General features: G+C 40.6%; 2 protein-coding genes across 5 annotated transcripts; one reads left to right on the top strand and one right to left on the bottom strand.

The window, feature by feature from the left end:
* Positions 1-5,996: 5,996 nt before the first annotated feature.
* On the bottom strand, positions 5,997-42,678 carry ATP13A4 (ATPase 13A4). The gene is made up of 30 exons (XM_066193332.1): positions 42,616-42,678; positions 34,939-35,112; positions 32,360-32,494; positions 30,105-30,175; positions 29,932-30,012; positions 29,009-29,078; positions 28,091-28,225; positions 27,602-27,674; positions 27,098-27,229; positions 25,766-25,936; positions 25,175-25,332; positions 23,517-23,705; positions 23,139-23,200; positions 22,259-22,409; positions 21,575-21,661; positions 20,751-20,904; positions 20,054-20,165; positions 18,346-18,470; positions 17,362-17,525; positions 16,232-16,354; positions 15,525-15,604; positions 14,712-14,754; positions 14,019-14,128; positions 13,121-13,217; positions 12,320-12,392; positions 10,879-11,053; positions 10,242-10,450; positions 9,154-9,242; positions 7,000-7,080; positions 5,997-6,497 (listed from the first exon to the last, which is right to left on the bottom strand). Exons 1-30 carry the CDS (start codon positions 42,676-42,678, stop codon positions 6,276-6,278), a joined length of 3,609 nt encoding a protein of 1,202 aa, XP_066049429.1. The 3' UTR covers positions 5,997-6,275.
* Positions 42,679-46,293: 3,615 nt separating this feature from the next.
* On the top strand, positions 46,294-94,177 carry OPA1 (OPA1 mitochondrial dynamin like GTPase). 4 transcript variants are annotated; one of them, XM_066193328.1, is made up of 31 exons: positions 46,294-46,401; positions 49,386-49,704; positions 50,003-50,099; positions 51,371-51,478; positions 52,677-52,730; positions 53,586-53,653; positions 56,458-56,556; positions 60,782-60,835; positions 61,061-61,165; positions 62,108-62,194; positions 63,079-63,192; positions 63,515-63,595; positions 63,996-64,070; positions 64,395-64,466; positions 64,604-64,703; positions 65,221-65,351; positions 65,877-65,949; positions 66,041-66,113; positions 66,868-66,983; positions 67,568-67,632; positions 68,218-68,294; positions 68,518-68,683; positions 69,230-69,382; positions 69,978-70,086; positions 70,719-70,798; positions 71,720-71,860; positions 73,170-73,286; positions 74,538-74,631; positions 74,932-75,042; positions 91,637-91,714; positions 92,240-94,177. In XM_066193328.1, exons 1-30 carry the CDS (start codon positions 46,373-46,375, stop codon positions 91,699-91,701), a joined length of 3,033 nt encoding a protein of 1,010 aa, XP_066049425.1. In that variant the 5' UTR covers positions 46,294-46,372; the 3' UTR covers positions 91,702-91,714; positions 92,240-94,177. The 4 variants fall into 4 exon arrangements, with proteins under 4 accessions (XP_066049425.1, XP_066049426.1, XP_066049427.1 ...); XM_066193329.1 differs by lacking the exon at positions 52,677-52,730; XM_066193330.1 differs by lacking the exon at positions 56,458-56,556.
* The last annotated feature ends 32,559 nt before the right edge of the window (positions 94,178-126,736 follow it).

Here is a 126,736-nt window from a genome sequence, read left to right as displayed (position 1 = left end):
AGGGACTAAGTAACAAGATTCCTTTAGAAAAATACAAAAATGAACTTTACTTGTGCACAAGTTTTGGGCAGTTAAATTAAGTCTCAAGACACACACCAGTAATCTTCTCCACTCTATTATTTTAAACCAGTGCTTCTTAGAAATAATGCTGGCTGAAAAACAAGAGCTCTGAGATCAGCCCTTTAAACCTCTCTTTCCCAGTGAGCATCTTTAGCTTCATTTCCCTAGTGTCCATAAAACACCCTGACCAGGAAAACCTACCCAAGGCCTTTATATCTACCACCACCCTAACTATTGCTCATCTCAATGCCTTTGGGAGGTAAAAAGAGCTGTAACCCCTATTTTATGGGTGAGGAACTGAGGCTGGGAAAAAAAGCACATACCTCAATGGGAGCTATGTGTCTAGACACCTTAAAAACCAGTTGCAAAGTGCTTGACAAGATTGTGTAATCAGCCTATAGCAGAGCCAGGAAGCAGGTCTTGGAAGGCCACAATTGTTAATCTAGTTGCTTGTTTGTGAAATTAAATTTCCAAGCCATTCTTGACTTTTAACACAAATTACTGGCTTCACCTGTGTAATGACAGATGCTGCAGATACAGATGCATCATTACTGCATCATACAGGCTGTGTCCACACTTCTTGCTGCCCTGCCCACCTCCCCTCCCTCTGCCCATTCCTCCTTTGCTGTGCAATTCCAGATACACTTCAACATATTAGTTCATTATACAGGCTGATGAAAATAAGATACAAGTGACTCACTCCTCTCTTGGTGCAGATGGTAGCCTGAACTTTGTTATGCTCCTCAGTGAGGTGATGCAGCTTGGGAGGCTCCTTTGGATGGGAAAGTGACTGCAGCATTGAGACACTAGTAGTCAACATGAAACAGGGGATTACAGATTCAGTGGCCATGCTAACAGCACAGGAACTGAACTCAGGAGGTTTGACATCACTCATTAAAATCAGGATGTGAGTTCATGGAGTCAACACAGAACAAGCTGTTATGAGAACATGAATCCAACTTTCTGTTTGATTCCAATTCATACCCCTGTATCTCCCTTGGCCTTCAAGGAGCAATTCCTGCTTCATGTCAGAGTCAGCCCCCTTAACTGTGGCATTGCTGTCTGCAGTCCCTTAGTAGAAGGTTTATTTGTGCTCGACAGTTGCAGGATATCAACAGAACCACTAAGTTTTAAATACTATAATTACAAAATCGCCTTTGAAAGAAGAAATACAGAAATTCTAATTTAGTTGGGTGTCTGAGCTTTGCCAGTTATTGCAATCTAATTCATACAACTGGATCTCCTGAGATAATGATGAAGTTAATTGCATGGCCATTAGAGAGAATGTCCTATCTTGATTTAAAAGTTGCAATTGCAAAATTATGGACACCAGTACTTTAAGTACAAAAGTACAATGCATCTCTGAGCACTTGTTCAGTGTGGGAGTGCTACTCCTCCTACAGATATTAGAGATACAAAAACGTGATGAGAAGCCAACACACCTCTGATGGCAAAAGCCCCAGCTCTTCACACGGACTTTGCCAAGAGCAATGAGAGGCAGCAATAAAAGTGCTCCTGGGCAGCACTCCACAGACAGAACTTCATCTTCTCAAGGAACCTCTCAAAAGGCTGAGTCTTGCCCTTGCCCAGTAATCCAGCCCAGGAACAATGATTTTAGCAGTGACTTTGGAGGCAACATAAGGTGTGCCTGGCTGTAAGCAGCACGTGATCATGACAAACAGGTCAGTGCACCTCAGAGCTGCCATCTCTTCATGCCCTCCACTACTTCTAATCACATCACGCTGTCTTCAGGAGCCGCTATTCTCAGTGTTGACCTCTAACCTGAATGTCTTCCTGAAGATTAATAAAACATTTATCAGGAGCCAGGAATCCCCTTGCCTGGCTGGCAATGCTGTGCCTGAGGCATCCCAGGACACAGTTGTTCCAGTTGGACAGCTTTTCTAAGTTGAACAGCATATTAGCTTACATACGTCTGTAACTGTGTAAGTCATAGAAAATGCTGATAAACAATTCCTCTTTGGCAGCAACTATTCTGGAGACCGAAAGTCAGACTTTTCATGACTGTAAGTCAAGTGATTTCCCAGCACAGCCATCTAACAGAGGTGACATTTATGTAACTGCTACTCAGAAAACAGTACCCAAATGTGGGGGAGGGAGAGTCTTCGATGTTTAATGACTTAAGAAAGTCACTGTGAATATATTTATTTGGAAAAAAAGAGAACCTAATGGTCTGTGAGGTCAGCAGTAATCAGCCTCAGGCTATGGCTAAATGATGGTTTGATTTCCTTGTACCTCCATACTTTTAGCTATCCTATATTCTGTCAGCCTTATAACAACAGGCATAACTCACTTTTATGTTTTATGTTAAAACAGGCCACAAGCCCCACAGATATCTGAGAGCATCATGTTGGTTATTGTGGCACCTAACTAACAGCAAAAGGTTTAGGTGAGGTTTTTTAGAGATTTACTCACCACTCAATTCTCTGAAGTAGTAACAGACTATTCTGTAGAGCTAGTGGAACTAAAATAGCCAGTGAAAGTGTTTTCTGCATAGAGTTTGGAACTGAAATGAATTATTCATCAAATTTGGTACCTCATTGAAAATTTAATGCATTCTTCAACATTCACTAGAACAAAGAGACAGACACTAAATCAGGGTCCCAGTCCTTCCACACTGTACCTGGACTGGACTACCACAAGGTTATGAGGACTAGTCTGCCTCCAGGCACTACCATTAGTATTTCAAACATGAAGTTTCAGCCTTGGATAGAAGTGTGTAGTTCAAATTAAATAAATTTTCAGAGTGCCACACTGGAGTTCTCTTCAAAACCTCTTTCCAGAGGGCACTGAAAGGTTGGTAACATCAAATCTAGCCAATTTCAAGAGCCCTGGAACTTTACATGAATTTTGTAGGGTTTCAAACATACTTGACTAAATGTTCAGGCGCATACTAGTTTAGAGTCCCAGCATTCATAGGTGTCTCCCATTTAAAAGACACTCGTGTAGCATCCATAGCCCAGTAAAGTGAACACAGGTGGCACAACAATATCCTGTATGCAGAAACAAATGCCTGGCGTTTCTATATGCAAACTCAGCAAGTAACTGTCCATAACTGTTTCCCCACTGATCTACAAGATGTGTTTGTTCTGTCCTCTGCAGAGGAAGATCAGTCCTGCAGTGTGTCCTTATTTACACAGGGAAAAAAAAATCCATCCCGTGTCTATGTCATGGGAGAAAAGGAAGTTCTGAGGTTAAAAAAAAAAAAAGGAATTAAAAATAGCAATTTTGCAAATATTTTCCTCTGTTCTAAAACACAGTTGTACTTTACTCTGCTGTTGAGGCCACAAGCAAACCCAGCAGCAGCAGCAGTTTTCTGGTGATTTGTAGTCTCCAGACTACACTCCAAGTATAGCACTCCAGGTCTGTGTTGCTGCTCAGTCAGGAAGCAAGATGTCCCTATCCATAGGAATAGTTCTGTCAGGAATAAGGGCCAACAGCAGAGGAGGAGGACAGCAGTCTTTGACAGTACTGCTCTCCAAAAAGGGACACAGTCATAAGGGAAATATTTAGTTGTTACAAGTATGCAGCACCTCCTGAGCTTCTTATTATTCTCTGGAACCTTTTGCCAGGAATGTGTACTAATAGCCAAAAAAGAAGTTCACCAGCTTTCCACCATGGAATAGGTCTAAGAAGTATCCGTCACCTCATCCCAAATCACCCAGGTGAAATCTTCCTAACTGTCCCCCCACGTGCTGGCCTGACTCACTGACCTCTTTGAAAAGGAGCAGAGGTCAAAGTGACAGAGGTGATTACAGTGCTTAGAGTGGCAGAGGTACTGTAATTTAAACATTAACTAGCATTTGAGTTCTGTTCTCTTGCAAGTCAGGCTGTATTTCAGCAGCAGCCAAGCAGGTCTTTATCTCCTCAACCCAACAACTATCACAGGTTTACCAAGACTTGATACTTTTATAGCGTCAGTGGTATCTAAATATAAATCACATGCCAGGTCTGCAAGGCTACTGCTGCTAACACTGTATCACATGCAGCAACATATTAGTTTTGTGAGGGAGTTCATAATTGGACGGTAAATTCTGTCTTCAGAAAAATGTTACTGTATCTAAAAGTCAGGCTGCCAGGAGTAACTCCATCAACCCGCCCCTTGGTGCCTGAAGCTGTAAGGAATGCAGAGAGCATCTAGCCTTCCCCTTCCAGTAGCTTTTGCTGTGAACTGGCAACCCATAAAAGCTTTGGAGACACTTGGAGAATTAATATGAAATATTTTTAGTTTGTGTCAAGTCGTGTGGCTTTGTGACAGGCATTTATCATTAGGTATACTACTGTAGGTAGGAAGGTATTTATTCCATTTACTTATGTCAAACTTATCAAAAACAGATGATAAAATTGCTTTGAGTCAAATAAATGTTTTGTTCAAGTTGAAATATTGTTTGGTTGAGTTTGTTGGTTTTGGTTTTTTGGGTTGTTTTTGTTTTTGTTTTCTTCTTACTTATTGTTTCTTTATTTTCTTAGTTATTTTTAGATTCAGGCTAGATTCTTTTCAGACTCTACTCTGGTGCAGATATGTTAACTCAGAACAATTAATGATTTCTTCTGATTTGCTCTTTGTTCCCCAAGCTGCTTTATAAGTCTAAAACCCAAAGGAGTCTTTCCCATGGCTCCGAACTTGCCCCAGTTCCTGGTTTTCTGTGGCAGCACAGGAGCACTTTAGCACACAATAGTGGGAAAATACAGTTTCCAGTAATAAAGTGCTTCTCAGCCCCACCCAGCAAAAACACGGATTAGCTCCAACTGTGGAGTCAACTCAGAAGGCACAGTTCCCCTGCACAGCTTATCCAAAGAAGGAAGTGGTCCTCCTGGTGCAAAGCCCTTTTGATTGACTATCCTGTTGTTTTATCCAGCTGCGGACCAAAATTGCAAAATGCAGGCAGAAGCGCTTCTTTTTTTTTTTTTTTTTTTTTTAAAGTAGGTAACACTTGCAGGACTGTGCAGTGTTGTTGCATTTATGTAAGGCAAACACAGCACAGCAAAGTGAGTAAAATTCTCCATCAAAGGTTAGCAGATGAGGCATATGAGCTGATGAATGGATTGCATCTGCAATTATGAAGAAACCTGAGACTAAACCTCAGATGGTTCAACTTAAGAGCATGCCACCGAATTCAAAAAAATATTTTGAGACCTAGCTGACTCCACATCTTTTATTTCAGGCCTTAGATCCTCGAGATTAATAACCCCTTCAATGTTTGCTTCTTTTGGCACTGGTAAAGCTGATGCCAGGAGGCAGCCCAGCTATGGAGCACTTGCCCTGGTAAAGCAAGCTCACACCACAAGGGGCAGCGTGTCCTTGAATGCGCACAGGATGAGATCATAATTTGTAATTAATATGTTCCATTCTACATTTTTTAGTGGATATCCTGAACAAATACTTCCAGCCAAAAAAAAAAAAAAAAAAAAAAAAAAAAAAAAAAAAAAAGTTAAATAATGAAATCATTCTCCTTTTCTGCTTCACAGGTCAGAAATTTTTTACCCATAAAATGCAAGTATCACTTGCTAAAAACTAAGAGAGCAAACAGGTTTCCTGGTAGCAGTGGGCTAGCAAGAGAGCTCTTTTTGTTCCCATCAAGGAAAGAGCACAGTGGTGCTGGGAGTGGACACCTCCAGAAAGTTTGACTGCTTGAAGCTCCTTTCAGTTCTGGAAGCCAAGTACTTCCAGAAGGATTGAAACCACAAAAAAAAAAAAAAAAAAAAAAAAGCAAGACACCAAGCAGTAGTATCTGAAACTCCATGAGGAATCCCAGGAATGCTTATGCTCAGCAGACTCTGTCAGGAGTAAGTTCTACTTGTTTTCTCAAAGGGAATCTGCCCAGAGGAGTGCTGCTACTGCAATTAGCAACTTTTCATCTGGAGCATCTCCCACCATTATGGACTGCATAACACAGTTCAACAGAGGGACACAGCAATGGGGTGTTTCAGCCACAAATACTTTACCAATATTCAGCAAGGTGTTTGATTTACTGCTAGCAGCCGTTTGTGTATGGGCAAGGGGACAGAGGAAACATCATTGTGGCTTTATGTTACTGCAGCAGATTTCATGCTTCCAGTTAATTTAGATGTAGGTGAGAGCAGGTTACTCTTAGAATGGGAGAGCAGTGAGGAGTCAGCCCTTCCTCTTTTTAAGTCACTGGGTCCTTTTAAGGTCAAATGCAACTGTCCTGGACACGTGTGCACTGCAGTTTCCTTCACAGTGAGTCCTCACTGCTGTCAAATGTTGGGTTGCTATGGCCTCCCATATTTCCTTCTACAGTTACTGCCACAGAATCTGAGAAGAAGGTTTCATTCAGAGGTGGCCAGGCTGAGTCCTGCTCCAACACATGCTGCAGCCTCTTGTAGTGGCTCTTTGAGTGGTACTGGAATGTCTTTTTCAGAAGCAGCCACAGGGGTCTGTTCTCAATGACAGCCTCCTGTAAAGGTAAAAGCAAAAAGAAGGTTTAAGAGGACCTGGATAGCAGTTTACTCTTTTTCCAGAGTAGACACACGGGGCAAAAAATGGAGACCCAGACCTCCCACCTGCCCTGCTCATCATCCCTTAAACATTGTCCCTTTTATTGATCACATTTCATACCAGCTCCACCAGAGTTCTCCACCAGGGAACTGTGACCAGTCCTCCTGAGAGTCTTCAGGATCTGAGGAGAAAACACCATGGACTGCCCATATTTTTCTAGCCTGGGGCAGGGCCTGATAGATCCCACTCACCAGAGAAAGGAAAATGTGGCCAGGCCTTGCATTCCCTTATCATTTAGATGGAGGGCTTTAAGAAAAGGGAGCAAGGGTGAGGTAGCAGCAATTACTCTTGTTTCACTAGATATTCCCAAACTGGACTGAGGAGGAGGGAGAAAGACCATGACTTGACCATTTTGCCTCTCCAGTAAGTGCTGACCAGCACATCCAATGATGCACACTCACCTCGACAAGGAAGGACACAGCAAGTGTGACTGCAAGCATTCCCACCATGGAGACTCGCCACGAGGTAGGGGTGCAAACAAGCTGGGAAAAAAAAGCAGGAGAAGCTGTTCAGCAATGAGTCCACAGTAAACAGTGGTGGGTACTAGTGCAATAGAACACAAAATCATTTAGGTTGGGAAAAACCCTAAAGGTCATTGAGGCCAACCATAAACCTGGCACTGCCAAATCCACCATATCCCTAAGGGCCAGCACTTCTTTTAAATATTTCCAGGGATGATGGCTCAAGCACTTCCCTGAGCAGTCTGTTCCAGTCTGTAACACTTTCAGTTAAAATTTTTTCTTACTCTCCAGTCTAAACTTTCCTTGGCACATCCTAAGGCCATTTCCTCTCTATCATTTGTTACATGGGAGAAAAAATGTGATCCCCACCTTGCTACAACCTCCTGTCAGGTAACTGTAGACAGAATTACTGTCTCCCCTGTGCCTCCTTTTCCCCAGACTAAACAAGCACAGCTCCCTCAGCCAGTCCTTACATGACTTGTGCTCCAGATCTTCAGCAGCTTCATGTAATAAAAAGCCAAACTGGCTTACCTGCTGATGAGCTAATACTGCTATTTGTCTTGAGGAACTACTGATAAAGATGCTTTTAAATCTATGATGCAGGGGAGAAAACAGAGAAAACCATTCTTTAGAACTGCAAGAGGAAATCTAACCGCCTTTTTACATTCTAAAATTAAGAAAGAGTTCAAACTGAGTATTTCAGCCCCAAACCCAGTTCCAGCTTCCCAGGGATGGAACTGGCTTTCTGGCTGTAGCTCAACTGCTTTTGGAGATGCAGCTCAGATCCACAATTTGAATCAGCAGTTTCTCCAGGGCTAGGCTATTGCGGAGGTTTTTATTGCTACTCTCTCCTTTTCTCTTCTCAGCAATTCCAGTGAATTCCCTCCAGACTGTTTGGGCTGGGAATTTTGCAGTTGCCCCCAAAAGCATTTTATCCCCTTGCAGCTGCAGTGCTGAAAAATGTCCTGTGTCACTGGAGTCCACAACAGGACGATGACTTGCTTTAAAGTGCCATCTCGTGGCAGGTTCTCCAACTGGGTCTGCCCGCTGAGCCGGGCTCTGCAAATAGTTGTTACACAGTGAGACAACTTTAGGTCGCCATTTAAAATCGAGACCCGGACCCTTTGACTCTGTTTCTCTTTCCATGTTTCATTATTTCCGTTTCTAGATCGACTTGCCAACTGACATGCAAACATACAGGGCTGGAAGCTCCACTGTGTTCAGACTCAAAGCCACTGCTCTGATTGCAAATGTACAGAAAAAAATAGCTATGTGATGCTTTGCTTGTTTTGTTCCTGTGACTCCTACAGCAAGACTGTGAGATTGTCACAATAGAGGAGGTTAACATCTTCCAGCCTCAACATACTAATCGTCAGATTCGATGACAACCCCATCCTTCAGCTGATGCAGATCTTATCCTTCCCTCACATTTCCCCTGGGATGGATTTGCACAGGACAACTCCCAGCTTGCATTCTGCCAGACTACAAGAGTCAAGCCTTACTGGTATTTATTAATCAAGGATCAGGATAGATCCTCTCTTGCCATGGCAGCCCCACTAGTCTTTCTCTACAACTGTTTTAAACCCAAATCCTGCTTTGGGAAACTGCAGGCTCTCTAAAATTTAAACGGGGAGCCTGAAAGACTGGGGACTGGAACTGAGAGCTGCTCTGAGTGCTAACTGGCAGGTTTTGGCAAGAGGACCTATGTTTAGAGTAGCACAGCTTGAGAAACACAAGAACATGGTGCTTTATTTTAAACTTGCAGAGCCCCACCGTAGTCTGCTCCTGGCTTCACAAGCCACCAACATACCACACACAAGTTTAGTGATGTTATCTTCTGATCCTCAGGCAATGTGCTGAAACCATCAAAATTACATGTGTAACTGTCCTGCTGAATGCACAGATACTAGTTTGGAGTCACTGTATTTCCAGAAGTTTCTCGGATCTGCATCTAAAATCCTTCTCTTTAAATATGATTAGTCTTTAGAGGTGCCATGTCTCCCTGAAAAAGTCTGTGCCTTTTGTTAAAACAATCCCAGTGTGCTTATAATGGACTGGCACTAGGAAGAAAATCCCCTTTGGAACAATACTCACATCCATCTTGGAGTAGAGATCATCAATGTCAGCAAACATCAAGAGGAGGCAAATGCCCAGCTGCCCTATGAGCACCACTATGAACACATCTGAAGGGATAAGAAAGAAAGAAAGAAAGCCACAGGTTTATGAGCAATCACAGCTTCTTGCCTTTACTGCAGAAGATTGTAATAAATTCCTGTGTTATACAGTCATCAAAAGAATCCAGAGATAGAAAGGAATTTTCAGCAAAAGGAACATGAACAGAGAAAAATCCCAGGCTTACTCAGTCAAGTAGCTATACATGAGTGTGAGACAACCATTGTAGCCACAGATTTAAAACACCAAATGGATATTTTGATAATTTGATTTGACCTTTTACTTCTGAGAAGCTTTATAGCCTTTCAGTGAGTCTCTCTATGATCACAGTATATCCTGTGATCCAGAAAAATGTCCAGGGTGTAGTCTTGGTCTTGTTAACATGGTTAGGAATGCTGCCTTCAACTTCAGTGATGTCAAGACTTTGCCCTTGATCAGGATCTAAAGAATCTAAGCAATGGAGAACCTATTACTTTCTCCATCTGTTAAGCAAATGTTCCAATGATGAGTAAATTCATTTTCTTTCCAGCTAGCATGTGCTGAACTTCATCCTCCACCCACTCATTTGTGTATTGCCTTGTTCTGGGAGACTGATCACCCACTTTTCTACTCTCTACAGGGAATGTCCCCTTCTCACTATTACTATACTGAAATATCAAAGCCATGAAGCCTGCAGCATTATTTTAACTCTTCAGTAAAAAAACCAAACCAAACCAAAACCAACAAAACAATTAAAAAAAAAAAAAAAAAAAAAAAAGAACCCCAAAAAAACAAAGAGAGTTTTTCCTAAGAGCATGCTGCAGAATTTGTCCCAAAAAGAAAAAGAACAGTTCTTCCATTACTCACTACATCTTCTGGAAATGTCACAAACATATATGCTCATCTTCCCGTCACATGACAGTCTTTCTCATGATTTTTTGGCTGACATAATTTTGGTCAAGTTTATTTTTCCCTACAAAACTGACCTCCTGAGTTGATCTATATGTCATTTCTTCTCTCCCCATACTTACAGTTGGTGTAGATGGGTTGCCTGAAAGGTTTTCCCTTGGAAAACACTAGTGCTACAATGAGGCAATTGATGGTACTTAGCAGCCACACTGTGGTGTTTTCATAGCTCTTGAAGCCATTGTCTGTTTGCTCATGGGCTCCATCTCCCACCCCATGGAGCCCCAGGCTGGAGGATGAATTCCTCTCATGGTTGTTCATCGACAGGCAGGCACTGAAAAAGAGTGTCACACTGCTTAGGGAATGATCATTGTCCTGGTTATTTCCCTCAGATTCCACTATTAACTTTCAGGAGTCCTCCCTCACAGCCACGGTATAGGTTATTGGCAATGCCCTCAATCTCACCACTGGCTGAGCTTGCTGAACTTGTTAGAGCTTGAGCTCAAACCCGGTCCCTGCTGCAATCAAATCCTCCTCTCTTTGCTCAGCAGAAGCATTCTCATCACATGAAGTGTGCGTGGCAGGTTGCTGGAGAGCTTAGGCACCGCAGACAACACAGGTTAAAGTGTTTGCACCCTTGGGCAGCACAGGGTCTGCTGCAGCTGCTCATCAGGCATGCAGTTAAGCTGTTCAATAGTTTCACACAGACCTGCCCCACTAAGTCAACCCTGTGGTATCCAGAGTCCCAGAAAGGGGCCCTACCTGTGTATATTGGTCTTGGAATACCAAGGCTGCTCCTGGACCACCACAAACCCGAAGATCTGCATGCTGAGGCTGAAGAGGATGTTAAGCACAACAGAGAGCAGCAATGGGGGTGAGATGAGCTGGCTTGGAGGCCTGTAGGGGACCAGCTTTGGATAGGCACCTGTGAAACTCACTGAAACATGCACAGATGTGTTTACTGGTGTGTCCAAAATACAAGCAGTGATGCTCTGTAATACTGACTGTATCAATGAAGTCCATAATATTCTTAATAAAACATACAAAGATTGTATCAAGTACAAAACACAGAGTTGTTTTTTTATAAAGTAGTATTGACACAGAAGAGGTTAACGAATGTCATCTGATTATCATGAGGCATTTTTGAAAAATAAGATGTTGGCTCTTTATTTTATTTGGCTACTGTCAGGCCCAAGAATATGAACATATACTTATGTTCTTCTGTTCTCTTTCTGTCACTTGTCAGCCATGGCTTGGGATTTTTTGCTGCCCATGTTCTGTTCATCCTCCTGCACTAAACACCTAGTGGCTGGTTATTTGAGCTGGAGAAGGACAGCATTATCTGGCACAACAGGTTTACCTCTGTTCTTAGGTTTAACAAAGTTATCCAGAATTTGAGTAAAAGAGCTATGTACAAGGCTTTGATGCAATTCCAGATAAACTACTTGCAGCAATGTAGCTTTTGGCACCCAGTGGTGTTGTGGCTGACCTTTCCAGGCTTGATTTCATCAAAGTCTTTTCCTGTTGTCTGTGTTCCAGCAAGGATGGAACATACCAGGATGTGGTTTTGCTATATGCTTTTCATGGCCCTGTCCTTGCCATTCCTGCTTCTAAAACTCCCTGCACTTATTCTGTCTCAATAACAGTCTTTGTCTTTCTCTTTCTGCCTCAGCACTGGTTTCCCCTCTTATTCTTGGCTTACAGCTCCCTGCTCTGTAGTGTCTGACATGTGTCACTTCTTTCTTCTCCATTTTCACCACTCTCTTCTTTCATGGCTCCGGCCTACACAGCTCCAAATATGAGCTGGACTCAAAAAAGTTAATCCCTACTTTTTCATTTGGGCATGGAGTCAGGTATCTTCTTAATCTGCCTTCCTAAATCAACAGGCAAATGCCTGAATAGACTTTGCATGGCACTAGGTGTGGGCATACTCCTTGTTTCTAAAGAGAGCACCTCTGTTAGCAACAAGCCACACTCTCAGCAAATGCACCACTAAGTACTTCCCACCTTCAGGGCTTTTCTCAAATAAGACCCCTCTTCTGCTAATCTAAACATGTTGTACTCCACACAGAGGATGTTTAGCCTGCAGGAAGCTTGGCCTTCATTTTGCTCCTTTCTCTATTTAGAATTATGCATTTCCAAGGAGGAGAAAAATATTTGAGATCATTCTCTCATTAATACATAGGATGACTAAGGGGCTTACTTGTCACACCAATTACAGTGGTAATAGCCAGATCTTGGAACAAAAATTGGTAATTCCCAAAGGAGTTTAGTTGCTGAAAAGAGGAAAACAAAGAAAAAAAATCACAAATCAGACATTTGCCGTGGGCAGGTTTATATCCTCTCCAGAAAGCCGTATTATATTCACAGAGCTACTGCTCTGCTGTTTGTTCTGAAATGTTACTCTGTAGATAAGGAGACCACACATTTCACCACCCTGCCAAAAGGTTCCTCACCATTGGGCCTGCGGTGGATATTCTCATTTTGCACATTGTTCAGACTAACTACACTTTCAGTTCACTCCAGGCAATAAAAGAGAAGAATATTTGAAGAGACTGCTTTCTCACTACTGGGTTACTTCTGAACACAAAGCCCTCCTCTCCATCTGGGAAAAAGCCATGCAAAAGTGGTTTAAGGCACTCCAGGGGATTTGCTTACTGTCAAGTTAATTCATGCTTTAAATGCTGAATAAATTGTAACAGCATATGCTTACACCAGATTCTTCCTTTTCACAGACATATGCCCTCATCCAAAACACCATTCAGTATCTCAGCTTTCTTTTTGCCCAGCTTGGATCTTGAGCCCTCTGGCTGAAGTTAATGGGAAGAATCTTGCCAGTTTTCTGCTGAGGGTACAGGAGGACCATATGATAACACCACAGAAGATTACAGCTCAGGTAAAGGCAAAGCTCCATCTCCTAGTTTCATGTGGCTTTTATGCCCTATTTCTCCTACAAGGAAATAGTAGCTTTTCCAGTTCCAGCCAATGTGTTCCCAATACATACCCAGTAAAGCAGGAGAACACCAAGGTACTGAATTGTGCTGTACAGTGCCATGTACTTGAACATGCAGAAGGAGGTGACAAGAGCAGCACGGCCTTCCCTGTGTGAAGGCATAAATAAAGTACAGCAATTAGGTGACGGTTTGCTCCTGGTGCCAGCTCTCTCAAAAACCTGTTGAAAAAACAGGCATGTGTCACAAGCAGAGAGGCTTCTTACCAGTATCTTACTAGGAGGTAAAATAAATAAAATCTGATGTAAATGAAAGTAAAATCTTCACTTGCAGATATCTTGTTCAATGAAGCAGGCTTGGTTCCAATCACCTGTGTCCTGTAAACTACAATTTACCCCCGCAACTTTTTCTGCTGACATTAATAGTGTAGGTAAAAACTCTGTATGAGGAAAAAATAACCCAAGCAGCTGCTCAGTGAGCTCAGAACTAACAAGTCCTCTCCTCCTACAGTGAACATATAATATCCAATCAGGACAATGCTCTCTCCCTGGCTACTCAAATGCCCCAGTAAGCAAATTCAGGATCCTGGCATAACAGATGCCATATTTTACTAGCATAGGGTATCAGTGGTAGGACCTAAAATTTGTGTACAGGTTGGCTGGTGGACATTTGATTCAGCTTTATGGAGCATTGTTCATTTTGTTATATCTTTTGCATTTGAAATACTTTTAATGACATAAAGCTCAACTGTAAATGTCCTCCTCTTGTGATAATTAATGTATTTTAAAGGGATTTCAGATAGGGACTAGGCAAATGCCAATTTCAAGGTCAAAGACATTTCTTTTTCTCTAGATATGCATATTGTGACTTGATGGGAACACTCAAGCCTAATGTTTGAGAGGAGTGGGAACTTTCTTCTTTATGAAATAGGAAACAAAACTCCAAGCTTACCTGATTAACTCTGGAACACAGGCTATGCTGGGCATTCGGGATGTGAAAGGTGAAGCCACAGACGCCTCCTGCTCCGACAGTGATATCCCTGCATGTGCCACTTTCAAAGCCTGAAAGTCACATTCCTCCTTAGTGCTCACTAGGAAGACACAGCAACTTACATGTCAGCCAAGCAGTGACCCCTTATTACAGCATGTGTTCTGCGACAGCAGTCCCTCTTCACTCCCTGGTTGTGCTCCACCCTGAGGGTTCCTCCAGTGAGATGCCAAGTCCAGGGAAAGAATGGGGATGAGAGCATGAGAAAGTTCATTTCCCACAGACCCCACAGCCATTCACTACCAGCTGCAGAACACAGGTTTGGCTCTGCCGCCTTTTTTAGCACTTGTTTGCTCCCACACTTTATGCAGCAAGTCTAGGCTCTCTGCTTGCTTCCCCCAGGAGAATCTTCTGGTGGTTTTTGCAGGGAAAATGAACCAGCCTTTGAGATCACAATCTGCAAAAATCTCTTCTGAGAACAGCTCTTGCATGGTAAGGACCACACCGTGGGATCAGGTCTAAAACACTACTGGTGATAGTACAGCTGGTCTGTGAATAAGTGGCACACTCCCATTTCCAGCATGTGCTCAGTTTGGAATATTCTACTGGCATTGCACTTCTCATTTTTAAAATATACTGTAGAAAGATTTCACTTACCCCACAGTCATTGGCTCCATCTCCACACATCCCCACAAAGTAACTAAAAAATAAAGTGATAAGGCAAGTGAGGAATCAGAGCCTGCTCCATGCAAGTCATTTATGCAAGTCATGCAAGGTTTTTGTTAAAAGCCTTTCTGGAAAGTTAAAGCCTGTCTGGCCTGACAGCAGTTGAGGTGCTCATGACTGCACACACCAGGCTCATAATCTGAAATGGCCTAAAGCTCACCTTGCTCTAGCACAAGGCCTGGGGTGAAGTAAGGGTGAGGGTCTTCAAAAGACTTGGGAAACAGCTGAACAACAGGCAACAAGATGCCTGGGACTCAGGAATACGTATATATATATATATATATATATATATATATATTTATATATATATATATTTTTATCACTGTTACTGTGGACAATCCAGACTGCCCTGCCACATTTTCTAGCCCATCACATTGAGTCAGCAGTAGCACAGTAAAAAGACAACAAGCTCAGAGAATCTGCAGTGCTGGGAGAGATTCTTAAAAACCTTGGGGAGACAAGTGTCAATCCTTTAGGTCCAGAGAGAAGTAAAAATGAAGGATGATACGAACAAACAAAAGCCAGGAGCATGGAAGCATTTGATCTTTGACAGGTTGCCAAACGAGCATGGAGTTCAGGGCCACTTTTTTAACAGTCTTTTGGAATTTAATTGCCAACTTGCAGATGTGTGGAGGTTTCAGTTTTGTGTAGTTCCATGAAACTCTATGCTTGACAAAAGCTAGCTCTTACTAGACTCGTCTCAAGCCTGAAAATTCAACGCTTTCAAATTCATTAGGAACTTACTCCAGCTTCTGAAACTCTTCTACAAGGCTGGATTTCTGACTAGGAGACATTCTAGCAAAAACTGTTCCATTCAGCAAGAGCTATAAGAAGAAAAATAAGAAATTATTTTTACAACCCTTGAAGTAAGTGATTTCAGTAATAATAGGAATTAAAGTTGCCAAATATCACATTTATAAACAACTGGTTATAGACACTGAAGCAAGGGAGGCTGATGATCAAAGATAAAGGGAATCTTAATCAATATTTTGAAAAAGTAACAATGACAATAAGGGCAAGAGGCCTGGTATGCCATTTGAGTTACCTGATGAACACAGATTGCCAGTCAGGGAGTTATAAGAAGAGAATTTATGAGACTATTCTGTCCGTGGAACAGACAAGCTACACTGAATTGCACTATGTGTAATATCACATTTTCTCCTGTTCTCCAAAACAGGTCAGATTCAGTGTTGGGCAAGGGGTAGGAATATGGGCACAAATGTTTTAAATCATGTCCTCACACCTTAAGGCATGCCTCCTCCTCTCATGTGCAGAGGAATTTTCAGATCCTTCAGCACATAATAATATCAGAGATTCATCCAGCCTAGAATTATTTCAGGGTTATATTTGTTCCCAGAAGTCCTGATACAGATCTCTTCAGCTAATTGTACTGGGACAATTCATTTCTCCTGAATGGCAAGGCTACTCCAGTTAAATAATCCAGATCTTACCTTTGGAAGTAAGTGCCTGAAATGCTGTGCTACAATTTGGTAAGATTTTCCATTCATGGCAAAATGGTACTGGCCTGATCCCAATGCCAGCCTGATTCCTAGCTCAGTCTGACTGTCATCCACCTATAAAATAAGACAGAATGAGTGCTGTGCCCATGCCCTCAAAAGCTACTCTGCATTTACACAGACACTACTACAGATAAAGTAAAGGACATACCATGGGGAGGGTGCTTTTGAAGGCTCTGGGAGACTTGGATTCAAGGTCCATTGCCTTTACTTGGATTTGTAAAGGGTTTGAGGCATATAACACCAACAATTTCAGTGTTAACAGGGTGTTCATTGCATGAGTTCTATCAAATGGATTGTTGCATTTGATAGAGTTCATGCAACAGTGCCAACCTGGTGGGCTGCACTTGAAATGAGAGGGACTAGAGACAGCAGATGGACACCACATCTAAGCAAGTCTTGGTGCAGTGAAACACGGGGCAGAAATTGCTCAGGCTGAGGAGCCACTCAACAGCCCCTGCAGATATTCCCTACCATCTGCCTGACTCTGTACTTCCCAGAGAAGGGTCAGCACCTTCAAACTAACTCTTCAGGGAGAAAAAAACTGGTCTTCATCTCAGCTTCTCTGTGGAGATGCTTCATGAAATAAATTTCTTAGCCTGGCTTGCCTATGATTCTCTTTGTATATGCAATTTCTCAAGAGTGGATCGTGTTTAATTTTGCAGGTATGAGGAAGTGCTAATGCTCCACCTGCTTGAACAGGGCTGGTTTGTTCAATGCAGCTCCACAGATTTTAAGTCCATATCTACCCCACCAAATTTATCTTCCAGGGAAAGGAAGAATTTAAACTGGCATCAGCTAAGCATGAGGGCTAGAGACAAATCTTTCTGGGATTTCTGCAAAGCCGGTCTCAAACCCCGCTAGGCAGTTAGCAAAAATGTGTTCATAGGATAATATGCTAGGAAGTAGGCTCTATGGGAGCACATTTCCCCTCTTCAAAAACACTCTTCTAGCACATATTCTGATGGTGAATGGTAGTTCTCTGTTATACCCGCATAACCCCATAAAGAATTCCATCTTAGTTTTTTTTTCTGCTGTACAAAACCTGCTTCTGATATGCTCACCACGCTTCTGTAATCTTCAATCTTGTTTTCTTCTAGGGATCTCCAGGTTATAGATGCTGAAAAAGATCCAGGCACTTTGTTTGCTTCCACAAGAATCACTCTGTGTGTTGGAGCAATCATACCAGCATTTTTGGCAACTGTTACAGCTGTCTGAATGTTGTCCCCTACAAAAATCAAAGGGAGTGTTATCTAAAAATTTCTGCAGTAAGGGACTGTTTATTCATTTGCCTGAATTCTGAGTTTTCAAAGATATCCAGAAGAATCAGTAAGATTTCAGTGTCTGTGCATAACTTTTAAACTTTTGATAAAAATTAAAACATTGCAGATAAGGTCTGTCTCAACCATTAAACATATTTTCATTTTGGAAAAGAAACATTTTGATATGGACATGAAGTATTTTCGTATTCAGCTTGAAGAAATCCATATGGGAAATGTGCTCCTAGATTGTTTTAGACAAAAAAAAAAAGGGGGTTCAGCTAAGGGCATACCAGCTAAGTTGCTGCTGGTATCCCTGATTCTCATTGATTGGCTTTGGTGTATGTAGGCTGAAAGGGATGAGGCCCAAGTCTTTGGACAATGGAAAAACTTGGGGTTATTTTATCCAAACCCTGGTTTGGATTTGGATAGAATAGCCCCTCAAGGAAAAAAAAAAAGGATAAAAAGGCAGTGGTAGGCATGAGTTACAGATGTCAAAAGGTTTGGAGATTTGTCCTGAGCATGCATGCTCCAATTCTGCTCATTTCAGGAGGCCCTATAAAAAAGGGATCTTGCATGGCATGCCTTTATAAGAATTAGACACAGCCTGGAGAAGTTGCCAGAGGGAACATGGTTTACCCTATGTCATTGTTAAAACACAGATGCTTCTTGGATTAAATACCTGTGCCTTCCTACCAGTGGTGTTGATAAGCAGACTTTTCACTTAAACATCGGTGGACACCCTGTCTGGGCCAGTGACCACAAAAACAATCTACCATTTTTAGATACCTGTGACCATAACAGTCCTGATGCGGGCAGCACTGAGCTCTTCCAGAACAGGCTTTGTCTCACTCTTTAATCGATTCTCCATTATCAGCAGACCCAGGAATGTCAGATCAGATTCTACCTCCCCCCTAACAGTCAAAAAGAAACAGAGAGATTTAAGCATTTATTTTACCTTTATCACATTGGATTTGGTGATAGCCAGTTATAGTTATCAACCATCCTACCTAACTCAAAAGAATTAAAATAATTTGTCTATTTTCTGCAGTGCCAGGATGTCTGTCTTTTGTGGTGCTATTTCAATACCAGCGGTGCTAATTCAGTACCAGAACCCCAAATTTCCTGCAGAATTCCCAAACTGTGGTGGTCTGATTTGGAAAGTTCCTGCATACTAGGCCTTCTCATTTGAGGACTCTACAACAAAGAAACACACCTCAGTTAATGTGTCTACTCCTCTTGACAGTTGGACCTAAGCAAGCAGCCTGTAGCAACTCCAATTCTATTTTCCCCTACATTTTTCTTTTCACCTGTGCTATTGTTTTTTTACAGTTGAACACATGCAGTTGAGAACAGAATTTAGTAGACACCCCACCCCTGAGTTATGAACGAGAGGTCTCTCAGGGACACAGGTCAACTGAAGAATCTGGAAAGAAGAAAAGCTTTCAAGCACTTATTTTAGACACCAAGGAGATGCCAAACACTTTCATGGCAGTCAGAGTAGCTGAGTCAGGTGGTGCCTGAATGGTCACTGCTTTCACAGCAGATCTTGTGTTTGGCCAGCAGCTTTCTCCTTTCTCCTGGCAGCATAAAAATCACACATGCTGTAACTGCATACACAACTGCAGAATCTGGGCCATTTCACACACATTTGCTCTTTGGCTTGGATAGGTCTATAATGACACCTGCCACAAGAGTCACGTAACCACTTGCACTCTGCCTCAGTGTCATTGGCCCTTTCAGCAAAGCAAAAAACCCTCTGCAAAAGCAAGTGAGCCTCACCTGGATTAGGACCTGCAGCTAGTAAAGAGAGAGGACAGCAGTCACTCAGTAACTGCAGATATTTCAAAAGTGGTGTTTCTGGAGTATCACAACCAAAAGCAAAAGGGGAAAACTATATGGATTCGTGTGTAAGTGTTCTTTTGTGAGGCTTGTGAAAAACTAATACCATGAGCATAATAGAAGAGTTTGCTGACTTGTTTAGAAACTAAACAGGGCTAAAGCCAGAGAGTTAAATGATTGAACCAACACAACAGCAGTTTGATGACTTTGGGCTGGAGAACAGCAGATGGGGTTCATCTGCTGCCTTTGCTTAATCGAAGAGTGTGTATAATAAAAAAGTTTTGAAAAGTCTTCTCTTCAACTGAAAGCATGGGTAAATCTGCAAGGAGACTAGTGTAAATCATGGAATGAAGGGGTGAGGCATGTGCTAATCTTCAGAGTGTAATAGGATTATGCTTCCTATGTTAATCCAGAGTTGAGAAAGTTGAGAAATGGGAGTTAAGAAATGCAAGGATTCTGTGTATGTGCTACAGGAGTGCCCTCTATCAATTCCCAGACATATATCCAGATTTAAATCAGATTCCATCTGGCCCGAATCTAACAAAACTCTGTACTATAACCCTGCTCTTGGCAGGGTGATGTGGTGATGGTGCTTTGTGAGGCACCCCTGGCCCATGGCTGAACGTGACCAGAAGCAGTGTTTTTTATGGCTTACCTTGTTAGAGCAGCAGGCGGCTTCACTCCCTGCAGAGATTTACAGGCCAGTCCAATGACCCGAAAACCCTGAGCTGTGTAGAGCAGGAGTTTGCTTTCAAAGTCTGATGGGACTGTGCAAAAGAGGAAAAGACAGTTTATCACAGCATTTAACTGCTTTCTAATAAAAGGAAGCCTTGGAGTAGCGAAGGTTTATGTCCCAGAGGGCCTGTAGACCTAGAGTCTACCAATACGGCAAGCACATCAAAGAAAGGAGATGAATTTTATTTTGTTCAATAAGAAAATATTTGCCTCTCCTTTATCATTTTGAGCTCAGATCCTAAACTGCAAAGACTTACCTTCTTCCAGGGTGTCATGAAGGATCTGTGCCTCTCTAGCTACCCTCCCAAGGTTTGGAGAAGAAAACCCAACTTTTTTGAGGGGGGGCAGACCTCTAGACAACTTTTCCAAATATCTATTCTGCCAGAGACTGTACACCTTGTGCAGGGGTTTGTAGTTCATCTCTTATCTCTCTCAAAATCCTTCCTTGTTGAGAAGAGCTGTGTGAGAGTCTTAGACTTGGACTACAAGAGAGACACTCTTATGGCTTTAGTGCAAAGTCTTAGACAGAAATCTCATTTGGGCCTTCCATTTCATTGCACCATCCAAAGTCACTTATACATATCTGTTTCTGGGATGCATTTATAAATGTTTGTTACCTGTTTCTGCTCTACACAGCATGGCTATGATTTCAGGAGCCCCTTTTATGAAGGCCTGTGGATTTCCACCAATTTCCTGGGCAATTACAGACATTCTTTGCAAGGCTGAGGAAAATGGGAACTGATGTAAAATGGTAATTCCTTCCACTGGGGCCTAGGAGAAAAACAAGTGGATTACACTATCTAGCAAGGATTTTAAACTCAGACTGAAGAATTTTAGGCCTGTCCTTTGGGCCATGGTAAGAAGCTAACTATGTATAATGGGCTAATTTGTCACACTTAGATAGAAACAACAGGTACATAAAGATGAGATTAAATTTGTGCAGAAATCTTTAGCTTAAGCAGTAGGAAAAGTCCACTGGCAATTTTAGCAGACTACTAAACGTAATTTACTGAAAATAAATTTACTAGTCCTGTTTCTTTAGTAAAACTCTGTTAGGTCTTACACTGGTCTTGCAAAAAAAATGGTTGTCAGAGAGTTTCCCACCACTGTATGTCACCAGTGAGGGTCTGACATCAGCCACCAGACTCCACTGCATTCCCCAAACAGCTGAGTTGAGACTGAGTCTCAGGCCAAGAGGACAGGCAAACCTCTGAGCTGGACAATCTGTAACCCAGCATCCCCATTTCTGGTGTGAGCAGCAAACTTACCCAGGCATCTGTAATCAGACAGAGCAAGGCAATCTCTCTGCAGGCAATACAGGAAAGACAAAGGGGGGAAGAGCTCTCTTGGACAAGGACACCCAAGCTTTCCTATACTGAAAGGTAACCCTTACACTGACAGTCTAACTTAATCATGAATGTGACTCTTGCAAATAACTTACAGTGGTGGCTTTAAGTCCAGGTCTAACAACTGTGGCACGTGTGGATCCTTGACCTTCAATCTGGTGTCCACTGGAATCATCTATCACCTTTGTAATGAAAGACAAAAATATTTCAGACTGCAACACCAGTATAGCTGAAAGGAACCTCAAAGATCCATTTAGAGCTTTTCCTTGCCTCCAAACAAGGTATGTTATTCATTCCTGGGAGGGGTCTGTCTGACGTCAAACTAAAAAACTTCCAATAATGGAAAATCCACTGTGTCTCTTGGCAATCAAATAGAAAGCCTCACCAAGTTCACTAAGACAATGCTGTACCCTTGCACAGCAAATAGACTATGTCCTCTCACTGACAATAAGTCCTTTATTCATTACAACACAATTAAATAATGAAAAATCTTTAGCTATAACATAGACTCAATGAAAAAATAATACACAAGAATTTGTATTAATGCAGAAAACTCTACTCCTGAAGTATTCCACAAATCATCTGGATTTTTTTATATCACAACGTGATTGTGAGGAAAAAAATATTTTTGGTGTCAAAAGAAACTCAATTATTCCTGTTTCACAGGAGTTATTTAACAGAGTTCTTGAGTTTTTCATAACTTTGATAAGTGTCCGGCTAAACCTGAGATGGCAAGGTGAGCTCTCCAGTGTTTGCATAACAACAAATCACAGCTTTACCCAGTTAGTGGCCTCAAACATTTTCACATCCAGTGGGTCTCCTTGGATCTTGCCCTCCCAAACAATTAATGAATGACAAACTGCCAGTGCTTTGAACACTGGGCCCCAAGGCAGGCCACGGTTTGCAGGGAAACTGTGAATATCCTGAAAGCTAAAGCAAAAGAGAACATAAAAGTTACTCTCAGAGAACACCAAACAGCATAAGACTAACAGAAAAAGAGTCCTAAATTGAAAGCAGTTAAAGTCCCATCCTGAGACCAGACCACATGCATGTTCTGGGGACTTGTCTTCCCCCATGAACTGCTTTTCATGCACCTATTTAGGCTGGGATACACATGCTCAAACCAGCTGTGTTATGCCTAGTTAGGGGGTCAGATGGGATGGAGAAAGGAATAGATTATTATAAATTATCTTTCTTGACACTTGTGCAAAGATTCTTTGAGTTCTGAAGCTGATAAAAGTTTGAGCAACTCTGCATATGAACACTTCTGGAAATGTAAATGGGCAAAATCAAGGCCACTGAAAGAACAGAGTGTCAAACTTGTGGGTAACAGTGACTTGCTGTCATAAAGGGTTGGGGTTACACTGCAGCTTTGAGATCTAACCCAGCCTGTTTACTGAACACTGTCTGCCCAGACATGCAGTTCCAAATGTTGGCAACAATCTTTTCATGTGGACCAGTATCCCTGGGATAAGGCAAACAATGCATTTTCCAGAGGATATAGAAATAAAATTTAAAATCTAGACATGGGGAATTTCAAACTGCTTAATGTAACTGTTTAACAGTAACCGTCCTTCAGATTTGACTCTTTGTCTAGTAGAAGAACTCAATCACTACCCCGACAAATTTAGATGCCATTGGTGTGTCAAGAAGACTTACCAGTTTCTTTCAGAGGGCAGGAAGCCCCAAAGATCCAGGCCATCTTCTGTTAAGGTGCCAGTCTAGGTTAAAATGCAAATTTAAATTAACTTTCCACATGAGAGCTCCAATAGAAATTAAAAAAAAATACTTATTTAAAGAAGTTACTGCCCAGAAAACACCATCATGGTGCAGAGCAAAAGGGCTACCAGGCAATTCCTAGATTCCAAGAAAAAAAAAGAATTTGCTATAGCTTCTGTTCAGACACCAAGAAGTTAAGTACACAGCATTGGTCATTGTGTTTCTAAAACACAACAGAAACGCTCAATCAAACCCCAGCCTCCCACCCCAGCATGGCTCCCATTACCAAAGAGGGCATAACCACCACACAGCCATTACTTTGTCAAAGCACACAAGGTTCAGCTGTCCACACACGTTGATCCTCTGTGGGCTGATGCAAAAGATGCCCTTTTTCTTCAACCTCTGTTGGGTATAAATGATTCCTGTAGTCAAGGCAGCTGGCAGAGCTGGTGGGACAGCAATAGTGATAACATCCAAAGCCTTCTTCACCACTTCTCCTGCCTCCTCCTGACATAATAATAAGGGCAGTTATCAGGAAGAGTGTGGCAAGGAGTGCAGCTTGCACTGGGTGTAGCCCTCTTCATCCCCCCTCCCCTGTAGGTGCTCCAGGCTGTGCAGTTTTCTGCCCATGGTCTATCCCATATTCATCTCCATAAGAAATTACTAGGCTTAATTTAACCAGAGGCTTTAAAGCCTCAACACTGCTAAAGTGCAGCCTCCAGGCCTTCATCCATTCTCCATGCAAACAAACCTGCCAGGTAGATTTCACAGCCTCCTCCAAAACACATGTTCAAACGTGCCAGCTAGATCATTACACCCTCAGTCAAACCCATTTTCCCATGACACAGCACACAGGAATCTGCTATTCATATGGGCATTCATCCAAATGCCTACAGGTACAGCTCTGGACTCCATGTTAAGGTGACAGGTGAGACAATACGGGATGGTGCTGAAAATGAGGGCAGAATGTATGAGCTAATGATTTCTTCTGACCTTATGTTCTAGGAGTTGTGAAAGAAAACTGTTATTACCTGCAGGAAGAGATGTGGAAGTAACAGTTACATTTGTAAAAGCAATCTATAATTTGGGAGCTAAGAGGTCAGAATAAAACTAACTGCCAGGATGCTGAGTGTGGGCACCGTTATTATGGGCAGTTGATATGAATGCTAAAGAATTGAATGCTTTTTAAATTGGGGTCCCAACACTGAAACACTGCAAACTAAAGCAAATTTGGAGTTCAGAAACACTTGCAAACTGTCATAGAGGTCTACTGTGACTACTTCTGAGCTTGGGACTTGGACCACAAATCACGCTGCATTTGATGTGCTGAATTTCCATCATGTTCTGGTTCTCCCTCCATGATACTGTCTCAGACCACAGAATACACCAGTGTGATAATATTTTGTATCTATTTTATGTTACAGTGCAGTGCTTACCACCCTTACCACCCACCTTTAGATAAACCCTCACAGAAAAGAAAGAATTGAGTACACCCTGTGATTCAATCTTAAAAGATTGACAAGATGATTTCAGTGATTGACATAGCATCAGCATGTATTTTACATATTTCGATGGAGAAGTTAAATTAAAAAAAGAAAAAAAAAAAGAAAGGAAAAAAGCAGACACAAGAATAAGTTCTTAAACATGCTTTCTTTGATATCTTAAGGGGAAATAATCTTCTGAGCCAACTGATTGTAGATTATTCCCCAGGAGAAAAATTATTCAAAAGCTGAATTGCAGAATCAACCTTGCAACTCATGACTTGTATTTACATTGGCATATAATTATCGTGGCATGAAATGATTTCTTGAAAGCTTCTGAAGTTCCAAATCAATTGGGCTTCAAAATTTGCAGAACTACCATTTACAGTCTATAACTCTTCTAACTCTTCTCACATTGACCTTGATGCATGAGAATGAGTGAACTTTTTTAAAAGGGTTTCAAGTGAACCATTTCTCCTGAATTTAGTAACTCACCCCATTAAGTGCAAATACACACACTGTGTAGATCATTCCAATGGCTGCAAATGCTATGAGGCACATCAGGAACCGGAGGGCATCTCTGTACAGCTTGAAGTTCATGGGTTTAGGGTAGAGAATGGACCTCACCAGATCCCCCTTGGCTGTGTTGAAACCTGGACAGACAAATTTAAATCATTCCAAGAGGAAAATATTTCAAAAAATTCTCTGCAAAGAATGGGGGGCTTCAAAATTATTCATAATTTCTGAAACTTATGAAAGAAGGCCCAGATGTTTAACTTTAGTGTGTGTGACCTTATCTGCAGAATATAGAAAAGAGATTTTTTTGTCTTAGGGGGAAGGATTTTTGTTCAATGTCTTAGAAGCAAAGCAATATTCTTTTTCATAATTTTATGCTGGCAGTTTTTGTAGAAGTTATGCCAAGCAAAAAGAAACAATGCATAATAACTCAGCCCAGCCCAGGGTAATGATTCTCCATCTGTTGTAAATATGGATTAGTGCCTTTAAATTAATGGGATTTGATACATTCTCAGACTGTTCCAGTGAGAAAAATCATGGAAGGAAAAGTGAACTCAAGTGTTGACTGACCAATCCGCAGCACCACAGCTTTCACTACTCCGCTGTCATCTGCCTTGGTCTGGATGACCTCTGTTCCACAGAAAAGGACATGTTTTTTGTAATCCTCTGCACAGTACACTCTCCAGGGCTTGAAATTATCAGCTCGGGGTAGGTGGGTCTTTGTTACTGGAATGCTTTCTCCTGGGGAAGATTAGCTCAGATGAGGGAAACCACAGTATACTTAATAACAGCCTGCTGACTTTCAAAATAGGTACCTAGACATCTAGGCAGTAAGTTAAAGGTATTTACTAGAGAAACCAGTTTACAGAAATTTTACTTCTATATTCTGACATCTTCAGAGTGAATAGAGCTTAAAGCCTAGCAAACAAACAGATGGCCAGAGAAAAGTTTTCCTTTGCATCAGTACAGCAGCTTCTGTACTGTAAGTCTGAGAACTGAAAGCAGTCCAAGGACTCCAAACCCTGGCTATAGATGTAGACAAAGAAGTTTGAGCAGGTGTTGCATGACTGCCTTTGAATGGCCACAAGTTGTTTACCTAATTTGAACCTCATGTGCAGGTCACTACACATTCCCTCAAGCAGATGGGAACATGATATTCCCTATTTTCCCTCTCTAGTAAAAAGGAGGGCCTTTAGCTCAATGCTTGACAGGTGACAAACACCCTATTTATGTCACAGCAGACACTCAGGTGAAGAAGAAATATTTCATTACAGCTGAAGTTTTCTAAATGAAAGATGTTTCTGGAACTTCTCATTTATATGAAATTTCAGAATTGTCAGTTACAGTTTGATTCAGACCAAGACCAAATTTAAAGACAAGAAATAGAACTGTGACCTCCTCCTGCATCAAAAATCCTGCTTTCCAGTGACCTGGAGTGTCCTCCACTGCTATCACAGGAACATGAGGCTGAGTGTCTGGAGGGCTAGACAGACACTCCACAGGTCGAAGATGTTGCAGCAATCCAGTGAGTGACAGAAACCCCTGCAGCTAGAGTGGACTGTGGGCCCTCTGTAGGATAAACTTTGCTTTATATCCATTTTCTTCTTCTGTCTTTCTCACTCCTCTCCACTGTCCACTCTTTCCCTTCTAATCAGATCACCACTTCCTAAATGCTGCACCCCAGGAAGGTAGAAAAGGATAAATTGCCCTTCCTAAAGTCCATATTGTCTGTTCAGACAATTAACAATTCAATCTCTATTATATTGAACCAAAAGAATCCCCTTCTCAGCCAACTATGGACTGTCTCACAGAAAGGAATGCACATGGTAACACTGCCTGTCATGTGTCACTGGCTGAAGCCATGGGTGTTCAGGTGGCAAACCTGGGAGGGATGAGCTGTACCTGTCAGCATGCTTTCATTTACAGTGCACTGCCCACTGACCAGGATGGCATCACAAGGCAAAAGGGTTTTGCCCTCTTTCAAAATCAGCATATCTCCAGGAACAAGATGGTATGATTCCAGCTCTTGGAAATCTGAAAGTAACAAGAAATGCAAACTTTGTGTTCTTCATATATTTCTCTGTAACAAGGGGAAAAAAATACAAGGAAGTGGACTCACAGCCATTTAATTGGTATGTTGTTGGCTATGTCAACATTGCTTTAAGAAAAACAACTTAGTTTTCCTGACAATTTTCTGCTAAGGCTGCACTCAAATATTAACATGTTTGATGTGCCACGACATATTTCTAAGTGAAATTAACTCAATGTGGAGAAGTGAGTTAATTGAGCTGAGAAACAGAAGAGGAAAACCACTTTAGAATAAATCTGTTACTACACGTGCTTGGGTTTGATATAAATTGCTAGAGAAACAAAACACATTGAAAAAAAGAAGCATAGAGGAGTCACCTTCCTTATTTCTGCAGACAGTGACCATGATGTTGTTATGAGACTCAACCAGTCTGTGCAGTTTAATGGATTGCTATAAATTAAAGAAGAACACACAAAAGTGTTACATCTTACTTACATGATGCAATTTATCCACTAACAATTATTTCCTTTTGTTATTTGCAATTATGAGAGCCTTCAGAAACTGGGTTCCGGCTCTACCAGGAACTCTGTGTACAACCACACAGAGAAAGACATTATCCATCCTAATTACTGAGAGTGTAACAAAATGTTACAAGGTGAAGCACTGGAATGGGGAAGGGAGGATGTGGATAAGGCACCACACAGAGATTACGACTAGGAGGCCAGGCCATTGCACCTGCTACTACACAAGGTCACAAGACTAAACCTCTGAGTAAGTCTAGTAGCACTGTGTGCATGTTGCAACATGCTGGCCTTTCCCAGACATTAGAAGTAAATCTGCCATGTGGAAAACGTGAGGTGTCTCACCTTTCTAAGATCATATACAGTCAAAAATATTGAGAGGAGAGACATGATTATGATGGCAGTGGCATACTCCATGTAATCTTCAGCAAACCACAGACATACACTGAACAGCTGGAAGACGTAAAACGGATTTAGGACCTGTTTGGAGAGACAGCAATAGTAAAGAGCTGGCCACATTTAAATGGCCCCCAGGTACCTAGACAATTTAACCTGTTGGGAAAGGTCTGAAATAAGAGACTTTAAGTATTGTGACTTCTGACCCCTTTGTAATTTTCTTAGCCGTCACTTTAATCAGATCGAGTCATCTTCATCTGACATAAAGACCAATAAGATACTATTTAGGATGTGAATGACTCAGCCCAATCCTTGTTTTGTTTGCTTCTTTTGTAACAAAGGTGAGAGAAGAGCAGATTGTGCTGTGATCATGGAGCTCACATGCCATAAGCACATGGCCACAAACACCCTGTTTAGGCCACATATAGGCTGTTCCTGTCTGAAAGAGATATTGGTGCTTTGTGTGGTGCTGTGCCCAAAATCATGAGCCCCTTGGATCTCTCTGCAGCTGTAGCCAGGTACTGATGTTCACTTAACCTCTGTTGATTAAGAGACAGCCCTTGTCTGGAAGGTTTCATTTCCAGTGCAGCTTGGAAACCTTCAGTGGCCCTCAGAAGGCAAATAGAATGAGCCCCCAGGACACAGATACATAGAAATACCAAGCAGACACACAGGCATGGTCATGGAAGATAGGGAACAAGGGAGAATGAATGAATTTATGATTTCACGGAACACTTTTCCAACAGGATTTGAAAAAGAAATGTGCTTGAAGAGTGAGTAGCAGGAAGTTAAATCAGATATAGAATCAATTATTTGCACACATGGCCTCCCAAGCAGCTTAGAATAAATGCAACAGAAATGCTTAACCTCTTTGATGAGTAGTTTCCAAATGGGGATCACTGGAACATCAATAGTGTTTGGCCCACATATAAGTCTCCTGTACAGGATAAAGACACATCACTCACAGATAAAATAGTGACGATGTCACTCGCTCAAAAAACCCCCAGATTTCAGTAGTCCTGAGAGCTTCTTTTGATCCCAGTTTAAAGGCTGGGAGGATATTTCTTCAAGAAAAAAAAATTAAGGGTCCCTACAGTGCTTATGTCAGAAAAGATGGCTGTGTCAGCGACATTTACTTATGTAGACAAGAGGTAAAACACAACCTATTAGGCAAATGTTTCCATCACACAAAAATTACTTTGAGACACCATAAACAGGAATTCTGCATCTAAAACCAAATGATCCAAACCCAAATAATTTTGCAAAAACATAAAGAGTGATTGGAATGTAAGATTTGACATGAGCTAATGTCAGGAGCTGGATTTTCAGTATTCAGTCAACTGGAGATTATTTCTCTATTTAGCAGTTTCATAAATACATGTTCTGTAACTTGCTTAATGATACAGTAGTTTATCAGAGAATAAATTCAATGACCAGAACTAGTCAATTTGGAACCCCAGTGTAGAAGCAAACATACAACTTATCTGCACTCTTTCACAGAAATTTTCTGTTGCTCCAAATAAGAACTGTCTAAAGTTAGTTACTGGACATAGTTATTTCCTGATTGACAACAATAACAGTGATAAATACTGAGGCACTTCAAAAAATTTGACAAGGAATAAACAACATTCTCTAGCCCTTTTCAATCAATATTTCCATGCATGACTGTTTCATCTAAAATTATGTGCATATTAATAAATACACAAAAACTCCTGGGAAGCTCAAAAACAGAAAGAATTTACATATCTTTGAAATCCATATGTTGAGTGTTCATGTTTTAAAAGGTGTACCTGACATTCCGTTCACAGCAGGTGAGACCAGAACCAAATTTATCATGTATAGCTGAGCAAGTGTAGTGGTCTTCTAGGACTCTAAAATAGAAAGGGAGTGTTTTCCTCAGGACATTATTCACAAAGACACCTGACTTCCTTAGAGACTTGTGCAATCAGTGCAGTGAACTCACCCAACTTTCTGGAACTGTTTTGCATAGATATTCCAGACATAGCGAATTTTTTGTACTTGGATAGTTTTCACCTGGAAAACAAAACAGGGACAACAATACATGCAACACAGCAAACAAAAATACTCTGAGACCTGCTCACAGAGCTCATCTAGGCAACCTCACTGGGGTCAGGTACAGACAAAGGAAATTTCATGGGGGCAAGGAGGGAGAGAAGACAAGACTGCACACACTAACTCCCTAGTTGAATTATAGATGGGGAACCCCAGCTCAGTTCAGGTTCCAGTAAGCTTTACAGATCTTTACGTCAAGCAAGTACAATGCAGTGTTCTTTGTGAGGAAAGGAATAATCTTTACTCTGATCTCACAGAATGAATGTAAGAGATCACTGATACCATGGTGGGTACACAGGCAGCTGAAAAAGCCTGTCTTCAGCCAACAACTCCCTTGTCTTCTGTCTGGTTTTGGGGAAAGCAGGGGTCTTTGGGCCATTTCCCAGCATAGTGCTGAGTTCTTCAGCTAAACAGATGTGCCAACAGACAAGAAAGGCCATCCCAGGATAATGAGTCACTGCTAATGCTGAGCCCTTGCAGAGCAGTTATCCATTAGAAACACGCTGTCATTTATAACTTGCAAGAGGAGTCTGTCCTGTCCTGCACAAAAATAACAAAGCCTATTAGAGATAATGGCACTTCCTATCAGCTGGCAGAAGGCAGGGCTATACACCTGTACACACAAGTGATAAAGAAATCAGCTCCAGGGAACTCTCCCTACCCAGCGCAATAAGCATTATTATAGGCCAATGAAATCTAGACTCAACTCATCCACTGACTCAAAATGGAGCTATAACCACAGTCATTAACTTAACAAGAGGTCTGGAGTTAGGATTTTATGCAATAGGAGCTGCAATATCTGCAATGTTAAAAACTGGAGTGGGAAGCGAGGGACTTGACTCCTTGTTGGAAGAGGTCTTTGGACAGCTCTTGGGCACTACACAGAACTCTGTAGACTTAGGTAGCTTAAATGGCAAAAACACTTTATAATTGACTTGTAAGTAGGGGCTTTTGAATTGCTAGGGAAGGATTAAACTGTTCTCTCTTTGCTGCTTTTGAAATCTGGTCTTTTCTATCTAGATGTTTTGATTGATATGAAAGTGGTTTTCAAAGGGTCTATTATTTGAAGTTGTACTTGACTTTTTTTCTTCATATTGTGCCAGTTAATTAAACTAGTTGGCACTAAACTCTCCTAGGTACATTAATTATGTTCACAGCAGAAATAGCAACAGCTGTGCTCAGCTAAAGTTGAGTTTATATTAAAAATGTTTACTAAATTTGTTGTAGATATAAAAAAGAAATTCTATTAAGTTAGACATTTATTTCCTGAAAGGGAAAAAAGCTCTTTTCTGGATTGCTCGGTGCAGTGCTCTAGTATCTATAATCAAGAGCCAGATATTAGCAAATGTGTCATTTTGCCTTCCTATTGCTCACACAAACTTAACATGTAATGCCAAGCAAGTCATATAACTGAACTGCCTGGTATATGTTTTAGACATGGGATAATTTACTCAGTTCATGAGGGAAATGGAGATCTGCTCAGATCAATCCATTGTCTACCTTCTCCCCAGTGTCTCACTGGGATTTCAAATCTATGGAACTGGCAGAGACTAGAATACATTTTTGCAAGAACGGTTAACAATGACTCCTGCTAACCTGACTCCAGCAAATGTAAATTAAAGAACAAATTGGTGCATACAAAGGCAAGGAAGCAAAATATATTGATGAAACATTTCAGGAAATACTGACGTAGCTCAGGCACTTTTCTGTTTTATTCCCCATCAGCTTCTTTCATCCCTGTTTTTATGTTACTGGGGCGGCTGTGTTCAGTTCTGCACAGTCTCCCTTGACACACACAGTCACCCCTAAATTCCCTGATTCTCATGGGAGGAATGATTTTTTTTTTTGTTTGCAATTCTGATTCTTCACTGCCAACCCCAGTCTCCTGAAGCTCTCCTACTTATAACATAGGTTTTCTGTCACAAATAGAAATAATTCTCATTTCATAACCCCCCTCAGAAAAAGAGAAGATTTTTACAGAGGCAACAACCATTGAGTACAGTTCTCTTCTTTTTCCACAGCTCACTGTACTCCTCAAGCCGCAAGATTCTTAGCTGGATGTGTTTCACTGGTCACTTTCACTCCATGAAGCATGGCTGAGATTTGCCAACATCTCCCAGATGCTGCAGGGAATACTTTACTTACTTGCAAACTTGGCTTCATTATGGCTTTGCTGAAGATTGAGTCTTCTTCAATGGCTGGATAATCTGATCTACTTTTGATAAATGCAGACACAGAGATCCATGTCACAGTCTTGCGAGAATAAATCCGAAAATCATCCTAAGTGAGTATAGAAGAGAAGTGTCACAATTTGCCCCAAACAAAGACCAAACACACTTTCACCTCGGAGTCAATGATTACAGTAGCCTTTCTAGAGCCCGCTCTGGCTCTTTTTTAAGGATTAACCAACAGAAGCCTCCCTACCTTTATGAGTTAGAGAAAAATCATTAGAACCACTGTCCTGTCAAAATGTGAGTACTACAAATACTTCAGTGACCACAGGTCTGGTGTTGGGATGATAAGAATGGAATGTGAACACCCAGGTCAAGACCTAGGACAGGCAAACAGCACAGGACAATCTGAGATGCAGTGACCGTGCTGTAAACAGAAGATCAAAAGGAACACAGCACTGTGCTGCAAAATGGATATTTAGTGCCACTACCTTTACAGTCACTCCTGAGTTGACACTTCATTGGAAGAAGTGTGTCAGCTCTTATGGCACCTTAGACAAGCTTTTGCCACAAAATGAAAATGAGTTCATGACCTTTCCATTTTTTATAAAGTAACTTGAACATTAGAACTGCCTGACAGCAAGTGTTGGTAGTACAGTCTCAGAGATTAGAGCAACTACCATAGTGAGCAGCCTCATGCTAATTTGCAGTCCCAAACACTGAACTACATGCATTAAGGCCAACTATGACACTGACTTACAGTCTGTGTGTGAGCAATTTTGCAGTTATGAAACTTTTCATTGGAAAAGGGAAGAGTAAAAATGATTTTTGTTCAAAATATGAATGCTTTGGAATAATTTAAGTGTTAAAAAAAGAACTTTAGGAATGTTTACATATCTTATTTGCCTGCTTTTCATCTTAAACTGGTCTTTAAAGTAGAATAACATTTATTTTCTGATATCTTTAATTTAGATTTCAGAATAAGTAGACATTGGGATGCAGATTGAGATGGGAACCAATGAATAACACAGGTGCTTATCATTTGAACTAAAGTGAATCAAAATTCAATAACAAAAGTGAGTTAATAGGCTCTTATATTGCAAATGCAGAGATAATGATGACTTAAGAATTAAGGGTTTATGAGAAGCAAAAGATAATTCCAAGGATCAAGATGATGAAATTACTTGCATCCTCATTAGCAGTAGCCATCACATTTGAGAACTGATATAATCAGAATACAGCAAAACAAAACTGTCATTTTAACACAAAGAATCATGAAGGGAATCTTAAATTTTCAAAGACCCAGAGCATATTTAAGAAAGCTTCTTGATAACAAGAACATACAATATGATTCAATTCCTGTTTAATTACACAAAGGATCATTTAAAAACTCATTTGTTTGAAAAGTGCTTGGCATGGCACATCTTTTTAAAATTACACACAAGAATAAGTAATTAAAAATGCAAACTGAATTGAAGATTAAAAAGGGATATTAAGCTTAATAAGATGTTTTTAATAAAATAAAAAACATGCACCAGACTATTAGGATGCAGATTGTCTCATTATAAAGTATTCAATAGGCAGATCTATGGTTTTCAAAACCTGGGATTTTAACTGGAAGCTGCTCTGCTCATTTAAGAAAGCAGCTCAAACACAGAGGCAGTAAGTGATCCATTTTGCAATTGCAAACATTGAAAATGCCATTGTTCAGGAATCTTTGAAGCAGAAAAAATCAAATTTCTGGAAGTAAACCATCCCTGCCAGCTTCTGGAGTATTCAGGCTCAGCTGGGATTCAGACGCAAGTCTCAGTTTGCTTTTTTAGTGTTGCAGTAGCTTCCATGAAATAAAACTAGGATTTGCTTATGTTGGAGTGCTACAGTACAGTCCTCAACAGATAGATACCTGTTTCAGGAAACTACTAGCAAAATGTACCAGCTCTGAAAGCATTAACTGCAGGATTGCAAGCTTCTTGGACATGGGGAAGGGCTGATGGAAAATGGAAACATAGAGCCAAGAAAACAAGCAGTATAGGCTTGGCCTCTTCTGTGTACTGATCCCTCATGACACACTTGGATGCTGCTGGGGACATTGCTAGACAACTCTTTAATTTGGCCCAGTAGATAAATTTTGGCAGAGAGGGACATCTTCACCACAGCAGCCAAGTGAGGGAAATGCGATCTGCTGGATACTGCCAAACAAACAGATGCTTCAGAACCTGGAGCACAAGGCTACAATGTAGAAAGCACAGGGATGGTAGAAGGGAGGAGGACTGAGAACAGATGACAGTCTTGAAACCACAGATATTACAGGTTTTATCACCCCAATGTCTCTCACCTTGTCTGATCAGCTGTTACCCTCCATTCCCATCATCATCATACACATAATTTGTGGAGTACTTTGAAATTCTTTGGATCAACAGTGGTACACATAAGATATTATTGCAGGAAACCAGCAATGTAAGAGATTACAGCTAACTGGATACCTTACAGTTAACTCACCTTCCAAATAGCTACCTACCAGGGACTAATTAAAAGTTTAAAGTAGGCACCTACTGTTGTTCTAAGCAGAACAGTATCTGCTTCTTCCAAGCTGCATTGGATGCAGTTTACCCACACATCCCACTCTGGCTTCCAGTAAAACAGCAGCCTCAGAGCCCCACAGGACAAGATGTATCCAGCAATGCACAAGGCCTTTCGGCAGCCTTGAGTTTTGTAGCCAAATATGTCCTGTACAGCAAAGAGAAGAGGAAAACCATTACTATTTCTCCTAAAGAAATGCCTGGAATACGATACCTCCCTGTCATTCACTGTTCACCCGTAGATAATGTTAGGTATGGTATTATGGAAAACAAGCCATAGAACTTTTATTTGGCTGCTTTACATGTCTTAAACATGATTACCAAAAACTTGCATCTTCAACAGAACTTTTCATTCACCTTCACAAAATCCAGATCTGACCACTATTTTTTATGTAGTTGTGAAACTCTGCATGAGTCACTGTTTTGTGTGTGCATGAGCAGGAATGATAGTAAAGCATAACTTTATTCCAAGTCAGGAATTCAGATTTGACAGCCAGCATTTTTAAGGTTCAGATAGAGCAGAGTTTAAGTACATCTGCACCAGGGGATAGTGGGTGATCAGTGCAGAGCTGCTGTACTAGAAGGGCTGCTCCCCTGCTCTAGCAGTGGTCTGTACTAATGCACCTACACTTCAGAGACTCAGCCAGTCTCTCTGCTTAGTGCTGAATGCCACTGTGTGCCTGCACCAGCTGGAGCTGCTGTGCACAACTTGGCACAGACACAGCTTTTGTAGCTGTTACCCTCTTCCATGACAGATCCAATATGGTGATTTTGGAGCTTGCCAATGTGCCATTGGCCTAACATATAAATAATAGTAATAATAGTAATAATAATAATCATCATAATAATCATAATAATAATAATAACAACTGTTAGTAAGAACATCTAATGAACACTTGCAGAATGCTTTACATGTTCAGAGGGCCAAAGGAAGCTACTCAGTTGTATGAGTAGGTATTATTATTCCATTTTTAAAGTTGGGGATATTGTTACATTGAGGCAAGGTGACTTGCCCAAAACATCAAAGAGATGTCTGTCAGCATTACATTTCAAGAGCTGCAGGTCTTGGTACCATGGCCAAATTTCCTCTCAGTACTGCTAGCACGGACCTAGTAAACATGAAATGAAATGTATACAGTGAATTTATAGAGAAGATGCAGCCTAAGATAAGATGGGAGATTTCACAGCTGCAATTACATCAGGTGACCAGGAGAATTTGCTAACATAAGGGTTAAGGTTCCTCAATTCCCTTCTTCTGAGTATATCTGCAGCAACTGTGCAATCTGCTTCTGAGGATCAGATATCTGCAGCCGCAGATATTGCAAGATCCACTTATAAGGTGAGAATAAAAGGTAATGTAATTTTAAGGATGACTAATGCATAATTCCTGGTTCTGTTCTGGTGTCTTTGCTTGTTATGTGAAATGCAGGCCCTGCCCAGTGGTTCCACATGCTGCCTCAGCACAAATGCTCTGTGGCATTCTCCAAAAGACAGACTCATTCTAGGCAATCTTCAAGAGGTTTCTAAGGGAAAGAAGTTGGCAACTGTGAGGAAAAAGTATGGTAAACAACACAGGAAAGTGGCCTGCACTGCACAGGACCTGGTTATACCACCTGTGAGATGCACACATAGAATTTTCAAAGGCTTCTATAATCTCTGAGCAGATCCAGAGAATAAGGCAAGTCTGCAGCAGACAGAAGGAAGCCCATAGAGGACAGCAGACAGGCAAGCTTGCTAGGAGGTAGTTGGTGTGGCAGTCATGTGCAATTAAAATTCATGTGTTCCTATAAACAGATAAAGGGTCTCCATTCAACTCTCTCTAGCTGTAACCTTAACTAAAAGGTTAAAGAAATAGTGTCAGCACCAGCATACAGAATAATACATAGGACAAGGTGAACTTACTCCTCACAGCAATTGCTTAACTAGCAGGATCCAGATGCTTGGATCCAGACTTCACAGCTTGTCAGCAAGGCAAAGGATGTCCCAAGGAGACAGAGATGCCTAAGGGAAGAACTGTTAAAAGAACACGCCTTCGGACTTCCTTCAGTATATGGCTGGACCTGGAATAACTGGAATAGTATTTTTGAATTGGGATGGGCATGAATGTCGGGGTGGGGAAGAACAGGATTGCTGCCATATGCATCTTGCTTCTGCCCGTGAATCACTCCTTTAATTTTCAGGTTTTGTGTCTTACACGCGATGTCTGAGAAGTCAGCAAGGCTGTACTAATAGAATTAAGAAGAGAGAGGGTGGATGCTCTGCATGTGATTGGCAGACATTTGGGATCATCTTCTGTTGGTAGTGTTCTTCTCCACTGAAATGTTCAATAGTTTCCCAAGCCTGATATAACAACATAACCACAAAACTAGAGCAAACTCTGTATTTCTCTGTATTTTTGCCTAGGAAACCATACACCAATATATATGTATCTGAGGCCCCCTATGTCAGCATATGTTTTAAAGCCCTTTTTCCAGAGTAGTTTCAACTCAAAAAGTGATTTGAATCCATAGATTCCAAGACATTCCCCAGAACCAAGCATGCATCAGTATTCCTCATCTTGAAATACAGAAGAGAGGCAAACAAGAAAAACAGCTCATCTTGGAAGAAAAAACGATGATCTTTAAGATATCAATTTCGCTGTATGCTGGATCTTGCTGCTTCTCACAAGGCATTTTCCTGAGACAGACAGAGAGGCAGATAGATAGAGGGATGCCATTGAGCTGTTCTGACCCCTCAAGGGTATGATTTGCCATAAGAATAGAGATGTTGGTTCAGGTTTGTTGGTTCATGTCTTGATAAGTGTGACATTTCTGAATATAGCTGTTCAGGAGTTCTACAAGGAGTAAGATGGGAAAAAATAAACATAAGATGTTAACTGATGCATCAAGATGTCCATGAAAGAATCTACTGCCAAGGCAAATAATTTCCCATGGTTTGGAAATGTCTGGAGCTGGTCACCTGGGCCACATCACTGAGAAGTAAAGCTAGGCAGGAAAACAGATTGAGGTCCAAATCTGACTAGTGCCAAAGTTCCCTGAGCCAGAACCTTTCAAGCTTAACTTCAGTACAGAATGTTCTGTTAGGTTGAGGAGATTTTTCTGGCCCTGTGCTTTCAGCTGGAAGGATTATAGCAATGAATGCTGCATTCATAAAGAAAAGAAATTAATACATGAATAACTTCTTGTTGAAGCAGAAACTTCTCACTTGTCAGATAAGTCAAAATGAAATTCTTTAGAAGAATTGTCAAAACTATTATCTTCCACAAGAAAGGTGAATATTAGACAGAGGTATCCACAATGTGCATGAAGAAGGGAGGAACAGGCACACACATGGCGCAGGTTTGTTTAGCCACATGAATGACTTACAGTAACTAGGGTTTAGAAATTCTTGAAGCTTATATAGGATTCACTTGGCCTCTGCTACAAAGATCTCCAAGCAAATGCTCATCCACTATGGCAAACAATACCTTCAAGGCTGGCAGAAGTCTTGGTGAGAGAACTGCAGTGAGAGCATGTCTGTCAGGTTAGTTTTATCTTATTAAGGAAGTAACTTCTGCTGTGTTTCATTTCACTGTGCTGGTGCAGACATGCTTCTTTTGAAGATGGTCTGATGAATACAGATTTGCACCTCGACCAATTTTCTAATGCACTAAGTTTTTAGGGTTCAATGGCTGTATTTGACATATAAAGCAGTTCACAGTCAAGTAATCTGGGTTCTTGAGTGCACCAGACTAGGAAATGGTGGAAAATAAAGCGAAGATTAGCTGTCTGTAAGACTCCAAAGGGCTTTTCATTATTTCAAAGGAGGTGACATCATCTACAAAATAAGCGGGTATACAGTGTTCATCGCATCTCTATAGAATAATTTTTAATAAATTGTTGTATATAGTAAAATGTTGTTTCCTCATCTGTTAACACCCCTTTTCTCTTGAGACTCACAATAGTCAAAGGAGTGACTGTAAAAAAATGGTTTGGTTGTGAGGGAAGGGTCTAAGAAGGGGCCAGGATTATTGGATAGAAAAAGCTGCCAGACCTGCTCAGTTGGCAAGTAAGGTTCTTAGCTCCTTTTACAATCACACAAAGCCAGCATTCAAGGCCTTATCACTCTAGTGTCCAGCAAGTCTTTGTTACTTAGTTTTAAAAGAAAAATTGCCTCTAACTGCCAGGTCGTCTGCACAGCAGAATTTAAATGCAAAAGTCAAACAAATTCAGGCACCTTTTTCTTCGGTGAAAACAAAGCCTGTAGCTACCACCAGGGAGCCTAAACAGTGGTTGTGAATGGTCATATTTCTGGCAACCCCAACACCAGGTACCCTATTATGAACAACCTGTTGCTATAACAACAGATAATAGGATTAGACTTGAAAGACTGGCTAAGTTTCACAAGCAATTTAATAACTGAATCTCATTCTTACCAACCAGAACCTGTTTCATCAGAGGTTTGTTCCTGTTCTCTCTGAAACCAGTAGTGACATTCTCTATTGTTCCATTAGCAACAAGATTGTACCTTTCAGATTTTATTTCAATTTTAAAACTTATATTTTTCAAATTCAAAGTATATAAAATTCCTGTATCAGATTCCCTTCAGAATTATGGCATCTCAAAGGATGCAGAAGCTACCAAGATGCAGCAATAAACTGGGGTTCACCAGCTGACTGACTGCAGTTCTCCCATTCCTTCAGCTACAAGCAATGGGGGAACACATGCTGAAGACAGGCTGCTGGCAAATCCTTCCCAAAGCAGTAGCCAAAGTCTATCACAATCTTTTGCACTGCAAGACTTAAGCTTCACACTTTAGGTTTTGTGCAAAGGGAATGATTATTCCCAAGCTGTGCAGAGAAGAACATCAAATTGGCAGAGAGCATAAAGCTGTGGTTTTCTGTCCTCTTCATATTCCACAGTAAATGTACTTCTCAAAATCTTCAAGCAGACTTTTCTGAAGGAAAGCGTACTATTAGCCCACTCTGAGGCAAGCTGCTGTATCCAGAGTTCTCTCGCACTATTAAGATATTTCTGGTACTACAAATGGTTATGGAGAGTTTATCTCATGCTCTGAATATACTTTGCTAAGTTTTAGCTGCAAAGCAGAAGAGTGAACTTTCATTCAAGCAAATGTTCTGCAGCAATTCTAAAGTAATCCCAAAGACATACACAGGTATATACAAGGATCTATAAGGTTATATTTCCTAAGTCAGAGTGATTACTCTTAAATCCAGGACTATCTAGCACCTCAGCTGTACCAAGAAGAAAGAAGCTGTACCAGAAAAAACTTCAAAGCATTTCTTCTTACTCCTCAGCAAACTGGACAGCTGGTTCAATACAGGGAAGTGTTGCACATCCAGAGTTCAAATTAATTACTCGCATGCTTTCAGATTACTTGAACTATTCCACTCTGGAAGAACAGGCGCTTGTACAGTGTCAGCTGTTATGTTATTACACCAAGAGATTTGATCTTGTTTGAGAAGTCAAGAACTGCTTGTTAATAATTTGGTTCAGGTAGATTAAACTGACTGTTGAAAACAACATCAAAAAATATTTTTCATTACTTTGAATTTAAAAAATAGTTCTCTTTACTTCATGTATTCTCCTTCACTCTACTTAAAGAGAACCTTCTTTTTCTCTTTTGTCACAACTACTCTCATGTTCATACTACTTTCTTTTTTCCTTTCACACAAATACACACATTAGCTGTTCTCTCTTTCTATACACACGTTGCTTTTTTTCTCATCCTCTTACAGTACCTCATACATCCTCATGGATATCTTCCTCCATCTCATACATTTTTTCTCTCTCACATCTATGTAACAAACACACACGCATTCCTGCCTAATTTAGCATAATTTGGCCACAGTTTTAATTGCATTTTCTACTCAAGTGCTTTACAAGTCTTTTTCGTTCAATTTCCATTTGGGAACCCCAGGTGAATGAGCACTGATCATACTCACTGCAGGCATGGAGAGCATGGCAACTGCTCTCCATGTCATCCAGACACTCTGGATCCATAGTGAAGACTGACTCAACACTGGGCACACATAGCAGCTTTGCACGGTAAACCTCAAATTCACAGTGTAGATTCCTAAGCACCAGATGCAGGACACAAGGGCTCAGTATGATATTGGTGAGAAACAAGAATATCCTTGGTATAACTGGCTCCATACAAGCACAGCTTGGGTGTTCCAGCAGTGCACAGCTGGAAGTGAACATTCCGGGTACAATAGTGTGACTGTACACAGCACCAGACAATCCACTTAAACCTAATTAGCTCCAGCTCAATTCTGGCATTGCTAGAGACAGTGGTAATAGTGGTGAGAGCACGACAGGGTGTTCATAGTCCTAGAAGGACAGGGCAGGGTGGAGCAGAGGCACAAACCCAGCAGCTGTTTGGAGCTGGGGAGCAGTGGCACATCAGCACCAGGGCTAGAGCCAGGAGTGGGGTGCTGCCAGCAGGTTTAGTAACTGGGCGGCGGAGCCAGTCGGGTTCTGCATTGCATGGAGCTAATTATTCCCCACCCTCGGAGCCAGTGCCTTGTGCTTCCTGCACTGCTCAGCTGATGCTGCTGGGTGACTCTCTACTGCATTCCCCAGGTTTGCATTATGCAAAATGCGGCATCTTCCCTTCCCTGGATGGCTGAGGGAGCTGTCTGAAAATCTACATTTTTTTTGCAAGATAACAGCTATCCATGTTTGCACATGACACAGTCTCTTTCACTAGAACAGGAACCTCAGTGAGGAGATTTTGAAGATTTCTCCAGGATTTCTGAAAGTAAACAGTTGTGTCAACTTGTAAGTGACTGTGTTTCAATAGCTATGCTATTGAAATCCTGCAAGCACTTACAGCAGTAGTCCAGTGGCTCTGCAGCACAAGAATTTTGAGAAGCATTGCATTTACCTGATATGCCTAAGAACTGTTGATGTACAGCTGCATCATGGATCTGATATCTCCACCAGAATATATTAGAGGGACAGAAACCACGAGAATAGCTGACTCATAACACACAGTAATGTCAAAGCAGCTCAGAAGCTCTGAATACACTTCAATTGTGTGCTGACATTACTATTTAAGAGCAGTGCCATGAAGGAGACCAGAGATTTTGTATAAACATAGGACTTATTTCCAGATGCTACAAAATGCATGCAAACACATTTCTGCCTGTGAAACTCTGGAAAGAGATATAGTAGTTCTGTATTTAGGAATCCCAGCTCCTAAGATAGTGTTGGCGATTCAACAGACTGCATTTGCCAGTAATTTATGCAAACATAACAGGTGTTTTTATGTTTAGGAGAAAGCCAAGGTTTCCAGTTCTCTAACTGGAGGTGATCCTGGAGATCCAGCTGTCAAATGGTTGGGGATGCCAGTCTGGCCCACCCCTCAAGCTCATATTAAACCACCTCCACCTAGATTTGTAATACCACATGAATAATCTGTTTAGCCATCATCCCCTGTTGGAGGGGATAACTGGTTAAACTGAATGGAGACAACCTTATTTTCTTTCTGCTAAAAAAAAAAAAAAAATCCCTTTCCAACTGTATGTTTCTGCCAAGGAAACACCCCAACCACCAATAACTCAATTACAGTCTGTAGCATTTTATTGCAGAACAGGTGCCACCTTCTGCTTCAAGCTGAGAAAGACCTAGACAGAGATACAACTCACCATCTCATTCTCTTCTCCCTGGTTAAGCTGTGCATAGTGGTTCTTGGCAGGATTTTCCCCCATGAAATGACCCTCTGGAGACTTTCTACAGCACCCTCAGGACAGGTCTTCAGCATAGTGTGCTTGAACTTCTATATTGAGGAAGTGCTCTAAGTACACACCTTCCTTATAATTCTGATGATGTTTGAAGTAGGGAGCTCCTCCCTCTCTGGGGTTAGCAGGTAACACTTTATCCCTCCTCCCTCCATTCTGTTGTTGGAGTTTAGCAATTGTGAGGGTTCATGCAAAATTCACTCAAAAACAATGCAAGACAGAAAAACTCCAATCTTACAAGTGTTTGCCACAATATGACTCCAGGGCATAACTCTGGTAGGTGCGAGCAAGCACTGTTGGCACAAAACTTTTAGGGGAGGGCAAGAGGGGAGTATTTTTCCAGAGATTATGGAATCACTGGAGACCAGGAGTGTGTCCAAATAAGAAACAAAATAGGCATTGCTGTTGTTAACACTCTTAGCAACCAGTCTGAACTAAGTGTCTAGCAGTGATCCCCACACATGCCATGGAAAATAAATCAAGCTCTGGTACTGTAAAAAGGGGCCCCAGTTTGTGCTGATGGATTTATGCATATGGACTGTGTGTCAGAATTCAGCCAGGTAGGATCTGCAATCAGGACCTTTATTCATTATTGAGAATATCCTCATAGAATGTCTTCTGACCTTGCCATATAGCTTTGGGAGACATCACTCACTGATGTTATTTACTCACTCTTGAGTTAAAAACTGGAGTTTCCCACTGATGTCAGTAAGCTGGATAAGATGTCTCTGACCTTTAAATCAGAGCCAAAAGGAAGCTGGCAGGAAAACAACACTGAGAGTTTTACCACCTCCTTTTTTTTTGGGCTGCATTTGTTGATTAGTCTTGTGATTCATTCCCATTTCACTACTATTTCCTTGTACTTTGCTACTTTTTAAGAAGTTACACAAGAAATATTTTAGAAGTGAGGTCAGGAAAGGCAAACCTGTTCTTCCAGCAAGCATGTTAAGAAAACTGAAACATTACTTCTAGGGTGACTGAAACAGACCAAGAGGCATCAAGTCAGTTCCTATTCCTCAGCATTTTGCTACCATGAGGCATGGACTTGTACAAGCAACAAGAAAGACCACTGCATATCCTTCAGCAGGCAGGCTCAGAGAAACTGAAAGGGAGAAATGCAGGAAACAGAGAAGAGAAAATGAAGGAATTAGGTCAGTTGATACAAACAGATGTGCACCTATGCACAGCACAGGAACAGATGTGTTTGAAAATGCCGGTGATAAGCACTGGAGCCAAGTTGTTCCGCCTCGACACCTACCACACTTCCAAAAGGAGCCCAGACCAGAGGCTGGACTGACAAGGATATATCTGTACTAAGCTGTGTAAGGGCGATTTATTGCACAAGATCAAGGTTCTCTCCAGACTCAACTTCAGTGCTACCCTCTCCTTCCTCCCACTGCAACTTGTTTAGTCTAAGCCTCTCAACTTACCATTTTATTCTTCTGAGACTGAGCAAAGGGAACTCTAGTTATTATATGAGTGTCACAGTATAAACTAAAACTTTGAAAGAAAGAACATATTAAAGTCCATTTCTGATAAACCTGATGAGATACGGAAAATGAGCATTGCTATTAGAAGCTGTAACAGGAAACAACAGCAAAGGCACCTTTTCTAAGGCGGGCTGATGATTTTGGGAAACAACCCATTATTTTGGGAGGTGCCAGAGTTGAAAAACAGGACTGTCACACGCACTTTTTCTGCCTGGTCAGCTTTTGCTGCTTTGCCAAACATCACCCTTGCTCTTTCTAATGTCTTTAGCAGACTAGGGTGCAGCAGGGGTCCTTGGTTGCTCTGGCACAAAGATGAGAGATGCAGACATCCCACCAAAGCAGGATCTCCAGGGAAGAATAAAGGCTCATACAATCTTTTCACTATTTGTAGTTTTATTCCAGCTCCAAGGTGTTCTGCACTCCTAGAGAACACCCCTATGGGAGTATTTATACCTTCACAACTGAAAACGAAGAAAAAAAAGGTTAAAGGTGCAAAACGTACATCATTTCCATATTCTAACAATCTGTCATAATAATTCATCACAGTATTAATCTAGAACCAAAGACGATGGTGACATTTGTTCATTTTCTTAAGCTTGTTCACAATTGCCTGAAGAAAAAGTAGCCTGCATTGGAAGCTTTAGTTATATGATGCTCTCTACTGTTTGGAGTAAGAATTACATGGTCTTTATTCATAAAAAAGTTATTTTTTAGCATGTCCTCTGGAGTATCATCATTCATATTTTTAAATTGAAACTTGCCTTAAAAAATCATACAAAAATTACAAAAACAACTGGTCAAGCTAAAATATAAAAGCAAAGTAGGATTTAAAATATAGTCCCTTAAACTTAGAAATAAATAGTCACAAAGCTAAGGCAAGCAAGAGAACATGTGTCTCACCTCACCCCAACAACATTTATCTCAGTCCTAAAAATACATGTATATATTATGTCATTCTTAGGCAATTTATTTTGCTTTGAAAAATCTCACAGTATAAACAGAAGCCTGACCTCTAAAGCACCCCAAATCTCATTTTCTGTTTCTCAGCATGTAACACCCCGTTCTGGCCACATTACAGAAAGGAAGCTGTGAATCAGCTGGTGACAGTCCACAAGAGAGCACCGAGAAGAATGACAAAGGATTCGTAAAATACGGAAGAGGCACTTAGTGTTGTTCTATCTAAAGAAAGGAGACTGAGAAGAGCCATGGCGGTAGTCTTCAAACACATAACTGGAGAACGTAGTATTATCCAGGACCACTGTGGACATGTTACAAGAAAGATTCAGATCAGGCACAAGGGAATACTTTCTATTAAAGTAGCAAGCACTGGCATTGCCAGGTGAACACTCCAATGTCTGTGGTGTTTAGGGGCAGGTGTGGCATGCACTGCTCAGAAATGACCTAACCAGAGGTGATCCTGTGTGAGGGCAGATGGATGGAGCTGATGAGCTCTTCTGGTGCCTCCTTTGCCTCCTGCTTCAAAGTGGCCAGAAAGAAACCCCAATAACTCACAGAAGCCCACTGAGAAACACCTTGTGTTTTCCAGCTTTCAAGAAAACGCTGCCACCCACGTCATGCACTCCCCAGACACAACAGCAGCTGTTATCAGAACCTTATCTGGAACAGTGTAGAAGACCCAGTTCCACCATCCGGGCTGCGCTTCACCTCACCGCCCTCTCCAGGCCTGCCAGGCGGGCCGGGCCGCGCTGGGGTGCCCGAGGGGAGCCAGGGCCACAGGGACGACACGGCGATGCGATGACAGGGTTGTGAGAGGGGCACAGAGCTCGGTGCGGGGATCCAGGACCCCGGCGTGAGGGATCCATGATCCCGGCACGGGGATCCCTGATCCAAGTGTGAGGGATGCACGATCCCGGTGCGGGGATCTAGGATCCAAGTGTGAGGGATCCCTGATCCAAGAGTGAGGGTCCATGACCCACGCGCGGCAGACCCAGCACTCCCGGCGCTCCGCTCCTGACCGACCAGCCCCCGCGGTGCTCCCTCTAAACCCTCCCTCCTCCTCGGCCGCCGAGCCCGGAACGTTGGCGCGGTGAGGCGCGGTTTCCGGCGGGGCGCGGACCGCGGTGCCCGGAAGCGGCTGCCGCTGCCCTTGCCCTCAGCGCGGCCGCCCCTGCGGCTCCCGGGCCGCTCCCGCTCCCCCCACCCCGGCCCTTACCATGTGGCGGACGCGAGCGGCGGCAGCTTGGTAAGCGGGACGGGCCCCGGCGGGCTGCAGGCGGGCCTGGCACCCGCGGGGGAGGCGGAGCAGCACGGCGGGTTGAGGTGCGAGGTGCGGGTGTCAGTGGCGCAGCGCTGGGCCTGAGGCTGCTGCCGGCGGCAGCCTGGTACCCCCGGGCTGGGCAGCTTCCCATCCTCCGGCTCCCCTGGGACCTGGGGGAGGCGGTGCATGTAGAAGGGAGCTGCTTCTCCCGCATTCTCGCCCTGGGGAGCTCGGGCCGCTTTCGTGTCCCTCCCGGCAGCTTCCTTGCGTGCCGCTTGTTTTCACCGTTCTGCTACACCATTCCAGCCTGGAGCGGTGAATGGTGGATAGTAGCGTGATATTCTTGGCAGATTTCTTAGAGTCATGGAATGGTTTGGGTTGGAAGGGGAACGTGAAGATCATCTAGTTCCAGCCCCTATTTGGGAGCAGCTGTAGGAAAAATCAGCGTTGTCTAGTGCTGAATGAGAAAGAAAACGCCACCGTGGTTTTTGTTGGGTTATGTTTGCTTTGTAGTCACAGGCATTGCAGGCCACTTTCTTGTGTTTCACAAGACATTTGTAATCTCAGTGCAGTGTTGCAGGCCTGTAACCAGGCAGAGCTACTCGTGTCTGGAAGGATGGGTTTTGTTATTGTTAAAACCAACGTTGCAGAGGCTTGAAATTTGGAACTCATTAAGGACTTCATTTAATAGCATTGTTTTGCCATCCTTTTCAATCTGGCTGTACTTTTCATAGAAGAGCTCGAGGTGATTTTTTGGTCAGTATTCATCAGAAGACTTAGCAGCAGGAGGAGAGAGGAAATAAATAGAAAATGGAAGTTTTGGTGTGATGGAGGAGTAGTGGGGCTTCTAATGAATTACAAGATTTCAGATGTGCAAGTAAAGCAGTTGAGTTTGGAATATGCAATGACACTCCAAAGGAAGTTGTGGATCTAGGTTTTACCAGAAGACTGTAATGGAATTCAATTTTTCTTTCAGTTTAAACACGCAGGCTGAATGCTATAAAACACAATGTTCTAAAAGAAAAATCACAGAGAAGAAAGTTACATAATACTACACAAAATGCCTTCAGCCCAGGTGAAGATGGGTAATGAGGAATGACTGTCACAGTGTGTGCTACCACATGGTCTCTGCTGAAAACAATAAATATCTGTGAAATGGTAATGGCTGCAAAACAAAATAATGAACAGCCCGGACATTGACATGCTTCATACAGGCTTATTACTCCCTGTTTTAAAACTGGGAAATAAAACATTTCAGATAGAGGCACTTCGTATTGGTTCTGCTTGTAGTTAATTTCTGAGCCTGTTGTAGTTCCACGTCCAAGGAGAGAAATGCTTTACTGGTTTTGGGATTGTTCTGTTCCTGCTTATTAATCTCTTTCTGGGTTCTCAGTTTCTCATTGCCGAAGCCCAGCGTTGCAGAGATAGTTTAGCACAGCAGCAAAGGTTGTCCTTATAGCCATAGTGACTGAGGAACGAGCACTTACAGAGCAGCCCCTGGAGTTCCTTTATTGGGCTTTCCATTGCACTACAGGAAATTTCTAAACTTAGATCATCAGCCAAATTGGTCTTTAAGACAGAAGAATGTCTGAATTCTGATTTTTTGACTTACCGTCTAAAAGCTCAGTTTCTGGATTAAAAGTCCTTTTTATGACAAAGTATTTCACTCCTTTGGACATGAAGAACTGCCTGTCATCTCTAGTACATTGAAAATCTGGAGGCAAAGAACTGTATAGGTGATAGATCATGTTATTAAGAAGTGGTGGAATATTTTCCATGAAGTATGATTCACTTGTTTCTGTTAAAATCTGTTTGTTTAAAATGTTTTAGGATTGTGGGATTAATAATTTGCCATTTCAGTGATATGTAGGACTTGCGTTTTTGTGTGTGTGTTTTGTTTGTTTGTTCCATTTGGAAGTAAATGCACTTGATATTATTGAAAACCCTGAAAAAGGCATCAAAGGACAAGCTTTCATTTCAGCTTTTAAAATTTCAGGCCTATAATTTCACACATATTTTGCATTCACTAAAAGATTTAATATTAACCATTCTGATGTGATGGTACATCCAAAAAATTACAGAAGAAATTACCTTTTCAGACCAGTTATCCTTTCCCTAAACTAACAGAATTACCTCAAACTGTTGCAGTGTGCAGATAGTGTAATCAAAAGTACACAAGTTTTATTCCAGGCCATGTGTTTGCCTAACATAGGCAGGATTGATAAGTCTCCTGTGTTTTAACATGTGCTTTTCATGGCTCAGCTCTGCTCTCAGTGTCAGATCTTCCAGACTTTTCCCTCTTTAGTCTGAATTCCTTCATGAAAGTGTCAATGCACGTGGTGCAGTCATCTCCAGAACTAATCTTGTCTCTGCATGACCCGAGACAAAACCAGAGTCTTGTAGTCCTAGAACTACAGCAAGTGAAAGGAACTGAAAGATATCGTTTAGCACATGCTTCAGTTCCAAAGGTGAATCTGCCTGGCCAAAATAGGACAAATGTATTCTACAATGGATTTTCTTCTATGTATTGGGTTTTTTAAAAGTTTGAAAATCCCATACTAACTTAATGTTCTCTAAAAGTTCATTTAGAGAATAAGACAGGCCAAACTGTGAAGTTTTCTTATATGTTGCAAGTCTTCTGAGGACTGTTAGCCCAAACAATGCTTTACCACACACATGTTATTTGCCTTATTGCAGTGTGAAAGTTAAATGTAATTCATAACAGACTTCGGAATTTGTAGTTAAGGTTTTGTGTCTATAATCACTAAAAATAGTGATTTATATTTATTATAAATAGAAATTTATTTTCCTCATAACCATAGCAGTAGTAGCTGGGAATTATGCATGCAGGGTGATGTAATAAGATGATCTGTAACCAGCTAAAATACCATGTGGATCACTTCTAAAGAGATGTTTGAGTTAATGGTATGTTGAAGAAATCAGTTAAATTTTTTATTTCTTTCTTTCAGTGTCATCTGCCAGAGCCTAGCAAATAGCAGCTGTGCAATAAAAAGAAAATCACCCCTTCAAAACCTGCACCTCGTTTCCCGAAGTATCCATCATCCCTGCTACCCAAGTTCCAAGTTCCAGAGACCTCCATTAAGGATATCCATCCAGCAGTTCTCTTCTCTGAATCGTCTTCCCTTTCACAAAACAAAACTTTTAAGTGTCAAACATGGATTCCAGTCCCACAGGAACTTTTGGCTGGCCAGATTAGCTTCCAGGCTTCTCAAAGTTCGCTATCTCATCTTGGGATCTGCAGTAGGAGGTGGCTACACGGCTAAGAAGGTATTTATCTCTGGAATCTACTTTATGCTTTTTGTCTTTGTTATTGTAGACTTCAAAACAAGTTCTTGATACAGTCACAAAAATACAAGATACGATTGCTTGGTTTAAGTGATGGTAATAAAGATGAGTGAATATGGAGAACATTGTTTGGAAAACTACTGTAGATCTTAAAAGATCAAAGTACTACTCATGTCTAAAGATGATGGGTTATTATGTGTTATGTGTAGGTAGTAGTTGCTCATACACTTCTCTATGTACATTTCTCTTTCTACCATGATTTTTTTCCTTTCTCTGTTAGACATATGAGCAGTGGAAGGACATGATTCCAGATCTGGAGGAATATAAGTGGATTGTTCCTGACTTCATTTGGGAGCTTGATGAACTTGTTGACTTCGGTATCACAAACCCATGATGTTACTCTGTCTAAAGACTGACATGTGTAAAACTTTAAACATAGGAGTCTAGGTCCTCAGGGCCTCACTCCAGGAGTAGCTTTTCAGATGTAATCTGAGTGGACTTTTATTTTTGGAGTTTTGTGTGTCTTTCACCAAGGCATTTGTATTAGTGTGTTTGTAAGAAGAAATTAAGCTCTGTTTAGCATGGCTATTCCCTAATGCATCCTGTTATTTGAGAATGTTCTTAGTAATTTCATAAAGCCATATAATCCCATTAGTGAAAGGAGAGTTGCAGCATGATCAAGGGAACTCACAGGTTTTGGTAGTATTTTGCAGGAAGTTCTTTCTTTTTATATGAATGACTTACAAGTGAAGATATAAATAGATCACTAAAAAATTTGTGTGAGTAAGAGACCAGTTGAAAATGCAGAATAGTGAACCTGCCTATCTACAAAATTATCTTGAAGATACAGAAGAAAAGGAAATGGAAAAATAGAGACTTGCTTTCCTGAGCCTTCAGGTTTCAGTAGAGGCTTTTGTGTATTTTTAGATGGAAGGCAGAAATCTGAAAATCAAGCACTGACATTTTATATGCAGGGTAGAAACGTGGTGTTCTTTTTTTTTTTTTTTTTTCTTTAAATAATCTCTATGAATATTTTACTGCACAGAATCATGGAATGGTTTGGTTTGGGAGGGAACTTACAGATATTTAGTTCCAACCTCCATGCTATGTGTGAGTATTGCATAGATAAATGCAGAGTTTGAAAACAGATACAAGTTTTTCTTGTTCTTGCTGCCAGTGGACACTACATTTTTATAGTACTTTAGAGCTAATGATTTTTACTTTTGAGGATCACAAAATTGGCTTGTTTATAAAATTAAAAACTAAGCTTTTCTTAAAAAGATTCAAGACATAAGCAGAGTTACAGTTTTACATTTTAAAAACATCCTCTACAAAGTATGTGAAAGAATAATGTATGAAATGTGGTAAAATGCAGCAATAAGTTTTCAGCAATTGTAAAGTACCTGAGGCAGTCAACTTATCATGAAGTTCAAAGTCTAAAAAAGCAAGTGGTTTTTCAGATGTGATAGTCTTTCCCAACAGAAGTGGGGGGAGGTGCATGTGGAAAGAAACTTCTTCATACTTTTTGAAATAAATTTTTAAAAGCCGCATGGTGAAACAGTTGCTAGGTTTTATAGCCTAAGCTATTTTTGTTCACAAAAATAATAGAAGAAGGCCCAACTCACTAACTGTTGTACTGTTCTCCTAGAAAAACTTCTCAAAGCCCTCCCTGATGCAGATGACCTTGCCAAACTTCTGCCTGACTTTGACAAGATTGGAGAGGGCCTTGCTTCACTGAAAGGATTTCTTTCTCCTGGTGAGAACAAATTTTCAGCTAAGTTTTAATTTCAAAAGCTGAACCTATTTCATGATGAGGGTATAGGTATGTCCTTAGATGGTAAAGCAAAGTGAATCCTGAAAACGTTTGTGTTTGCACTTAAGAAAGTTGTGGACACAGGTAAGTGTAATGTATTTTTAAAAGAGAGAATTCTAGTAGCAAATGCAGAGAAGTAAAATGTGAAATTGAATATAAAACTAGAATTCTTGTACAACTGTAAACAGCTTGAAAGTTCAATTCTTCAGTGATTCAGAGAAGTTGGATGTGTCCAACTAGAACTTGGTGAGAGTATCACTGGACAGTAGCAATATCACAGCTGTTACAGGAGAAGAGTTGAATTATTAAGAGCAAAGGTTCTTTATGTTGCAAGCATGTGAAATAGGAGATTTATCACAAAGGTATTCTTCTGGGTTGAATGATGATCATGGACCCAGGAAAATTTGCTTTGAGATTTAAGTTAGGTGGGGCAGTGTTTCAAAGGAGCAGGTAAGGTTTTCAATCCTTCAGAAAAGGCACAGGGATGATTTGTCTATTCAGTGTATCCAGGCAGTAGCAGACTTAATGGTTTTCAGGTTTTGGCAGACTTAAATGACATATTACTATCACTGGGCTTTTTAAAACTGAGAATAATTAGATTTGATCATCATATCTGACATGTTAAAGAACACAGCTGAAAACTTCGTTCATTCTTATAATAAACTGCAAGATTATTTGTATTATATACCTTAGTAATTATCAAACCACATAAACTTGTATTCATAAAGATTCTATCTGTGAGGGATCATATCGTTGTTCTAAGTATGTTCAAAAACATTTTCATATCAGTGTGCGTAAGTGGGGTTTTTTTAATTTGTTTCTTTAAAATACTGTCAGTGGCAGAACTAATTAATTAATCTTGCAAACACAGCAAGAATCTAAGTAGGGGCCAAGTTCAGCAAAGTGACAAGTAGATTACAATCTCCTATGTATTTTGGCTGTTTAAAATTTTAACAGTTTGAAATTGTGTTATTGACTGATCGTGAGATGTCGCCTATTACTTGTTGTTATACTCACACTGGCATAGTGGCCATTTATGATTGGGTGGTCCTCCAAATGAAACAAAGATCCCTCATCTTTATTCTGCATTTTGTTTTGTGTTTATAATTTTTATTTCCCCTCTTCTGCTGATTTTTCACAGGTTACAATTTGGTTAGTGAAGTCATAGGAGCTTCTGATCTACTTCTGTTGTTAGGTGTGTAAAAGCCCTTTTTCCTGCCCTTAACCTGCCTTTTTACAGCAAACTGTTAAAGCACTACAATACTAAGGAGTGACTATCAATATAAATACAACTATTTACAGCAACTTAAAAGGGATTTACAAATACTTTCCAACTATTTTAAAAATACTTCATAGAATCACAGAATCTCAGAATCGGCTGAGTTGGAAGGGACCCAGCAGGATCATCAAGTCCAACACCTGGCCATTTTCAGGGATATCCTAAAGATCCCACCATGTGCCTGAGAGAGATGTCCAAAAGTTTTTTGAGCTCTGGCAGGCTTGGTGCTGTGACGACTTTCCTGGGGAGCCTGTTCTAGTGCCCAGCCACCCTGTGGGAGAAGAACATTTCCTGACCTAGGTCCTCCCCTGTGAGAATGAATAGATTAATGGTTGATAAATCTCTGCCACAGTCCTTAGCAGATGCTTTTTATTTCAGACTTGTTCCAGAAACTTCTTTTGAAAACCTGTCATTACAATATGAAAGATTTTTTTTCTCATTACAGTAACATCAGTGGATCTTGTATTATCCTTCTGTCTTTCTCAAAAATTAATTCTACAATATTTTGAGAACTTTTAATAGTCTAACTGAAGCTGCCTCTTCCCTTGTGATATAACTAATCTGAGTCATAAACTAGATATAAGAATTTCAGATGAGTTTTAAACTAATTTTCTTCTTCAGTTTCATAAGATGAATTTTTTTATAGGAACTTCAAAGATTGTTGAATTACTAACTCGTAGGAGTTGAAGCTTAAATTTTGTATCAAGTATAGTTTGAGAGTTTTGAAGTGCCTTTTGTATCTTAGTATTAGTTTCTGTAATTGTGTCCTAGGTTCTCCAGGAGAAACAGCATTCCGGGCTACTGACCAGGGATATGACAATGACAAACAGTTCAAGAAGGTAATTACTCACTTGCAAACCTGAAAATGTCTTTTAAACTCGTATTTATTGTTTGAAAGTGCATCAGTAGCCCAATGCGGAAGTTCATTTGAAACAGCTTGAAAATTAGTTCAGTATGCTTTACTGGGTTTTGTATATAAAAGCAGTACAGTGATAATAAATATTTTGGTGTAAGGAAAAACAAGACAGACATGAGAACGTTTAGTCATTGCATTATTAAGCATATTGGTCTGTAATAAGAATGTGGTTTTAGGTATTGTATGTGCATTTCCAATTTTTCAGGGCATGGTCTCCATGGCACTTGAGTTTATAATTTATTACTGAAGTTGGTTTAGGCATTTATATTTATTTTTAAACATTTCTTCTTGCAACCTCATTTCTGTTGACATTTTCAGAGTTGCAATTCTTACTCAAGAACTTCCGCCTTAAAGAATTTCCATTTCTCACAATGATCTGTTTTTTACATTCTTCATCTAGATAAAGCATGCATCATATTTTTGTTACTATTCTCTGGAAAATATTGTTACTATATTTTGATAACTTAAAGTTTTAGCACTTTCTTTCTTGAAGAAGGTGAAGTTTGGTTTTTTTTTTGTTTTCATGAACATTTCTGTTAAATTCCTAAATTGTCATGTTGCTCATTCTTTAAAGGATTTTTATTTTTTCCTGTGTTTATTTTTAAAAATTGCTTTACAAAAATGTAAACAAAACAATATATGTCACGGAATTTATAAATTTTCATATAGTTATTTTTGAACTGAAACTTTCTGAACTATAACTGGGGCTTTTCCACAAACAACCTTTCTGTATATGCAGGCATGTATACATTTATTCTACATTAATTCTGCATGGTAATATATAGTGAAACATGTACAAAGCTCACATCTTACAACCATTTTTCCCCCTGTAGAACAGTGATGGATTTTTACATGAGAATTAACCTAGCTTTTTATTTCCCCTCTGTCTGTAAACTGTCTATATTTTTCTCCAGAGTGATTGCTTAGCACAGGTTTCACCGTGTAAAACATAAAGAATGCCTTACTGTTGATTTGTGAAGAAGTGGCCATCTTACTTTATTGTCTCTGTTAATTGAAATAACTGACACTTTAACTGACTACCAGTAATATCATAAAACTTGTTAGGATCCTGTGCTTGTTTTGGATGCAGTGATATCTGCATTTTAACTTAGGCTGTGGTATGGAAAGTATCACCAGATTATATCAATATGATTAAGAAAATTTTTTCTGGTCTAATAATTATATCTGATAAGAAACTGTCAATTTGCTAATTAATGATCAGGTTTTTAATTTGAATATTTTATTAAACTGTGTGGCTGTAGTTGGAAAGGATTCTTTTCATACTTTATTGTGGAATAAGAGTGACATGTATCAGTTGTTTTTAAAAGGAATTGCTCATTAAATAATTAGATTTGGTGACTTCAAATTTCTGTTACATTTCCTATTTAAATGCTGAAAGGCCTTCATGGCAGATTTTGTTCAGTGTTTTTTCTTGTATTTTTGGAACCATAGCATAATGTTTAAAGGGAATGTGTTGGGTCATACTGAGAGTTTCCTTACCTGCAAAATGGCAACATATTATTATTGTTCTTCTAATACTAAATGTGGCCATGAGGCTTCCTCTCCTTGCTGCTGTGTAGTAACGAAATACTTTGCCTGAGTTCCTGGCATAGTTCTAGTGCATTTGCTGGTCTGGCATTAGAGGCATTTATTAAATCTGAAAGTGGTTCAGTAAAATGCAAATGAGAAGGTTTTGCTATGCTTCAAATTATACAAATCACTGTTTAACCAATGTTTATATTTGGTAATTTGATTGTGTCTCTTGTTTTATCCATTCTCTTGTGTTGTTTATCCTCATGTGTACATGCCTGTGTGTGTATTTCGTGCAACAAATGTATACCTTGATGATGGATGTCTTGAATTCTTACACCAAAGTTCTACTTCACAGCTTGTTTTGATTCCTGAAGTACATTTTTGAAACATTTCATTTCACTGAATGTTTTCTTAGAAGTTGTATTATATTTTTAAAGAGCTTTATTTAAATAGTTCATTAATATTTTTCTCTGCATTCTCTGAAATAAACAGTTCATAAATTTCTGGTAGATGCTTTCTCAACGAATTTTGAAAGACAGCTCAGCATTATAGGATTGTTTGGTGTGGAGGGAGAAGAGAGAAAACTTAACTTTGTGAAAGTACTAAATGGGTCAAAGAATAAGCATCAAGTTTTAGGGATTTTTGGAATGATCAAGAAGGGCTATGACAGCATGAATTTAAACTGCAGTGTGTTACAGAAGTGGAGAGGGAGCTTTATCTTTTTTTTATGTTTGAGGAACTATTTTTCTTCTGCTAGTTTGAGAAAGTTAAGTAGCAGACAAAAATCATCTTTTTATAAGCTGTCCGTATTTTGCGAGGAATAAAAACTAAGCAAAAAAACCTCTAAAGAACTTCTACTGAAAAAGCTGAACTGAACAGTTTGATAATATTTTAAAGCTAAGATAGTTATAGATAGAATTTGTGAGATATTTAGATGATTACTTAAAGTTGAATATGATTGTAAAACATAGCTAAATGTTGGTTGCTTTGTTGTACCTGGATTTGCAAAATGCATGGTTTTGCTGGCTCTATCCACTCCAGCTAGCAAGAGATCTTGCTAATAAAATTTCACTTTTGTTTGAACTGACTCGTTCACACCTGATTTTCATCTGTCTTTGTCATTCCTTTTGGTTTAACTTTGTTTTCCTTACACTCCAAATTTTTCCTCTCCTTTTTATTATGAACTCCCGGCAGGGCCTGCTTGGGGAGCTCATTCTGTTACAACAGCAAATCCAGCAGCACGAAGAGGAAGCACGCAGAGCCGCTGGCTTCTCTTCCCAGCAGAAGCGCAAGGTGATGGCTTAGGGGACCATATGTTCTGCATTCACTCTAATCAAACACTTCAGCTCTCTGCATTTGAGCTAGACAAATCTAACTAATTAAATTGTGGACGCAAATAATTGGCTAACTTCATCACGGAGGTGTAGTCCTGTTTTGGTTTAACCGAGTTGTACTTAAAGCATGATGTTAAAAGCAAAACAGGTATTTTGTGTCACTTTGAAATTGTATTATCTCTGCCTCTATAAAAACTGTTACTTAAAGTTCATACACTAAAAATGCATTTAAAGAAAGGACATGAATTAATGTCAGATATGTTTACTGTTGCTTGTTTATAGTAGTTCTGTGTTGTAAGAGTGTAGCTATTTACAGGGAATATATCTCTGGGAACTTTTCTCCCCTGTTTTATACTGTTGCCAATCTGAAAATGACAGCAGCTCTTTGGTAATAATTTTGCATAGACAATTGAATACTGCTGGTAATAACAGTATCTGTATATTCATCAGTGGTAGTCCCTTGTCTGTTTTTCATCCTAAAGCAGAATTTTTACTGATTTGTTGTGCTTGTAGAACATCTGCACTTCTCTTTACTTATTTAATTTAAGTTCTGATCATTTTATTAATTATTATATGGCTGATTGGAAATTCCTCTTAAATTGAGATATTTTAGTTGTCTGATCTGTTGCAATCTGTAATTCTTGACCACATTGCTTTGTTGGCTGCTTTTGTGCCTCCTTAAAAGCTTTCTGGTTAGTAGTACTTTTCAACAGCTTTGGAATTGAGCACTGAATACAGAACTTGATCTTCTGTACATCTGAAGATAAATCCCACAGAAAGAGGAATGCACTAAATATGAATTAAGCTTTTAGGCATACTTGCATAGCTGTAATTGTCATGCTTTTTAGTCCATCAACAGAGGAAAATCAGTGTTCTCTGAAGGTGTAGTAGTACTTCAATGTTTTACTTTCTTGCCATACTATTTTATATGGTTTCGAGTTACAAGCTCCCTTGTCAGATTGTGTACAGTTTATTGAGAGAGCTGGAGTATGGAATACTATGTGGAAGTAATAATAAAATGTGTGAACTTGTAAAAATTGCTGGAAAAGCAACACAATATTTGATATATAAAAATTTATCAGCCTAATAAACACAATCAGGAAGAAAAATGAGCTTGATACTACGTTTGTTTCTGATTGAGATTCTACTTTGTTAGTACTTTGTTGCAACTAATTCCACAATTCCCAAGCTGTGGAGAAACTGTAAGGGCTGTCTTTGTAAATGTTATCCTGCCCTCCCTGGCAGGTACTCTGTATTTTCAGAGGATTGAAGGTCTACCTTCCTTTGCATACAGAAAGTTTTCACTTAGCAATCAATGTGCTATTTGGCATACATGCCTTATGGCAAGGAGTGAGTGTTGTTTGTCACACTAACCTTTATTTTTGAATCAATTTGAGAGAGATTGTAAACTGTTTTCTTTAATACCTTGATATGAGGATATGGGTCAGAGAATCCAATCACTGATCCACATTCTCCTTTGGAAGAATAAATTGTGACTGTCATTGAAATAAGTCATTGCAGGCCCTTCTGACAGGGCATAAACTAAACTTTTTATTTTTTAACTTGAACTGGCTTGCTTGCATTTCTGTAAGAAAACACAGTAATTTTATTCCTGTTCTTGAAAGTTTTGTTGCCCAATTTACTTGCATATTTTTCCGTTTTAATTTATTTACTCAGTATTAAATCTACTGCACTTGCAAATTGAGTAACAGTAAAAACCATCTCACAATCAGGAGAAGATACTAAAAACAAAAATTTAATCCTCTACTGTTTTGAGTTTTTTGGGGCAGCTTGTTGATAAATATTTTGCAGTAAAATTGTTTCATCTGGTGCAGCTGCATTGTGCATGGCTGCATAAATGCCTTTCGTCTGGGCCTTAATATTTTCATTTAAGTTATTGGAAGTCATTGTAGTTCTGCACATAATCAATTTGAAATTATTTGTAGTCTAGTTGGAGAATATACAAGACCAAAAGCTGTGGTTTCAAAGCTATTGGATTTTCAGATGCACATAATTATTTTATGCAATGTGTGACAAAGGCTGTTGAAAAGCAACTGCTGTTCAAAATGTGTAACTCTATAAGAAGCTTTTTGGGCTTCTTATTGAACAGATAGCTGTGTGCAAAGGCCCTTGATTAAAAATTAGTCTCCAGTATTCTTTTCTCATAAATCTTTATGGTGGCAATGGGGAAAGAGGGAGGAATCTTGAGTTACAAACCATGTTGAACTGGATTAAACAAATACTCATGTGCCCATATAAACATACTCTAATAGTTGATTTTTTGGGGGGAGGGGGGATAGAAATCAGAGATCAGTCTTACGTGACTGTTGATACTTCAATTTCATATATTAACTTTAGCTTTTATTGGCAACTTAGGATTTTTCTAACAATATTATGGACCACATATTCAAAATACTGTATGTACAACATTGAAATCACACCTGTACCAAGCACTGAGGCAAAGACATCATTCTAGAGCTGTTTGTTGGTTTTGACATAACTTTCCTAACATCCTTGTTAGAATTAATCATCTAGTGCTAGATAATTCTTTGCTTCAGATCTTGCAACTTGAGACTGTGCAATATTTTGGCTTTCTGTGTTGGACAGAAGCATCAACCCACACAGACAGGACAGTGCCCGTGGTTGGAGATGTCTGTAGGGAAGCACTTCAGGGGTGCATCATGGCACCACAAGTCCTTTGAGAACAGCAGAGAGCAGGAAAATGTTATCTCCTTTCAAAGTCTGCAGCACATGGAAACACTTGATTTCCTTTTCTTTCCTAAATGTTCTTGCTTCTTTTGGCTTTGCACATCATTCTCTTTGCCTTCCTGTTTTTATTTTCCCCTTATATTTCTGAGGTGTTGGAGGAATGTATATATATAAATGTTTATTTACATATAGCCCCTTGTGGCTGCATGCATCAAGTCCTCTGTTCAACTAACCTTGTTTCTGATGTACTTTTGCTACCACTGAACTAATTAACAGCAATGAAAAGTTAATTTACAACATTTTGTCTTTGCTCTTTATGAAAGAAAATAACTGGAATAAGATGGAAGTGTCAGCTTGGATTTCTTTCTATAAAGTGCAGACACTATTCTTCAGGCTTAACAGCTAAATGATATTGATCACTATGAATAATTGTGGATTTTTCTTGTTTGGTCTGTAACAACTGTTGTAAAATTTTAGTAATTGAATTAATTTATGTCTTAATAACAGCTGTCCTCTGCATATTAGATAATATGCTCTTCCTCATCTGAAGCCAACCTGAGTTGTAAATGTCACATGGGCTTTATCATGTGAACTTTATTTAAATATTGACACAGTAATTATTTAGGTTATAATTTTTCTAAGTTGAATATTTAATCAGTCAGCTATTAAATTTTGTTGTTTGTAAATATTTACATCATAAGAATTTGTATTCCACAATTTATGCTTCTTGTCTTTGTGTTACTAAAAGGGGATTGTTTAAAACAACTGTTTACTCTACCTTGATGAACACATTTTAGGAACATTTGGCTTAGAATGTTTCTTAGGGCTTGAGCTTATGACATTAATGCCTTGAACCTCAAGATCTCTTGGACTATAATATCCTAATTTTTCCGGTTTTAATGGAATTTAAATAATTTTGAAATAACCCTTCAAGACTGTCCTGGCTGTCTAAAATGTATGAAGTTGTGCAACACATTTAGAATTCTGACAAACAATTATGAGACAAGAATGCTTATGAATATTCATAAATAGTGAATATTCACCTGAAAGTATTTTTTGAAGCAAGCAGGTGTTCAATGATTTTATCACATTAAAATAGTGCTAATTCAGAAAATGAATATACAAGATCCTGAGAATTTGACCACTAAAACTGCATTTAGTTCAGTGGCCAGAAATCTCAGGACCATATGAAGCTGCTTTTCCTTGAGCCACTTTCCCAGTATTAAGTCTTGAAGGGTTGATTTTTACATTTGCATGTACTGAAATTCAGAGGATTCTCTGATGTGAACCTCCTGTTGCAGATGGGGCTTTCCATCAGCTTGAAATTTCAAATGCTAAGTGAAGAATTATACTTGCTGTAAAATGCATGTCAAGTCACTTTTCTTATGTGGAATGAAGCTTTCAGTTCTTAATTTGGTTACTTAGAGTGCTTAAACTAAACAAGTGATGGTAGCCATGATTATTTTCTTTTGTAGGTTTCTGACAAAGAGAAGATTGATCAGCTTCAAGAAGAACTTCTACGCACTCAGGTGACTTTGCTGAGTTATTGACGCCTTAAGTAGTGATTTGTGTGCAGCAGACTCAGATTTACTAGCCGAAGGCACACCTGAGGTATATTTGGTAAAAATCACAAAGGTTTCTATCTTTTTGAAAGACTTGCCTGAAGGATTATAAGTTTTGCATAGGTAAAACTTTGCTCATGTGAATCTACCATGTTCATAGTTACACAAATACGTTTGTACTACTTTTTATAGCTCAAATACCAAAGAATGCTTGAGCGATTAGAGAAGGAGAACAAAGAATTAAGAAAATTGGTACTGCAAAGAGATGACAAGGGAATTCATCAGAGGAAGTTAAAGGTATGTGTTACAAAACCACACTGAAATTACAATTATGCCATATTTTCCATTATGCTATTGTAAGTTGCATTTGTTAATTCATATATGAACTTCTAACATTAGTTTTAACATAATTTTTAAATTAATTAATCTGTTAATTTTTTCAGTCATCAAGATGTTTATTCATCCTTTATTTTTTAACTATGTAGCTTCTGGAAGTGGCTTCCGTTGAAACAACAAAGGGGTTACCATGTCTAATGAAATAACTTACCTAAGTGATTGGGAAATGTGGCTTGGTTTTTTCATGTAGCTTCACTGTATTTTTGGAGAATCTTGCTTCCAACTCTTCTTGCACACACAGTCTGACACCTTTGTGCTTTGTCACGGGTCTCATTGAGTCTGGTAGGAATAAGTTACGGGGTCAGGGAACATCAATTAATGACTGTATAAATCCAGTGAGACTGGCTTTTGTTTTTGTCTGCCAATATCCTGTGCATTCTAAAAATGGATGTTTTCTGTTTCTCTGTGTCATTTATTAACCAATATGAATCTTCCTCTTTAATCTGGGAACTGAAAGATGACACTTACTTGTGCAGAATAAGATCGATAACTCTAGATCCTTGTGAATGTTTGCTGTTCATCAAACTAAATAAGTCTACGTGTTTAATGGAAGAAACTTAGCATAGCTTAACTTGAAAGGTGCAAAGTTTGCACTCAGCTGTTTTCTTGTGCTGTACATAGGAGCTCTCATTTTCCTCCTTTATCCACAGGAGTCAAGGAGTGACTTTACTTGGTATTGCGTTTCATAGAAAAAAGATCTGTGCTGCAGTATAGACACCTGTGGTTTCAAACCATCAGGAGAAAGTAAAAAACATTTTTACACAAGTTTACCAAAGAAGTAGTCTGAAACCTTTGTTCTCTTATTTGGCTGTGTTTTCTTCCTGGTGGTTTTTTTTTTTGTAGAAGTCCTTAATTGATATGTATTCTGAAGTGCTTGACATCCTGTCTGATTATGATGCCAGTTATAACACTCAAGATCACCTACCTCGAGTAAGTAGATAACAAATTCAGTTATTTTTATTGAAACACCAGTTTTACATTTAAATAGAGCATTTCATTATATTCCAGAGTAATCCAGAGTTACTGCTAGGCTATTTTCTTGTAACTCCACCTTTTTGCTTAAGACATGTCTTTTATTTTAAAACCAATAAGATGATTTTGAAAATAACCAATTTAACCAAGCTAAGCCTGTTTTGGCTCCTACATAAACCCTATCTAGATTCAGTTACTGGTGCTGTGCCCAGTTTTTAATTTTACATGGTTTCAGTCCATGCACCCCATCCTTGTTGGATTTGTAAAGTGGTTGTTGTTTCCCATGCTGGTTGTTGTTTCCCAGTGCATGTGACTGGAGCCGAGCGAGTAAGGTGCCCTGTCCATCTCCCCGTAGCAGTGCTGCTCTTGTGGGGGGATTTGAGGAGAGGTTAGCCTGACTGCTGGTGTAGGAGAGAGCTAGGAATGCTTCCTGCTTTCACAACCACCTGTAGCATGTAGGAAGCTGCTAAGATGGAGAAACTCAGGATTCAGCTCTTTCCCAGCTGAAGCAGCATCTACCAGATGAGTAGTGTTTCGCCTGCTGAAAGGATTTTGTACAAGAAGAGAAGAGCTGCCTGCCACGAGAGCAACAAGCCCTCCCTCTCTTCATTAGATGCCCTGGCAGGGTGCTTTGTGAACTGTGCTGTCTTAAGCACAAGTCATTTTTTTTGCTTGAGTACAAGTTAGTATTTCTTGAAAGATTCCATCTTTAAACCAGTGCATTTATTATCAAGCAGAATATAGCTGGTGTTGATACAGATGTATGTCTTCCTAGTCAACTTTTGTCTAAACTTCCAAAGTGTCCTTTCAAAAGCCAATGGCTGTTTAAACTTTCACTTAAGGTGGTGGTGGTTGGAGACCAAAGTGCAGGAAAAACCAGTGTGTTAGAAATGATTGCCCAGGCCCGCATATTCCCTCGAGGCTCCGGGGAGATGATGACACGTTCCCCTGTCAAGGTAAGAAACATCATCATCATCTCTGAATCAGCATTTGCTGTATTGTTCTCCCTCTGACATTGGTTGAAGCATACATGTATGTAGGTTTATAAAATGGCCTCTAAGCAAGAGAGTTGTTTCAACCAATGATGAAAGCTCTGCAGGTCTGTGTATGATCCATGGGTACTGTCTGAGTAGTAGCAGCACCATTAGTAATTTTGTGCTAAATAAGGATTACATATAGTTGTGTTTCTGCAGAGGGAAGTGTACATATGCCATGTACTTCTCTTGTTTCTTTGTGTTGGATTTGCTGTACTTTCTCATTAAAGCTTTTAACATTTAGGTAACCCTTAGTGAAGGTCCCCACCATGTGGCTTTATTCAAAGACAGCTCTCGGGAGTTTGATCTGACCAAAGAGGAGGATGTAAGTATAATAAAGTGACTGGAAGTTAATGAGACTTCTGTTGATTCTCTGAACAATTTTGTATCTCTGTGATCTCTAAGCCCCTGTTTAATTAGAGTGAGATGTTTAGTGGGGCAAGGTATTGTATTAGTTATTAAACTGTCTCTTTAGCTGGCACTGAAGTGGATAAAACGTAGAGTGCTCCTTGTGCCAAGACAGTTTTTGGAGAATGAATGGATCTGCAGGTAGTCTGTCATTTAGTGCCCTCCCCATTTACCAGACTTACTAAACATGCATTTAAATAATACTTATTAACTGAGATCTTCATCCCTAACTAAAAGTGTTTTTCTGTGTAGGTAATTTCTCTTCTATCACAGTTACAAAGAGTTTCTTGTTTGATATTTTGCTTTTCTTGTAACAGCTTGCAGCTTTGAGAAATGAAATAGAAATCAGAATGAGAAATAGTGTGAAAGAAGGGTGCACTGTTAGCACTGAGGTAAGACTTGTCAAATATTTAATGGCAAGTATCTGTATATGTATATGTTTTGTAAGTATTCTTCAACTGGGAGACTGTGGTGTATTCAGTTTGCATGTACTTTGTATTTCGCAGTATACAAAGTGTATTTGGACTGTTAAAATCAATTTTATACAACAATTACTTGCATTAAGAGTTGTACTTCCCATTTAAAAGGACAGGTTGTTGCTGATTAAAACGTATGTGTGTAAATAAGTGTTCATATAGTTTTATATATGTGTGTCCATGTAACTGCATTCAAAGTAGGTGGTGTATAAACCTCTGAATTCAATTTTTTTTTCACAGACCATCTCCTTAAGTGTGAAAGGTCCTGGTTTGCAGAGAATGGTATTGGTTGATTTACCTGGAGTCATTAGTGTAAGTATGGAATAATTTAAAAAATGAAGGCATGTAAATGAGGTAGTGTTACCGCTGAGAACATTAGCAGTTGGGGATTTTTTAACTTTTTTTTCTTTGTTTTTCTTTAAATATTTATTTCCATATGAATATTAAAGACTGTGACGTCAGGTATGGCTCCAGATACAAAGGAAACTATCTTTAGCATCAGCAAGGCCTACATGCAGAATCCTAATGCCATCATCCTCTGTATTCAAGGTACTTAGAGTCCAAACTATTATCAATTTATGTTTGCAATCATGGTTCTTATGTTACTCTGAAGTAGGTTCTGATGGTGTTTTTCCTTTTGTGATAATTTGTGAAGTATACAAAACAGCATGCTTTGGAATGTCTGTTTATAAATTAAGGCAATCTATGCAAAATCTGTGGTAAAAAGCAACTTTTTTCTAAGAGTTTTTTTTTAGCATTAAAGAAAAATGGTGGTGATAGTAAAATTCAAGTTTTCCACAAAAGTGTTTTGGGAGGTAGCATGCAATAATATTGAATATAATATACTGTTGAATATTTTGAATAAGCTGGTACTTGTTCAAAACTTACAAAACTACAACAAACTGGTTTGTTTTGATTCTGGGAACAAAGCAATTTTCCACTATGTGTATCCAAAAATGGAATATAGGTCTAATTTTACTGGTTTGAATTTGTAACATGAAACTTACTGATGCCTACTGTGTGTTGGATTACATAGTCCCTAAAATAAACTTTGTATTTATTTTAGATGGGTCAGTGGATGCAGAACGCAGTATTGTCACAGACTTAGTCAGCCAAATGGATCCCCAAGGAAAAAGGACAATATTTGTGTTGACTAAGGTTGATCTTGCAGAGAAAAATGTGGCTAGTCCAAACAGGGTGAGTTGAAACTCTTTCTCACGTTGTGCTGGCTGAGGTCACACATGGTAAAATACTTGAGATGTTGTCAGAGATACTGGACCTCACCTACCTGTTCTAGGTGGTTTTCACTGATTATTCTGTATTCAGTATGATGATTTTTTTGGTCGTTGTTGTTTTAATCTCTCTCAGGCCTTGTTTTTAGTGATCAGCTATGTGACTTCAGTCTCAGCTTGCTGTAATACTCATTCCTTTCATGCACGTGACCTGAGCGAGTTCCATTTCCCAAAAAGGCTTAAGGATATTCTTGGATAGGCATTTTTGTTGTGGTTTGTGTTCTGCTGTGTTATGCCTTATTAGATTTATGCCTTTATTTTTTTCATTTGTTTTGTTTTCAATCTCCATAGAACTCATAGTTCCATGACAAACTGCTTCCTCCTGTAGTCTATGCATAGATATGACTAGATCTGGCTTAAAACTGTGCTGAAGGAAAGAATGTCTCTGTGCAAAGTTAATGACTTTTTTTTTATTCCTTTATTTTCATAGATCCAGCAAATTATTGAAGGCAAACTCTTCCCAATGAAAGCTTTGGGTTATTTTGCAGTTGTTACTGGAAAAGGTAAAGAGAGCTCTAGCTCTGCTTATTTTGTCCTTGGTAGCCCAGAAAGCTGTCTAAATGGAACTGTTGCAGCACTCTTTTCTTTCTGCAGGAAACAGCAGTGAAAGCATTGAATCTATTAAAGAATATGAAGAGGAATTTTTTCAAAATTCAAAGCTGTTAAAGTATGTTGCTGTTTTATTCTTTCTGTTAAAATGAGCCTGTGTTGGTAAATGCTAGCATCAGTTTTTCTTGTTGAGGTTAAAAGGATTGCAATGCGAAAACACTAATTGAGGCTTAATATGCTTAAATTAAGTATCATGTTGAGGTGACCAATTTATCCTGCTTTCCTAATGCTTGCTGTAAGTCAGTGGAGACAGACAGGCATTTTCAGGCAGCAGTTGATTCCACTGCAGTTCTGGGCCACTCCTCCAAGGTTTTTGTGTATCTCTCTATTGGCTCTACAAGAACTAAGTTTCAGCCTATGTCTAAGCACTTGGAGCTGAGAGGAGTGAATCCAGCCCAAAAGTGAGTTTTAGTGCCTCCAAACGTCAGTTGTCTTGGTGTGATCATGTTGTATTCGAAGGGTTAGTTTGTGTGTTCTGAGGAAAGCTCACTGAGTAGAGTTTTCATTTCACAGGCGGGTATTCCTTAGGGAAGTACAGTACATGATCTTTGGGACTGTAGTACCTGCACTGCAACCTCTAGAATAAAAACTTAAGGGTGGGGTTTTTTGTTCCTGTGTTTTATTTTGGGGCTTTTTCCCCTTGTTGATGATCTACGCTGAGTAGTTTAGAGGAAGAGACTGGAATTTGGGTTAGGTACACAGTTACGTGTTATTTTCTGCTCTGAGAAGCAAAGCCTTATTCTAGAGAGGAGAAAATGGGGGCCTAAAAGAATGGATATGCAGAGAACTTCTCTAGCTGTCTTTCTTTACAGGACAAGTATGCTGAAAGCACATCAGGTGACAACCAAGAACTTAAGTCTTGCTGTATCAGACTGCTTTTGGAAAATGGTGAGAGAGTCTGTGGAGCAGCAAGCAGATGCTTTTAAAGGTAAACACATTTTCAAAAAGCAAGGGAAATAGCAAATTGCTGTTAAACAGTTATTTCTTCTATGTGCATATAATACTGTTCTGCCAGCGTGCCTGGGCAATTGTTTCATACATTTTAGATTATCAGCATTTCCCATTAATTGATAATTGCCCTGGGTAATTTTTAGAAAAAAACTAAAAGAGTAATTTATTTTGTGAAATACCACTTGCTCTAAAACCAAAGGAGTAAATAAGTATGAAGAACAAAAGGGAAAAACACAGTTCTTCCTCTGGATTAAGATACTTTAAATGGCTTCCTATATAAGGGTACCATCTGGTCAGCCAGGACAGGGCTGACATGTGCAGAGCTGGAACTTGAATGATTCCACTGTGCTTTTTAAATGCATGAATTCTGCAATTTGTAGACAGAGTATATTGGCACAGACAGAAAAAAATTTTGCTCATTTGCAGACATGCTTAAAGTTCTTGTAGAGTTTTTCATAAACAAGATTTGTGGCAATTTTAAGACCTGCTGAACTTTCAATGTAGTCATGAAATGCATATGGACAATTAAAAAAACCAGGGCCCTGTTTCTGATTTTTGCAGCCACACGTTTCAATCTTGAGACGGAATGGAAGAACAATTACCCCCGGTTGCGAGAGCTTGACAGGGTAAATTACACTACTGCTTTCATTGGGGTGCTACAAAGGGTTGAAGATTATGCATTAAAATTTATCCCTTTCAATTTCATTTGTAAGGGTTTCTTAAAGTTCACATTAACTATTGACATTTCAAAATGTTAGGACAGTGTAAATTATTGTAGGGGAAGGAAATACTGTTCTTCACAATTGTGGTACTTCAGCACTTAAGTCCTTCACTCTTCTAGTATACAGTTACCTGACCTAACTTGCCCTCAGGGATAGGTCAGTGTTTTATTGTGATCATGATAGAACTGGCAAAGGGAAGTTAAATTTCAGACAGACAGAGTAACCAAACAATTGGGATCTCATTTTCTAATTCTTTTATAGATATCCTGAGTGTTGAAATGCTAAGCCTGGAAAAAGGCGTGCTAGAGATGGGGGGAAGATGTATGGTAAACCAAGGTAGCTGATGATGTGTTCACACATTGCTCAGAACATGATCGGGAGGTATCATTAGAGGCTTAAAGACTTTAAGAAAAAGGGTTTGGATTTTTTTACCTTTTGAATGGAAACATGATCAAACTAGACTTAATCTTATTATTTCCTTTCGCACAGAATGAATTGTTTGAGAAAGCAAAAAATGAGATTCTTGATGAAGTCATAAGTTTGACTCAGGTCACACCAAAGCACTGGTATGGTAATTTTTTCTTTTTTTAATTTGCTAGAAGTTTGCCTTTAAATAGAGTTCTAGGCTTCAACATTCTCAAATATAAGTAAGAAACTGTTTTTCTTAGACAATGTATTGCATTCCTGTGATCTGTAGTCTTGTTTTCTGCATTCCTAACAAATTGAATGCACGCCTATTAGTCACTTATGTACTGGAGACCATCACATGTGTTACAACTCTCATTTTAGGGAGGAGATGCTTGAGAAAACTTTATGGGAAAGGGTATCTACTCATGTGATTGAGAACATATACTTGCCAGCAGCACAGACTGCAAACTCAGGGACATTTAACACCACTGTGGACATCAAACTGAAGCAGTGGACTGACAAGCAACTGCCTAACAAAGCAGTAGAGGTGAGAATTTAGTTATTTAGATTAAAAATAACAAATTAAAACTTAATTACAATTTAAAATTAAAGCATAGCTTTAAGAGAAGTAAGGTAATGTTTGAATGGCTGACAGCAGTTCTTTCAACTAGCTTACATGTCAGAGAAGGCTGGCTAGATCTTCCTGTCCCAGAATGATATGGAGCAGAGACATTGTATTTTCCTCTTCTGGTGAATTTTGCCTGTTAAAGAAAAAAACCCAAACCTATTTTTGCAAGGTTAACAAACCCCTCAAGTAGGTATATTCACATTTAATGGGTTTATGCAAATTTAACAGAATTCTGATTGCTGCAATACAGTGAGGCAAAGTTTAGTGTTGCTTTTATTAATGGTGGATAAGTCAGCAAAGGAAGAGTCAGTGATTTAAGCTTGCATGGTTTTTTTGTTGGGTTGGTTTTGTTTTTTTTAAGTCTTCAGATTTTCATACTTAGAAGAATTGTATTAAATGTGCCTTTATCAGCTTATGCATGGTATAGTGGTCCATTTCAGGGGTAATTGTTTGCTAACTTTCCAGGTGGCATGGGAGACTTTGCAAGAAGAATTTTCCCGTTTCATGACAGAAAAAAAAGGAAAAGAGCACGATGATATCTTTGATAAACTGAAGGAAGCTGTCAAAGAAGAAACTATTAAGCGACATAAATGGAATGAAAGAGCAGAGGATAGCCTGGTATAATGTAGTGGATTTTTTTGCCTTGAAGTGTTTTTATTAGAGTGGAATAATAAGTATTTTTGCATTCTTTTGCTGTAATCATAAAATGACTGTTGTTGTGTCTCACCTTTTCTATATAATGTTTTAATTTAGTGTTTATCAATTCATTTCATTAGTACCTTTTATTAGTTATTGCCCTAAATAGTATCTAATAAAACTGTTTTGGTTGGTTCATGAATGTCCTCCATAACCCACTGGCTGCACAAGGGCAGCCTGGTGAGAATTGCATGGCATCAGCTTATTTGTTCTGTTCAGTGTAGCCACATAAAATAACATCATTTCATTTCCATCTTTATAGATTCTGTAATCCTTAGGGATTCCATATCTTTTGCCCTTTTTTTCCCATTATTTATGCAGGCTGTAGAAAAGAGTTAGAGGCACATGGAAATAATTTTGGCAGTGCTTTGAAAGGTGCCTCTTGAGTATCTTGTGTGTGCCCAATATAATCTGTTTTAGCAGTCTTCAAAAAATGAAAAGAGTACTAGGAATGGGTTATTAACTAACTCCTGAATAGATGATTTACTGCATGCCAAAGTGACATTCTGTGTTGCAGCGGGTGATCCAGCACAATGCTTTGGAAGATCGGTCAATATCTGATAAACAGCAGTGGGATGCAGCCATTCATTTCATGGAAGAGACGCTCCAAAGTCGGCTCAAAGACAGTGAGTGGTGTCATATATTCCACTCTTCTTACCTTTTTCATCTGAGCCAGTCTTGAACTAGTTCACGTCACTGAAGTGCAGCATTTGTATCAACCCAACTGTCATGGTGACTGCTTGCAATGGTACTGATACTGATAGAAATTTTTAGCAAAATACAGCCTCAAAAGCTTTCATGCTCTTAAAATGAGGCAACTGAAAGAGAAGCAGTAGAGATCTATAGATTCAAAAAATGGTCTAAATGGACATGTAGGAGAACAGAATAAATTCAGGGAAAATAGTTGGTCTGTTTATGGTTTCTAGCATAGTCAGTTTTATTGCAAGTTGCAGCCAAGGTAAGATTTGAGTTTTTTTAAAGGCATGATTTGGAACTAGGTGGGTGGTCTCAGTAAAGGGATGTTGTGTTTTTTATGTACTTCTTGAAGTATCTACTGATTGGAAGCAATTTTTAAATTTTAGTAAAATACATTAACCATTGCTTGAAGTAAAGGACACCTGACTTAAGTCAGTATGGTGTGTTTTATGTTCTTCAACATAAAATGTTCATTCTTGTTCATGTACTTAGTTTTGAAAGTATGAATTTGGCTGGTTGCATATAGGTTATTTGATATTTATTATCATACCTCCTTTTTCAGCTGAATCTGTTATTGAAGATATGGTGGGTCCAGATTGGAAAAAAAGATGGATGCACTGGGTAGGCCGCACCAAAGAACAGGTAAAAGGAAAAAAAAATAAAAAGAATTTATAGTCTACTACCTTTAGAAATCTTCATTATTACTGAATAAATTTTCAAAACTACCAATTGTCTTCACACTGTTTAGATGACTACAAAACAACCTCACTTGTCGTTGTTTTAAATAGTATGGAGAATTCAGTATACTTTTTCTGTGCTCCATCTCCAGAGTGACTTGTAAACTATTTTTCAGCTGGATTACATCTTTGCTATTATGCCATTGACCTGTGTATTGAAGTTCTTGCAGTGGAAGGAAATCAGTGAAAGCAGGTGGAAACTGGATTATTCTCTTCTGTACTTCTCATGCCTGCCTTCTAAGCAGAAGTCACATGCAGTTTCCTGTTTCTCAAAATGATTCATTACTTTAAAGTAAGCAGAATTTAGAAGGATAGAGTAGGAAGTATTTTTTTCAGAGAAAGGAGTTTTACAGTCAGCTATATGCAGCCAGCTATTGGAGCAAGGTAGTGACTTCATCCTATATTAATTGACTTTTATGAACAGCAGCTTAAAGGTGAATCCATGAAGAGTTCCTGCTAGCTAATAGGCAAAAATTACAATTCTCATCAGTCACAAGTGGCATATGAATGTGAACCCTGCTAGCAGATACTCATGCAGGGGAAAGGGGGCTAGTACCTACGATTTTTTTTCCACCCTTCTTGTTTTGCTTTTCTGTGTATAATGAAAAGGAAAAAAATTAAATTGACAGTGAATTATCCATTAAGAATGCTATTTTTGATGTGTCTTTGCATAAATTCTTTTTGAAGAAACTTAAAAGTAATAGTTAATAGTGTCAGAGGTTTTTTCTGCCCTTGCTTATTAATCAAATAAGAGTGTTTATTGAGGAGGTGCTAGTGATCTCTTCAGTCTCTAATAATAAATTCCAACTAATCATTCCTATCCTAGAATATTCGTAATGAAACAAAAAATGAACTTGAGAAATTAATCAAGTGCAGTGAAGATCATCCAGCATATCTGGCAAATGATGAAGTGACGACTGTCAGAAAGAATCTGGAAGCAAGAGGAGTAGCAGTGGATCCATGTCTGGTGAGATGCAAAATTGTAACAAGACACATGGAAGCCCCCTGTGAACACTTGAGTGTTTTCTAGATGGCAAAGAAAAGACTCCATCTGAATCCTGAGTTTGTAATGCAGATGTTTCCAAATGAATCACTGAGTGACTGCTTGCACGCAATTCACGCACTTCTGTTGGCTGGCAGACAAAGGCTGTACAGCACTTTGGAACCCCTCAGTTTAGACTGGAATCAGAATCTGCTGAGCAGATTTTCTTGCCTACATTGTAACAAAAACTTGTTAGAAATTCTTGTTCGGATGTAATCAAGGCCTTTGTGAGTGAGTTACGGAAAAAACTTACTGTGTATCCTAAAGCTTTCATTGTGGTTGTATGTGAAGTTTGCAGTTCATTTGTACAATGAAGAGACATATTTAAAAAAAAATACTTAGAAAAAGGCAGGGTTTTTTTAGAGTGTCCCAAGGGATTGTATTGTACATTTGAAATGTTCTGGAAAGTGACATATCTCATTGCAATGAAAGGCCCTTAAGGGATATTAGACCTCTTAACTAATAAAATGAGAATTCAGACATTAATAAATAATAGATGTAGATTTCCTATTGCAGTGTTTTATTTTCTGCAGTAACTTTGGCTACCTATGCACCATTAATACATGCACTTCTTCTAGGAAGAAGAGTTTTTGTAATATCTGCTGCTCCTTTCTTGTACAGCAATTACCATTTTTTATAAAGGTCATAGTAGTGATCCACATCCTCTGCTTGAGGAGGCTGAGTGCAAATTGAGGTTTTTTACTAGCTAAGCAACTGGTTTTCTTAATTATGCTTTATGGGTTTTCCAGAGAGGCATCTTGATACACATACTTAATTTTGAAGAATTGAAACATAATAAGCCTAATCAAGAAAAGTTATAAATGTTTGTTTACGTAAGACCCATTAAATATTTCTCTAAGCTTTAATCTGGTTTAATTGGTAAATTAATGGGTACAACTCAAAAATGTGTTTTCAGTGTTAATGTAAAGAATATTTTGTAGTATTTAATGTAAACGTGTTTTGGCTGCAGACAGTATTTTTAAGTATTCAGTTATGTGCATGGAAGAGTAGGTTTTTAAATTGACAAGTCATCTGTAGTGTTTGCCAAGTGTAACTAACACATTAATCATATCCCAGTTGCAGACAAATTGCTAAGAAATATTTAGACATGTTACATGATAGCAACAGCGGAATTTGGAGTTACATTTTAAAATTAAATGCAGTCATTAATCTAAGCACGATAGTGAGTGCATGTATTTATTTATTTAGTCAAATTTAAATACTCTTTTCCTAGATTAAAGATACATGGCACCAAATTTATAGAAGATACTTCCTGAAGTCTGCTTTGAACCACTGCAATCTATGTCGAAGAGGCTTCTATTATTATCAGAGGCATTTTGTGGACTCAGAGGTAAATTGAAGAACAGATATTCTTTATCTACACTGGTGTTTTGCATTAATACTTCTATTTCAGTTTAAAAAAAAGTCTAAAAATACTTCAAAGTAGCCTGACCAGATAGTTGGTGATCTCAGACACGTTTTACATGAGGCTTGTAATGGATAAAATGCCATCCTGGTGGCAATTATGTAAAATGACCACTAGGTATCAGCCATGACCTAAACTTCTGTTTCTAATCGATGTGTATTGAAAATGCACAGTTAAAACCAGTAGTGTAAAGCTGTTGATATGTTGTTGATAGCCATTTCTCCTGCTTTCCCATTGATAATTCACTTATACAAAAAAAATTCAGAAAACATCCCTATGGATTTATAGGGAAACTATGGTCAGTAAATGTTTCTAGTTAATGCTTAGAACCATGTGTGATCAATGGGGAAAAAAAAAAGAACAGCTGTGAAGTTTACAAACAGGTCTTTATAAATAACTTCCCAGTTTTGTGAACCCAAGCTTGTGCAATAAATTACAGTGTGCATCAAGTCACACAAAGAATACATTATTTTCTTACCATTATATTTTAAAGAGAAACTGCTGGAAAGGTAGAGCTCCTCACTTTGTTTTTTCTTAATGAGTCATGAAGCCAGAAATCTTGGTTACTTTAGAAATACCTTTGCTTGTAAGAGCTAAGAGAGAATGAGATCACCATATGGAGCTGCCTCTTCATCGAACTTAAACTCCTAGTCATTGTTACTGTCTTTTTTAAGGTGTCATAATGTGAACTTAATGCTCCCTCCTTGCCATCCTTGCAGGTGTAGAAACTGTCTTTTCTCTTGTTAATAAATACAGCCCGTGGCCCAGCCCTGTCTTCAGAAGCGTTTGTCATGCAGGGAGGCACAGCCTGGAGCTCAGCTGTTGTCTCTCAGTATATTTGCTATGAACAGTGGTGTTCCAGTGAGCATTAGGTTACACTCCCCAGCCTGCATAAAGTGTGTGCAAATTGTTTTTCCACAGTTTCCCACGATGTAGCTATTTCTGTTGAAAACAGCAGACGGGAAGGTGATGCATTAAATAAAGCTGATGTGGTTCTTGTGAAGTATTTTTGATGTGCTTCCTTGTTACTTACACCAGTAATGCTGTGGAATTTTTGTGAAGATCTGGAAATATATACATGAGCTTACAGTTGCTGCTAAAAGTGTCAAAGATTTTTGTGTGTGTAGGATGTTCACTGGACATCAGAGGTCTGACACACAGGTTCTGTCGTTCCAGCTCGAATGTAACGACATTGTCCTCTTCTGGCGGATACAGCGAATGCTGGCGATTACAGCAAATACACTGAGGCAGCAGCTCACCAACACTGAAGGTAAGGCTCAGTCAGTGGAGGGGTTTGAAACAAAAAATTATCTCCTTCTGAAATAGTCATCCAGTAATAATGTTGCTGAGAGAGAAAATACCCTTTGAAATTTAAAAATCTTTCTCAAAGAATTTCCATTCTTAAAAGGCCCAAAGAGGGGGTTTCTGTGTTCAGAAGTTTGCTTTTTCACCTATCAGATTAATAAGTATGGTAACATATACTGTGTCTCCAACAGGCCTTCCCAAAATTTTGTCACTGGAGTTGCAAAAGTGTCACCACTCACTTTTTTTTGGTTGCTTTGTTGTTCAGTAAGGCGCTTGGAGAAGAATGTAAAGGAAGTGCTTGAAGATTTTGCTGAAGACAATGAAAAAAAGGTGATGCTCCTAACTGGCAAGAGAGTTCAGCTTGCAGAGGATCTCAGTAAGTACCCACTCTGCAGTGTTTTGGAATGAGCTTGAAATGAAGCAAAATCTGACCACTGTTCTTAAGAATATTCAGTGTGCTGGCATTTATTTAATATCATACAGATTTTTTCTTAAATATGGTCAGATCTTACTGATTCTGAGGTGGACATGGGTAGTGTAGTGTGATAATATAATTTATACCATGTGTAACTTCAGTTAAATAAATATATTGAAAAAACGTAGTTCAAACAGAGTACTCTTTAAAGGGAGAGTCCCCTTCCAGAGGGATTACAGCGGTTTAATGCTTTTGGTAACTCAATAAGTGCTCAAAAGCCATTGGGGTTTTATGATTAATATAATAAGATTTTATACAATGAAAGTTTTTAGGGTGACAGTCCAGATTGAGGTTGTCTCCTGTTGTCTGCCAGCACATCCAGTAGGGTTTAGACTGGCTTTTAGCTGATGGACCTTGTCTTGCACACATACCATTGTCTTTTTGGCAGCATTCTGCCGTTCTATGAGACTTCCACTTAAACTTCAAATGTGCACCTGGTCTGGGAGGGGATAAAACTGCTGTGCAAAAGGGGAAAAAAAAGAAAAAAGCTAGTGATAAATGAAGTTCCTGTAGTTACATAAATACCTGTATGTTCACATCACAGGTGACCATTTTTCTTAGACCTCTATTTTGTGTTTGATGTAGAAACTAATTTTTGTCTTAAAATATGGCTTAGAATATTTAATTCAGAATAAATGGATTTTGTGATCAGTGTTTCTTCTTTTAATTAGCAAAGATATTAGGAAAGTTCTTAGATCCAGGGTTCAGTGGGACAGAGAAGCCTGCAATAGCTGTTAGTTACCTAAGTATGAATCATATTTTTCATTTTTTGCATCCAAAGTGTAATATAAAGTAAATGTTTTGCTCACAATAAACTCAGAATCTGAGGATTTATTTTTAGTAGTGCTGGTTTGGCTACATTGAAAATACTGTCTTACTGGAAGCATTGTTATTTAAATCACAGTGAATTGTATTTGTTGCCCTTTAGAAAATGGGACAATAATTTGGAATTGTGAGTAGGGGTTCTGGTAATCTAGGGCAAATTGCCGAGGTTTTCTTGACTGATCTCTGAAACAGGTGCTATGACTGTATAATTTCCATGATAGGTACATAATTTTCTCCAGACATCCTGTGTTGCTTTTGAAATCCTGTATCAACCTTTACGTGAATAGTCTTTTAGAGTAGGTAGGACATGTTTTGCAGCATAAGAGGTTCTCCTGCTCTCTATATAAATGTTGAGGTAAAATGAGTGGTAGTATGGTAGGATGCAGATTTTTATTGAGGAAGTTCTTCTTTTCAAGTAGTGCTGCTTGCTTTATAGCTTTGATGCTGGATGCTGATTTTGGGGACATTTTTCCTGTGCATACACTGGTATAGAGTGAACCTTGGTAATTTTGATTTAGCCTCAAGTATTCCATGTTTTAAAACAAGATTTAAAAACCCTAACATGCCCATGATGTTTAAATTAACAGTGTCTTTATTTTCCACTGAAATTGACTTAGAATTTTTGCATTGTCAACTTTGCTTTTCCCCAGCCTCAGTAATAGGCTCCCATTTCAAAGCAGTGGCAGCTGAGGTCGTTATTTTGTAAACTAAGACTAGACCTGTAGGAACAGGCTGTGTGTATTCATAACCTGAGGTGTCAGTGCACTGGTATAAGTGCTTCAAGTGTGTAGTTTGCATTTCATAAATTACTGTGTAGCAAAAACATGTCACTGCACTGTATTTCTTTAAATTCAGGAGGTCACAGATCCCACACACATTATTCTGAAGAAATAATTGTTACTCAGTACAAAACAGTGTATGATGATATGTTCTGCTTTATTGTACCTGTGGGAAGATTTTAAAACTACCACTGCTTAGCTCTGTACTCAGATCAGCTGTGTTCTTTCTGCATGCTTTTATTGCTAAGTGATTTTTATGGGAATATGACAGGAAGAGTGGGTTTCTTTGCCTTTCCCTTGGTGAATAGAATGCTTTTCTAAGGTGCAGAAGTTTTTTTTTATACCCCTGAGACACACTTTGATAATATAGAGCATTGAACTCTCAGATGGCTATAATTTCCTTCTTGTAGCACTTCGTAAAGTTCAGGACTCTCCTAAAGGAAAAAATCCTGACTCCTGTGACACACATTCATAAAGTATTGATATTTTAATTAGGAAGGGAAGTGATCTCCTTAATCACAAAGTCCAGTCTCTCTATTCCATGCAGCTGTGTTTATATAACCCAGCTGATTCGAATATCTTGAGCTCTGTCTTCAAATCAGTTACTCGTTGGGGCTCACTATTGACACCGAAAACATGTTCCAGGATGTCATTCTTCTGGTGATTACAAATAGACTTCTAATTTCCAGTCTAAATTTGTAAATATGGGGCTGGGATTCACTTCCTGATTAGAAACTCTACTTGCAAATATAAATTATTTATGCACCTGAGGCTGGGATGCCTCCTCTTGATGCTGATTATATGGGAACACTGTCTCACTGCAGTTATATCAGTATTTTAATGCTGAAGCACTGGAAGTGTTTTGTTGTTTATTGAAGATACTGGTTAGTGGCCATTACTAACATGGGTGACTGAGTCTCATGATGAGAGCTCACATAGGACTCAAAACTTACTTCAGGTTTTGTTGTCTGTGTTCTACAGCCTTGAATGGTACATTAATCCTGTATAAGAATATTCCTTATATGACATTTATGCCCTGAATCTTGTTGCTTCTCACTGTTCATATCTCAAGTTGTATTCTAGGTATTTTAAAAAGTGTGAACAGATCTTTGAAACAAAATACTAATTTTTTTAATGTACTGAAGGTTACTTTTTCTTCAAAAATATGTATTAAATGTAATGTAAATGTACTCATTAACATAAAGGTTGTCATGATACTTGTACCAGTGAATGGTTACTAAGTTTATGGAAATAAAGAAGCTCTAGGATTAGAGTCCTTTTGGAAGAAAGGATCATAAGGTGCAAAAAGGGGCAGAGGAGAATATGAATAGCTGAATTGGGAAAATTGACTTCAAAGATGTCCTAAAGTGCAATCACTCTATAAGAATGCTTGTACTGAAAGATGCACCTGTGTTTGATGTATCCCAGTGTCCTGACCCTGGCAGTGAGCAGGCGTGGGAACAGCAGAAGCATACAGTAGTACTTGCCTGTTATGCTCTCACAGCAGCCCACAATCTGTGGTTCCAGGATTTCCTAACCCTGAGGTAGTATCTTTGTGATTAATAGGCATTCATGAATTTTTTTTTTCCTCCTGTGAATTTCTCTTAATTGCTTTTTGAACTCATGTAAACTTTGGCATCTGCAACATCCTGTGGCAATTAGTTCCAGGGTTCAACTACACATTGTGAGAAAAAATACTTCCTTTTGTTTGTTTCTGAGCCACCTGCTAGTTTCATTTGGTTCTCCTTAGTTCTTGCACTGTGAAAAACATTCAGTAATCTTTTTCTATTCACTTTTTTGCCATTCATGACCTCACAGATGTGTATGCTACCTGCACTTGATGTTCTTTTTTCTGACTTGAAAAGTTCTCATGGTGTAGTTGGTCTTTGCATGGACATTGTTTCCTGGTTTCAATCAGCCTTGGCGTTCTTCCTCTTTCTTAGTTCCACTAAACTCTTTTTGGGGTGAAAGAGCAGACCTTGCGCAAAATATTTGAAGTGTATCTATATTATGGATTTATACATGTATGTTATGACGCTTTCTGGGTTTTATTCTGGTCTTTTTACAGTAATTCCTTGTAGTCTTTTTTTCCTCTTTTGCCTGTCACTGAACAATGAGCTGATGCTGCAGTGGTCTATCTGCTACAACTCCCAGGTTCTTGTGTGAAAAGTAACAGCCATGATATTTTCCTTTTCTTGTCGTGTTTTAAAGCTGTAGGTATAGTTGAGCTATGTTCATTGTTTTTTATGATGAGAGTAAGAGTAATTTGCTATCTGTCTCTTACATGTCTAACTGGGTACTGTAGGCTTATTCAGCAGTTGATAGGAACCTGTTTTAAAGCAGTTGTTCGCAACTTCCCTCACAACTCTGGGGCATTGTTTTTGTGGAAGTTCTTCACCAAAGTTCTCTGCCATTTGAGGAACAGCCCTGACTTGGATAGCTTCACCAGTAATAGGAGGAATTACATTTACTTTCCATTTGGCACCTGCATCTTGATTGTGCTCATTGCTGAAGGACAAAATACTTTGATTTGAAATTTAGATTCCACACAACTAGGTATTTGCTTAGCTACATCACTATCTTAAGTGTGCTGTGTTCCATAAGAAGTGAAATGGCATGGAAGAAGCTAAATTTACAATGATAAACATTAATATTTAAAAGGAGAATTTCACAGAAAAGCCTCTTGGTAAGACTGCCCTGTTTGTATTGCAGGCTTTAAATCACTGCTTCAGGCTGGAGGGAAAATCTAATGGTGGCAAGTCAGTCCCTTCAAATTTCTGCAGCTGTTACACACAGGTGTGTGCAGCCTCTACACAAATCTTTTCCACTTGCTCCTTTTTTTTTTTTTTTTAGATATTAAATACCCTTTATTTCTACAGTAGTTTTGAAAATGGATGAGTCAATATATATCCTTTAATGTTATCAGTGATCTTCTGCAGTATTTGTACGTTCATACCGTTTTCTCCTGTATTTGTGTTTAACTTCCCAAAGTGAATGATACTGAACATTTGTGCCTCCTGCCTCTGAAGTTACTGACGGTTTTATGTGTTACATGTATTTTAAAATGGCAGCTGGGTTGGTTATTTATAAAAGACAATTATTTGAACTCACACCTTCCCTAGAACTGTATCTTTTTAATTAAGTTCTTCAGTCTTGGGCAGTACATTTTAATTTTTTTTAAAGAAAATAATACATAGTTGAAAGACTTCGATTTCAACATGAATAATGTCTTTTCTGCTCTTTTATTTTGAACACAAATGCCAGACGAGTAATTTCACTAGAAATACCTGATAGCGTGTGGCTAAATGTTACCTTTCTGTAGACTCTTTATAACATGGTAATTGTTGCAAATGTTGAGTTCCCAGTAAAACGGCTTCCTGGAAGTGCCTCAGTGATTGCGGGATCGCTGTGTGCCGGGCGCGCTGTGTCTCTCCCGGGGCCGGAGCGCCGCGGAGCTGCCGCTGCCGCTGCCGCTGCGGGGCGCGCGGTGGCGCTGAGCGGCCGCGGACGGGCCGCGGGGTGAGCGGCGGCCCCGCTCCTGCCGGGGCTCCCCGCCCGCCTCCGGGAGGAGGATGCACTTGCCTGCCCTTGTCCCTCTTGTTTTCCACTCCTCCTCGGGGTTTTCTGGTTTGTTTGTATGACATGTAATTTATGAAGATTGTGAAGGACGGTCTTTTTTTTTTTTTTTTTTCTCAGCTGCACATTTCTGGTTAGTAAGCTTTATTAAGAAAAAAAACTGTTAGGAACTGAATCCTTTAATCAGAAAGGAAGTGGATCTTCCAGTGTCTTATCCTAAAGCTAAATGCCGTTTCTCCCTGTTGCAGTAGCACCTAGAGCATGCTAGGTGGTGCACATAGATATTGAATGCTTCAGGTGAATCCAAGCTTCAGGCAGGCAGCAGGAGCTTTGCCATTCACTTCACTGGAGTTGAAATCTCACAGACCCAAAAGAAACTCATTTGTCCTATCTTCCTTTATATCGTCTCCTTTTAGTCCTTTTGGACAGCAAAACTATGAATGTTGTGAAGCCACAGGATAAATAAAACAGTACATACAAAGCATCTTTCCTAGGTCAGCATACTATTCATCCAGTATCCTGTGTCCTCACAAGCTGAAAAAGAAAACCCAGTTCTTCACCAAATTATAAGTAAAACCATGTGCATGGGAGAGTCATTGGCAGGAGTTGGGAATGCCTGTGGAAACTTGATCCTGCAATTGCTAGGTATGAATGTGAATGGATCAGCCCAAGTTCATTTGTCAGTAATGCTGACACCTGTACAGGTGTCATGGGCTAGCTGAGACTTCATTCTTCACAAAAGCTTTTTGAAACATTTGACGAGTAGGCCCTCACATGAAGAAAATACAACTTAGAGCCATTTGTTTCAATTCTGTCATACATTTGTAAGCTATGAAATGTAATAGTTTGCAGAACTTAATTATTTTCTTGTAAAGACTAAAACATATAAAAACTAAACAAACCAGAGTTACAGTAAAATACTTTCAAGTTTTATATCTAAAGTCATTGCTTTGAAGTCACAGCATTAAAATTTTTATTTACTTTTTTTCTTGTTGAATGTAAACCATTTGCCAACTTGGAGCATGAATGATTTAATATCATATAGGCATATAATAAACTTGCCATTTTAATGGAGTTAAAAAGCTAAGGTTGGCACTTCCATATGCAAGTTGCTGACTCAGGACCTGAAGTTCCTGTGATCTGGCTTAGCTGAGTGTGTTCTGTTGTGTCTGTTCTGTGTAACAAACTGGTTTTAATCCAAGTGGGTCCCCGTTTTTTGTTATGCATTTATGCAAAGTTGGGGATAAAGTCAGTGAAGAGTACTTTGCATATAATTACTTGCTCTGTGGTTACATTTTTTCTTTCATTGCTCTTTGCTTTAGAACAAAAATGTTGTGTGAAAGTAATCCTAAACTGTGGTCATTACTGTAGCCTAATTAAATTTCAGTTCCTTCAGATGACTGCCAATTGGGTTTTGATTTGACCTCTATCTTTCATGACATTGTTGATTACATGTGCTTCTTAAAATCAGGCTTTGACTTGGCTTTCTAAAGCCTTTGCTTCCATTTGCTCTTCTATTATGAGCTTTAACTTTTTTTAAAAAAGGTCACAGTGTTTCATAGGGGCAAAGCTCAGCTGTAGGGGGAAAGATCTCTCAAATGAGCAGATCATAGGTAATTTTCCCTTAGAAAGTAGAGACAGACAAAATAAATCAAAAGCCAGTGGTTAGTAGTCCTTAAATCAGGACCACTGTGCTTTTCAGTGTTTACAAGATGCAGAAAAATGTGTCATTTTCAAGATATTTGATGGTAGTGCCCAAGTGTCACCCCACCTGCCCAAAGACAGATACAGGAAAGAGGAAAGCATCTTAGGAAATGCAAATGGAGGAGTAATTTTATTAGAATCTGAAGAATTAGGGTTATTTTGTGCTCTTGTTTCTTCACAGTGTCTAAATACTGGAGTTTTAGAAGCTACTTAAGTAAAAATATGGTTCCTTCATAGTTGTAAGACAATTCCAAGGTGTCCGCAGTCTCGCTTGCATCTCATTCTCTTTTCATCTGGTCATAGCAGTGAGGAGCACTCACTCATCTCATCTTGGGCTGACAAAATATTACACCAGGAAGATGGTGTGGCCTTCCACCCAGACAGATGCAGAGCAGCCATTTCCCTCAGGGAATCACCAAACCGATCTCCAACTTCTGCTAAACATGTGCAGCGTAGCTGCTATCTTCACAGTCCCCTGCCAGCAGCTTCCCTGAGGACGTTAGTATGGCCTGTATCTTATCAGAGGCTGCTTGTCATTTAGAGCACATTCATTTCTGCTCAAATCTCCAGCAGTCACAAAGTGTAGGCTGTCTGTTTCTTAATGAGTTCAAGCTTGTGCTGGTGTCACCAGTGTGCTGGTGGCAGCAAGACTCCTGTGCTCCCTTTGAACTCTGTACTGGTCCTGGTGCTCCATGATGCAGGAACTTGGGGGACAGCATGCTTGGAATCGGTCTGTATGGTCATGTCTTTGATTTCCCCTGATTTTAAACCAAAGCAATATCTCACAATAGGCTTGCAAACTTCCTGTTAGAATGCAAATTAATAATTTTTGCATGACTATCATGTTTTTAATTCCATGTAGATAATTTAAGAAATCGACCCAAGCAAGTATGCTTTGATGTGAAAGACACTAGTTAAATGTTCAAGTTCTTTTTTTTTTTTTTTCTTTTTTTTTTTTCTTTTTTTTTTTTCTCTCTTGAGTTTTGGGGCAGCAGCATGAAACTAATGAATTAAAACCACAAGAATGTGTAGGATGGTCTGTGTGTCAAAGTGCAGATAAGGTAGTTCCTGCTTTGTGTCATGGCAGAAAGTGCTTTAGAAAGCTGCATCTTCTCACAGAGGGAAGTAATCCTCAAGGGAGAACATACATCACTCGTAGGCATCCTGTGATGGAGGGATGGTTTACTTAACTTAAGAATCCCAGATGACCAAAGCCTGTCTGCTGTGATTTCTTAGTTATTGATGAAGAGTTAGGCACTGATGTCCAGGTCCTAAAATGGATCCTTACAAAGTTCACCACATTTGTCACTGACTAAAAGAAGCCTATCACTTAAAATTGACATTGAAAAATAATGATAAACTGCTACATGAATAATGACATGTTTAATGCCTATTAATCTTGCTCTAGACCCATGTCTCTTGTACTTGAGGGTCATTGTGGTGTCTGCTGAATTTATTTTTTTCCTAAAATTTTCTGAATGATGCAAGGATCGTTCAGATGCTTGGATGCTATTTTCTCTTTAGTACTGGTTCCTTGTGAAGGTATTTAATAATCAAAATTTAAGTACTTATCATGGAGAGATTTACTTATCATGGAGAGATTTACGCTTGGTATAAATTACAGGCTTGTAAATGGACCAATATATGCTTTTGTTCTAAAGTAGTGTGGAGCTGTGGAATGTAACATTCCCATTTCCAAAAGCTGGAGAGGTCAGTGTCATGTATGTTGCACATTGTCAATTGTAGTAGGCTCCACTTTGCCCACAGGAATGATAGCAAAGAGAAAAATAATAGAACCATTTGGATATGGTGACTGAAGTTTTGGACTATTAAACATTATCATTATGATCTAAAAATTCATCTAATCACCATTTCATTTTCTGCCATATTCTAGAGTGCCTTTAACTTAAATAGCCCTGATGGCATTTTAGTTCATTATCTAACTAATTACTAAGTATGCTTTCTTTTGGGTGGAGAAGCAACATGTATCAGTTATTTTTTATGCTGAAGTCTTTTTACAGTTTTATAGCCTTAAGGTTACAGTAGCCTTTACATAAGTAGTTTGTCTTCATCACTGTGTATGTCCTTTCTGTGTAAGGAAAAGTTAATTTTTTGTTACATCACTGGATGAATAATTGGGTAGTATTTCTGGTTTGCCTCTATGCTTTTCACTATTTGCATACAAAATAATGAGCATCAACACATTCTGATTCACTCTAGTTTATCAGTTTTGATTTGGAAGTTCAATCTTTCTCTATCCATAAGTTTGATTCAAAGTATGAGATTATTATATAAGGTTGCGTTGTCATTCTGCTACTAAGCTCCTTCCAGCTGTCCAGTAAACAACACAGCTAAGTTCTGTTGAAAGACTGAGTTATTAGAGCTGTTTTAATTAAAAAATCTGAGATGGAGACAGAGGACTGAAAGATGCCGAAGTCCTACCTTGATATTGCAGACCTTGTGACTCTCTCATAAACTTGCAACTTAACACAGGGTAATGGTCACTGGTATGTTAGGCTAACCTCACTGACAGTGTAGAAATAGTTTGTGACCTCACATCACAGTTTGGTAATATTTAGTTTCCTTTCTGTAGACAAGCAGGACTGATGAATAGCTCATGGAAATGTCTGTTGTATAAAGTCAGTAGTCTATGTAATTGTCAGTTTTACTTCAGCTCCATAGCTCAGTTCTGAAATGCGCTGTCAGAGACAGAAGGATTTCATGCTTACCAGCCTGAGGAGCCCCAGGGATTGCTCCAAGCACAGCCAGCTTCTGTTCTGTTCCACCAAACAGGGCAAATGTGTGGCCAAAACTGTTCTGTTCAACTGAGAGCTCTCACTAGTGAATCTGGAGCAGCTGTAGATCAAGACATCGGTTAGTAATCCACTATTTCAACAGCACAATACGTAGTTCCCATTTCTGGCGCTAAAGATCATTGTCAGTAATGCTAAAATATTGTTGTAATGCTCAGTAGCTTGTGAAAATAACTGAAGTGTTTTCAGACAAGCTGTCTTCTGCTGCTGCCTGATTATCTTCAGTGTGAAATAAAGGTAATAATGTTTCATACAGGCAGCTGACAGCTTTGCTCAGGTGTACTATGAAGGGATTAAGAGTTAATATGATAGCAATACTTGCAACAAATTAACTTCAATGATTGCAGCTGTGACTTGGGGCTTTTTCCTAAGATTTTTTTCTTAATTTTACTATGTTTCTACATCAGGCTAAATATACAATTTGGAGGTGATCTGTTCGTGTTTAAGAGGTGGATTTGCCTATAACAAGGAAGACAAAACTGTATCTTCGTAGGAAACAGGCTCCTTGATGTTTTCTCCTGTTATGGCCATGCAGAAGGAGATCAAACTGGATGCAACTTCAAATGTCATGATAGATTGCAACACATATAAGAAACATAACATTAAAGGACAGCTACTACAATGTGGCATCAGTTGGCATCTTCCTTCAGTCTAACTACTGATAACTAATGACCATGCCTGCTACATTCTGCAAGCTTGCATTTTAAAAGCTGTATATTCTTAATGATTCATGGATTTACTATATATGAACTACTATAAATTCCATTTAAAATTTTCAGGATTCTGCAGTGCTTTTATTACACTAATGAGCTAATTGTTTAAGAATCATTCACATGATTCATCCTCCTGCTCAGCCTTTAAAAAAAAATAACTTTTAACTGCTGAAACTCTCTTGACAAACAATATTTATAGCAGTTTGACAGCAGGATGAAGAACAGCATTTGTCTTTGTAACAGCTTAAAGAAAAGGCCTTTCCAGCACCCAGCCATGCAGTTACAATCTTGACCTCTTTCTTTTGCTGGGAACATACATACAGCATACAAGCAGCACCTCCCATGTGTTTTCTTGACCCTTTGACTGTCCATTCACTTCCCATCTGTTTTGCAGCCTTAAAGGAACAGAGGGGGCCCTCTACTTATAAATCTGTCTTTGCAGCTGACAAATGATGTTCTGTCTCTTTAAGGGCAGCCTGGGTGGTTTTGGCTTTTTTTTTCCTTCACCCTCCTCCCCACTTAAAATTTTAGCTTTCCTCTCAGCCTTATCCAGAGGAAAATGTGGTATGTGAACAAGAGGAAACTGGCAAAAAATGTGATAGGTAGTTTCAAAGGATTTTCTAAAATTCAGCAGCACATGGCCTTGCAATGATCAGGGAATTAAGGCAGTGTTTGCACAAAGCATGAGTAAGCATGTTGCTGCAGGTAACTGTGCCTGGGAAGTCTGCTTCCTGAGGCACTATTTGGAGTGCCTGGGAGTGTGCTGTCTCATACCATTTTAACAAGAAGTAAAGCTTTTGCATGGCCCTCAGAAAATCAAGGAATGTGGCCCAAAAGGCTGAACTCCAAAGAGATGATTTCCCCCCCTTCTTCTCCACCTGAGTGTTCATAGGGGTTGTATACAGCTGTGGAGTTTTTCTTAGGTAGCCCTAAGGTAAAAATCAGCTTTCAATAGAAAACTTTGGATTGACATCTCTAGTTTTAATGGTGTGTTTCTGGGCATTGTGATGAATTCTGACTGACAGGGCTTTCCTTTTTACTAGAGGAAAGATGATGCATTCACAGCAGTAAATTCCGAATTTCTGCCTCTGTGGTTAACTAACCATAACATAGAAGTAGCACAGCAAGCAGTGAGAATGTTTATAGGCAAGGAAGGGATTAAGAAAAGAAGGAAGATGGGGAAAAAAAAAAAAAAAAAAAAAAAAGGAAGGGGAGAACTCAAGTCTAAACACAATAAGAGCAAAGGAGCAACAACCATGAGCTTTCAAATTTCAAAGCCGTGTAAACATAAGTTGGAGATAGAAGTCACTTTTGTGTACAACAGGAGAATTTATAAGATATTAACACATTTTTGCGGTCATTTCATACTGTAGTCGAAGTACAAAATAAAGATGGATTTGTGTCCAGAAAGATTTTATAATTTGTTTTGTTGCTGCAATTGAAATTTGATATCATGTGTGCGCATTTGTAATTGGGAAGAGAGAGCTTTTTGATCTGCCCAAAGTACTCATGTACTCTGGCACAGACAGACATGAAAATCTTTAAAATTCTGTGCTAACAGCATTGGTTCTTTGCAGGTAAATATGTATTTGAATGTCTTAAAATAAATGTAGAACCATAAGCAAGACAGGTTTTGTGGACAGAGGCCACATCTCTTAGTAAACCCATTACACAGCTGGAAAATACAAGAAAACCTTTTCTTGCCTCTAGGAGTGTGTTTGAAATAAATCAGTAATATATTTTGCTTTTGTAATTTGTGTTTGATACTATTTGGGATTATTTGGCCTTAGGAGATTTTCTTGATACCCTGCTTCAGCTGTTTCATTTTAGCACTGTTTATTGCTAGCTAAGCTTGGGTATCTCAGGCAGAAATCAGAAAACAAACCTTCCTTGTAAGACTGAATATTTCAGGGGGGTTCCCTTCTGACCAGCTAGCGATACTAGGAAAAGCAAACTTCATCTGTGCCTGCATCTTTCTGTATTCATAGTGTATTCCAAATCCTCATTACAGTTCAATTAGTCTGGTTTTGAGCCTTTTAGATTTGGGATCACAGGATTAATGAAAAGAAAATGAGCAAGTAGCAATATCATTTCATATGGAGATAAGGAGAGACTGAGCATGAATGAGGATCTCAAGACATCTGAATAAAGAATTTCCTCGTTTTGTCAGTGAAGTTTTATGGGATATGGAGGGAGGATTATGGGAATATTCATGACCAGATCAAGAAGCATAATGAGTTGATGTATGAACCAGCTTATCTTTTAGGTAAACATGGGGTAAATGGGAAATAGAAAAACCATTCATGGCTGCTAGGCCTGTGAATTTTTCCATCTTTTGTTCTAAGATGGAAACAAGGGTTTAGTTACAGTTATTCTTCATTGATTTTATTTGATTTTTGATCAGTGTTTAACAGGTGCTGGAAGAACTGCTTATTTGTAACTTCAGGTCTGCATTAGAGCTAGCAAAGAGCACATCATCTTTCTAGAATCCAGTGTAAGCAATATGTGCTTTAAAACTTACACAGTACCTTGTAATAAGAGTGTAGCACTTTGTTAAAGTCCCTTTTGTGACATGGGAGCATTGTATAAAAGAGCTCGGGTAGTTCAACCAGTTACAGAAGTAATTTGCTAGCAAGCTGAATGCTTTTAATCTGTGGTTTACCTATCCTTGGAAAAACACAGTATCACAAGACATAGAACAACAGGTCACTTTTTGTCTACCCCTAAATTTACTTCTGCAGTAAGTATTCTTACCTGAAACCCAGATGATTTTCTGTGTTTGGCATGTTAATAAACTTTCCTCAAAACAGAATGTACTGTAATTTACAAGTGTAAACTACTGATAGTTTGATCTAAGTGTCAGTCAAAACCCTACAAATGTGGATACAGAGCTTGTGCATTTCACAGAGGCAAGAGCTTCCCTAAAGCTGGGTGACATCTGATTCTTGAATTGTGAGGACGAATAGTTGTTTCACATACGAAATCACATAAGCGCTGATGAAACTGTAGCCACTTACCCCAGAACTGCAGGGCCTGCAGTTGCACTCTCCTATTAGAATTCTATCCAAGCACTTACATTTACTCGTTTATTAAGATGAGTGTTGTTTAAATGCATAACTCTGCCCTCAGCCTATTTCAAAAGTGAATTTTGATTCAGCAGACTGCTTCTCTGTGCTACAGAATGGACTTGCAGGAGAGTGTTACAAGTTGCCTAGGATTTGCTGCTGCAAAAGGCTGTACTAGGGCTAAAAATACAGGGCATAGCATGAATAATTGCAGCTATTTGGCATTCATTATAGCTGTTCTTTTTTAAGAATAGCCAGCATATTATTTCAAAGTATTAAATTACCTCAAGACCTCATAATTATTACAGTTAAGTAATCATTTCAGTTCAGTCCAAGTACAAAAACTAATAAAGTGCTCATAGTATGCAGTCAGTTTTAGTATACATGTTCTCTGAACAAACACAGCTGATTCAGTATATTCTGGTGGAATACATATTTGCTATCCTGTTATTTTAATATGCCTTAATCAGAAAATTAGAATAGATTTGTTGGCACAAACCTTTTTTTAAGGGAGAAGTAATAATTACAGGTTTTTGCTGATGCTGTTAATTTTCAGAGCTGGAATATTTCATTAGCAGGAGGTTGAGAAAGGGAAATACTTGCATTTAATACTGCTAAATCTGCCTGCTTTCACTGGGTCTAATGGCTTGATCAATACAAAGAACACACTTGGGAAAACATGTTGCAATTGGGAAAAAAAGTGCCACAGAAAGCCACTGAAAGCACAACATAAAGAGATCATCTGGGTCATGAGATCTCATCCCCACTTATCACAGGCAACTGCTGTTCATTTTGGAGAGCAGGGTCCAGGATTAATAATTTCTAAACCCAGAATCATTATAGAATATTTTGGGTTGGAAGGGACAGTAAAGATAATCTTGTTCCAACTTCTCTGCCATGGTCAGGGGCACCTTCCATTTGACCAGGTTGGTCAAGGCACCATCCAGCATGGTGTGGTCAAAAAATATGTTAATTCTGTCCGAAACAGTAGAACATTATTTCAAAGGCTGATTTTGTAAACATTCATAGAGGAACAGTATTGGAAGCTGAGCTAAGTAGCTGCCTAAATAAATTCCATAGAAATAACATTTTCTATACACTGTAGTTTTATATACTGGCATGCAATGCATATTCTTTTCTTCATTTAAAAAGGTCATAGTGAAAACCCTTTGAATGTGCTCAGTAAGGACAAGTGATCATGGGACTACCTTATTTTTTCATTGACAGCTTTCAAAGATTCTGCTGAACTGATTTTTTTTTTCCAACCTGGTAAAAATCAGCTGCTGCTGTTTCTTAATTTCCAAGGTACAGCTTTTGCCCTCGCACCCACTGTAATCTTCATTTAATATCAAAGTACCTTAAAAGAAAAAAAAAAAACCCAGCTGAAATTCAAGAAGCTTCTTTGGTATTTAGTGTAGGACTTAGAGTGTGATTCAGCTTCACTGTACTTCTGTTTGTAGATAAGCACCACTGAGTAAGGGCACGCTGCAGTGTTGAAAGTGTCAGTGGCTTACCCTTCATCACCTCAGAATTGCAAGATAAAGATAGAAGTTGAGGTTTCTTCATACTCATGCAGGCTATTTTCCATACTTTATTTTAAATGCTAACTAAAATTCTCTACTTCTGTAAGAACGGGACTGCAGGAGTTTGTTGAGTTGTTATTATTATTACTGTTACTCTAAAATGGATTTTATATTTGTTTATGGAGTTGTCATTTTGTTAGATTAAACTTCCAGTTTCCTGTAGCTACATTAGTGTTCTCTTTGTAGGTCATTTTTTCTGCTTATGCTTACATATCCCATTTAAAACTGATTGTTTTATTTTTCTTTTTGTTCTGCTGTTACTTCAGCTCAGCAAAGTTGATAACATATGGTATTGATAAAGGGAAGAAAACATAAAAGTTTTTTTAAAAGCTCAAACCCTGTATCTCAGACAAGGGAACATATGGCTTTAATCCAATAGTATTTTTAGCTTGGAAAAAAATATTTGTCTGTGTTTATGCTCATCTAACTTATTTTTGTCTGTCCTATTGCTCTCCCCTCATTCCTTCATATTTCTGAAGTGTGTGTTTTTCATGGCTATAATCACACACAGAAGGAGCTTCAAATGGGGATGTGGTGAGAGAGAAGCAGGAAATCTCACAGGCTTTGGATTCCAACTGGGTTCTGAATCTTGCTCCATAAGCAATTTAATAAATCAAATAGGTTATATGATGACAAATGTCATATGGAATTGAGAAAAGAGTGGGAAAATGCCTAAACCCCTGGATTTTTCACAATCAATTTTGCCTTTTCATTCCTAATAACTATTTGTATTTGTGGTCGTGTTTTGGTAGAGAAGTAAACTCCCAGATTCAGATTTTGTATAAAATGAGATTCTGCATGCATCCATCTGGTTACTACTGAAATGCAAGAAAATAAAATGCAAGTTTTAAACATTCTTAACATCTTAAAATGTGTGCCCTTTGAAGGAGGTGTCTTGAATACTGACGTGTGGTTCCCTGAAATTCTCCTGGGTGAAAGGGCATGAGCTTTCAACTTTATTTAGAATGATTAGTGGTGTTTGTTACACTTGCTGTGGAGAATGAGGACATTTGGTTAAAGAAAAAAGGGGCTAGTGGGCATTATTTAAAACCTAACAGCTCCCTGCTTGTAACAAGTGTACAGTAGTTCTTCTGTGCATGAGCTGATGGAAATTTCAGGTTTTTGTAAGAAATACCTTTCTAGTATTGGATTCCTTCAGTAAATTTTTGAATTATTAAATTAGCAGGATAAGCATAAAATATATCTGTAGGAGTTCTTCAAACAGGATAGGGTTTCTTTTTTCTGATGTAGAAGAATGTTGTAAACCTCTGTAATTGAGAAACATAATTCTTAGGGTAATATTGATGACAGCATTAATTTTTGTTTGTGTTTGCATGTTTTTGTTCATTGTTTTTGTAGGGGGAGTTCTTATGGTACCTGTCCTCAGGTACTTATTAGTAGTAGGTATTTGAACAGGGATCTTTTTATTTTCACCAGAAAAAGTTCGGGAAATCCAGGAGAAACTCGAAGCCTTCATAGAAGCCCTGCATCAAGAAAAGTAGATTGTTCAAGCAGGTAATCATGTTTTGATCATAAAGAGATTGCTACAGTTATCTTACTGCTCTATATAAAATTATCCTTCTCATTTAAATGCATGTTTTCATACGGACTTTGTGAAAGTTCATTTTATTCAGTTGTATTCAGTTGTCTGGCTGCTGCTGCTTCTTGCATTTAATCTGCAGTACAATACTTTCTGTTTTTACACTACAAGCAGATATGAAACCTTGTAAAAATACAGTTAATGACCAGTCACTTAGATAGTGTGAATCACTGTAGGCTACTTGATTACTCTCAGTTCAATATTTTTATCTGTATTAAGCAAAGAAAGCATAACGAGCTGGAATCAAAATTAATGAAACACTTTTCTATGAAAGCATTTTAGTTCTTTTGTTTTTCTTAAAGACACTGTTTATTGTTAGCAGTAATATTTGCATGCAGATAATTTTCCAAATCTCATCTCTGTTAATTCTAAATCTATAATCCCAAGTGCTGTCATGCATTTGTGCATATTTTAAAATACTTGTTATTCTGTTTCAACAGGAACTTTACACAAGAATGCAGCCTTCTCCAGGATACCTTACACAAAGACTGAATTGAAATGGCTTTTGTGTCCCATTCTGTTTCCTATCTTTTGGGGAGCATCCTGAAATGTTGAAGGAGAAAGAAAACATCTCGAGGGATTGAGAAGTTCAGTTAAAATCCACCTGTTTGTTTAATTTTTGAAGCTACATGCACAGAAGAATCTGATTTGTGAATTAATGAAATAGCTTGGGAGCTTGCTGAAGTTGTACATTTAAGGGTTTTTTTCCTGAAAAGGAAAAAAAGCTTTTTATTTTTAATATGTGTCTTGTATGGTAGAGCTGGATCAGATTCATAAAATGATTTTATCTGTTGTCATTTTCTTGCCTGCAGATGATGCTGGGATTTGACATAACATTTTAGTATTTGTATGTACATTAAAATGCCCTTCTAAGTAATGCCATTTTTATTTTTTATGCTCTATGTTGAAGCATTTGCTGATCACTTGGTACAGATTTAAAAACGTTGTATTGTGATCCTGAGAGGAAGTGGTGGATTTTGTTAAACTCCTAAACTATTGAGAGGTGTCAGCCAAACGATTCCCATAGTTCTTTCACCTGAAAGCACAGACTGCTATTCAGTGACACTCTAAAGGGTTTAGGCTCAGGAAATAATGTCAGCAGCTGCTCCTTTTACCTGTTCTTTCCTGATATATGTTGTTACTCTTGAATGTCAGCCGATTGCATTTCATTTCTGGGATTGTATAGACTCAGATTTCCTTGTTAACTCCACCCTTTACCATAGGTACAAAGTAACCTGGTGGAATACGTGTGAAATGTAAAAAGATAGAATGTACTTCCAACTTCTCCAACTTCCTAACTAAAAGAAAAAGGAAAAATGTCATAAATTTCATTTTTACTAATAGCTATTGTAAGACCAAAATCACTTCTGTATGAATGTTATGCACAAGGTCCTTCCACACCCACCTCATGTCTACCATTCAGTAACATCAGTAAGGCACTGAAAACTACCTTTCTGTTTTGCCATAAAAATGTTACTTCTGAGAAATTTAAGCGTGATACAAGCTCCCTATCTTAGATGCCTGGTGGTTACTCACCACCACGTTTCTCTGCCCACACATTTTACCACAAATGATCTGGATACACTTCTGAATACTTACGTGCAAGAAGGTGTTAGGCCTGAAACAGTTTGTGTTGCAGTTGTCTGATTATGTACCTTGAAAAACTGACCTAGATTTATTTTCCCTTTTGAAAAGGCAATTGATTTTGATATGTAGAAATGAAAAGAGAGGAATCTGAATGTTTTCCAACTGATACTGTTTTGGTTTGCCCTCAGAGGAAACAATACAAAGTTTGGAAAGATGTTCCCCAAACGTTTGAACATAAAATATTCAGTCATGTGGACAAAAAGCTAACATAGAGCTTAAAATTATGTTGAAAGGTTAAATATTTCAGGGTGATCTAATTGAATGTTTGGAGATTTTCTGTTTAAAATTAATTCCTGAAAATGAGTGTTTGAGAACAGAAAAATTAAAAAATGGCTTGTGTCATGACCATCCTTTGAAGATAACTTCAGAAATGTAAGTTTGCACAATTTTGAAGGCAGACACCTTTGTGTATAGCAAGTGAAATAAGTCTCTTCTTTGTAAAAAAACCAAACCAAACAAAGGAACAAACAAAAACTTTTGCATTTACCTAGAGATCACTGTTTGAAACTTCTGTGTAATGTAAATGTTGCAGAATATCACATTCAGTGGCCCAGTGTTCATTTCTTTTAGTGTGATATTCCTATGGGTTTAGTTCCAACTTCTCTGTGCTGCTCATCTAAGACTTAGCATGATGTATTCCATGGAAACTAGGTATTTATTGAATAAAAATGTAACTGAAGGAATAATAAAATGTGGGGTTTGAACATGGTGCTATTGCACCTAACTAAGAAGTCACTTTGACCTTCTTTTTCTCATTTGTTAAATTGTGAACAAGTGTACATTAATGATATCAGTGTATGTTAATGATATCAAAATGTCTGATTCAGAAGAGCTGTGTCAGTACAAGGTTAGAGGTGACTGTACCAACTGTTATCTTTACTATATAAATTAATACAGCATTTATGTAATACATTTAGACAAAGATGTAATGTCAAGCAGCATAAGAAGGCTGTGCCAAATATTACAACAGTTTTGAGACAGAAAACACAATTATTTGAACTGCCTAAAATTCATGTGGTACTGAAGAGTATGTTATTCCAAACTGGTTTGCAGAAGTTCACGATATTTTTCTGTAGGCTACTTTCAGATTCTGGATACAGCAATTTATTGTAAGGAGCAGTGACTAACCTGTAATTTCTGTAACTTTTTGAGGTTAGGGAGTAGACTCACCAAATGTAAACACTGTTGTTCCATAAATGGATATTTCATTTCCAAAGCATGTTCATTGCTATCATGTGGATATGCTAAGTTATTTCTGTTTTTTAAATACTAAAGGCCAAGAGGTATTCTGACACTTTTTCATGAAAAAGGTACAAATAGTGTCTTTTCAAATGTCAAGAATTACTCCTTCTCAGTGGTTACTAGTAACATCATCCCAAGTTATCAGACTATGAGAGAAAATCTTGGAAATGCTTAAAGTGTAAATACCAAACATAGAGGGTGAATACATCAGTGAAGTTCTTGGTTATTTCAAACACACTGGTGTGCTCTTTCACCATCAAAGCCGCATGAATCTGGTTCTTTGCTGAGTGTATTTTTGAACATAAGCTGAGTTATGACATAGTTCAAAGGCTATAGTTTTAGTAAAATTTCATGTATCTTAAATGTAGCTTAGTAATTCTTAACAATTGTATTTAAAAAGATGGAAGAGATTTCATCACTTGAAATGTCAAAATATTGGGATCTCTAAACATGATCCAGGACCCCTTGAGTCAGCTAGAAATTTTTGTCCTCAGTGGGATTTGGTACTGGAGAGATCTGTGGGATGTTCTTATGTCAGGGAAGGTTTTGCCATATGAACTGTCTGTGTAGATACCTCTGTGTTCTCACAGAGTTGCAGCTCGATATGTTTTTTGACTGTTTGAAATGTGTTTCTGGGTCCTGAGGTGCTTTAGGGAAATCTTCCAGCAATACTTCCTTGCACAGATGTAATGTACAATGGTGAAGTCTACTCAGATTCTGGGAATACCCTCACAAGAACTTAACATTAATGGCTATCTGAAAAAACTTACCATCTTAGTGACTTGCCATATCCAAGGAACCTTTTTTCTTTTTTAATGCCAGTTTAAAATTCTTGGATCCTGTTCTATTTTTAAATTAGTTCAGTAATCCATCTTCCCTTGCAGTAATCTTTATAGACCATGATCAATTACTTGCTAGTTTTTATTCAGTAAGATAAATGAAATGCATTGTAAACCCCTTGCAAGATAGGTCCTACAGAGTCAGGTAACTCCTAAAGCTGTAGTTTCCCAAGTGCTGTGAGTTCTAGGTGGTTATCACAGAGCTTTCACAGCATATAGCTGTTGCCAGGAATTTTTTAGTATAAAGTATGTATAGAAAGGACATAAACTCTACCTTAGACTGAATCTTCACATTCATGTTTCATAAAGGATCATCTCTTCCAGACTGCTGAAAAACAGTAAATTCCACAACAAAAGCCACTTTAGATCTAGATATTATTTCACTATAGAAATCATAACTGAAGGCCTGTTTCAAGCAACTGCCCTCTCTTTGCCAGCCTCATGAAATAAGTATTAAGGTAACAGTATGCCCCGTATATTTAGGAATATTGGAAGCAGTGTTTGCCTCATGTCTACAAGCCAATTGCCTGTAGCTTTTGATGTTTAGAGATAGAACATTTATTGCAGCCTTCTTTACAATGAGTCTGTTCTGGTTCATGTGAAAATCAACATCCTTTTTTGTGTTGCTGCCTGACAGGATGCTACAATACTATTAGCATTTGCAAAGAGTTTGCTCCGTCTAATAGTGCAACCCCCAGATCACAGGCTGCTCAGTTTGTGTTTCTCTATTATGTGAAAGACACAAAGAAGCTGAAGGCTGGCAAAGGCCTGTCAAATCTTGTAATGTAGCGAGCGACCCCAGAGCTTCATTCTGCTTTATATCATTCCTTGTTCCCCATCCCACCCCTTTCCTTGAATGGGCTCTGAGGTAGGTAAATGAATTCAGTGGTATGGTAGGCGGATGATTCCTTTCTGACCTTGTTCCTGTACCATTTGTTTCCAGGCTTGTTGGAGGGAGAAGGACATATCTGAACCTTTTGTTTCAAATAATTTTCTCGCAGGTTGGGGAGTTAATGCAGACCTTGTCTGAACTCACCCGAGCGGAAAGTGCTCTGGGTACAAGTCATGACACGCTTGGTCCCTTGGAATTGCCAGATTAAAGGAGAAGGCAGTGAATTGGAATTCTTTCACATTTGGCATTGCTTAAACACCTGGACACCTTTTTTTTTCCCCAGTATGCACGTGTTTATATCCTCTGTCGTGCCTGGGAACATCTGTCTTAAGAGCAGTCAAGAAGCAAACAAAGAATGACCTTTGAACAGCCCAGTGTTATGTGTTTTAGCTGGGGAGGAGGCTAAGGCAAAAGCTGACTACAGCACACACCAAACACCAGTGGCTTTCAAAGGAGTATTTTGGACTGATGTCTGAAATTGGCAGAGCATTTCTCTTGAACAAAATCAGGTTTGTTTTAGGGATCGATCTTGGATCGTGTGTTTGATGATAAGGAAGGCAAAGATTTCCTGCATGCCAGGACTGAGTCTTGGGAGCAGTGAGACTTTTCATCCCACAGTTGCCTGAGCTCTGTATCCTTGAATATACTTTTGTAGAGAGACCAGAGGAATGTGACCAGTAACAAAACATGAGGTGGGAATGCCACTACAGCTGTCCTGCAGTCATAAATTTTCCCTCTGCACTGTCAATGCCATGATGTTTGGAGGACTGTTTATACCTCCTGAGTAATGGATTCCAAAGGTGTCAAACAGAACACAAATTATAGAATCACAGTCTGTCCTGAGTTGGAAGGGACCCACAAGGATCACTGAAGCACAGCTTCTGGCCCTGCAAAATTACTGTTCTCTTCAAGTCTTAATTGTGCACAGTAAGTTTGCCATGTCTGAAGTGTCCAGTTCAAGTCTCCATCTGCTTAGCCCAGCACAGATCTGGTGAGAGGCCTGTTTATAATCTGAGCCCATCACTTTGTGTTGCTGGTATCCTTTACTAAAGGCTTCCACAAGCCAAAACAGGTATTGGGGCAAATCTGTAAGAGCATCAGGCCTCAGAGGTGATAAAAAAGACACAGGCATGAAGGCGATGAATGAGGATGGTCATACCACACATTGCCTTAAAAAATGTAGATGCTAATGATTTTCTGTTGGTAGACTGTAGCTTGAAAGTGCAAGATAAGGGATGTAACCTATCACAGATGCCTGTGTGTATTCACATATTTTCTATACATTTATAGACTAATAGTTACAGTTATATACATACAGTTATAGGCTAATAATAAGGACATGTTATGGAGTAAGTAGTATTAAGGTTGAGAAGCAAACTTCCACATCCTGCACAGATTTGTGGCATCCCCAAGACAAACTCTGCTCATGCTTCATTTGTGATTCCTCTGTGCTATGTTTGTATATCTCAGGGGAACGATGAGTTCATCTAACAGTTGTAATCTCAGACACACCTAAACTGAAAGTTATTTGCATGTGCAAAGATATTTTGTAATTTGGGACTAATTATGGACTAAAGTTTTAATCCAAATGGAATAGCTTTGCTGGCCCACTTCCTGGATTTCTTGCTAAAACACTTCACCATTTCACAAGATTCCAGTATTGTAGATATATAGCTTTGTGTAGGCCTTCCTTACTATCCCACAAGCAAGATCAACAGGAATATTATCTGTATAAGGCCCTTCAAAAATACATACAAATAACTATATTTTTTTTAATCCTCCAACAATAACCAGGAAGACAATGTTATCCCTTTTGTTCTTATTGTACCTCTGCTCTCACCAATGGTCAGAAGATTGTTTTTATCTGGAAGTTCTGATCAATTAGATCTTTTTGCAAGAAAGCATTTTTTAAGCTATTAAATACTTCTTTCATGATCCAAGACTTGTTAGCACTGGAAACTCTTGCTATAAGGAGAATAAGGGCTTCCCTTTAAAAGAGTCCTTTTCCCCTCCTGTCAGTTTATGCAAAGTCCATACCTCCAGCTGAAGGAAATAACACATCCCTTATCAGAAAAAGAAAATAATTTTCCACTGCCTAGTGCCTGAAAATTGGAATTCCATAAAGCTTATGGAAGTACAGCTAGCCGTACGTTATCTGGTGAGGTTCATTTCTGGACTCTGCTTTGTTGGATGTTTTAGCACACCCTGTTTGCTTTCCCTGCCAGCACAATCTCCTTCCCTGTCCTTCTCTGCCCTATGGGCCTGCAAATTACTCCCTCACCAGGTGTCATTCTCTGGCCTGTGAGGTGCTAAAAGTCAGATCAGATGCCTACCATAATCTGTCTTGAAAGAGAATATAGTAGAATTTCTCTGTCTACTACTGCTCATATCCCTTTTCACTTTTGTTTTTGCTGTGTTGGTTTTAGCGACAGGCATGTATCACATTTTATAAATATACCTGCATCTCAACATTTATATTACATATGCATAATTATGCAAGAAAAGACCATGATGACTGCCTCAGAAATCGTGACTTGCTGACTGATCTCTGCCCAGCCCAAAACAGAATTTATCTAATCTAGTCTGAAAGACAAACGCTGTTAGTAGATGAGTAACAGAAGAGACATTGGAGAGTGGTTCATGGCAAGAGGCTGTTTTCATGTGGAAACAAGGGAATATTATACCACTTGCTGAAGCTTAGAGCAGCTCCCAGATCCTCACTGAAATCAAGCTCTGTGATGAAAAGGCCTGTAGCCTGTTGGGCCAAGAGATGGGGATTATGAGAATATTCATGACTCCTGAGAATCAGCAGGTGAGACCTAATGCACACTATTGCCCCTCACCCCTTTCCTCAGCTCATCCTTTTGGTAAACAGTACATAAAGGCTGGGTTCCCAGAGTGACTGAACTCAGTTCCTGATCCTTTTTTTTCTCCTCTTTTTTTTGCCTCCATTCTTTATAGAAAAGATTGCGGTGGTTTTGCCACTTGTCCCAAGCAGAAGCACGGAATCTCCTTTTCATTTCTAAAAAGCAACTGTGTGGCCAAACCAGAAGTCTTGTGACATTACTTAAGAAAGCAGAATGGTATCTTAGCATCCAAGGCCTCTTTTAAAACTTAATGAAAAGCCTTTCTGAGAGCTTGGATAAGCTGGAGAGGAATCTCTGTGACATATGTGCATTGTCTTAGAAAAGCATGGGTTGCAGCCAACTGTGGGCCTCTGCCTTTAATATACTGGGTATTTGTCATGGCTGTTTTGGTGTGCTCGCTAGTCAGTAAACACCCTGTGTGTAGAGTCCATGCAGTTGGAAGAAGTTGCAGTATGTGATTGATGTAGGACTGTTCCAGGCCAGTGAGTGGCAGGGGATGCTCTGGGAAAGAGAGATTCCTTGGGCAAGGTGGGCAAAACTATTTTGCCAGCTTTTCTCCAGTGCAGCAAAAAGGCATATTCTATAGCAGGTTTCATCAATCAAGTTTTTGTAAAATTGTCTCACTGTGATGTAGGTGAAGAGGGATTCTCACAAATGCTGATCATGTCCTGATTCTGACAGCTTTTACCTGCAGGCATGAAGTTGCATGTTCAGCCTGGAGGGGTAGGGATGATTGCCAGCTCTTTAGCTGAAGTCTAAGTGTTGTCATCCCTTTGAAGCCTGAAACAGTGCCTTTGGTAAACCGAGACCATGTTAGATCTTTGCTTTAACTAAGCCTTGTTCCTTGCTTTTCCTCTGCAGGAATGTGTCAGGCCATTCTGCTGGTTTGTGACCCTCTCGTACATGGATTGCAGCTATAGATCAGTTATTTGGCAGTGGGAGGTGTTGCAGTGAATGCAAGCACAGGACATTTAGACTGCTGTCAGCCTCAGGCCTGTGCCACCCTTCCTGGACTCGGTGAAACTGGAGTACTAGTCCTCCCTATATGTGCCCTGATATATGACAAGGGCAGGCACTTTTCCAGGCCCATCAGCCTTCTCAACAGGGATAGATAGTCAGCTCAAGCCTTTCTGGCTGTGCTGAGGCAGGCGATTGCAGAATTATGGTTTGGTAAAACAGTACCCTCATGCCAACATTTACTGTGGCCTAATGCTTGCAGGACATCTCTCCAAGAAGCCATAGTGATTATTCTGTGTTAAGACAAAGGTAACATAATTTTTAAGGTTTTCAGTCTTTCCAGGAAAGATGGTTACATTTAAAATCCCTCTTGGAAGTTCAGTTTGCAGGAGTTGTAGTGCCTGGCTCTGACAAAACTGCCATTACCAACTTGCTTTCAAAGTGCCTCAGAATAGGTGTGTTTGTTTGTTGTATCCCTGTGACAGCATCCAAACAATACTTCAACAGTTTTTTTCTGTTAATCTGAATGTAACTAATGGCACTTATTTCTGTGGCTGGAATTTGGTCCTCAGCAATTGAAACTGAACTGCTGTCTGCTCAATATAGTTTTTCTAGTAACTGATGCATCTAGGTCAACAAACTGACAGGCATTGCTCATTTTACTGCTTGGCAAATATTGATCTAAAGTCTTCAGCACTGTAACTCTGTTGACAATTGTAGGATAAAAGCATTGTCCTCTTTTGTTACCATGAAGTGCATCTTCACATCTGATTCTGGCATAACACACTTGGTAAACAACAAGGGATGTTGTGCTCTGGAGTCCCAAGTGTTTGCTCTGACAATATAAACTTACTGCCTGCTCTCTAAAACCAAACATCTGTCTCTGCCATGGTTACTTCAAACTGATATTGAAACAATCCACTCTCTTCCTGAAAACACTGGAGGGTGACAGCATGACTGCTGTTGAAGGAACTCTTTTCTCTTTTTGAAAGCTATCTGTACCACCCTCCTTTATTATGTTGCAGGTCTACATCGAGGAGCCCAGACTAGGCTTCAAGAGTCTGAAAAATAATACTAGACAGAAAAAAATCACTCTGGATTGGTAGTTAACACTAACCCCACTGGAAAGGAAATGCTGCGTTGCAAGTCCACTGTCAATTCTTTCTTTTCCAGGGGAGCATGTTAGAAGAAACAAACGAGTAATGAGTGAATATGCAGCTGAAAAAATTCCATATATACATATCCTGTTACCTGAGCAGAGCACTGCTCCTTGCCTCTTCCTTCTCCTTTCCAAACTTTAACCTCTCAATGACTACTGTGAAAGTCCAGGGTCATTTGTGTCCCAGCACCCATAGCATAAATCCATGGTCTCTCCCTTCTGCTTTGCCAGCATCTCGGGTTCACTGTTTGCTGCTGTGAGTGACCCCTGTGGGTCAGACTGGAGCCATTCGGCTGTGTGTGATTCAGTGGGGACGTGCCCCATAACAATGGTGTCATTCTCAATGATTTTGTTCCCTGCTACCTTTGGTCTTTTTTCACTACAGCTTTGTTATTTGTTTCCTATTTAGGTCAAGGGTGAAGATCAAAACAGATCTGCCCTTCCTTTGCTTCACATCTTCATTTTCACTGAGTTTGATTTACCTGTGAAGTGCATGGAATCTTTATTTAGGCCAGCTTGCAAACTATAATGGTAATCTATATCACACTGAATCTGTTTGAAAAGTGTGTAGTTTCACATTACATATGAAACATTAGCCCAAACAGTGATTGGAGGTGAATGTCAAGAAAGAGCTTTTACACCCAGTTGGATCCTGCTGCCCTAGACTGATGCCAACCAGCTTGGGGGATTGGTCCCCTACACAGAAGTATTAAAAATTAAACCACAGCTTTTTATATCCTTGATGGAGACACAGATAGCGACAGCATATGCTGTTTGTTGCCTTTTTGGGTTGAACTACTGGTGCTTCCTTTTCCTTTCTGCCTCAGAAAAAAACCAACAGCTTTGCCTTTGAGGTTAATGCAGTCACATGCTAAAAAGAAATTTAAGGCCCTAGAATAAAGAAAGAGGCCAGCATAGATTTCACTACCAGGTGCTGAGATGGGACGAGTCCTATGGCCATTTTGCATTTCAGACTTGTCTTGGGTCACTCAGAGCTGAAGGGAATGAGAGATGGGATTGTGATTGTGTTCCCAGCAAAAAGGGAGGGACAAAGCTGCACGCTCCAGGAAAATGCCATCGTAATTCTTCCTATATTAGTTCAGAGGTCCGTTGATCATGAGGCTGGAAGCTTTTGTGGCTGATGTCAAGTGACTGCTTTTGGGTATGATTCACCTATTGTCTATAAGGCTCCTTTTACCAAAAAGCAGCTGGTGAAGCCTCTATTTCCCTTAAACAAAACTGTCTTGAACTTTCAGGGGAGAACAAGGCCTTCACTGTGCTGCCTTCACTGAAATCCCAGCCAGGAGGGAGAAGTCAGACCTGTTTCTTCCTTTTGCAAAAGCAAGTACTCTTTTTTTCCCCAGCAATAGCTGTGAAGTAGACAAAGAAAGCAGCCGTCAGCCCTGTGAGAGAGATGAGCCTGACCATCCCATAAAGCTGCAGTATTTTTGCGTCCACCTGCAAATGTGGATGACAGAGGTGGCTGCTGTTCTAGCTGAGCCAGCCAAAGCTTGATACAGCAGAAACTGATTTCCCAGCTGCTACCCAGCTCTGGTGTCTGAGTTTTTCACAAGTTAAAAGCTCATTTTTATGCAATAAACTCAGCTCATGTGGTTTTTGTATTTAGATGACATACATCTGTATGTACTCTATGCCAGTAATGAGGCAACTAACTTGCAGATCTTGGCTTCCCTTTTGAAGGAAGCAGTTCCCAGAAAGGCTCAGCCAGAGCTTGTGGGTGAAGGAAGCAGAGGGGGAAAGAACAGCCTGGTACTTCAGTAAAGACTGTGGAGAGTTCACGTGGGAAGGGGAATGACAGCCTTCTGATGAATAAGTTGGATTCTGTGTGAGGCAGCATCCTCCAGCTTCCCTCCCAGCAGGAGCTCATCAGGCCAAATACAGCTGGCAGCAGCTCTCCACCCTGCTGAGGCTTTGGAGCTGGACTTATGACATGGTAACAAACTACCATTCCTGTACAGATGGACAGCTGGTTCTGTATTAAACAAAGGCAAAGACATTTTATATTGCCATTTGAAATACTTGCCTTATTTATTTCACAGGTGTGGTTGTGCCTGCCTTGAAAACTCTGCATATATGTGTATGACAACCTGGGAGTACCCCTGTGCACTGCTGTCAGTTCATTAACTCTGCTCCTTCAGAAACTGTTGTCTTCAAATGTATTCTTCAAAATCATCCAAAACCATGTCTTAACCCCAGAAAGACAAATTTTTAGTTAAAAAGATACTTGAGAAGTAGACTTCTAATAAATCTGAAGTCCAGTTCCTAAGTAAAGAAACTCCAGAGATTCTCAGCCTTTTTACTCTATATTCAACAGCAGCAAAGAAATCAACTGCAACCAACCAGCCAGCAGGAGCAATTTTATTGTGAGCAGTTACATGTTGGTAATGGTTCTTTCAGCCACTGATAATCAGAATTTATAATGGAAAAGAGCCAAGCAGTCTTTAAGTAGCCTCCATCAACTCCACCTCAGAAAAAGTGGAAATACGTATTTAGCCATATTCAGAGCGTATTGTAAGCATTGAGCTTGGAACTTTCGGCTGCACTGGTTTTTACCTGCACAGTTGATTTTAGGATGAAAATAATCCCTGAATAAGACCTAGAAATCCCTGAATAAGAACTTTTATCTCTCAAAATGTCCCTTCATGTACGGTAGGAGAGTTTTCCCAGAATCTGTCAGGTTCATTTGGCCTGATAATTTTAGAGTAAATGCTAATGTGAAAATTGCATTCTGATTTAAGGAAATACTCACCTGAGCAAAGGATTCACTGTGACCTGAACTGAGTATTTCCTGGAGTTTGCTAACGCCTGATCCTAAACATTATCAGAAACACCACTCAAACTCAGCAAACTACAACTTTGTTCCAATATTTAGGGGGAAGGATGTTTGCATGGAGCAAAGGAGCTGCCTTGGGCAGACAGACCTGCAGAGAGAAGAGAATGAGCATGGTATGCCACGCTGCACACTCACATAGGGCTGTTCCAGTCTCAACAAAGCCCTGGAAGAAACTATTGTGTTTTAATTGTGCAAACCCATGTGGCTGACGAGAAGTACAAGGGTGGCTTTTTTGCTTGTTAGAATTCTAAAACTAGTGCTTTGCTACAGACTTTTTCTCTGGAAATGCCTCATGGTTGAAATATGCTGTGCCAGAAATGCCATTTCCAAGTCCTTCTGGAAACAGCTTTCCTATATGTAGGGCTTAATTTGTAGTCAAGAGACAAATGGATCGCCTTGAAATCACATCAGGTTAGATGACAGAGGACTGATAGGGTGTACAAAGTCCAAGTCAAAACCTTTTGGGAGAACTATGGCATAAACTTCCATGAGTTCATGTATATCCTTTTATTTTCAGTAATTTTGCCAGTATTCCAGTTTTCAGGTCCCCCAGGATGTCATTCCTGTTAGTTATGTTTTGCTCAGTCATCACTGGGACAGTGCTGTGAATTTTGCTTGCAATTGCTCTAATGAGGAACAAGAGCAGAATTACCTCAGAAAAGATTGTCCCAGTCAAACACTCCCATGCAAAATTGAGGGCTTTAGGTGATATTGGAGACAACAGGGTTAAGGAGTGAGAGGTATAGTGTTTCAGGTAAACATTTTCAAGATAACACCTTTTCATTTGTAATAAGCTGAAACCTGTTAGGCCCGAGATGCAGAAGTAAGGTGAGTTGTTTGCTTGGTCAAAAGGAGATTCTGAGGTATAATGCACACCAATGATCATCTGGTCTCTTTCTGTCAACGTTAATCTTGGATTTTCAAGGTTGTTTGATACTGCTTGGGTGGGGGTCCACAGACTTAAATGAAGTTTTTCCTGCTATTTGTTTCCACTTACACTGGAAATCTAAGGAGTTCAGCAATCCTTGACATGAAATATTTGAGCCAGACCCAGTGTTTGTGCTTTTTCTTACTCATTTTTTTTTGTTTTTAAAAGGCAATTTTCCAGTGCAAGGTAAGTACTTCATAAAGAAAAGTATTGCTACATCTGAGATTTTTTTCTTATTTTCCTATAACAGATTGCCTTGGGGAATTTAGAGAAGTCAGGGAGAGAAAAAAAAATCCGTTACTTGTTTGTAAGCAGTTTGTTACATGTGTTTGTATTCACACTCCTTGGTATTTCTAGGCGGCAAGACCAGAATGGGTCACTGTGATCATCTGCACAAAACTTCTGCTGGGCTAAAGAAGACTTGCAATAAAAAAGCATCGAGGGCTAATATAACAATCCTCTGTGACGGATCTTGTCACCAGATAGGTTTGCTAAGCTTGGTACAGTCATTGGTAAAGAACACCACCTTATTTTGTCTAAGTTCATGCTGTAGTTTCAAGCACTGAGATGTTATTCTGCCTTTTATCTGATGCATTAAGAGTTGTCTTGAATCGGATGTGTTTTCACAGAGTGTCAGTTATGACTGGATGCTGAACTTGGAGGTTACTTACTCTGTTTCCTACTAGCCTAAACAAAGGTATTGAAGCTGGGTTTCCAAGCAGACTCTCCCAACTTCAGCCAGAATTCTTTCCAATACTCAGAGTGTTCTGTGCCTGCAGAGACTGGTACCCTGCTTTGCTGATGGAAAGTAAGAGTGGTTGAATGAGGCAAACATGCAAAACCAGTCAACAATCCTGGCTGCTGCTCCTCCACTACTTGATCCCAAGCCCAAGGTCCTGGTCTGCAACTGGATCATGATTTTACACCTGTGTGGCCATATCTGGCTGGTTGCCATCCCTTGTGGGAAAGGCCTTGCAGTGAGCATTCTCAAAGGTTGGTAAGGTCCTCAGTGCAGTCAAAAAATCCTTTCTTAGAGCTAATGATTCCCCAAAGTCCCACCCTGGTCATCTGGGGGTGACCGGCAGTTCAGCCCCTTTCATCTTTGACTTTTTTAACCCAACTTGCAGGGTCTGGCAGAACTTCAGATCACTTTGGTTTTCATTTGGCATTAGCCCACTTGAAGCAGGAAAGTTTATGCCTGGAAACAGTTGATTGAGATCTGAAAGTAGAAAATATTAATTGCAGGCATGGAGAGCTTTTAAAAGAGCAGGAATTTCATGGAAATAAAACAGTCTAGTCTATTAAGTTCCTCTCATGGACTTTTATGAGGACAATTATTAATATTGTTGAAAATTATACTCATGAAATGTGTTAATGGGAACTATGCTGGCTGCTGCCAGAAAAACTGCAACCTTTACAGCTCATTTGGAGACAGAAATATTCGGCAAAGTAACCCACAGGGTGCAAAGGTTCGCGTGGTGCTGGCTTAGACTAACTTAACATATGCCCTCTGTAGCCCTGGTATTGTCCAAAACCTAATGCCCATAATAAAAGAGAGGAAAATTGGACCCCGAGTGGCAAGGATTGTAAGCCCTTGGAATTCTCCTAATCAGAGATATTCAGCTATTTTTAGTTCATAATGTTTAGTCAAATAGCAACAATGATTTTTCTTCTTTTTTTCAACTCAGCTGCACGGTGTGTTGGAGGGGGTCTCGATGGCCTGTGACCTTGCCTTTATCTGTCAGTCTGTCACCACTGGTCTTCAAAGTGCAGCTTAAAGGATCTGAGGCTTCTGTGTGGCCTTGATGTGATCTGCTTTCCTGGTGAAGTTTTTCATTAGCGGGTGCTTTTTTAAGCTGGTTGGAACTTGCTTTACTTGCTCTGTGGGATGTTACTGGCTTGGGGGCTCTCCTGACCCCCACAACCAGGTTTAATAACCCTGCATGGCCTGCATTTGCAAGCATTGTGTGTATGGTGGATGCTGCTTCTGCACAGTGGATGCTGCTTCCTGCCTCATTGATCAGGCTCTTTCTTTTCTCCTCCTGCCTCTGAAATCCCCATCAAAGACTCTCAAAAGAAGAAATAATTTTTGAATTACAGTTGGTTAGATACAGTGACTGAGCAAAAAAGCCCATCCATCTGCAGAGTGCTTACCCACCTGCTAAGGGTACTGCCCTTCCATCCAGCCCAGACCCTTACTGCTGCTGTGTCAGCCATACATTTATTTTCCTCTAAATCTTAGGGAGAGAAAGTATCTAACAAAAGAGCAGTCCTGCAGCATCAGACCACTGGTCTGGGTAGCCCTGTATCCTGTCTCCAACTTTAGCCAGCAACACATGCCTAGGGTAGAGTGAAAAACAGGATAAGTGTGCATGATACTCATGGTTAGGAGGTTTTTGAGCCACAGCTGTTTCCTATGTATTCAATATAACATAACAAAGGACAAAAAATATTCTGGGGACATGTGGTTCACTTGCGTGATCCCTGTATTTGAGTGGTTTTTTGTGGACACCTGGATGCAATTGTTGATGATGCTAAAAGACCTTTCTTGGTCACCAAAGGAAAATTATTTATACATCCATGGCTGGAGCCAAGGTGTTGGGTGCCCCTGTGCAAAATGAGTGGAAGGGCTTAGTGTGAAAAAAACTTTGTCATAGCTGTGGCTGGATCTGAGTGACACTGACCTCTCACTGCCATGGCAGGGGGGCCTGACTGGTTCCTCTCAGAGGGGCAGTGTGCTCTTGCAAAGATGCTTTCTCACTGCAGCACAGCCAGTCCTGTGTGTTTTGCCCATCAATAAACAGGTGGGACAGCAGGATTGATCAGCTGGTGTCCTTGCTCAGCAGGTTCTGCAAACATTTGACTTCAGCTTCTTTGCTTAGACTGTATTGGTCTCAGCCCACTGGGGGCCTGTGGAGCACTTCTGGAGAAGTGGAGACTGGTTACTGTGCACTGGTGTGGGGAGATGCAGCCCCTGTAGAGGTTGGGGCCCCCTTTACTGCAGAGCTGGCCTTCGACATTCAGCAACTCTTTTCCCCTAGTTCCAGCAGAAGGGTCTGACAAACACTAAATCCAAGTGATGGGAAGAAGGATTCCTCCAAAACGTTTGGTTCGCTTTAGTGCAGTCTGTAAGGGGCAGGCCAGAGCAATTACCAGCATGCACAAGATGCCTGCTATGTTGCTTGGAGTGTTTTTCTTTACTACGTGTCAATACAAACCTAGAGCCATTTTTCAGAGTTTGCCAATGGCTATAATTGAAAAGGCATGAATTGCCCTCAAGAGATTCCCCACTGCTCTGCATTATTATCTGCTGGATGGCAGCTCTATAGGCCATGTATCATTTTTTTCAAATAACCAGTTAATTACTAAATAAAACAACCCAGCTTTCAAGCTGATTAGCCTAGATTAATGACCAGCAGCATGTTTCACTCTCTTCAACAATTTATCATGGAAAAGAACTATGTCTTTAATGATTTAGGTACCTGGTCTATTGAGGCTTGCTCCAATCTGTACAGCCTCCAATTTGATTTAATTGCTCTTCTTAGTTTGTGACCTGGAAAAAACCAAGTGACAGCTCCCATTAGTGAAGCCCAGCTTGTAACTTGCTTACAGTGTTACAAAGGCTCACTGGGTGTCTTTCTCTGCTGACTTCATTAAGAAGATATATAGAGGTCAAGTGTCACTTTGGCACAGAACAAGTACTACGCCGTTTATCAGCTGAAACAGGTTGAATCAACCTGTGTATTTTATTTAAGTTTATATTCATTCTTTTTCCCTCTCACTGTTTTTAAAAGATGCTTTTAGAAGCTCCTTGTTTTGTTTAAGCTAAGATTGAATTTACAGACTGGCCTTAAAGGCATTAATTGCAGTTCATTTATTGTTACTTTGGCATGGAAACTTTGGCATTGCACTCCTCTACAGTTATTCAATAAAAGATCTTTTGTTATAAGGGCTTATTCAGGGCCCTTGAGTTTGCTTCCTAATTAATATTAGACTTCCTCACAGTTGTGCTCTGGAGTACAAATGCTCACTTCCCAAGGATGTTGCTGCAAAGGCACATTGAATGTGTCTTTAAGTGCATCCTGAATTACTGACTTATTATTGGGCAAATCCCCGAAGTCTTCACTTAGCCAAAACTCCCACTTAAGACAATGGGCCCATGGGAGTTGTCTAGTCATTAACTGAGCTCCAGCAGTTGTCTGGCACTCAGTGAACTGAGTCATGGTCACTGCCCCTGAGAGTTTACCATCTACACTAGAGACAAAGACTCAACAAGGCTGAGAAGATAATGAGGCAGCATGAGCTGGGCTCCCAGACCTGGCATTGCACTTTGGACTCAAAATGTTTCTGAAGGGCAGAGGAAGCACTGCTAACACCACTGGTCACTGTTGAGCTGTGAAAGGCAGATTTCAGTGTGAGCTTTTGCTAACTTGCTCTTTCGTTATGCTTTTCAGCAGAGAAGCCAAAACAGATGAAGTCCCCTTCCATGTCCTCTCTTTCTAAGGAGATTTGTGGCCCTCTTGGACTGGGAGCGGCTGAAAGGGGTTGTTTCGCACTGTCCTGTTCCAGGATTTTCCAGTCTGAGGGCAAGTTACTGTCTGGCTGACCTTCTCTAGGATTTTAAATCCTTAAGGTTCAATTGCCTGGTGGCAAGGTCAGTACCAGCCAGTCCCTAACTGCAGCTCTCTAATCCTGGCTGTGCATGTCACCAGGCAGTGATCTGGGGAAAGCTCTCCCGCAAGGAGCAGACGTGGCCACCATGTCACTAACACTGGGTCAAGTGGCAGGAGCACATCCTGCCCTTATCAGGCTCACTCTGTGGTGCTGGTTACACATGAGGGCCAAGGAGAGAAACCTAGAGAAAGAGGATGCACTGGTGAGCTGTTGAGGTGGAGGAGGGTTTGGAGAGAGCAGGAGCTATGGGTTGTGCCTAAGGGAGGTAGGGAAGTGTTGTCTTTCTCCCTACAGCAAGGTGGGGAAGGGTTAAGTCTTTTCACAGATGAAATGTTACCATATTGGGAGAGGTAAGCAGGCTCACAGGGCAGCCACAGAACCCAACTCCATCTTTTCTTTTTCTGTCAGGAGCAAGGCAGGTCTAAGAGGGGATGGCTGTGACTTCCTGATAAATTCACAGGGATAGGATCTCAGAAAAACCAAAAATTTCAGCTCCTTCCTTTCCACAGACAACTGTTACTGCTAATCCTTTTTGCAAGAAAGCAGTGTCTCAGGGAAAGTTTGATGGGTTGATTGGTACCAGTGTAAGCATTATCATCAATGTCCCAAACCTATGTTGAGTGCACTGCAAAGATTTCTGCCAAGCCTGCTAGAAAGCTCTAGAAGTACAGAGATTTTGATCTACCCTCAGTATAAGCTTTATTACTGCCCATGTGCCCTCAGCGCTGTCCTGCATGAACACTGAGCTCTCATATTACCATTTCTGGAGAGAAGACTCCTACGTCCACAAAAAAATCCCTTGCAAAGAAATGCAAAATTCTTTTCATTTGATATAGTCCTTGCTACTACTCTTGACAAAAAATACAGTACTAGTACTAAGAAAAGTAAGGGAAAACCAGGGTCTGTGTAGCAGAATAACTCCCTGCAGTCAGCTTTGGAGCTGCTTTTGTGCCATGGATAGATATATATCTCCCTATCCTGTGGCTGGATTACTCTAAGTATGGAAGTCAATATAGTTGAGCAATTCAGGGTTACTGGTTTATTTGCCAAGGTTGTACAGGAAATATCAAACAAAAGTTTCCAAGTTTTTCACCAATTTTCATTCCTGCAGATAGACACCTGTATGTTCCCATGGTGTGACCCAGTATAGATCTGTTGCTGCAGAAAGTCCTTGTGGGTGCAGGAACCCTTAAAGCACTCCTCATTCCACAGGGTTGTGCAGCAGGGCTGGGGACCTGGACAAGAGCTGCTGGTGGCATTCACAGAGCACAACAGCTCGCGGCTGTGTCAGATCTGGGTCTGTCTTAATCACTTTGCAATGTCAGGAAGCTCCATCCCCCTGACCCCTTCCTTCACCCAATGCCCCTGCTGCTTGAGCCATTTGATCAGAGCATGAACCAGCTGTGAGTGAATGTGGGCAGGTGTAAAGCCCCTTCCTAATCCCCTGGCCATGCACCTGGGTTCCTGTCTTACACTTTGAACATGTGCCTCAGATCTTCATTTCGGGACATAAGAACGGCTTCTTCTCTGAGCAAGCTGCTGTCTTAGGCATGCTTTTTAGGTTTTCCTAAAGCAGCCTAAAATCTCCTAAACCTCCCTTTCTGCTGCATATTTCCTGCTGGTTGCAATTTTGAGCCCTTGTGCACATTCTTGTCACAAGAGAAGGTGGGTGTTCGCTTTTGCTGCTGCCAGCTGACAGAAGAGATGTGTGACAGAGGCAGTGCTGGTCCCAGCTGCTGGTGTCTGCACCATTTGGGTGTGAGGATCAGCACAAGGGATGCATGAGGGCAACAAGTCACCTCTGCCGGCTGCAAGCATCTATCAATGCTGAGCAGTACAAACCTCTCAAGGGAGAAGGAGAAGGGGAGATCTCTCCCATTTCAAGCCCTCTCCTGTTACTAATGGGGACAGGTCACAGTCATGGGAATAAGGCACGAGGCATTGATTCATTGAGCTTTTTCTTGTAATGCTGTAGATCTTCATTAATGGTCCCGGTTGTGCTTTCTGCTGTTCCCAGTGGGGCCACTTAATGACATAAAGAGCTTAACAAGGAGAAGCTGTGGACACAGCTGAGGAGAAGGGTCTGGTTTACTGCTGCCAAGGGTTGTGCTGTTTATCACATGCAGCATCAGCCTCTAAATATTTCTTACCATTGGGACTGAGAGAATCACTTTGCAGAGAAGGTTATCCAGTAAATCTGGCCGGGCAGAAACGAAAGACCAAGAAGGGAGAGCCTCTCTTGTGACAGTACTGGTCTCTAAAAGCTTTTGGCAGGTGTCTGGAGAGGGTTATTTTCTGTCATATACCATGATTGTGTATTGGCCATGGAAATGAGGTCTAATGAGCCATGCAGTGGGGTTTTCTTACCTGTTCCACTATCCCACCTTGGGAATCCCAGAGCTCCAGACAAGAAGCTTCACAGAATCACAGAATCTGCTGAGTTGGAATGGACCACAAGAATCATCAAGTCCAGGTTCTGGCCCTGCACAGCACCATCCCCAAGAGTCACACCATCTGCCTGAGAGCATTGTCCAAACACTTCTTGAGCTCTGCCAGGCTTGGTGCTGTGACCACTGCCCTGGGGAGCCTGTTCCAGTGCCCAACCACTCTCTGGGGGCAGACCTTTTCCTAAGATCCAACCTAAACCTCCCCTGACACAACCTCAGGCCACTCCCTCGGCCCTGTCACTGGTCAGCACAGAGCAGAGATCGGTGCCTGCCCCTCCTGTTCCCCTCAGGAGGAAGCTGTGCCTGCACTGAGGTCTCCCCTCAGTCTCCTCCAGGCTGAACAGACCAAGTGCCCTCAGCCACTCCTCACACGGTTTCCCCTCAAGGTCCTTCACCCTTCACAGCCCTCCTTTGGATGCTCTCTAAGAGTTTGGTCCTTCACCCAAGGTCCTTCACCCTTCACAGCCCTCCTTTGGATGCTCTCCAGGAGTTTGGTGTCTTTCTTACATTGTGGTGCCCAAAACTGCCCCCAGCACTAGAGGTGAGGCCACCCCAGTGCAGAGCAGAGGGGACAGTCCCTTCCTTTGCCCAGCTGGCCATGCTGTGGCTGAGGCGCCCCAGGACAGGGTTGGCCCTCCTGGCTGCCAGAGCACTGCTGACTGATATTCAACTTTCCATCCACCAGCTCCCTTTCTGTGGCACTGCTCTCCAGCCTCTCATTCCCCAATCTGTCCATACACCCAGACTGTGCCATGCAGAACCCGTCGCTTTCCCCTGTTGAACTCCACATGGTTGGTGATTGCTCAGCCCCTGGACTGCTGAAGTCTCTCTGCAGGGCTCCCTGCCTTTCAGGGAGTCAATAGCTCCTCCCAGTTTTGTACTGTCTATGAGCTTGCTCAGTATCCCTTCCAGTCCTGTGTCCAAGTCATTTATAAAGATGTTGAAGGGCACATCAGCTTGCTGATGCTGGGGCCAATGCTGTGGAACTGGGAAAGCCCAGAGCTCTGGGAAGGAAGAGGAAGCAGAGGGAGGAATTTGGTGTATCTGTGAGAGAAAGGAGCCACGGAGAAGGAAAGGCACCTCTGCATGATGTTCCTAGTGAAACCATCAGGTGCAAATATACTGCAATTTATCTTTTCTACTTGTTGAAGTCATACCACAGTACACATTATTGGCAAGCATACTTGAAATGTAACTGTACAAATGTGTCTTAGAAGTAGACTTCCCCTTATTTATCTCAGCTGTCTTAGCTCCTGCCTTCCCAGCACTTAATGCATTTGCTAAGCATTAATCTTTCCAGTGGTATTTCAGCTGGACAAGTTTACTTTGCAGCTGGAATTTGGACAGGCAGATTAGACTCAAGTAAGTTATAATAGTTCCAGATCTAGAAGTCTTTACTTCAATGGGAGAAGGGTGTGTGAAGCCACAGCTCGGCTGTGCACTTCAAGGTCTTTCCTCCAGCTGTCCACCCAAAGCCCCCACTAGCAGAGCTTATTGAGCCTTTGCCATCATTGGGGATACCTTCACAAAGATATTGGCGTGCAGGAGGATAAATCTGCCGCCAGGGTAGCCACGGGGTGCTGAGCACTTGTTAAACCTAGCTACAAGCCCAGTTTTCATCTTGGTGTGAATTGATGCTCAACATTTATTGCAGAGCAGGTGTTAATGGAAGGTCACCTAAGGCTTCTCTGCAGCATAATTGTGGGGCTATTTCAAGCTTTCTCATTTGGCTTTAATGCAGATCAATGCCATTAAGTGTCAAGAATCATGAAGTAAGAGTGTCTGCAATGCTGCTGGATCACCTGTCTTCCAAAACTGCTTCTTGCATATCAAATTTAGAAATTCATCACCTGAGACTCAAGCTTCCAAGCATTTGGAATGGTTTCCAACGTGGATAGCATTACCAGAGGCTAGAGACTGGATCATACCACAAGCATAAAAAGCACGCAGATGGAGCTGCTGCTGGCTCTGCAGTGGATAACCCTGCACGGGCTGATTTTCCCCAAATGACACTGTTCCTCATGCTTGTTCCCATTAGTCACCCAGTCTCTGCTCTCAGGCTCAAATCTCTGTATGCACAAACTGGGGCATTGTGCTCATCCAGTTTGGGGCATAATTGAATTCTCATTCATTTCTACCCTTCATAGAACAGATCTTGAGTTAAAGGATCTTTGCCTAGATTAGCTTTAATATCCTCTGCAGGATCAAGCTCTCATTTCAATGAGTCCCACTTTCCTACTCCAGTTCATGCTCTATAAAAGCTTTCTTTGATTTCTCACCTTTCTTTTGCCCACAATTTAAAGGCACTTAATTTAATTTCGGGAACATTTTTAATGAGAAGTTGGTGATTATTAATTTGATGAAAACTGGAACACTGACCTATGCTTTTGATCCTAGTTTTCAGGTGTGACATCAGATAACTTTTGTGCCCTGGGGTGAGTTTAATAGCACCAGAAAACCTCTCCACACAGCAGCGGGCTGGTGATTTATTGCTGACAGGCGTGTGTGTTGCAGCACTTCACACCACCCCTCCGCTGCATCCCTTCTGTGCTGGGCATCATCTGGCTGCTCTCCTTCCACTCAGGTTGCCGTACTCTTGTTGCTTAAATAAGTTTTGTTGCAAGGAACAAAAGTAAGTTGAAAGGGAATGATTTTTAAAATCAAGACTAACCCCTAGACTTGGTGGTGTGCCTAAAACAGGGATTCCCTTTGCTGGGGAAACTATAACTTTTCCGGGTTGGTGTTGCTATAGAGATGGTGTCCGATCTCTCTCTGTTAATATTGCCCCTTTGGAAGGGCCCTGAATAGGCGCTGAGGTAGGTAAATTTATGCAGTGACACCGAGCGGGTGATTTTATTCTGACAAATTCCTGCAACGTTTGTTTCCAGGCTTGTCTGAGGGCTGGGACGCAGTGTTGGGCTTTTTGTCCCACGTGCTGCCCTCACGGGGACGGAGTTAATGGAAGCCTTGTTCAGAGCCGCTGGGGCAGAAATTTTTTTGCTGAGAGAGACAAAAGCTGAACGGGCCACCTCAGAGGTTGCTTTGGGAAGGCCGTCTCTTGTGGGCTCTCAAAGGAAACAGGAGATAACACTTGGCCCAGGAGTCTCATGGAGTATTTTCAAGCACCCTTCTCTCTGCCCCGCTGCCTTATGCTTGCACATCTGCCTCCTGCAGCATCGTTTCTAGGGTGGCAGGGAGGGGGCTTCTCCAGAAAACACTAATTAGAGTTGTTTTTTCACAGCCTGGCAAGACAATAATTACCGGCATTGTGAGACATGGCCCAGAGATGCTGTTAGAGTGGGATGGCTGTGATGGGGCCAGCAGCAGAAAGCAGCAACAGGAAAGGGCACAACATGGCTGTACCTGACTGTGGACCTGTGCAGGCTGGTTCCAGCACAACAGGGCTGTTTGGGTCCCCATTTCTGCTGAGTTGTGATTGTACCAGCCAATACAACAGGGAGCTGAGCTGGGACTGAAAAAGCACCATCTAGGCTGCCAGCACCAAAGCTGAGTGTCAGCAGCTCTCTGGTTTGGATTGAGGATCTGGCTGTTTGAGTGTTTTCTGGGTACTCGTGTGTTCTCAGGAGGATTCCAGCTCCTGGAGCTCCTTGGTTATGGCAGACCATCAGCTGCACTTTGTGGAAATCATTTCATGGGTCCAAGAAACATTGCACACCAAGAAGGCTCTGAGGTGTGCACTCAAGGTAGCCTGGGATCACATCGTACAGAGACAGGTTCACCACTGAGCTCCTTCTGACCACACCAAGCTCAAGACCCAGATTTAGCATCACATCACCCTGGGGCTGGGGGCACTGTAATAACAAGGGGCATCAGGGCATCTGAATAATCCTCAAGGATAGTGGCAAGTTGTTCTGGTGTAGAAAACTTCCAAGACAGGACTGGGTAAAGCACTTAATTCTGAAGTCAGACTAATAGTGCTCCATGGCTCCTGCTGTGCTCTCTGGGGACAGCAACATTTCAGAAAAAGGGAAATGTATTCAGCATAAATTTATCAAAGAGCACAGGATCTTTAGAATGAAGCAATTCTTTGTCATTAAAATATGGCCTTTCGATTCTACCAATTTATAAGGGACGAAATAATTTCTAATGAATAAATTATTGAATTAGTCTGTTTCTTCTATTTAAGTGTCCCAGTTTTTCAAACATACTTTGTAATTTTTTGGCGTTATTTGATGGCCTGTCTGGAAGGGACAGTATTTTGTGGTGAGTGGAATAAGAAATAACTGTCTTTTCTAAGTTCTCCTCTTTAGTTATACAGACGAGCATATCACTATTCCTCTTACTGGAGCTGAGTGTCTCTTGTGGTACAAATAACCAGATCAATCCAATTGGGTGTTGTCATTTTTAATGCAACATATGTGAGCATTACATCAGTTGCAGTATTGATGCAGAGATTATTAATCAAAGGCAGCCCATGGGCTCTGATCAATAGAAGGCTCCAGGCTGCTTGGTGTTTTGGGCTTTTTTTGGTTGGTTTTTTTTTTTTTTTTTTGGGGGGGGGGGTGGGAGGGGGGAAGGATGTTTTGGTTTTTTGGTTGGTTTTGTTTTGTTTTCTGAGAATAATATTTTTTTCTGCTCCATCTTTCTCTCCCAAGCAAAGCCACCATTTCAGAGCTGCTTTTCTACACAGAAAGGCACTAGTTCTTCAGAAAGATGAGCACAAAACTAGTTGCACTCACACAGAAAATCAGGGTTAACTCCATAGGACAGTGAGGACGCTTAGATGTTGGCTGGATTGTGCAAGATGCTTTCAGGCCTGTCAGGAAGAACAACACTATGGAGGCATCAAAGCAGGGCCCTCGTTAGGATGTCTGTTGTGTGGCGCAAGCAAGACCCTTGGTATTGTTGATACAAATTTCACAGGAGCAAGCTGGAAAACAGTAAAGGGGAATGTCTGCCTATATATTTGCAGTGGGTGCTGATGCAGAGCAGGGAACAAAGCCATCTCAAGTGTCAGCTAATCTGTCCCTTAGGCTGCATGTCCCGTGGGCCGGCCAGTGCTTTGGCAAACACTTGTGTCTGAGCTGGGCTGTGTACTCACACTTGTGTCTGAGCTGGGCTGTGTATTCCCGTGAGCTGAGCTGTGCACTCACACTTGTGTCTGAGCTGAGCTGTGCTGTGTATTCACGTGAGCTGTGCCACTGAGCTCACGAGCATGTCTCACGTGCAGAGGCTTTTGCAGAACAGAGATCCTAATCCCAGGAGTTTTGTCGGGGTTACCGAGGGCTTTTCCCATGTTATGTGCCTGTTTTTGCAGCCGAGCAGGGTTTCTGCTACCTTGAGCCTGTCCGAGAGTTGAGAGGACCGTTGTTTACTTGCTCCTTTTATTTTAATCAAGAGGTTCATTCTCTCCAAACACACACGGACACCTGCCATTTGCCCTCCTGGGACTGGCGTCCCACAGGGGACTGCAGGGCCCTGTTTGTGCTTGCTCAGTGCAGGATGCCTTTGTAATGCAAACTGAGAAGGGTTACAGCACCAGCCCCGGATCATTCACAACCATACAGCTAAGCAAGAAACCACTCTCAGTAGCACACAGCAGCATTTTCAGCTCCTGTAAATAATCCTCAAAGCCATACAGCATTCTTGTGAAGAAAGTGTGGCTGGATGGCTTGGGGATACTGTGCTTTAGGGATGATACCATTCTACAGCCTCAAAGGTTTAAAAAAAATTTAAAAGGCTTATAATATAATACTGCCATTTAAGAGAAATCAGAACTGAAAAGCAGCTGTCTAACTTTAATTTCCTGGCTAATGAATGACCATGAATCCATTCTTTAATGATTCTTGACCCTAGAAACAAAATGTATTAGCACTTTCAGATTTTGCACAGTAGTGCTAAATGGGGCATGTAATGTACTAATTTAGTGCCTCTTTAGCATAATCACAACCTACATGCACAGCTACATTTCCTTGGCAGGCAGCTTTCACAAGACCTGCAAAGAACTTACGTAGGATGTTTCACCCTATTATTCATTTCACTGATGGCTGAGAATCAATATACATGGGTTTTTTCCCTGTCCTGTCTCTCTCCACAAAAAAGCATAAAATCATCCATTGATCTTCATGGGGTGATTAAAATGCCACGAAATCTGTGCTTTTCTCTACCTGCAATGAGGCAAGATACCTGGTTTTACTGTGTTTATCTTGTGAATCTAAAAGCCCAGAAAAATGCTGCATTTGGATATAAATCCTACTTTTCTGGAGAAATACAGGGTCAAACTGAATAATTACCAAAGGGTAGATTTTAAAAACAAAACAATGATTAAAATTGATTTTTAAAAATAAATTAAAATGTAAAATTTTCAAGCTTATAATCCTAAAAATACATTTCTAGCAATAGCTTACCCTGGCTGTCTTATTCAGAAAAAAAGCATTCTAAGAAGTGAAAGCACTCAGCTTGATGTGACTACCAGCTTCCTTTTCTTTTTGTGTGTGTGTGTGTGTGTATTTGGGGTTTTTTTGTTTGTTTGTTTTTGTTTTTTGCTTTTTGGGGTTTGTTTTTGTTTTTTGGGGGTTTTTTTTTGGGTTTTTTTGGCTTCCCTCTGGTTACTGTTTGGTTTATGGCCACTCTCACAGTAAATATATGTTTTCTTCTGTTTAGACAGAACCTGTGTTCCAGTTTGTGCCATTGCCTGTTGTCCTTTCTCTGGGCATTTCTGAGAAGAGCTTAGCTCTGGTGTCTTTACACCCTCCCTGCAGATATTTATACAAATTGATAAATCTGTTTTTCAGACTGAACAGTTCCAAATGCCCTCTGACCACATAAGTTCGAATGAACCAGTCAGCACTCTTGGCCATGAAAGAGCAACTTGGGTGCTTCTTTGCACTTTTCTAGCCTGAGCTTTGCTCTCCTCTCTCATCTTTTCACTGTAAAGTATTGCAGTGGATGAGCCCTTCAGAGGGAACATTTCCAACACACTTTCAGGGGATGTGGATCCAGATTGAAGGACAAACATCCTGAAGATGTTATTGTAACACCACAACAAGATCCTTGTAACAGTTTGCCTGATCCTACCTGGTTTATACAGATGCATGGGGGTGTCTACAAAGGCTTTGTTAAAAGATCAGACCCATCTTCAAAATGCAGTTAAGCCACTTGTTATTTATTATATTAACATTTACTTGGTCTAAATAATATTGAGGCCACTGCAAGGAGTTCTGTATATCTGTGTGGTCTGCAGCAGGCAGAGCACTGTGTGTGCTGTGCTCCTACACGGGTTTTGTCATGAAATCAATCCTCCCTAAAGCTCGTTATCCCTCTGCGTGCAGGAGTCCTGCCAGGTCTGGCCTGGCAGTCCCTGCCCACAGCCGATCAATACGGAGTGATAGAGGCAGCTGAGGGAGACAATGCACAAACAAACGTTCCTGGCACTGGAAACAGGCTGTCTGTGCTTACAGGAGAGCGTGTGAAGCTCCAAACCTCTTTCCGCTCCTTGAGCATCTCAGGGCTGCTGGAGGTGTTCAGTCAATTAGCGTGCCCAATACCTTTCTGAATGTTTTTATTTCCATATGTAGGCTGCACTTTAGAGGGGAAAACCTGGATCTATGCCACACTCTTTCCAGAAATTCAGGAAAAGGAAATGGGATTGTTAAATAAAATAGCATCGATCTGGGAGTTCCTAAGGGCAGGCTGCACAGTCTGGCTGCACTTGCCTCTGCTGTGAGCAGAGCTGCCCATGCAGGGAGGCTCTTTCTGTGGGGACCACCGGGCAGGGCCAGGGTCTGGTCTGGCAGCTGGCATGGCAATGGAACGTCTGCTCTGAGCTGTGCTTGTGAGAGAGCCCAGAAAACAGGCCAGATCACTCTGTGGCCTTGCATTTCTGCTCTGTGACTGACTGCTCTAGCAATGGTGCAGAGTTTGACACTGTCTGTGTGAAAAACTTTCCTTTGGTGGAAAACAGAGTACTGGTGCCCTCTCAGAGAAGACTCTGACTTCTAGGGAGGGTCATCTCAGCACTGCCCAGTATTTGATTGATATTCATTCTCAGGCCTGTGTGAGTTGCCCCAGCTGTGGCTGTCTCTCCTTAGCCTGTAATTCCCACAGATATTCACAATGAGGTCTTTGGAGGCAGGTGTGTTTGTGGCGTTTGAAGGAAGCAGTGCAATATTTTAGGAGACATTTCCTGTACGTCATTACCACCATTCTCAAACAGCAGAAATACAGCATGTAATTGCTACATCTGAAACTCCAGAGCTGCTACATTAGCAAGGAGTTAACAGAAACCATAGGCTGCCATTGTTGCAGCTGTTTTAAATAACACTTATGGAGAAATTGCATCTTTCCAGAGATAATTCACAAAGAGTAAAATTTCTTCTGAGTTGGCCAGATAGCAATTTTTCTTTCATCTCCAGTAACAATTAATGCTAATACTTGGTTACACAAAAATGTATAGACCATAAGGAGGGGGGTTTTGTTTGTAATAGGTGCTAAAAAAAAAGTCAGTATTAAAATAAGAATTAACTTGTGCTGCCTTGTGATGCGCACAAAAATTACAGCTGACCATTACTGTGGACATGGAACGCAGCCACTTCTTGCTGATGTCTGTTCTGCTCTGAATAGAATCAAATCTGTCTGCTCCAGTTAAGACCCTGTTTCATATATTAATTTTTAAGGTGATGGCTGTATGATCATATCATCTGCCTTGAAACGAGTCTGAGCCTGAGGACTCTGCCTGAGGACCCACAGATGCCTGTTGAGCAGGGCTGGGCTTCTATTAGTGGGTGAGTAGGGAATGTAAGCATCCTGCTGTGTCTGGGAATGAGGTGGGAAACTGCAGCCTGGCTTCACAGAACCCAAAACCTTGTGCTTGATTGATGCCCAGAGGGCTCTGCTGTTTCTTGGAAGCTGGTGGGAGGCATGCTGCCCCTCGAGAGGATGGGGGAAAGTTGTGCTACAGGCTGGATTGTCAGATGTGTCTTTTGGGGCCACAGCCTGCAGAGCCCATACTGTGTGTCTCTGGGCCAAGACTATGGGAAAATCACAACCCACTGTGTCACTCCTAGCCGCACTTCGCAGCCCGATAAGTACTTGGTGTGATCCTGTGCCCAAATCAGGAAAATGATCAGAGCAGTCAGTGTTGGAACAGGCTGGTAAGTCGTGTTGAGAAAAGCAATGTGTGAATCAGCAGCTTTTCCCTGAGCTGGGCACGGGGCCTGCACCCTGCTCTCAGTAGAGATTCCTTGGTGCTACTGCATGTATTGAACCATCAGCCCTCACCCACTGCAAAGCCGCATTTCTTTTTTTAAAAGAAAAACCAGATTCCCTTGCACATGTACTGTTTAGCTGAGGAACCTGGATGTGATTTTCATGGACTGTTTCAGACTCATCGCTAACTATTTAGGAAGGTACACCGGACTGCACTGAGATCCCCTGGCTGGTGCAGCCAGAAGGTGAAAGAGCCGAGTGAGCTGCAGCCGTTCTTGCCCTGTGCGGGTGCAAGCCCAGCGAGCCCTCCCTGCAGCGAGCCCGGGCTGCTCCCGGCCAGGCTCAGCCTGTCCCAACTCCCGCAGCCCAAAGCAGCGGGGGCCGTGCGCCCGTCGCGGGTGGCACGTCCCACTCGTGCTCCCGGCAGCTCCTATGCGTTCTTGTGACAACAGAGGGCACCAGCGGCCCTTGCTAGTGCGGGCTCTGCCCTGCCCGGGCCCGCGGGGCTGCTCCCGGCGCCTGCGGACCCGTGGGAGAAGCAGCCTGCGCACCAAAGGCAGCCCGCGCCTCCCATTCGGGCCCGGGGATGCTGCTGGGAGCGCTCAGCAAACACGGCGGGGCTGGGCATGGGGGTGCAGGGGGGGCTCACACCCAGGAGGGCACCGTCAGCATCTCGGAATCCTCACTCTGCGCCTCCTGCCTGGCGGGGCCCGACCCTGCCATCCGCACCCCGACAGAAGTCACTGAAATGTGGAATTTGAGGTTAATCTGCAGTGAAATGGTGCAGGTCAGAGGCTGGGCCCGAGTCTCCCCTGCGTTGCAGCGGAGTTCAGGCTCGCTGACAGCAGCATAACGTGTGAGCTGTGCCTCCAGCGAAGCCCGCAGGGACAGCCCTGAGCTAGCTCCAAGCTGCTCCGCTCCAGCGCTGCTGCCAGCATGGGAAGGAGCCTGGAGCAGCCTGGCTCCTGGAGCATGAACTCCCCAGCAGGCCTGAGCTGCTGAGGCTGGGCGGCCAGCAGCCCCAGAGCGGCCCCTTAGGGATGGATAACCCCCGTGCAGTGGGGGCAGCCGAGGCACACCCCGCTCCGTGCAGTGGGAATGGGGCTGCCCCCGGTCTGCTCAGCCCCTGACCTGCAGATCCTCCCTCCTTCCGCTCACCCGCTGTGTTTATCCCTGCCGCAGGTGTGTTCAGCTACAGCGTGCCCACGGAGGGATGCCGAGAACGGAAACGTTTGTTACTTTCCTGACGCACAGCTATCTAAGCGGGTAAGCAGCAGTCGCTTTTAGTGATAACCCGCTGCTTTAGATCATTGTATCACACGACAAAATAATCAGGGAGTAGAGCAGCAAAATACAAGTCCTCCTGTTGGACAGCCCCTTTAGCAGAACATCCTGATTTACTGCTGCTGTGGAAACAGAAAGAGGCAGTGATTTTATTCCTGATTTCTTCCATGCAGCACTGGGACAGAGTTCATCTCTGCTCTGGTTCGTGGGACACTTTCTTTGTTTCATCTTAATTTACATGAGGAAGATGAAGGGAGAAAAAATGATGGACGGGAAAGGGCTTCAAGCAAAGAAACAATGTATCACACAACATGAAAATGCCACCCAACCTGTGACATTAACTACTTGCAAGAAGAAGAGCTCTTGTAAACCATAACCTAGAGTTTGTACCAGGGCCTCATCCTCTTCGGTCCTGCAAATTTGATAAAGCTTGCCTGTTGCCGCAGGACTATTTCCATACCAGAAGACTTACTCACATGAGCACAGGGCATTGGATGCTCTGTTTATCCACAGCCTAGAAACATGAAGGTCCAAAGTTTCTTCCACTGCCAGGGGCATGTGAAAGCTTTGAGCACATGCTACAGAGATAAGTAGAGACATATGCCTTATGCCAGGCCAAGATGTTTTTATAAAGAGTTTCTGGCCTTGTCTGGTAAAATATTTTATAACTTTTCTGCCAGCAGCCAAAAGGCAGTCAAATATTTAAAAGCGGTAATAAAAGTTCCTGTGTGAGTCAGAGTCCTACAGAAATCCTGCTAGTGAATTTCCCCATGGTAGCCTGCAGAACTAGCAAGAAAAGAAATCTCACAGAACTCTGCTGGTATGAAGTATTTTTTAACAAATCTTTGGAAGTGACATGGAATGTCCCTGCAAAGGCCCTGAAACCAGATCCCAGGCTATGTGAAGCCTAAAAAGCAATTCCAGTATTTTTTTTCTTAAACTATTATAGCCTCAAATCTGATTTTATACCTAGGGAATCACAGAGAGGCCAGCTCCAGTGTGACCTTGAAGTGGCATCTCACTTGCATGTAGAAGAATACGCACAAGTGTGTATTCCTTTAACCTGGAATCCAGTATACTCGGATGTCCATGCCACAGATAGAGCAAAACACTGCCCTGCCATGTGCGTGGCCTGGGCTCAACTCTCTGCTCTCCCTTCCTGCCGAGCTCTGCTCTTGTAGCACTAATGAAGTACCTCTTCTTTCCCTTTCAAAGTCCTCAGGTGATCTCATTCTGCTTGGAAACTGCAATGAGACCCTGGGCTTTTTTGGAAAAGAAACTCATTAAGATCCAAGGCCACAAAAGCCTCTCTGCTAATTCTTCCTGCTGCTAAAGCCCTGTCAATAACCAGCATGCTCAGGTTTGGCTCTGCTGTGGGCAGCAGTGCTGGGGCGGGGGGCTGGGCAGGCACAGGTGTATCACAGGTATGGCACAGTAGCTGACACTCACCCCAGGTTCGTGGGCTGGCAGATGCAGGCATTCATATTCTTGGTCTCTCTGTTGGCAGATGGTGCTAACAGAGAGGGGAGAGGGGAGTGGTGCTGCAGGCACCTGCCTGGCAGGATGTATGCATGGGCTAGTTGGTCACTGATTTTGTTTTACAAACTGCTTCCACATTGCAGTTCAGGTCTGGTGTGGATGCTCTTCCCTGGATGGATGCTCTTCCCTGGAGCATCTGGGAGCTGACCTGGGAGCCCTGCTTGGCCTGAATCTCCTCTTATTGCCTTGGACCTAACTTTTTTTTTTTTTTTTTTTTCCTCTTCCAGCCAAAAATCTCCTGAGAGCTAACTATGTTTCTTTGGTTATTCCTGTGCTTTTGACACTAAAATGGGAAGAAGAATGTCATTTCCCCAAAGCAGAACACCAGGAAATGTCTTACTTCAGCTTGATGGTAAAAAGTGAAGCAATTGGTGGGACAGATAAACCTTTCTTGGAGCTGTTTTGCAGATCCCCCACAGACATGTTATGCCAAGTGTGGCAGCATCAGCACAGCACGGGAGACCTCAGCAGAAAGGCTTTGAGCTAAGCAGAATTGGGCTCACACAAGGCCTGGGGTGTCACCATGCCTGCCAGGCTGCTCAGTCTGTCAGCACAGATCCTACCCTGGATGTCCTAATTCCCTGTCCTGTGCTCTGACTGTGACCCCCCCCCCCTTCCCTGTACAAGGAAAGCCTTGTACCCCCTGCCTGGCTCCCCTTCCACAGTTCCACAGCTGTTTGGTGTGAACGTGTGATCTTCAAAACAACCTACATGCAGGATGAAGTGAGTTGCTCTCCAATTGTGGGTGAGGGCAGCACTTCTCCCTGGGAATGCAACATGGGTTTTCTGAGCCTATAGAGAGGGTCTGTGAACCACAGCACAGGTGGTACAGCCAAGCTGCTCTCCAAAGGAGCTGGGGAAAAGCTGGAGGTTTATCACCAAGGGCAGGAGACAGCTTCTCCTTTCTGCTGGCCTTGTCTTGGGCAGAAGGCCCAGCTCCTACAGCCTGCCTGGTGAGCAGCCTTCTTCCCAAGGTGTCTGACCTCCAAAAATGTGTCCATGGCAGGCTGCTTTGAGCACATGGCAGAGAGAAGAGACAGTGAAGAAGTCTCTGGTTACCCACCTCAGCTACCTCCTTCCCCTCCTCCCTGGGGAGGGAGGTCTGCCCTCCTGGGTGTCAGGAGAGATTCATTCAAGGAGAGTTTGGCAGTGCAGATTTATGACAAGCCTCTTACAACTCATTGCAGATCTGGGTAACACTTGGGGAAAATGCTGTCACCAACTGCGTGCTTCTCTTCTTGAAAACCCCAGTGTTTTTCTGTGCTCAGCTTGCTGCCACAACTCAGTACTGCCAGTGGCTGGGGGAGTAGCTGGGGGTCCAGAGCTATCCCTTCCTGGCAGCGTGTGGATGCCTGCACACAGCCTGGCTCAGGGTGACTCCCTCAAGGATGGCTGGCATGCCCCAAGGAACCAGAGCCCTTTAGGGTCAGCACGGGTTTGCTGGTCATGGGTGTCACAGTCAGCAGAGCAGAATACGAAAGCACAGTCCTTCCACCCTCAGATCATCACAGGATCTGTTGAGCAATTCAGGGTGTTTATCTCATAATGATAGTGTAGCCCTGGGCTGTCTCTGAGGTCCTTGCTGGTGCAATGGCTGGCTGTTGCATCAGAACCAAAAGTCAGAGCAATGGGGTCATGCTTCCTGGAGGAGGCAAGTGCTGATCCACATTGTAAAGATTGCATTTGTCTGTTTGCATTTTCAGCTGCAGGATGAATGCCAGGGTCCTGGGGTGGGCAGAGGGGATTTAGGTTAAGAGGGACTTGCAGATCAGCTCCAAGTTTGTAATCTTCTGCTTAAAATCTGCAATATCATGGCACTGGTTCTCCCGGCATTTGCGTCTGGATTCACATGTATTTTTCCTGGTGAATCATTAAAGCATACCCTAGCAGGGGCAGCACGAGGCAAACCTGGGAGTTTAGGCAAGGAAAATAACTGTTTGTTTGTCAGATACCTTGGGAGGAGCTGAAGTGATCATAAACAGTGGAGCAACTTGGAAGTGTGCAGCACTGAGAAGACAGCAGGCATCCCACATGCCAGATCTCATTCTCTTATCCTCAACATCCAACCTGAGACCACCAGCAGGAGCAGCAGGTTGCACCGATGGCTGTACAGTTGCATTGGTCACCTCTTGCTGATGGGATGGATGTACAGATGCTGATGTTTCTTGTGTAGTGGGCAATTCGTGTTCCACAGCAGCCTGCAGGGTTGTGGTGATTCATGGGGAACAGGAAAACCTAGCTTTATCTTCAGGGAGAAAACTGCAGAACTTCAGGTTTCAGAGCCTTTAGTTTGGTGGAATTACAGGTTCAAATCCTGAGAGGTACAAACAAGGTCCTTCTTCCTCTGAGACAAATGGAGTGTCATGCAGTAAATCACCAATAATTCTCTTTGTTAGATCCTGTGTTACTTTGAAAACGGCATTGTGACATATTTTAGCTT

Source organism: Chamaea fasciata, unplaced genomic scaffold, assembly GCF_029207755.1.
Source record: "Chamaea fasciata isolate MVZ Bird 193981 ecotype frontalis unplaced genomic scaffold, bChaFas1.0.hap1 SCAF_11, whole genome shotgun sequence".
Taxonomy (NCBI): domain Eukaryota; kingdom Metazoa; phylum Chordata; class Aves; order Passeriformes; family Sylviidae; genus Chamaea; species Chamaea fasciata.
Note: the sequence above shows the minus strand (reverse complement) of the source record. Positions and strands in the feature narration are given on the sequence as shown.

Excerpts from the sequence above, each read along its gene's own strand:
- ATP13A4 (XM_066193332.1), bottom strand. The coding sequence starts at position 42,678 with ATGGGGGAAAATCCTGCCAAGAACCACTATGCACAGCTTAACCAGGGA. Across the intron at positions 32,495-34,938 it reads CTGTTCTGCTTAGAACAACA|GATGATTTTCGGATTTATTC; the intron begins GTAGGTGCCTAC and ends ATACTCACTTAG. Across the intron at positions 30,013-30,104 it reads AAACAGTTCCAGAAAGTTGG|AGTCCTAGAAGACCACTACA; the intron begins GTGAGTTCACTG and ends TTTCTATTTTAG.
- OPA1 (XM_066193328.1), top strand. The coding sequence starts at position 46,373 with ATGTGGCGGACGCGAGCGGCGGCAGCTTG. Across the intron at positions 56,557-60,781 it reads CTTCCCAGCAGAAGCGCAAG|GTTTCTGACAAAGAGAAGAT; the intron begins GTGATGGCTTAG and ends TTTCTTTTGTAG. Across the intron at positions 60,836-61,060 it reads AAGAACTTCTACGCACTCAG|CTCAAATACCAAAGAATGCT; the intron begins GTGACTTTGCTG and ends TACTTTTTATAG.